This window comes from Chanodichthys erythropterus, chromosome 7 (genome assembly GCF_024489055.1).
Source record: "Chanodichthys erythropterus isolate Z2021 chromosome 7, ASM2448905v1, whole genome shotgun sequence".
In the NCBI taxonomy this organism is placed as follows: domain Eukaryota; kingdom Metazoa; phylum Chordata; class Actinopteri; order Cypriniformes; family Xenocyprididae; genus Chanodichthys; species Chanodichthys erythropterus.
Window position 1 is genome coordinate 18,645,396 of NC_090227.1, and position 144,179 is coordinate 18,789,574.

Here is a 144,179-nt window from a genome sequence, read left to right on the forward strand (position 1 = left end):
CTTATCACTAGCATTAATTAATAAGAAATTAATTCTTTAATAGAACAGTTTGACTTTGGTGATTTTTTTGAAGTAGGATATCGACCGAGCACAGTCTGTGGCTGCCTCCTCTTCTAAACTCCAGAAAAAAATTTGCGCGCTCGTATCCGCGGATACGGGCCGAATCTGCGTTGTGACTGTTGTTCCCGCCCGCTGTATTTTATTAGCTAACGTTAACAAAGATTAACAAATAACTATGTAATGTTAATGGTTAGTTCATGTTATAAACTAAGAAATGAACCCTTGTTGTAAAGTACGGGTCTGCGGTAGGCCTTAGCTAACTTAAGTTAACACTAGCTTATCACTAGCATTACCTAATAAGAAATTAATTAATTAATAGAACAGTTTGACTCGGGTTTTGGACCGCAGTAAAGATAGTTTGATATTCAGATTTCTTTTGGCTATAATTACGCAGTGCGCTGTCATAGACATGCAAATAATACCAAATATCGTTCTCCATGATTTGTGAATTAAGGTGACGCTGTCCTTTGGGCCGAAATCAGGTTTTTTTTCGTAGCGACTCTTAATTTTATAATGGCTATAGCTCCAAATGTTGGACACTTAGAGGAATGAAACTGGTGTCATCTTCACCAGCTTGATCTGTGAATTTTTTCACAGCAAAGCTCTTGTCCGTAAACCCCTTGGTAAGACCGCCAGTAAGGAATGTGAAATAAAGGCGTTCTTCATGTTTAACGTCTATTACCAATGAACAGGCAGACTGCTGGAATAAAATAACATTGTTTTAGGTCGAGCTCGATTTGTGAAAACTTTCACAATAGCATTTTATCTCGTGGTCGTGTTTCTCTTTGCTCTGCCCCCCATTTTTTGTATAATATGATATATATATATATTATATAAATGACCTTGTACAGATAATGTACATCACTATTCTCATTTTTGAAACTTTCACAGTTCAGTACGGGTCAGCTGACCCATCCCAGGGTCACTAACATCGCTATTCTGATCTGTGAAAACTTTCACAGTTCAGTACGGGTCAGCTGACCCATCCCAGGGTCTCTAGCATCACTATTCTGATCTGTGAAAACTTTCACAGTTCAGTGCGGGTCAGCTGACCCTTCCCTGGGTCATGTACATCACTATTCTGACCTGTGAAAACTTTCACAGTTCAGTATGGGTCAGCTGACCCATCCCAGGGTCACTAGCATCACTTTTCTGATCTGTGAAAACTTTCACAGTTCAGTACGGGTCAGCTGACCCTTCCCTGGGTCACTAGCATTACTTTTCTGACCTGTGAAAACTTTCACAGTTCAGTACGGGTCAGCTGACCCATCCCAGGGTCACTAACATCGCTATTCTGATCTGTGAAAACTTTCACAGTTCAGTATGGGTCAGCTGACCCATCCCAGGGTCACTAACATCGCTATTCTGACCTGTGAAAACTTTCACAGTTCAGTACGGGTCAGCTGACCCATCCCAGGGTCACTAGCATCACTTTTCTGATCTGTGAAAACTTTCACAGTTCAGTACGGGTCAGCTGACCCTTCCCTGGGTCATGTACATCACTATTCTGACCTGTGAAAACTTTCACAGTTCAGTACGGGTCAGCTGACCCATCCCTGGGTCACTAGAATCACTTTTCTGATCTGTGAAAACTTTCACAGTTCAGTACGGGTCAGCTGACCCTTCCCAGGGTCACTAGCATCACTTTTCTGATCTGTGAAAACTTTCACAGTTCAGTACGGGTCAGCTGACCCATCCCAGGGTCACTAGCATCACTTTTCTGATCTGTGAAAACTTTCACAGTTCAGTACGGGTCAGCTGACCCATCCCAGGGTCACTAGCATCACTTTTCTGATCTGTGAAAACTTTCACAGTTCAGTACGGGTCAGCTGACCCTTCCCTGGGTCACTAGAATCACTTTTCTGATCTGTGAAAACTTTCACAGTTCAGTACGGGTCAGCTGACCCATCCCAGGGTCACTAGCATCACTTTTCTGATCTGTGAAAACTTTCACAGTTCAGTACGGGTCAGCTGACCCTTCCCTGGGTCATGTACATCACTATTCTGACCTGTGAAAACTTTCACAGTTCAGTACGGGTCAGCTGACCCATCCCTGGGTCACTAGAATCACTTTTCTGATCTGTGAAAACTTTCACAGTTCAGTACGGGTCAGCTGACCCATCCCAGGGTCACTAGCATCACTTTTTTGATCTGTGAAAACTTTCACAGTTCAGTACGGGTCAGCTGACCCATCCCAGGGTCACTAGCATCACTATTCTGACCTGTGAAAACTTTCACAGTTCAGTACGGGTCAGCTGACCCATCCCAGGGTCACTAGCATCACTTTTCTGATCTGTGAAAACTTTCACAGTTCAGTACGGGTCAGCTGACCCTTCCCTGGGTCACTAGCATTACTTTTCTGATCTGTGAAAACTTTCACAGTTCAGTGCGGGTCAGCTGACCCTTCCCTGGGTCATGTACATCACTATTCTGACCTGTGAAAACTTTCACAGTTCAGTACGGGTCAGCTGACCCTTCCCTGGGTCACTAGCATTACTTTTCTGATCTGTGAAAACTTTCACAGTTCGGTACGGGTCAGCTGACCCTTCCCTGGGTCACTAGCATCACTATTCTGATCTGTGAAAACTTTCACAGTTCAGTGCGGGTCAGCTGACCCTTCCCTGGGTCATGTACATCACTATTCTGACCTGTGAAAACTTTCACAGTTCAGTACGGGTCAGCTGACCCATCCCTGGGTCACTAGAATCACTTTTCTGATCTGTGAAAACTTTCACAGTTCAGTACGGGTCAGCTGACCCATCCCTGGGTCACTAGAATCACTTTTCTGATCTGTGAAAACTTTCACAGTTCAGTACGGGTCAGCTGACCCATCCCTGGGTCACTAGAATCACTTTTCTGATCTGTGAAAACTTTCACAGTTCAGTACGGGTCAGCTGACCCATCCCTGGGTCACTAGAATCACTTTTCTGATCTGTGAAAACTTTCACAGTTCAGTATGGGTCAGCTGACCCATCCCAGGGTCACTAGCATCACTATTCTGATCTGTGAAAACTTTCACAGTTCAGTGCGGGTCAGCTGACCCTTCCCTGGGTCACTAACATCACTTTTCTGATCTGTGAAAACTTTTACAGTTCAGTACGGGTCAGCTGACCCTTCCCTGGGTCACTAACATCGCTTTTCTGATCTGTGAAATCTTTCACAGTTGAGTTTGGGTCAGCTGACCCTTCCCTGGGTCACTAACATCACTTTTCTGATCTGTGAAAACTTTTACAGTTCAGTACGGGTCAGCTGACCCTTCCCTGGGTCACTAACATCGCTTTTCTGATCTGTGAAATCTTTCACAGTTGAGTTTGGGTCAGCTGACCCTTCCCTGGGTCACTAACATCACTTTTCTGATCTGTGAAATCTTTCACAGTTGAGTTTGGGTCAGCTGACCCTTCCCTGGGTCACTAACATCACTTGTCTGATCTGTGAAAACTTTTACAGTTCAGTACGGGTCAGCTGACCCTTCCCTGGGTCACTAACATCGCTTTTCTGATCTGTGAAATCTTTCACAGTTGAGTTTGGGTCAGCTGACCCTTCCCTGGGTCACTAACATCACTTGTCTGATCTGTGAAAACTTTTACAGTTCAGTACGGGTCAGCTGACCCTTCCCTGGGTCACTAACATCACTTTTCTGATCTGTGAAAACTTTTACAGTTCAGTACGGGTCAGCTGACCCTTCCCTGGGTCACTAACATCACAAGTATCACTGTCTTGATATATATTCTGTCTGGAAACTTAATCTGAAATACTCACCTGTTCACCGCTCTGGTTGTCTCAATAAACATTGTAAACTTACCTGTTTCTCCGACCTCCTGTGTATCGTAACAGTGTGTGTGTATGTGTGTGTATACGGCCACCTTAAATGTGCACAAGAAAAATATAAAATAATCATAGTAATAACAATAATAATAATTTAATCTACAGCTATATATATAATATATACACACACAAATGTATAAATCATATTATATGCATTTAAAGGCATTATAAGAAGCTTAAAATTCAATGTATTTACAACATTAAATTGTATTACAGATTAGAAAAATATTTACAAAACATAATGACATAAACTGGCAGAACTTTGACACTTCACAGCAAGGATAGTGACTCTTTATGGCCATGATAAATCAGAAAAATGTGCAAAGATCAAAATGAAGAAGAAGAAGAAGATTAATTGCCAGTGGGTTGCAATAATTGTGCTCAACATTTTGTCCCATGCGCAAATGCACTGATGTACACTGATGCACACACAAATCATAAGTTATGACTGAAAATATTTGCATAAATTAATTTGCTCATATTAGCTATTTAAAAATAAAAAAATAAATATTAACATCTATATAAAAAAATCTTCAATAATAATATCATTGTTATTTTATTTTTAAATATAATGACATTAAAACGACGCTGGCAGTATTTCAGCACTTCAAAGAAGGACAGCGACTCCTAATCAAAGCACAAAATGCCAAAATGTCACAGTGCTTAAAGTTTACTAAAGTGCTAAATTATTTTTGCACATAAAAAAAAATTATAATGCTTCCCCTCTTTTTTTAATTACATTTCTTTTCTTGCGGTAATTCAGAGGACATAGTGATCCATCACACATGGAATAGAGTGATTGCATGGATATTACATTGGCATATTGCTTTAGCTTTTCTGGCTTTATTTATATTTTTACCACAAGCTATCAAAACTATACTTGCTGAATACCGAATTTCGCTAAATCCTTGCACGTTTGATTCAGAAATGTCACGCTAGATTAATCACTGAAATAGGCCAGCATGGTAAAAGCACGCAAAAAAATAGGTCTAAGGCATGGTGCTCCTGACCTTTGGCGTGAATGTGGAGGGGTTGAAAGTCTAGTTGAAAAGTTTTTACATTCTGAGGTTAGTCTAGAGAAAAGGATACCATGGAATTCCATCATATGGAGTGAGGTAGCCCAGAATGTTTTTGGAAGTGACACACTTAAATACCGAAAGTGGCTCTCAGTGGTATGGCACAGTAACCGGAAAAATGTGCGGTCAAGTGTTTTTACACATTTCCGAAAAAAAAAGTAAGCACCACCTGGAAAAGAATGAGGAAGACATTACAGAAGCAGAATCAGATCATGATTCCCTGTTCAATGACATGGCTGAGGAAATCAATGAACCTGACTGCTGCTTTGAAGAAATTCTTCCACATGAAGACTTTGAAGAGCATGAAGGTGACACCAGTGTACCAGACAATACAGGACAAAACAAACAAAGCCAGTGGAGACCAACAACAACAGGTAAAAAGAGATTCAAAATTCACATAACCAGTAAAGACTGGAGAAAAATAGCGCCTAAAAAAGGACAACAAAAACTCAAAACACCTTGGACTCACATAATTTACAAACAGTTCAAGAAAATAAAACCATCATGTCCAATTGCATTTAAATATCAGAGAGTTAGATGTCTTCACAGTCGGAAACATGGACCTTATATAAAATTAAAGGCAGAGTGTACATTCTCTGATTGCAAGGCCAAATATGTATTTACATGTAATGAGCCACCACAACACAACAAAAAAGTTACCATCTGTGTCACCCAATTTGGGCATGTCAGACATGCAAAAGAAGAACTAAAATTTCGTAGGGCAAGTTACACGCGCAGAGGCAAAATAGCTAAGGCACTAAAAAATGGAATTTCAAATTTCTACTACAGAAAACTGAGTTCCATTCCAACGGCAGAGCTCATTGCTGGGAACATTTCAAAATGCCTCACAAAAAATGTTCTAAAAACCATATCCTCTGAATTTAAAAGGAGTCTCCGGTTCCATGACAATGTTGTCATGGAACTGATGATAGCTCAGAAAATACTCAGAGAGTGTGACACAGGATTTTTCAACTTTCCTGGGTACATGCAGCATTTGCAAGTTGATCCTTTTTCAGTGCAGATGTACACAGAACAGGGAATGGAAATCCTTGTGACACACCTGCAGGACAACCACAACACATCCCTCTATCTGGATGCAACTGGAGGAATAGTGAGCAAAATACCAAATCAAGTTAAGAGAGTGCTTTATTATGCTCTGGTTCTCCCAGGAGATGGTACAAACAAACCACCACTTCCAGTTACAGAGCTGCTGACAAATGAACACAATGTGCCAAATATTTCAAGCTGGCTGCTGAAATTTGTGCACAGTGTCAGCAAATTGACCTCTGTTCGAGTACGTCGCATCGAGACAGATTTTAGTTGGGCACTGATCCAAAGTGTTCTCATATCATTCAACAAAGAAAATGTTGATACGTTCTTAGAAAGGGCACACAAAATATGTCATTTCCAACTTCAACGGAAGGATGTAATGAGGTTCACAGTTGTGCATATCTGTGCTGCACACATGGTGAAAACCTTTTCAAATGCAGCCAGAAAACAAACAAAAGACAAAGGATTGCACAACTTTGCTGTGTTCTGTTTTGCACTTTTGCAAAATAGCATAACTCTTCAGCAGGCTAAGGCAATCTTTTTGCAGATGTGCTTGGTCTTTTTGGCTGAAAAAAATACACCAACTGTGGAAACTGCTGTTGTCAAATTCAACAATTACATAAAGCAAATGGCTTTAGATGTTGAGGATGACATTTTCCTTAAGGCAAGCATCCCTGCAGAAGATGATATTCAAATGTCCAAAAATACAATCATTGGACGCTCCAAGTTTACCTCTGAGTTTCTCGAAGTCAGGGAGGAGTCCATGGAACTATTGAAGAAAGAAGAGATGTCTAGCAGCTTGGAAGACAACATGTACAGATGTGAAGGGATTATCAATCTCCTGACAGGGCACTACTTGGGTCTTTTCCCACTATGGAAAAGTATGCCACAGAGTCCAAAAAAACACCTGAACCAACAGTACAAGACACGAGAACCAGGGATACAAATAGCCATGTCAAATGTTGGTTCGGCATCGTGAAAAATTCCATTTTACAAAGAAGAAGAAAAATGAGGCCAGCAGATTTTATTTGCACACTTCATTCATCTTTACGAGGGCGCTACCGTGAACACATAATTGGACATGGTCTGTCTGTTGGATCCAAACGTTCAAAAGCAAAAAGAAAAAGGGAAGCAACAGACCTAACTGAAGAGCAGTGGGCAAAAAGGGTAACTGCTCCCAAAAAGTCCAAGTACTACAGTGTCCCTGTAATCATGCCTGTCCCCAAAAAAATAAAAAACAAAAAGGCAGTCAAAAGGAGAAATAATACCAAAAATGGTAAAATTGACACAGATGTCAAAGCCACTACAACAGCCATTCAAGCAATGGTATGTGATGTATCGAAGGAAGATGTACAACAATTGCATAACACAAAGCAGCTAAAGACATGGTCAGAAACAGCTCTAATCAAAGATCCCCAGGAAAAGGTACAGTAATCCTTTTTATGTATTTAAAAATTTTATTTATTTAAAAAAATAATAATAATAAAAAATACACACACACACACACACACACATATATATATATATATATATATATATATATATATATATATATATATATATATAAGCACACACATAAAAATAAAACTGTCTTCTAGATGCATGCTCTATGGGAGACAGACGTTGAAGAAGCTGTCATTGCTGCACTGCCTTTGAGTCGAGACAAAAACCCTATGGTTTTGAGAGTTACAGACTTTAAAACACTGTGCCCTCATCAATGGCTATGCGGAGAGGTAAGATGTTTTAAATAAAATACTTGAAATAAACATCAATCATAACTCCTTTGTTATTATTATTTTTTTTAAATGCCTATTCATATTACAGTGACTACACTAATAAAATTGTAAACACATTGTTATATGTATCTATGTGCATGATTTTTTTTTTTGGTACTACTTTGACAAGTGTAAAAATTCTGTGTAAATCCAATTTTAAAAATCAGTACAAAACTGACACTCAACAACACTATTCATTCTTTAAAAACCTCATTTTATTCTTTCCTTAGATGTTCATATTTTTATTGGAATAATTTCAAGTTGTAATATGACAACATTTTGTTTGATCAATAACATTAATGTATGAACGTCTTCGGTAGTCATTTTAACAATATCTTAATTAAGCAGCAGACAATGCAACATACATATTTTCAAAAGGCATACTGTAATGTAAAAATCCTGTATTTGATAAATGATTCATTTAGATATATTATTAAATATTTACCCATTTACATCTGTAAATTACCCTTTTAGCTTCAATTTTATTAGGTTGGCTTGATGAAGGCAACTTAATGATATGCTTGTAAAGCTTTATTATTAATTGTATTAATAATTAATTTTTGTTGCACCCAGTATACAGACCATTGAATACTACCTCTGGATGGTGAAAACTCAACATGACACTGCAAAAAAAGTACTGATCATAAATCATTACACAGCTGGTGTAATAATGAATGCAAAAGATGAGGTCATAAACAGACATTTAATGCCAAAGGTAACAAATTTGTACTTATATCTCTCTTTAATTAGCAACACATTTGCATGCCAATGCATAAATGTAGCACAAGATTGTGTTAACACTTGTCATATTAGATACTAAGCAATGCCTGCTTAGATGGTGTTTGTTACTCTGGTTTTATTTATTTCTTTATCTCCTATATTTTAGCACACAATACCTTGACTAATTTATTAATTTATTGTAATTAAATAATGTGTTTTGTTTAAATTTCATTTAATACTTTTTACACAGGTGAAATTTGATGATTTTGATGCAGCAGTTGGGGCACTTAATGTACATTGTACCCACTGGACCTTGGTGGTAAGTGTTGTAGTTGGTACAATAATTTCATCCTGATGATAGGCTTCCCTTTTTCACTATTAAACTTCAATCCTTTTTAGAATGAAGAAACTGTTTGGACATTATTTATTTTTAACAATTTGTGTAAATGTTTTTTTTTTTTTTTTTTTTTTTTTTTTAAGTGAAATGTGTATTGCATGTAGAATTTATAGTCATTACTATGAATATATGTAATTGTGAGTTAAACAGGAAATAGAAAATGTTGGCATACTACAGGTAAATAAATAGAAAAAAATTTATGATGACAAAAAGTGACATTTCCAGCCATACTGCTCTTCATCAGACAAGGCCAAACACAAGTAGTCCATTGCATAGTGTAAATCAGAGTAATACACAAAATTATAGACCATACGACTATAGTAACACTACATGACATAACCTGAACTAAAAAATAAATAAATATAGTACAACAGTGATATAAACAATGGTATGTAAAACAAAAAAACAAACAAACAAAAAAAAAGCTAAATTAAAATTAAATAAAACCACAAGATAAATGAAAGACCATCATTAATAAAAGTTATTATAATAGGTATTATAAATTATTAAAGAAAAGTGGGTTGACTTAAATTCTTTCAAAGTCCTTCAAAGCTTTCCATATATTTCTCTACACCTTGTATTAATCTGAGTATATCTGGCTACATCTGGCTTATTATAAGGGTTAAATAAAATGTGTGTCATAACACATAACAGGGTGACAGTTTTTACAGTATAAAATATGGTAATGTTGGTTTTATATATTTTTCATTTTCAGTTTCTAAATGCTGCTTCAAAAGAAGTGTCAGTTGTAGACCCTTTAGGTTCAAATGAGGAAGAACAGACTAAGACAGCAGGAGAAAGATTTAGGTACTTTTAAATTCTCTTGTTTGTTGCATTTAATCAAGCTATACATACAGATGCTGAGGCTGTTTGCAAATGTTTTTTAGGAGGTTCTTCCAAATGCGCCACAACATTCTGAGCAGAAAAGACTGGAGCAACATCAGATGGAGGCCAAAGAAAATTAGACACACAAACCAGCAGGATGGAAATAGTTGTGGGGTTTTTGTTATGAAGGTATAGAAATATATATTTAACATAAATGGACAAAATCATTCAGACATTAAGGATAAATGTTCTATATGATATAACAACCTTTTCTGTTATAACTTTTAGTTTGGCGAGGTAATACTATCAGAATTCCCTGATGTCCCCAACTATATTTCCATCGATGGAAGCCTGGAGGCAGTAACTGAAATTAGGCAACAGATGGCAGCTACTATTTTAGCATCTTCCGGTATTAACAGTTGTTCATTTATTGTGATAAATGCAAAATAATTTCTTCTTTAGTTGTGATTGCTGCTATAAAGTGAACTTTAAAAGTTATCCTTTATTGTGTGGCAGAGCCTATTCAAAGTGTTTGCCAGCTGTGTGGCTGCAAAGAGACAGTTGAGAATGAACTCTGGGTGAGTATTAATTAATTTCCAGTCTCTCTGTCATATTTTTATAACCATTACAGCAGAATTCTTTTGTGTGAAATGATACATACAATAATAATTTTTTATTATTACAATTTCATTACAAATCAGATCCAGTGTGATAGCTGCTTGCTCTGGACACATACAAAGTGCACTGACCTGACACAGAAAGAGGTGGACTCAGTAACCAAGGATAACAGTCCATGGTTATGCACATTTTGCATTATGTAAATATACACAACATCACACTGCAATTGAAAGCAATAGTCTATCTTGGCTGTTTAAGAAAGGTTCTTTAAAAATGTCAAAAATAAGACGATGTTGTCATGCATTACTGTGGATAAAAAATAATTTTGAAAACTGAAACTAAGACTGTAAGACGAATAAGGACAAATAGCTGTTAAAAAATAAGACTGAATATAAGTTGTGTTAAAGACTTTCAATGACCTTCAAACTCTATTTTCAACATCTTGTATCAATCTGAAAGTTTGACAAACTTTACTGTGAAAAAAGGTACAAAAAGTAAAAAAAAACATGATTTATGAAAAAGGACAAATATGATTAAAGCTGAAAACTGTAAATGTGAAAGTCAATATTATTTGTTAATTAAAAAGTGCGTTTCCCGAATTTCTTTTAAAGAATTACTACACTTCATATGTACATAATTTAAAACATAAGTACTGTTTTCCAGTTAAGTTACATGTATCAGGAAATGGCTTTCTCAGCCCTGTAACACTACCTTTTCAATAAAGCTGTTAATTAAAATGTTTCTGACTGGTTAATCAAAAAAGTCACAGATCAGAATAGTGATGTTAGTGACCCAGGGAAGGGTCAGCTGACCCGTACTGAACTGTAAAAGTTTTCACAGATCAGAAAAGTGATTCTAGTGACCCAGGGATGGGTCAGCTGACCCGTACTGAACTGTGAAAGTTTTCACAGATCAGAAAAGTGATGCTAGTGACCCAGGGAAGGGTCAGCTGACCCGTACTGAACTGTGAAAGTTTTCACAGATCAGAAAAGTTATGTACATGACCCAGGGAAGGGTCAGCTGACCCGCACTGAACTGTGAAAGTTTTCACAGATCAGAATAGTGATGCTAGTGACCCTGGGATGGGTCAGCTGACCCGTACTGAACTGTGAAAGTTTTCACAGATCAGAAAAGTGATTCTAGTGACCCAGGGATGGGTCAGCTGACCCGTACTGAACTGTGAAAGTTTTCACAGGTCAGAATAGTGATGTACATGACCCAGGGAAGGGTCAGCTGACCCGTACTGAACTGTAAAAGTTTTCACAGATCAGAAAAGTGATTCTAGTGACCCAGGGATGGGTCAGCTGACCCGTACTGAACTGTGAAAGTTTTCACAGATCAGAAAAGTGATGTACATGACCCAGGGAAGGGTCAGCTGACCCGCACTGAACTGTGAAAGTTTTCACAGATCAGAATAGTGATGCTAGTGACCCTGGGATGGGTCAGCTGACCCGCACTGAACTGTGAAAGTTTTCACAGGTCAGAATAGTGATGTACATGACCCAGGGAAGGGTCAGCTGACCCGTACTGAACTGTGAAAGTTTTCACAGATCAGAAAAGTGATGCTAGTGACCCTGGGATGGGTCAGCTGACCCGTACTGAACTGTGAAAGTTTTCACAGGTCAGAATAGTGATGTACATGACCCAGGGAAGGGTCAGCTGACCTGTACTGAACTGTGAAAGTTTTCACAGATCAGAAAAGTGATGCTAGTGACCCTGGGATGGGTCAGCTGACCCGTACTGAACTGTGAAAGTTTTCACAGGTCAGAATAGTGATGTACATGACCCAGGGAAGGGTCAGCTGACCCGTACCGAACTGTGAAAGTTTTCACAGATCAGAAAAGTAATGCTAGTGACCCAGGGAAGGGTCAGCTGACCCATACTGAACTGTGAAAGTTTTCACAGATCAGAATAGCGATGTTAGTGACCCTGGGATGGGTCAGCTGACCCGTACTGAACTGTGAAAGTTTTCACAGCTCAGAAAAGTAATGCTAGTGACCCAGGGAAGGGTCAGCTGACCCATACTGAACTGTGAAAGTTTTCACAGATCAGAATAGCGATGTTAGTGACCCTGGGATGGGTCAGCTGACCCGTACTGAACTGTGAAAGTTTTCACAGATCAGAAAAGTGATTCTAGTGACCCAGGGATGGGTCAGCTGACCCGTACTGAACTGTGAAAGTTTTCACAGATCAGAAAAGTTATGTACATGACTCAGGGAAGGGTCAGCTGACCCGCACTGAACTGTGAAAGTTTTCACAGATCAGAATAGTGATGCTAGTGACCCTGGGATGGGTCAGCTGACCCGTACTGAACTGTGAAAGTTTTCACAGGTCAGAATAGTGATGTACATGACCCAGGGAAGGGTCAGCTGACCCGTACTGAACTGTGAAAGTTTTCACAGATCGAAAAGGGATGCTAGTGACCCTGGGATGGGTCAGCTGACCCGTACTGAACTGTGAAAGTTTTCACAGATCAGAAAAGTAATGCTAGTGACCCAGGGAAGGGTCAGCTGACCCGTACTGAACTGTGAAAGTTTTCACAGATCAGAAAAGTAATGCTAGTGACCCAGGGAAGGGTCAGCTGACCCATACTGAACTGTGAAAGTTTTCACAGATCAGAATAGCGATGTTAGTGACCCTGGGATGGGTCAGCTGACCCGTACTGAACTGCGAAGGTTTTCACAGATCAGAATAGCGATGTTAGTGACCCTGGGATGGGTCAGCTGACCCGTACTGAACTGTGAAAGTTTTCACAGGTCAGAAAAGTAATGCTAGTGACCCAGGGAAGGGTCAGCTGACCCGTACTGAACTGTGAAAGTTTTCACAGATCAGAAAAGTGATGCTAGTGACCCTGGGATGGGTCAGCTGACCCATACTGAACTGTGAAAGTTTTCACAGGTCAGAATAGTGATGTACATGACCCAGGGAAGGGTCAGCTGACCCGCACTGAACTGTGAAAGTTTTCACAGATCAGAATAGTGATGCTAGAGACCCTGGGATGGGTCAGCTGACCCGTACTGAACTGTGAAAGTTTTCACAGATCAGAATAGCGATGTTCGTGACCCTGGGATGGGTCAGCTGACCCGTACTGAACTGTGAAAGTTTCAAAAATGAGAATAGTGATGTACATTATCTGTACAAGGTCATTTATATAATATATATATATATATATATATATATATATATATATATATATATATATATATATCATATTATACAAAAAATGGGGGGCAGAGCAAAGAGAAACACGACCACGAGATAAAATGCTCTTGTTAAAGTTTTCACAAATCGAGCTCGACCTAAAACAATGTTATTTTATTCCAGCAGTCTGCCTGTTCATTGGTAATAGACGTTAAACATGAAGAACGCCTTTATTTCACATTCCTTACTGGCGGTCTTACCAAGGGGTTTACGGACAAGAGCTTTGCTGTGAAAAAATTCACAGATCAAGCTGGTGAAGATGACACCAGTTTCATTCCTCTAAGTGTCCAACATTTGGAGCTATAGCCATTATAAAATTAAGAGTCGCTACGAAAAAAAACCCTGATTTCGGCCCAAAGGACAGCGTCACCTTAATTCACAAATCATGGAGAACGATATTCGGTATTATTTGCATGTCTATGACAGCGCACTGCGTATTTATAGCCAAAAGAAATCTGAATATCAAACCGCAAACTATCTTTACTGCGGTTTATTTCAGTTGGATAACGGTCGCTGCTGCTCCCTACTCACAGAGTACGCGAAAGTGAAAGCAAACGCGAGCACGCATTCAAATGCGATGTCAATACCCTGCATTTGAAAGCGGTTCCCTGATGAATGCAAATATCTTCCAATATGAAAGCTATCTTAAGCTGGGCTGTGTAGTTGTAAGCATCTCTCAGCTCTGTATCATGCTTAAAGAAAAATTTGGTCTCTATTTGCACTTTGAATGTTGAGAGAGTGCTTTAATTATGGTTACCCTTATTGATTGCACTTAAGACTAAAAGAAAACTGTTATTTATTTTTATGGTAACACTTAACAATAGGGTTTCATTAGTTAACATTAGTTAACTTTACATGAACTAAGGAAGAACAATACTTCTACACCATTTTAGTTAATGTTAATTTCAACATTTACTAATACATTGTTAAAATCAAAAGTTGTATTTGTTAACATTACTTAATGCACTATCATGAACTAACCATGAATGACTATTTTTATGTTTAACTAACATTAACAAAGATTAATAAATAATGTAGTAAAGATATTGCTCATTGTTGATGTTGGTTAATACATTAATGTTAATAAATGAGACCTTATTATAAAGTTTTACCATTTTTATTTATTTATTTCTATGATCAATTTGTGGAAAAGTGTTCAGTTAGGAGGTCAAAAGTTGTAGAAACTCATAAATCATGTACGGTAAGGTCTGAAGAGACTCGTATGAAATCATACAGGAGAGAAGCCAGTTTGCGGCAAAACGTTTTACAGTGCTTGAATATTGTTGTTTTTTACTGCATATGATAATTCACACTTAGAAAGTAGATCTGAAATGACATTAATTACAAGATGATTAGTGAAAACATTTCAAATACACCTGCAGATTATTTTGAGGATTTCTTAAAAATAGTGTGTAAAAAGTCGCCTTGTGTTGTAAGGCTGGAGTCGGACCGTCTGGACTGAGGAACTGATAATTAACATTTGAACACTCTCTTGAACACCCTCCTGCATAAGTAACAGCACCATCTGAGACGCACCACACCAAGCAGTTCACACCTCACCATCACCCTCTCCCCTCACACCCTGTTCCCCATCCTTTCTCCCTCACCTAAAATACACTCTAATTCTATGCAATGTTAAGTGTGTACAACAAGTGAATATATATGTTTGGTATCATTAAAAATGTCTCAGTGTGCCTGGTAAAATGGTCTCATTCTCCCAGATATAGTACAAACTTCCAAGAAGTTCTAGAGAACAAGAAATATTGTGTCACTTAAGGCGTGCCCTCCTCCAGGTCCTTCATGCAAACTACCTCCTGTATGTAAATAAGTGCCCTCTTCTACAGCTATCAATAACCCATTCAATCACAAATTCTGATTGCCCATTTGTGACCTCTTGAATAGGGGACCAAAACCTAATTATAATTGCAGACACCACCATTTGGTCCTATTGAATTATCTGGGTATTTAACGAGAGATGGCAAAAGGTTCAGGGAATCTGTAAACAGATCTCCCACACGATTGCTGTGTGTAGTCTTTTTCATTACCAGGTAAATGCTTCTAATTTCTTTGATTTCTGAATTGATGATGTATATGTGATTGATGAATATTGTATTCTTTGAATTGGATTTGAATTATTATTTCCTTTACCTGGTTAATAAATTATGTTCAACTTTATTCTGTTTAACCTTGTGTTATTAATTCTAGTAGATCACATTAAGTCCATAACCCCACAAATCTGCGCTCAGGTTAGTAACAAACTAAGGTACAGTTAGGTGGAGCAGTGGGGCACACTAACTGATATTTAAGAGTTCCGACTAACACATTAGCATTAGTTATGTGTACTTAGACTGAGTAGGCTAATAATGTTTTTTTTCCTTTTAGAGTAACAGAGTGTTGCTAGACCAATCTAAACATGGTGGGCCTCAACCTCTGGTTATGGTAAGATTAAGGTGCGTTCACGCGGCCTCGTAATTCCTGTAGTTACAAGATTCTAGATTGTAAAATGCGTTCACGTCCTCGTAGAGCTCGTAATTACAGCTTGTAAACTGGGAGTTTTCTGAAAGCTCCCAGATGTACCACGTGGCCGCTGTACCACCTGACCGCTGTAGATTCATCTAGGCGTTGATAGTGGTGTCATGGAAACGCATAATTCCCAGTCCGAGGACGTGAACAGCTCTGAATATAACGTCAGGTGTTGTCATTTCAAGATTCCGGTAAATACTAGGTGACGTGAATGCAGCTTTATTCTAACTAAGTTTCTGTGGAAAAACCACTGCGTGTGTGCTGTTAGCATAGACAGTAAAAGAAATGGACACAGCGACCCCATTGGAACTCAATTGAGACAAGTGAAGCCCATTTTTAGCGGTTTTTAGCACTTCCGTTTCTGACGCGCAGACTCAAACTAAGTTTGATGACGTCAGCAACCTGTCTGACAGATGTAAATCTTCTAGTAGCTGTGCGTGCAAACTGCCACCGTTAATCTTGCAGAGACGACGAGCTTGAGCGGGGAGTGAGCAGGAGTAAGTATTCTGATTAATTATTTTGTATAGTATTTTAAAATGTAACGCCAGTAAGCCATATTAAGTTAATGCATACTATTGCCTGCGAGCTTCTCCTCCTGTCTGTATGGTAATTTCTTTACTGTGCGACAGAGTGTCGAGTGGTTATGACGCAATCGTTAGCCTATTTTTACAAAAACTTTTTTCTATGGGGCCATAATGTAACATAGAAGGTAATGGAGCCCTTTATACATTGTCGTGTATCTTTAAAATAAATAATGGACAAATGGAGTCTTTAAACGCCTCAGATGTAAAGTTATTCGATGTCAAAGTGACGCCAAAATGAATGGGATGCTAACGCAAGTGAAGTTCTGCTACAAGATGGCGGCACGCGGCCGACTTCAACTTCCGGTCGACTTCCTTGCGCTGTTAGTTATGTTTGCTGTATGTTTCTTTTCCACCTCCTACTGGAGTTTTAAGGTACTGCACTATATTTTGCTGTTTGCTTTCAGTTTCTCTCAGTGAATGCGGTCGAGAAGAACGCGCACGCAGTTCCTATCAGCTATTGATTCTATCGTTTACACCTTAAAAATATATGTCTGTAAGTGCTAAAATTTATACTAAATAGTGTTTTTAAGTGGTATGTAGAGTAAAGTAAATTGTAGATTACGATTATTGTTATATTTTTGTTATAAACAGACATGATTCACGTTATTGGTAACATGCCTTGTTTTAGCATACTAGCCTGCTAATTTCTTTTCATAAGTGTATGTGCATAATCTCATTAGAATATAATTTCATATGTAATTTCTTGACATGTACATTATTTAAAATAATGTTAAAAAGGAACTATGTACAGAATCAAACTGTAATGTTAAGCTGAATGTGTACATACTGTTCATACATATTTTTTCTTCTTCTTTGTAATTTTACATAAAAGAATTGAGAAGAACAATCACCAGTAAAGTCACTAAAGTTATGAAGACTGCTTTCTGGAGTTCTTTTCTGAAAGTGTACGCTATCTGTTAAGCCTTTGCTCAAGCTACGCAATTGGTCAGAACAGAATAGCGTGATTATGTAAAGTTACCATTAGAGGAAGCTAAATTGGTCAGCCTAAATTCATGGTAATGGTCACGGCCTTTAGTTGGAAATAATCTTGCCCTTCAAAGGCTTCATGAAGCTCAGCTGGTTATTAATTGATCAAAGTGTGGGATGTAAATGTAAATTTCGCCAGAATAGCAGAACCTTTAACAAGATTGTTTGAGAAGGGGGTACGATATGTGTGGTCTGATGACTGTACCAAGGCGTATGATCAGATTAAGGCTGTGTTGGCATGCCTACCTGTTCTCGTTGTTCCAAATTTTGAAAACAATTTAAGATGGCTCTAGATGCCTGTGAAGTGGGAGTGGGAGCTGTTTTGCTTCAGTCTGACGAGTCTGGCATTGATAGACCTGTTGCCTATTTTTCCAGTAAGCTGAATAAACATCAGAGAGCATATTCCACCACTGAGAAAGAAGCTTTGGCTCTGGTTTTGGATGTTCTCCATTTTGAAGTTTATGCATCTAGTGCCCTGGGAGATTTGGTGGTATATACTGATCACAACCCCTTGATTTTTTGAATTTTCAGACATCAAATCAGCGCTTGTTTCGTTGGAGTCTCTTTTTGCAGCCATACAGCTTAGTTATACAGCATGTGGCTGGTAAAGATAATGTCCTGGCAGGTACCTTATCTAGGATGCCTGCACATTTTTAAAGATTCAAGGGATTAGGTTGATAGGGATCTCATTTCCTGATATGGAGTATTGATATTGAATGTCTGAGGACATGAGGTCTAATGATGATTACAATTTGTGTATGTAAAGTTTTAATGGAAAAACTTTTTTTTGTTTGTTTGAATTGGTGTAGGTATTAAAAGCAGGAATAGTACTGACTAACACGAAAAGTAAGAGCCCAGATGACGTCATTCACCTGTGAATGATGAGGTTGCCGCATGTTTGAGGCGGGGTTTTAGACTCAAAAAGGAAAACGCTGCCTGTATGTACACACGTGGATTAAAGCTCTCACCTCAAATTATGTATCCTCCTTGTGTTAGCTAATGATTTATTTTTGTTTTGGGACCATGATTATCACCGTGGTTTTAACATAAACCAAAAAAAGAGAAAAAAGAAAACTTGAACGAAACAGTATGCTTGGGCTGGACTGAGAATCTGTGCTGCACGTCGCCAGGCCCAGAGTAAGGTTGGGGAAAAATACAGGTGAGTGACTTCTCTCTGGGTAGATGTTAGCTGACACACACACACCCTTGCATCCCTGCATCTTGGTTAAGACTGACTCCCACATTCTTTTGCACCATGTAGGGAAAGTTGTGTTGTTACGACCGATAACTACAAAATTAAAACCCCTAGACGGCTACAGTATTGATATATTTTGGTTTGTTGTATTAGAGGCAGGTCGTGTCACAACATTTGTGAGTGGCTCGTCCGGATTGGAATTGTGTGTGTATAGTGCATGGTTTGCATGTCCTATATTTGGGTTAATCCTGTTAATGTTATTTCCGCATGTGTGCAGTGTAAAATTGTGTTTGGTGGCGTTGCACTTTTAGTGAGTGTCTGCCATTACGCATGTTTGTTTTGACATATCTTCATTTACTACTACAAACTGATAACAGTGAGATAAGTAAGATTTAAACCATGCCAATACAATTCCATTAATGTCAACATAATTTTCGAGTCTATTCAAAAGAATGTTGTGGTCGATAGTGTCCAATGCAGCACAAAAATATAATAACACTATTAGAGAGATACAGCCATGATCTGATGACAGGAGCAAATCATTTGAAACTCTAATGAGAGCAGTCTCAGTACTATGGTATGGTCTAAATCCTGACTGGAAATCCTCACAGATACCATTTCTTTCTAAGAAGGAACGTAGTTGTGATAAAACTGCCTTTTCTAGTATTTTTTTGACAGAAAAGGTAGATTTGAAATCGGCCTGTAATTGACAAATTCTCTAGAATCAAGTTGTGGTTTTTTAATAAGAGGTTTAATAATAGCCAGCTTAAAAGTTTTCGGTACATATCCTAGTGATAAAGATGAATTAATAATATTAAGAAGAGGATCTATGACCTCTGGAAGCATCTCTTTCAATAGCTTAGTTGGTATAGGGTCTAACATACATGTTGTTGATTTTGATGATTTAACAAGTTTAGAGAATTCTTTCTCTCCTATAGCAACGAATGAATCAATTTTTGTGCAGTGCACTGTCTGATGTGATACTGTAGTAGACGGTTGCATGGTTATAATTTTCTCTCTAATATTGTCAATCTTGCAAGTAAAGAAGTTCATAAAGTCATTACTGCTGTGCTGTGTTGTTTGGAAACATCAGAAGTTGAAGCTCTATTTCTCGTTAATTTAGCCACTGTATCAAATAAATACCTGGGGTTGTGTTTGTTTTCTTCTAAGAGATTTGAAAAATAAGTAGATCTAGCATTTTTTAAGGCCTTTCTGTACTCAATCATTCTCTCTCTTCACAAAATGCGAATAACTTCTTATTTTGTTTTCTTCCAGCTGTGCTTCATTTTTCTGGCTGCTCTCTTAAGAGCCCGAGTGTGCTTCATAGTACCACGGTGTTGGATTAGTTTCCTTAATATTCTTTAAGCGCAGAGGAACAACTGAGTCTAATTTGCTGAAAAAGAGAGAGTCAATAGTTTCTGTTGCAACATCAAGGTCTTCTAAGCTATGTCTTATGCTAAGGCGGTGAAACTGATCAGGAAGATTATTTATAAAATAATCTTTAGTGGTAGAAGTGATGATTCTACCATATTTATGGCAGGGTGGTGGTTTTGCAGCCTTGGCTAAATGTAGTGTACACAAGACTAAATAATGATCTGAGATGTCATCGCTCAGCTGCAGGATTTCAACGGCATCAGTATTGAGTCCATGTGACAATATTAGATCTAAAGTATGATTACGACAATGCTTTTGAAGAAAGGGATCTAATATTCAGCAACCCAAGCTTTATCATTTGTTTATCAGTGTTATCTCTGTTTGTTATTTGTTGAACAACAATTAAATTTTTACCCTTAAAGGATTAGTTCACCTTCAAATAAAATTTTCCTGATAATTTACTCACCACCATGTGATCCAAGATGTCCATGTCCTTCTTTCTTCAGTCAAAAGGAAATTAAGGTTTTTGATGAAAACATTCCAGGATTATTCTCCTTATAGTGGACTTTAATGGCCTCCAAACAGCTGAAGGTCAAAATTACAGTTTCAGTGCAGCTTCAAGGGCTTTAAACAATACCAGACGATGAATAAGGGTCTTATCTAGTTAAACGATTGGTCATTTAAAAAACAAAAAATGTAAATGTATATGCTTTATATAAACAAATGATCGCCTTCCAAGTGGTTCCACCAAAAAAACTAACTTTCGTATTATTCAAAAAGCTTAAGCTGTATGTCCTACGCCTTCCCTATTCTACTTACGGAAAAAATTAACTGGCGCTGTGTTAGTTCCAAATAATCCTGGAATGTTTTCATCAAAAACCTTAATTTCTTTTTCAACTTAAGAAAGGACATGGACATCTTGGATGACATGGAGGTGAGTAAATTATCAGAAAAAACTCTATTTGAAAGTGAACTAATCCTTTAAATGGGTTTGGCAGTTTAGCGTATGCACACGTATCAGGATAATCAATAAACTTTGGAGTTTTCAGAACGCTTTTAACCTGATGAACTTTGTTTGTTAATCACTAACTCGGCTCCGGACGACTGTGACTTTCGGCAGGTTTGTGGACCTGAGAGAGTAAACAGAAAACGGCAACTTCCTCACTTTGGTAACTTCAAAAGGAGCACCCCCCCAGAGACTGACCAGATCCACATTCCAACACCCCACACACACAGGGACACACAAAAACACACACACAGACACACACAGAAACACACAATCATACATTTTGAACTGTATTTGTAAACTACCACTAGGCTGAAATATATATTTCATATATTTTAGGGCCTATGCATGTTTCCTAGTGTTTAAATGAGTGTATTTGTGCTAGTGTGCATTTTAATAGTGGAATTCTGTTTGTAAACCATAACTTCTTGTCTATGCCTTTCTGATCTGTCGAGTTTGGTCTCTCCGTAAAGCTCCGGACACGAGCTACTCACTGAGATGTGTCACACAGCTGACAAATGCATTTTTCTATGTGTTTAATGATACTGTGAAGAACACACTCCATTTGGAGATCTGATCTGATAGTCATAAATCATTGGATTAAGTCGTGAGGCCAAACAAAGGGAAAGCTTTCCCGCCAACTTTGCACCCATGTTATTGGCTACCCCACCTCAAGGAGGTGTGTCGGCTTATCTGTCATAAAAGCAAACACACAATTTCTTGTGTGTTCTCTCCCGATTGTCTCACGAGCATCTCATGCACGTTTTTCCCGGACCTCTCCGGTGACCACGCCCTGCCATCGCGCTCAGCTTCGGGATCGCCATCTTCCAGCGAAACTCACTCTCGTCCTCAGTTCAAACCTTCCCGCTGAACGGAGGAAGCCAACGAACTGCACCAGCGCTAACCTGAAATTCGACACACGCAACCAATGCAAGTATACTGCCGTTTCTCAATCTTAGATGATGAAACTGATTTCCGTGCTGGCTTAGGACTGGTTGTGAGTTTGCTACTTGCCTTCTCTCTTTCTTTCTCTACTTCCACTCTTGTACATAGGTGTGTATTTTCTTGTATATATATTTAGATGTATAACCTCTGTATTCGTAGTTTGCATATATTAAAACGTTATTCACGCTCGATTGTTCTGTTTGTTCTTTCAGCTGAAAACCAAGTCACTTTAAAGTTTTTCGATCGCTTTATGCTTTGATGTTATAATAGCAAGTTATTTTCATGGCCAGATAACAACTCTGTCTGTGAGGGACTTAGTTTGCTGGACAAACGAACAGTTTCTCTAAATAATTATTAAACCAGAACTAATCATATATGTAATTGATTATAATTCGTTGTAATTGATTCACAATATATGTTTAATTCCCCGTTGGGTCGATATATGAATCATAATTTATTCATAACCTTATGAATTATTATATTCATATTTCATCCATAAATTGATTAATAACTGTGCAAATCGTCACAGCAGTTTTTTTTATATTTACTAATTTGGGGTACAGACACAGTCTCTATGTGATGATATCTAAGTAAAAAAGAGTTTCTATGTGGGAACTATCTGACTTCTGTGACTTGAGACAGCTAGCAGACAGTCGGATTAGCCAGTCTGTCTGCTTCCTGACCTGGGCCCCAGTTTGTCATGTTTTAGCTCTAAGACTAGGTGCCATATTTCTAGAGAGAGGAGCGGCATCATCCCAGGAGGGATGAATACCATCTCTTTTCAACAGGTCAGGTCTGCCCAAAAAACTTTTCCAATTGTCTATGAAACCTATATTATTCTGCGGACACCACCTAGACAGCCAGTCATTGAGCTGGAACAGGAAGGGGACCAGAGCAAATTACTCTTTCTGACATTGTTCTTGCGAGTTCACTCTTCGACTCTTTAATGTTAATTTTAGTGATCTCTGACTGGTGAAGTCGAACATCATTTGTGCTGACGTGAATAATAATCTTAGAGTATTTATGATTAGCATTACTCAGCACTTTTAAATTTGCTTTGATGTCAGGTGCTCTGGCTCCAAGCAAACATGTGACTATGGTGGCTGCTGTCTCTATTTTCACATTCCGTGTAATAGAATTGCACTTCAACAGGATTCTCAGTGGGTGTGTCACTGAGTGGGGAGAACCTGTTTGATATTCTAATTGGAACAGAAGAGTGGTGTTTCTTCCCAAGACTAGGCCACCTCACAGTCACCCAATTGCCCTGCTGCATGGGCTCTACAGCCGGAAGTTCACTAAGTTAGTCGCATCCAAAACAGTATCTAAAGCCCTTGCATTCTTGCTATCCTCAATATGTGTAATGGTACGTGGCCCAGATGACAAGCTAACAAGCTAGCGAAATGCTAACATGCTGTGATAGTGATTTTGATTAAAGGTGCCATAGAATGCTTTTTCACAAGATGTAATATAAGTAAGGTGCTTATAACTAAGGTGTCCACTGAATGTGTCTGTTAAGTTTCAGCTCAAAATACTCCATAGATTTTTTTTAAATTAATTTTTGTAACTGCCTATTTTGGGGCATCATTAAATATGCACAGATTGAGCTCGCTTCCCCTTTAAATACTCACGCTCCCCGCCTCCAAGCTCGTGACTCTATAATACATTGCATAAACAAAGTTCACACAGCTAATATAACCCTCAAAATGGATCTTTACAAAATGTTTGTCATGCATGCTGCATGCATGCATCAGATCATGTAAGTATAGTATTTATTTGGATGTTTACATTTGATTATGAATGAGTTTGAGGCTATGCTCCGTGGCTAATGGGCTAAAGCTAACATTACACACTGATGGAGAGATTTATAAAGAATTAAGTTGTGTTTATGAATTATACAGACTGCAAGTGTTTAAAAATGAAAATAGAGACGGCTCTCGTCTCCGTGAATACAGTAATAAATGATGGTATCTTTAACCACATTTAACAGTACATTAGTAACATGCTAACAAAACATTTAGAAAGAAAATTTACAAATATCACTAAAAATATCATGATATCATGGATCATGCCAGTTATTATTGCTCCATCTGTCATTTTTCGCTATTGTCCTTGCGTGCTTACCTAGTCTGATGATTGAGCTGTGCACATCCAGACGTTAATACAGCCTGCCCTTGTCTAATGCCTTGAACATGAGCTGGCATATGCAAATATTGGGGGCGTACATATTAATAATCCTGACGGTTACGTAACAGCCTGTTCTTTGGAGGTCTTTTAAACAAATGAGATTTACATAAGTCAAGTCAAATTTATTTATATAGCGCTTTTACAATTGGTAATTGTTTTAAAGCAGCTTTACATATTAGAAGCACAGAAAAAAAAGGGAAGTGGTTAAAATAAGCTGTACAAACAAGCGTGGTAATATGTAACATATACAAGATGGTGCTACATTAAGCCAATGTCGGCTGACTCCCAGGGGTGGAAAAAAAACCCTAGGAGAAAAACCCAGCGTGCTAGCACTGGGAAAAAAGTCCTAGGAGGGAAAAAACCCCTTGGAAGATATATATAATATATGTAAATGGATATGGAGATCAAAATCTGAATTATACATTTTTATTATAGAGATTAAAAATAGATTATATATAAATATATGTAAGCGGATACGGGGATTAAAAATCTGAATTATAGATGCAGCCAGAACTGGATCTGTAGGCCCATTGTCTCCTGGGCTACGCTGTAGTCAGGTCCAGACACAGGTTCTCCATCTGATCTGGATACAGCCTGGATCCAGCACCTGGCAAACCTCAGGATAAGCAGAGAGACAGATATTAGCGTAGATGCCATTCTTATTCTGATGTACAGGTATATCTAGTGTTATAGGAAATGTTCTCGGTTCCGGCCGACCTAATTATTGCAGCGTAACAATCCTTTAACGGATTTGAAAAATGTTAATGTATTGATAATGTGTTATGTGTATGCAAGAGCAAAGAGATGTGTTTTTAGTCTAGATTTAAACTGACAGAGTGTGTCTGCTTCCCGAACAATGCTAGGAAGATTGTTCCAGAGTTTAGGTGCTAAATAGGAAAAGGATCTGCCGCCTTCAGTTGATTTTGATATTCTGGGTATTATCAACTGGCCTGAATTCTGAGATCGCAATAAATGTGACGGACTATAATGCATTAAGAGCTCACTTAGGTACTGGGGAGCTAAACCATTTAGAGCTTTATAAGTAAGTAGCAAGATTTTAAAATCTATACGATGTTTAATAGGGAGCCAATGTAATGTTGACAGAACTGGGCTAATATGGTCATACTTTCTGGTTCTGGTAAGAACTCTAGCTGCCGCATTTTGGACCAACTGTAGTCTGTTTAAAAGCCGAGCAGAACAACCACCCAGTAGAGCGTTACAGTAATCTAGTCTTGAGGTCATGAATGCATGAACCAACTGTTCCGCATTTGTCATTGAGAGCATATGTCGTAATTTAGATATATATTTTTTAAATGGAAGAAGGCGGTTTTACAGATACTGGAAACATGACTTTCAAATGAAAGATTGGTATCAAAGAGCACACCCAGGTTCCTAACTGAGGACGAAGATTTAATGGAGCACCCGTCAAGTGTTAGAGAGTATTCAAGGTTTTTTCGTGAGGAAGTTTTTGGTCCAAAGATTAGGATATCATTTTTTTCTGAATTTAATAATAAGAAATTTCTTGTCATCCAGTTTTTAATGTCAGCTATTCATTCTGTTAGTTTTGTGAATTTGTAGGTTTCGTCAGGGCGCGAGGAAATATAGAGCTGAGTATCGTCAGCGTAGCAGTGAAAACTAACACCATGCTTCCTAATTATCTCTCCTAAGGGCAGCATGTACAGAGTGAAAAGCAACGGTCCTAGTACTGAGCCTTGTGGTACTCCAGATTGAACCTGTGATCGATACGACATCTCTTCATTAACTACTACAGTACTGATAAGTACGATTTTAACCATGCCAAAGCATTTCCACTAATGCCAATATAGTCATAAGTCATAAGTCTTTTTAGAAGAATGTTGTGATCGATAGTGTCAAAAGCAGCACTGAGATCTAATAACACTAATAGAGAAATACAGCCACGATCGGATGATAAGAGTAGATCGTTTGTAACTCTAACGAGAGTAGTCTCAGTACTATGGTATGGTCTAAATCCTGACTGGAAATCCTCACAGATTCCATTTCTTTCTAAAAAGGAGCACAGTTGTGTTGAAACTACCTTTTCTAGTATCTTTGACAGAAAAGGTAGATTCGAGATTGGACTGTAATTTACTAAATCTGTCAGATCTAGTTGAGTTTTTTTTAATAAGAGGTTTAATAATAGCCTGCTTAAAGGTTTTTGACACGTATCCTAGTGTTAAAGATTAATTAATTATATCAAGAAGTGGACCTACAACCTCTGGAAGCATTTCTTTCAGTAGTTTAGTCGGCATTGGGTCTAACATACATGTTGTTGATTTTGATGATTTGATACGTTTAGATAATTCTTCCTCTCCTATAGCGGCGAATGATTCTAGTTTTACCTCAGGGACACTACAGTGCACTGTCTGAAGCTAAACTGTAGATGGTTGCATGTTTTTAATTTTCTCTCTAATATTGTCAATCTTGCAAGTAAAGAAGTTCATAAAGTCATTACTGCTGTGCTCTATGGAAACGTCAGCAGTTGAATCTCTGTTTCTAGTTAATTTAGCCACTGTGTCAAATAAATACCTAGGATTATGTTTGTTTTCTATTAAGAGATTTGAAAAATAAGTAGATCTAGCATTTCTTATAGCCGTTCTGTACTCAATCATTTTTTCTTTCCACGAAAGGTGAAAAACTTCTAGTTTTTTTGTGCCGACCTAGTGCAAATGACACTGATGTCGAAGGTGAGAGGGAAGTTTTGTCAGCTAATATTAGCAGTTGCACATCTTTGGATTAGAACAACACTGCAGCTGACAGCTTGATAAGTTTCCAAGAGTCGGGAAGTGAAGAAGCAGCCGCAGACGAGCCAAAAGCTGGATATTCGTCTGGAAATATTTCAGCCGACTTTCTGGACTGTTGTCTTATATTTGCAGTCCGCTGACGGCTGCAGCGGCCGCAGTCAACACTGCATCTTCAGTTATTGCTTATGCACAAAAACATGGAAAAAGATGGCCCAGATCGAAAATATTTAAGTTTCACTTGAAACGTACTGTAAATGGGTGGTTTGGGGTCAGAGAGATTGGCTGTTGTTAAATTGACCAGATTATTACTGCATCTGTTTGTGCAGAAGACCCTGTTCTGTAGCATAGTGATTGTAATGACAATAAACGATTGATAATAAAAAAAAAATATATGAATAGTGGTGTAAATTACTTTTTATCACCGTTAATAATGATCTATTAGGCAACAAAGCAAGTATAATGCATGCTATGGCAAAATATTCAGCAAGGTCAAGGATAACATTTTACTAACCTAGATGTATTATTGAAGTGTATGAAATGCATGTGTATAGGCAACAATGTATGTGTTAGCCTATCCCCAACAAGCAACATCAATGAATAAAAATGTATTTTGATTTCTTCCAGCAGTGTGGTCCACTTGTCTTTGCATCCTGGGAAGTGCATTGCTGTCACAAGGAAGCTTATGAGTATTTTGTAAGTATTGGCCATAATAATTCAACCTTTTAAACTTTAAAAAAAAAATAAGTTGCATTTTGTTTTGCTACAGAATTTTCATTTGACATTTCTACCTTACACTGTTTGTTCATCTTTATTGGTGCTGTGGATAACAGTTTTTGTAATACGTGTATTTATGTGTGTGCTTTGACTTTGTTACAGTTTCGGCATTGAAGGGAAGAAATGTACTACCATACAGGGAGTGAGCAGAAGATCAGGACGGTGGTGCAGAGTGATGGCCATCAACCTTCATGTCAACAGCTTTGTTCAGTCCTTTGTGTTTAAATGGAAGACTTCACATTGAGGGTCTGTGGCCTGTTTGCAACCATCCACATGCCCTCCAGTTAGGGGTGAAACGTTGTGGTCACTTGTTGTTTTTGCTCACTTTTTAAGATAAATCAAATAGCTGATGCACTGTACCAGGGCCATTGCTGATGGGGTGAAATGTTTTTAAATGTTTAAATATATTGATTAATTAAAAATATATTTTTATAGCGTTTTATATATTTTTTGTCCACAATTAATTCAAATTAAAGCTACCCATCTTGTGTAAAGGTTGAGGGATCCTTTGATGCACATAATCCAAGAAATGACCTCCATTCCAACATAAATGCTAAATCAAGTATTTATTTTCAGAAGAAAGTAATAAAAAAGTTAATGTTGGTCAATCAAACAATGTGTGTGGTCGAAAGCTGTGTGCTCTCTCCACCTTCACACCAGGGCTGTGTTCAGCCCCGACAAAATGTTGCAAAACTTTTTTAAACGGAAACGGTGGTGCGTTGAACACCCCGTTCTGATGACGCAAGTGTTGACACTATGGCGGCTGAGAAGGCCATTCTTTGTGTTCTTTTTGAAGAATTTTTGGAGCCTGATGAAATCGGTATAAATACATGTTTAATACTGCAAAATACACTCAATGTTACAGTCATTGCCCTTGCCGTCCAGAATAAAAGAGAACATCCCAATCGAGTGAAGGGATTTATGGAAACTTATTATTGTGATACAACATTTGCCTCACATTTCAGGATGAAAAGACAAACATTTCAGGTGCAGGATAATCCACTTATTCCCTCCGAGACTGTTGATCTGGATTATTTTTATTGTGAGTATTAGGCTTATCATTATTGCTGATCACTGTTGTTGTGCTATGGTATTGTAATATTTACCATTATATAATCAGAGGAGTATAGAAAAGTTTATTAAAGTGTCACTTCTCAATACAACAACAAAATATATAAGTATAGTATTTTTAGATTACATTAATACTCATTGTGCAAGCTGTCTCTTTAATACAGCGTGGTTTATATACATCTTGCCGCTGATTGGGCTGACATTTCTGACACGCCTACCAAACAAGAGAAAACGCATCTCAAACCCGTTGCACACCATTTCCAGGAAACATGTCGTTCAACCTGGAAAACGTAGCAAAACGTTGTGCATCGGTGTGAGCTTGAACCTGCCCCTGATTCCAGTTTGACCTCTTCCTTATACAGTCACCTTACAAAATAAAAGTCATCTCGAAATTCATCAAAAACATATAAATCATACTTAAGTAAACAATTAAGTTAATACACTTTAAACATTCAAACATTCAAACTTAAATGGCTCCAACATTTCAGCCCCTAATTGCGGCCTAGCAATTTCTTTCTATTACAGTTTTTTCCAATTGCTAACACACAATTTTTCAAACTAGTCTGGTTTTATCAAAACACTTAACACAATTCACAAAACCACACACCCAAACTGCAAAATACCTCATATATCCTGCAAAATGAAGCACTGCAACCGAAACTACACAGAGCATTATCAAAATCAAACTTTTGCATGAAATGGCACACACTTCATTCATATTACCAGATTTTTGCTTAACCACCTACACACTGTTGGGCATAATGAAAAGCACCCCCATCTTTAGTATGCTTTGCCATAATACTAAAATATGTATCAGATTGTTCACATGCACAGAAATATTTGCAGATACACACACATGCTGTTGCAACATTTTTATTTTTTTTCCTTCACTACAGTAAACAAGTCAGTACAACATAAGCACAGCAGGTATATTTACATGGGACTGAACAAAAATATTCTTACAAAAAAAGTAAACTGAAAAAGAAAATTTCTGAAAAAAAATATATTACAGTAAAAAAAACAAACAAAAAAAAAAGGCAAGAAAAATAATTAGGCAGCATCTTGCCGCACAGCTGGGTCTGGCCACAACGCCTCGTCAACATCACAGGCAATATCTTCCCTTGCCAGACATCGAGGGAAGAAGCGCCTTGAGTGCCTTATCCATCCCTGAATTGCACCCACATCAATCTCATCACATGCCTCTTCCATGGCCTGCACAAGAGGCATGCGCACAAAGGGTTGCTGGTCGTATACCTTCCACCGCCATGCCGAAAAGAATTCTTCTATGGGGTTCAGAAATGGTGAGTATGGTGGGAGGTATTGCACGAGAAATGTTGGGTGGTCAGCAAACCAGTTTTGGACTGGGGCTGCACGATGAAAGCTCATGTTGTCCCATACTACAACGTACCGGTTTCTTTGATGGTCTGCATCATTCATACGCTCTGGTGGTATGAGAATGTTGTGAAGTCTGTCCAGAAATGTGAGAATATGGGCTGTGTTGTATGGTCCAAGTTTGGCATGACGGTGGAGGACACCATGCATATTGGAGATGGCAGCGCACATTGTGATGTTCCCACCACGTTGGCCAGGAACATCTATAATGGCTCTGTGGCCAATGAGGTTTCTCCCTCTTCTTCTGGTCTTTGCTAGGTTGAACCCAGCCTCATCTATAAAGATGAACTCATGTGGGATTGCATGAGCATCCATTTCCAGTACTCCCTGAAAACAAAGAACAAAAATCACTCAATATGGTGTTATCCAGTACACTGGGAAACAATGTTGTGTGTAGTGTACTGCAGTCAATATAGTACTTACATCCACATATGCTCGTCTGATCTCTTTGTTTCTTTGAGAGTTTCTCTCAAACGGCACCTTATAAAGTTGTTTCATTCTGATTTGGTTTCGCTTGAGAATGCGAGCCAATGTGGACAGACTAACTCGTTGAATGTTGTTGAATAAGGTGTTGTCTTGGATGATGTGGCTTTGAATTTCTCGTAATCTGATTTCATTATTTTCCAAAACCAAGTTTACAATGGCAGCTTCCTGTACCCCGGTGAACATTTGGCCCCTTCCTCCACCATGGTGTCGTCTCTCAGTCCTTTAGAAAAAATAAAATAAAAATATATATAGGGCTTGGACAATGCAGCCTAAATATTTTCCCCCACAGTAGAGTACATTGTACAGGAAACTTGTACAGTTCATGAATGGCTGATGTCATACACTAAGTAAACAGGTGTCACCCAACTGATACACTATGACATGGGGTATACTACATGTGTACTACATGAAATTTTGGTTACATACCTGTTCTCCAGTCTAAAGGTCCGGATGACAGAGGCGACAGTAAAACGGCTCAAGTTTGGCTGCACTCTCTGTCCAGCCTCACGCATTGTCAACCCATGGTTGATGACATGATCTACTAAGGTTGCTCTGATTTCATTTGAAAGTGTTTGTCTTCTTTGGCCATGAACTCCTCTACCTGCTCTACCCCTACCGCTCACTCTTCCTCCCCCTCTTATTCTCAACCTCCCTCTTCCTCTTCCTCTTCCTCTCTCTGCAATGTCTTCCATTGTTGTTGTAAAAAAAAAAGGTTCTCACCTGTGGTCTTTTCATAGTGTTTACATCCTGATTGAAGTGTTAACAATTAACCACTGAGGTGTTTGGCCAGGTGGCACATGTAATTGGCCAATTAGCTCATGTAGTGTCATTTTGAATGGCAGTGTTTTGAAATGGCAAACATGTGACTTTATGTCAGATTGTTGTGTCTTATGCAGAGAACTGTATTTAGTGAATTTAAAAAGTGCTATTTTGAAATGCAAAATGTGTGTAAAACAGAAAAGGTGTTTAAACTTTTGGAGACTTGAGAAGAAGTTTTGCTCTCTGTGTGTCAGTTTAAATAATTGTGCTGTGCATGTCATTTTAGTGTGTTAGCAATTGGAAAAAACTGTAATGGAGCGAACATTGAAAATACACCTGTTGTGAATGAAGACTCAGGCAGGGGATCCAAGTGCAGCGTTTTATTAAATGTTGAGCGTGGTCGTACAGGCATACGGGGCGAACAGGAACATACGGTGATCATGACATAACGCCCCCCCTCCCGGAAGGCGCATCCTCGCGGCGTAAAAGGAACAGCTAGGGAGGGAGGGTGGGTGCATTGGAGATCTGCATGCAGACAGGAACGGGGTCCCCAATGCAGGTCCAGGAGTCTCGGGCAGCCACGGCGGGTCAGGTGGCTCAGGCGGCCACGGCGGGTCAGGTGGCTCAGGCGGCCACGGTGGGTCAGGTGGCTCAGGCGGCCACGGCAGGTCAGGTGGCTCAGGCGGCCACGGCAGGTCAGGTGGCTCGGGCGGCCACGGCAGGTCAGGTGGCTCGGGCAGCCACGGCGGGTCAGGAGCCAAGGGCGGCCAAGGCGGGTCAGGAGCCAAGGGCGGCCACGGCGGGTCAGGAGCCAAAGATGTCCATGGTGGGTCAGAGTCCATTAGTGACCACAACAAGTTGCAAACCAAAGGTGGCCGGGCATGGTCCCCACCCACAAGCTCCCCACCCTTGGGTATACTGCCCCCCCCAAAAAAGTTCTTGGGGATTTCAGCAGGGTCCTTAGTGGGTTCGTGGACAGAAGGCCTGGGTGTCTCCAGCAGGGCAAAACACTTGGGCAGCGGCAGCGGCAGGGCAGGCGGCGGTGGCGGCAGCAGGGCTGGCCAAGGGTGCTCAATGGCCATATCAAGGAGAGCGGACAGCTCAGTGATGGCAGCAGGCTCAGGCTGGGGCTGCTCTGAGACGACAGCGGGCTGCTCTGGGATGACAGCGGGCTGCTCGGGCTGCTCTGGGACGACAGCGGGCTGCTCAGGCTGGCAGACTGCTCCAAAGTCAATAGGGCTCGAGTTCCTCAATGCACGCATGACAGCCAAGACATAAAAAGTGAGCACAGCCCTCTGGGCCAGGACAGGACAGACCAGGAGAGCAGGCTGCGCTGGAGCGGACTCACTGGCTGGATCGGGCTCTGGAGCGGGCTCACTGGCTGGAGCGGGTTCTGGAGCGGACTCAATGGCTGGGACGACCCCTTCTATTCCAGACACTGAAGGGGCGGCCATCTTGCCCGTGGGCACTGGCGAAACGGCCATCTCATTTTTCGCATCCAGAGAGTTTGAGTGCGTAGCAACTGGCAGACTCGAGCTTGAGTGCGTTGAAACAGACGAGCTTGAGTGCGTTGAAACAGACGAGCTTGAGTGCGTTGAAACAGACGAGCTTGAGTGCAACGCGGCCAGCGGGCTCGAGAGCGACGCGGCCGGCTGACTTGAGAGCGAGGCGGCCGGCTGACTTGAGAGCGAAGCGGCTGGTGTATGCTTGGGAATACTCGTGCTGAAATCAGTGGAGGATCGTTCACACTGGACAACAATCCTCTCCGCTGTCAAACGGATCTAGAGACGTGACGGGACTCTGGGCAATCAGCGGAGACGTGACGTTGCTCTGGGCGATCAGCGGAGGCGTGACGTTGCTCTGGGCGATCAGCGAAGACGTGACTTGGCTCTGGGAGATCAGTGAAGACGTGATGTGAAGTCGTAGTGCCCGCCATTTTGTGAGTGTTCTCTGATGCTGAAGCGGCGGCCATTACGTGGTTCACTACGGTGTCGCGACACCCACAGTAAAACGTGAACCAACGGTAAGCAGGGCAAAGTCCAAGAATTCCATAAACGTCCCTCTGGGACCATTGGCGATTAAATAACCCTTAAGAGGTTCATTTAGTCCATAAGCAAAAAAGTCAATGAGGGCACAGTCCAGTAAATCAGAAAAATGGGCAATGTCCAGGAATTTCTGGATATGAACCTCCAGGGTGCAGTTACCTTGACGAAGGCTGACCAGATGTGTTGCGGGATCCATGCTGGGACTAGGACGCCCAACAAAGCTGCTGGATCTTGGTGTGGCTAGGTCTTCTGTTGTGAATGGAGACTTAGGCAGGGGATCCAAGTGCAGCGTTTTATTAAATGTTGAGCGTGGTCGTACAGGCATGGTCAAACGGGGCGAACAGGAACATACGGTGATCATGACAACACCTTCTTTCTTTCTTTTTTTATATAGAAAGAATTCATCCCATCATCCATGAATTTCGGGAAGCATTTTCATCAATAATAAGAACAAGATCTCCAGCTTTAAGATTTAGCTTTTTTCTGTTCCATTTTTGCCACTCTTGAAGAAGTGGCAGATATTCTCTAATCCACCGTCTCCAGAAGAGGTCTGCAATGTATTGTACTTGTCTCCATCTTCTTCTTGAATATTGATCATCACTTTTGAACAGTCCAGGAGGAAAATGTGGCTTGCACTTCATAAGCAACAAATGATTGGGCGTAAGAGCCTTTAGATCATTTGGGTCCTCCGATACTGGTGTCATAGGGTGGTCGTTCAGAATGGCTTCTACTTGTGCAACTTGATGAAACCCTGGTGAAGATCGCTGCTGTGACTGGTGTTCTTCATTAATTTTTCATTAAAGTCCTGAAAAGTGAGGTTAAAAAATTTCGATCACCCCTTGATGGATGCCTGCTGTGTTGTTCTCAAGTTCTCAAGCCAAAAAAAAAAAAAAAATCAAATGACACTTAAAATATTAGTTTTCCAAAGATGGTTTCTGTCATTTTACGTAGCGATCATCACGCTGACGTGTGTTCAAGTGTTTGTTTTTCCAATAAGCTTGGTTTTTGTTAGTTATTTTTGATGCTAAAAAATGGGGTGTAACGTCATGATTGACAGCTGTGCTTGCGGTTAAGGGTACATTTACATAACAACAATAAACAAAAAAGGTGTTTTCTTTGTACAGATGACAACAGTCCAGAAGAATAGAATCAGCAGTTGAAATTATTTCAGAAAATACTAGAATATTCTGTATTGAAAAAAAAAAAAAACTCCATGTCTATGGTACAAACAAAAAGTTTTATAAAATTATAAACATCACATTTCAACCCTTTTAACCATTGTTTAAGAAAAGGGATGAGTGAATATTATTATATATTATAGATTATCCAAATTAGACTAGATTATCATCATCCAAATTATTTTGCTTTTTCATCAGATTCCTTTTCCATTAAAACTGGATTCTCCAGTTTTACATCATTTTTTTTTTCCAAAGTATACTAAACAGAGGTAGTCATCCAAAACATTCAGTTTTCTTTAACCTGGCAAATGTATTTAAAATATTTGTGTGACCTGTTCAATTCAGTATGCACCACATATGCAAATTCCTTGACAATGTATCTTTAATTTGGCCAAGAGATTCTGTTTAATGAACATGTTTGTTCATAATTCATAAATGTTGTTCATTGACCTTTCATGTACATGCTTGATAATTAAGACAATATTGTTTTGAGGAAACATAATTAATGTTTAATGTTATTATAGATTATATAATATTTTATATTCAAATACATCTGAAAAGTCATTGAAAGTAAAAAAAAAAAGAAAAAGAAAAAGAAAAAAAATTCTTTCCAACTGTCCCCCCAGTGAATCTCAGCCATCTCCAGACCAAACAACATTAAAGGTGCCATAGAATTGAAAATTGAATTTACCTTGGCATAGTTGAATAACAAGAGTTCAGAACATGGAAATGACATACAGTAAGTCTCAAACACCATTGTTTCCTCCTTCTTATGTAAATTTGATTTGTTTAAAAGACCTCTGAAGAACAGGCGAATCTCAACATAACACCGACTGTGACGCAACAATCAGGATCATTAATATGTAAACCCCAATATTTGCATATGTCAGCTCATGTTCAAGGCATTAGACAAGGGCAGGCAGTATTAACATCTGGATCTGTGCACAGCTGAATCATCAGACGTTATGCAGGTAACCAAGCAAGGACAATAGCGAAAAATGACAGATGGAGCAATAATAACTGACATGATCCATGATATGATATTTTTAGTGATATTTGTAAATTTTCTTTCTAAATGTTTCGTTAGCATGTTGTTAATGTACTGTTAAATGTGGTTAAAGTTACCATCGTTTATTACTGTATTCACGGAGACAAGAGTCGTCGCTATTTTCATTTTTAAACACTTGCAGTCTGTATAATTCATAAACACAACTTCATTCTTTATAAATCTCTCCAACAGTGTGTAATGTTAGCTTTAGTCCGTTAGCCACGGAGCACTATGAAACTCATTCAGAATCAAATGTAAACATCCAAATTAAATACTGTACTTACATGATCTGATGACGAACATTTTGTGAAGATCCATTTTGAGGATTATATTAGCTGTGTGAACTTTGTTTATGTATTAGAGTCGTGAGCTCGGGGACGGGGAGCGTGAGGATTTAAAGGGGAAGCAGCCTGAATCAGAGCATATTTAATGATGCCCCAAAATAGGCAGTTACAAAAATTAATTTAAAAAAATCTATGGGGTATTTTGAGCTGAAACTTCACAGACACATTCAGTGGACACCTTAGACTTATATTACATCTTGTGAAAAAGCATTCTAGGGCACCCTAAAAACTTTATTTTCACCACAAAGGGTCTTTAAAATCATTAACTGTGTAAGGTCTGCACAAGATCAAATTATGCAAACCAACTTTAGAATTTTCAGAATGCTTTTAACTCCTTGAACTTTTGTGTGTAAATTTCACATTGGCTCCGGCCTGGCTGACATTAACAGCTCACTCGACACATTTTATGGCCGTATCGATGGATTCCTGATTCCCTCCCTTGTGACTTCAAATGATCGTGGTCAACTCAGATCAAATTACTGTGAGCCATGCGGCTGCATTACAGACCAGCCAAACCCCAATACACACCACACAGACACACACAAACACGCATAAAGATTGTATGTACAAAATATGACTGTGCCAATGTGTACCTGTCGTTGTATTTCAAGTTGCATATATGTATCCCTAGTGTATAAGCTTAGCTATGACTGTAGTTGTGTTAGTTTCATTCTAAACGATAAAATAAACTGTATCTCCCCTTTTATGTTTTTGCCATCTGACAAGTTTGGTTTCTTTGTAAAGCTCTCTTTATGCCTTATTCGACAATGTATGTCTGTAAAATTACTGTAAAATGCATTCTATTTTCCATGGTATTTCGAAGAAAATGTACTCTGATTTGACACCTCATAAACCATGCAAATGAGGTCATAAATGGAGACAAAGGAAAAGTTTGCCCGTCAAAATTGCACTCTTATCATTGGCTGTTTCACCCAAGGAGGCGTGTTGGCTTGTTTTTCCTTAAAAGACAAGCACAAGCATTTTCCCTTTGTCTCTCGATAGTCTCTCAACTGTCCCTCGCCATCTCATGCACGTCTCTCCCGGACGTCTCGGTAACCGTGCTTCCATCACGCGCTCCTCTTCGGGATGACCATCTCTGGCGAAACCAACTTTCAAGACCTCAGTTCAAATCTTCCCGTGGAAACAGAAGAAGCCAATGAACTGCAGCAGCACTGAATCTTCACATGTATCTTTTTGAAACTCAGCATGCAAACTCATGCAAGTACCGCTTCTCTCTATCTTAGATGCGATAAGTTATACGACCTAACAAAGTGATACTGATTCTTTGCTGGCTCTCAAAGACTGTCTGTAAGTTTGGCTACTTCTCTCTTTTCCTGTCTTTACTTTTGATTTTGTATATACTTGTATTCTTAGTGTATATTTAGCCTATGTATTAGTAGTTTCATATATTAAAAACAATGTATTCATGCTCGATTGTTCTGCTGCTCATTCAGAAAACCAAGTCACTTCTACAGTTCGATTCTGCAACACTGCTTTACCCTTTGATGCTATAATAGGAATTTATTCTTGTGGCCAGAGAATAAAATTTCTTTCATAATAGTCTATGAGGAGAAAACCCATAGTTTGCTGGACAAACTAGGATAGTTTTTCTAAACAACTATTACACTAGAACTAATCATATATGTAATTAATTATAATCCGTTGTAATTAATTCACAATATATGTGCATAATTCCCTTTGGTCAATCTATATTATAATTAGTCATAACGCATTATGATTTATTATATATATATATATATATATATATATATATATATATATATATATATATATATATATATATATATATATATATATATATATACCCATGATTTGAGATAATTGATTAAATACCTGTAGTTTGCTACAACTCTTTCTATTGTCTTTTGATTGAACTTAATTATAAAACCATTAATTTCCTTCCTTCTAATTGAAAAACACATTGAGATTTTTTAAACAATTCAAGGTCAAACAGTTGTTTTGTAGCCACTGTGACACGTCAGTCATTTCATTTGTTAATATATCTGCAGCTAAGCGTGGCGTCTGTGCTGATACATAAATTACTGTCAACTGCATATAACTGACATTTAGTTTCCTTAAAACAATTTGGTAAATCATTGACATATAAGGAAAACAACAGTGGACCTAAAACTGATGCTTGAGGGAGACCCATCTCATTGTTTCATAAAGATGATCTTGAATTATTTATTTTAACGCCTTTTGAGAGTAACATATCAATAATAATATTATTTATTAATGGTTGGTAAATGATTAACTGATCATCAACAAAACACTTAAATGATTTATATCTGAACATTACTATAGTGTTATCACATGAAGAAACATTAAATATTTACTGCACTGGCACAGAAACATGCATAAACTTTACATCTAACTTCCTCTATATGTACTGTAAGAGAAACGGCTCAGAAGCAGAGGAATGTGGTACTTCTGAGAAGAATCAGTGATGGTGAAGACAACCTGAAAAAAAAAAAAAAAAACATACAATAATAAAAACACACTATCAATTGTTACTAGAAGGAGCGTAAAGCAGTGGTTTACAATCCTGGTCCTGGGGACCCACCGATCTGCATATTTTGTATATGTCCTTTATTTAACATCAGATCATCAGCTTTTTAGGCATACATATGTGTCCTGCCCATAAGGCATAAGTCACATACACCTCAAAATGATGTGCTCATGCTATATCACTCAAATTTCACTATATTCAGGAAGTGGTTTATCTGTTGCCCTTATGGAAGATTTGGCTCATGTTCTGTGAGCAGTTTTTCCAACTCCTCTTGGTGAACGTGATGATTTTTCAGAAAGTGTGTGGCTCCATGTCCTCAGTTTAGTCCTGGAGGGGATACACATGACACATGAGGTGTATATAATGATGAGTGTTAAACATGTTCAAGCAGAGCTTAACGGCCTGTCTGATCGTTGCCACTGTCAAAGTTTAAAACTAAAAGTGTTGCACTCTAGACTCACCTTCTTTCTGAGGAAAGAAGGATGCTTGTTTAGCCCCTGTTGTCCCATCTCTGCGGTTGCCGAGGCACTGCATGAGCTGGATAATTGGGGTGACTGCGAGGAATTTGAGCCTATGGGAGCGAGAGCCAACAGATTTTTTCCTTTCACACACTCCCCCCGGATCATGTGCATTCGGCGAAAGAGTGCTTTTCGAAAATGGTCATTTATGAAAGTGCTTATTTGTGTCCCAAACTGGAAGCTCATAATATAATTGCATTCTGTCTTTTCTCACATCAGCCTCAACCCTCTTCTGGAAGTCTTGGCCATTGCTTGGGTCACTTCCACTTTGGTCGATAGACCACTCCATGGCTGGATTTATATATATATAATCAAACCAAAAATTATTCAGACATTTTGATATATTTTTACTAGTGGGTGCAGGACAATGTAGTTCATTTATGTAAGTGAAGATAGCAAAATAAAGTACAATTCTTCATTTTTACAGTTCTCACCTGTCCTAGACTCTGTTTCCCATGATCCGCCCGGTTCCACAACTGAACTCACTTCCTCATCATCTCTCCCGCTCTCCCCGGATTCCCTGCACCTGGTCTGGTCCGTTATTGTTTTTGTTATTAGCTATTGTTTAATGTGTGTTTGCTGTTCTGCTCTTTTAATATATCCCGTTATTTGTAGAAGTCTGATTCTGCCTCATCCCTGCTGCAGCTACACATTTGTGACAGAAGAACGGACCCTAACAGTGAGGACTGCTACAAGGATGGGAATTTTCCTGGTCCCGATCTCTCCTGTGCTCCCCAAAGAATATGCTTCAGTGGTGGATTGTCTGCGGGGGCTTAGGCAGGATGGTCGCCCGCTGGAGAGGTAAGTGGAGGAATTTTCTGAGCTCGCTTGCTTAGTGAACTGGCCAGATGCCCTGCTTAACGCATGTTTTCTGATGGGCCTGGACAAGGACACGATCCGTTATATTGAACCTGACTGTTCCTTTTCCCAAGTCGAGTCTATTAATCAGATTCTCTCTTTTTAAATGGTTCTTATTTCAAAATAGAAGAGGTTCAAGAGAAAACGTGTCTTCCTCATCAAGTTCTCTCAGAAAAACACGTGGCCTGGTCAGTTCACCCACCGTCAGTTTCCTCCACATATCCACTCCAGTGGGTCTGCCCATTTTGTCCTGCCTGTCCCAAAGCCCAGACTGCCAAAGAAGATGGCAGCCGCAAAGCATAAGCCCATGAAGATGGCCGCGCCAGAGCTACTAAACAAAATGGCCGCCGCCAAGTCTGAGCCTTCACTAGATGAGGAACATTGGCTCATAGACTTCTGGACTGAACCTGTTGCTTCAGTCCTTCATGAGCCCACTCCATGTACCCGTGGGTGGGGAACATGTGGGTGGGACACATGTGGGTGGGGCTCCTGAACCGCCATGGGTCCCTTAACATATTTTTGGGTCCCTTAACATAATAAATCCCATTATTTGTAGAAGTCTGATTCTGCTTCATCCCTGCTGCAGCTACACATTTGTGACATTCATACAGTGGACTACCAGTAAAATTGATAAAAAATTTGGAACAAAAAATTATTCAGCCACTTTTACCTGACCATGTTTTGCTTAAGTGTTATCTGACATAATTAAGATTATATTTTTCTGACACAGTTTCACTCTGAGATCTTGTCATATTTTTATTTTCTTTTACCATTTTTTTAAACTATAGTGAATAAACTGTTAATAAATAAGTTCAAGGTGTATGAATAAATCTTGGTTTGACTGTGTGTGTGTGTATATATATATATATATATATATATATATATATATATATATATATATATATATATATATGTCACAGATCCCTTGTTCCCCTGGACTCCATTTCCCATGATCCTCCTGTTCTCCACACCTGCACTCACTTCCCTCGTCAGTTCCTCATCATCACGGATCACTTGCACCTGGACTCTATTGTCAGCACTCCCCATATATTGCACTCACTCCCTGCACTCCTTGTCCGTTCTCTGTAGTGTTTAGTGTATGTTTGGTGTTCCTGCCCTTGTTTATATTAAAGTCTTTATACTTTGTGGAAATCCGTATCTGCCTCGTCTCTCTACACCAACATCCGTAACAGAAGAACGGACCTTTACCGCTGGATATCCACAAAGGATAAGATGGGAATTTTCCTCATCCCCGAGGCTCCAACTCCTTCTCAGCCTCTCGCAATTACATCTCCGGCCGACCGGCTCATCGGGCTCTTCCAGGTTGGCCGTTCACTGGAGAGGTATGTGGAGGAGTTTGTAGAGCTTGCTTTCCTGACTAACTGGTCAGATGCACTTTTGAACGCCCTGTTTCTGGATGGACTGGACGATGACACTATCCGTTTGGATGAACCTGAAAATTCCTTTTCCTTGAGCGAAACCATTAATCTAATTTTATATTTAAACGGATCTAATTTCTTTGTCGATGAGGTTCAGGATAAGTGTCAATCCCGTCCAGTCCCTCCAGAAACAGAGGTGGCCAGGCCAGTTGGTCAGACTCCTTCTTCCTCCACATATCCCTCCAGTGAGCTGACTTCCTGGACCACACGGAACCCACACTCCTCCACTGGGTCCCGTAAGCGGAGGAGGAGGAAGCAAGCCGCCCCGGTCTCTCCAGAACCCGCTCCGGTCTCTCCGGGGCCCGCTCCGGTCTCTCCAGAGCCCGCTCCAAGATCTCCAGAGTCCGCTCCAGTCCCCACAGAGCCAGCTCCAGTGCCTGTGGGGATCTTAATTGTATTTGAGGGAATGAACGAGCCCTCAGCTCCAGCCGCCGCCTACGAGCCCTCAGCTCCAGCCGCCGCCTACAAGCCCTCAGCTCCAGCCGCCGCCTACGAGCCTGCCGCTCCAGCCGCCGCCTAGGAGCCTGCCGCTCCAGCCGCCGCCTACGAGCCTGCCGCTCCAGCCGCCGCCTACGAGCCTGCCGCTCCAGCCGCCGCCTACGAGCCTGCCGCTCCAGCCGCCGCCTACGAGCCTGCCGCTCCAGCCGCCGCCTACGAGCCTGCCGCTCCAGCCGCCGCCTACGAGCCTGCCGCTCCAGCCGCCGCCGCCGAGCCTGCCGCTCCAGCCGCCGCCGCCGCGCCTGCCGCTCCAGCCGCCGCCGCCGAGCCTGCCGCTCCATCCGCCGCCGCCGAGCCTGCCGCTCCATCCGCCGCCGCCGAGCCTGCCGCTCCATCCGCCGCCGCCGAGCCTGCCGCTCCATCCGCCGCCGCCGAGCCTGCCGCTCCAGCCGCCGCCTACGAGCCTGCCGCTCCAGCCGCCGCCGAGCAAAGTTCTCCAGTCTCCGCCGCCGAGCAAAGTCCTCCAGTCTCCGCCGCCGAGAAAAGTCCTCCAGTCTCCGCCGCCGAGAAAAGTCCTCCAGTCTCCGCCGCCGAGCAAAGTCCTCCAGTCTCCGCCGCCGAGCAAAGTCCTCCAGTCTCCGCCGCCGAGCAAAGTTCTCCAGTCTCCGCCGCCAAACCAGCTCCAGTATCCGCCGCCATACCAGCTCCAGTATCCGCCGCCAAACCAGCTCCATGCTCCTCCACCCACACATTGACTTTATTCCTTGGACTCCTCTATATGATCCTTAACCTCTCCAAGTATTTTTTGGGGGGGGGCCAAGTACCCGTGGGTGGGGGACATGTGGGCGCCACACATGTGGGTGGGCCTCTGACGTGGCCTGCCAAGGCTCCTGACCCGCCGTGGCCTGCCAAGGCTCCTGATCCGCCGTGGCCTGCCAAGGCTCCTGACCCGCCGTGGCCTGCCAAGGCTCCTGACCCGCCATGGCTCATGGATCCGCCCTGGAGACCTCCACTCCAGTCCACTCATCCCCCGGCACCTGCATGAGGTCTCCAGGGCGCCCGCCCCCCCCTCCCGGTTATTCTATTTACGGCGCGAGGACGCGCCTACCGGGAGGGGGAGGTACTGTCACAGATCCCTTGTTCCCCTGGACTCCATTTCCCATGATCCTCCTGTTCTCCACACCTGCACTCACTTCCCTCGTCAGTTCCTCATCATCACGGATCACTTGCACCTGGACTCTATTGTCAGCACTCCCCATATATTGCACTCACTCCCTGCACCCCTTGTCCGTTCTCTGTAGTGTTTAGTGTATGTTTGGTGTTCCTGCCCTTGTTTATATTAAAGTCTTTATACTTTGTGGAAATCCGTATCTGCCTCGTCTCTCTACACCAACATCCGTAACAATATATATATATATATGTGTGTGTGTCTGTGTGGTTTGCGAAACTATTCACTTTTTTTTCTCATTTTATTTTATGATGCTGCTTTATGTTTAACCCTCTGGGATCTGAGGATTTTTGGGGCCCTGGAGAAGTTTTGACATGCCCTGACATTTGTGCTTTTTTCAGATGTTCATAAATATATTAATGACACAAGTGTCATTACACTGTATTCAGCACAAACTAGGCTACCATAATATGTGAGGAACATGTATGTACATGTTTGTATTTTTGAAGGAATAACGTTTATGCGTGGTTATTGAAAAAACTAAAAACTTAAGTCACTGAAATAAGGCCAAAAAAAGTATATTAAATCTGTGTTCATAAGACCTCTGGGTATTGGAGGTTGTACACTAGAGTTTTTGCTTCAGAATTATGTAAAAATTATGCTGCCTACTCCTTTATATAAAACAATATATTGATTTAGTTTTTGTAAGACACTTTTTGTCAAGAGAAACAGTATGCGTGGAGGCGTGAGTCATCATGAATAATGGGCCATTCTCACCTGAGAAGACAAAAGAATTGAATAGTAATGAGCTGAAATGACTTTCATATTAATGAGCTCTTTCAGTCAGGTAGGCTGTGAAAAAAACCCTCTGTAATCATGTCTCAGCTCAATTTAAAATAATGGTATTCTATTATATTCTTTAAAATATAATGTATTTCTGTGATGCAAAGTGTCTGAACAATTATGTTACCTCTATGGCATTTCATATAGGCTTTTAGCTTAAAAGCATGCACATTTGGAGAAATATTGATGATTCTTATATGTTTATGTCAAATTTCTATACAGAGGAGTAATATTTATTCTATATTTATTCTTATCACTATGAGTGCTGGATACTGTGTTTTCAATTCATACCTGCAGCCCGAGGGCGCTCTGTACACCTTTAGTCCACAAATTATTCTAAAGAAGAAGAGGACATTTCAGGAATGGTGTTTTCAATTCATACTTGCAGCCGGAGGGCGCTATGTACACCTTTAGTCCACAAATCCATATAAAGAAGAAGAAGAACCAGGAACTAACTGCATGTCTTCTAGAGTTCGCTAACCATGGCCATGGCAGATAAACACTTTTCAAGACAATAAATACACGATTGAAACTATGTCTGCATGTATTGACTGAATTTGCGTCTGAATAGCGCTCCCTCCATGGGCGTGGCCGCATTAGTGGGTAATGAGCTGAATCACGGACTTCTGACATGGCTCTCTTATCATACAGATTACATAAACACAGAATGTATGTTTTCGATTTGACTTACACGATTTAAAAGCTGACATTTCAACGTTTCTTTTGACATAAGTGTAATTTTTTTGTCATTAGAATTCACTAAGTTACAGTTCATTTTCTGAGAACTATCAGATTGGACTTCGTTCAGAGGGAGACGAGAGATCACGCATCATGTTAGTTTTCTTTATTTTACAAAAAGCACAACATTTTGTTTTTACTCTGAGTGTACACAAATGAAAGAAGATATTCTACAGATTAAAATGGTGTATAACTCTTAATTGTATGTGCAAAATTGACAGAGTATTTTGAGTCTCTTTCACACTGGTAAGAAAAAAATTGCAGTGGTATTGCCGGCGATACCCTCAGACCTCAGAGTGTTAACAACTTTAAATTTTTTTTTTTCACATTAATCTACACTCCATACACCATAATGACAAAGCAAAAAAAAAAAAAAAAAAAAAAAAAAAAAATTTATTAAAAATAAAAAACTTAAATAATTACATTGCATAAGTATTCAAACTCTTTTCTGAGATGCTTGAAATCTACCTCAGGAGCATTCCAATTTCACTTGTAGATGTTACTACACTTTGAGTGGAAAGGCAAAGGCCCTATTGTTTTCCTTAGATAATTTTTTTTTGGGGGTCCCTTAACATGCTCAAAAACTCTTAAAACTTTGCAATAACCTAGGAATCATCGGCCATCAGGGCCATGCACAAGTTGTCTTGGGGGGTCGTGGGGGGGAGCTCTTGTGGCAGACTATTTTATATGGTTGTATTTGAGGGGCTCTGTAGTGTACCCCTTTTCACCTACAGTAACCAAACTTCATACAGTTATAGACCTCATCGGGCCGAACAACTTTCACACTCAGTCATATGCCAGCCCAACAAGAAGTTGGCTATTTAGGGGTGTTTGGAAAAATCCTAGGGAATTCATCCGATCACCACCAAACTCAGTCAGCATGAAGACAGGACATTTAGAATGGTAAATTGATAGTGTTTTTTTGATATCTCGAATATTTTGGCCGTGGTATTGAATTTAATTTATGGCAAGAAACAGGAAACAAGAAACAAAGTGTGTTAATTTCTGCATACATTAACTGATTTTGATTAAACTTCAGCTGTGTGTTCCTTGTAAGAGGTTGATCATATGGATGTGAATATTTTGAGTCAATGTCATAGCCACCAACTGGAGGCAGGTAGGGTATCACTTTCAAAATGCTTAGAAATCGCCCTCATATTTTTACTCGACTTGGTACATAAATTGCTCTTGTCAAGCCACTTTCTAATTTAGAGTAATCAGCTCCGACCAATAGGAAGTCAGATATTTTGGTTTGAATGTGTTTTTTTTTTTTTTTTTTTGGTTATTGCAGCGTCAAATGCCAAAAGCTCCATCAGTTTTTACTTTCAGTTTCTGTAGTGAATAACTGACTGGCATTTAAGACTTCTTCACCAGCATAACTCTCACGCAAAGTTTGTTAGACAAAATTAGTCAGACAAAAACTGAGCTCCTGCAGGAACATAAGGGCCATCACTCCTATTGCAGTGGAGAAAATTAGCCAGACAAAAACTGAGCTCCTGCTGGAACCTAAGGGACATTACTGCTGCAGCAGTGGAGAAATTAGCCAAAGAACCTGAGCTCCTGCGGGAGCAGAGGGGACATCACTGCTGTGGCAGTGGAGAAATTGGCCAGAGAAACTGAGCTCCAGTGTTCCTGTAATTAAATACTTATCCACTGAAAAATGTACAGTAAGGGATTACTGTTCACTTTTAAGTAATTTAATTACAGTTACTTATAATGTACTTGCGTTACATACTGCAAATTAGTTTAACGGTTCTGTATAAATAAATACATACAGATCTAGATTTGCTGTGTTTGACAGAAACCTGGCTAAAACCAGACGATTACATTACTTTAACTGAGTCTAGCCCTCAAGGTTACGGTCATCGACACAATCCTCGTCAGAAAGGCAAAGGGGGAGGTGTTGCTGTAATTTATAGTAATATCTTCAGTATTACTCAAAAGTCTTTCAAATATAATTCCTTCGAAGTGATGGTGCTTTATGTAACATTTTGTACGTTGACATTTGTGCTGGCTACTGTATACAGGCCACCAGGGCACCATAAAGACTTTATCAAAGAATTTGCTGATTGTCTGTCAGAGTTAGTACTGGCTGCGGAATAAGTCTGCAGCGTTATAAAGATTGCTTTATAAATAATCTTCCTGATCAGTTTCATCTCCTTAGCATAACAGATAGCTTAGAAGAACTCAATGTTACAACAGAAACTATTGACTCTCTCTTTTCCAGCACACGGAGCCCAATCCACCACCACTGCCTGCGCCACCATGGCCCCCGGAACTGCCTGCACCACCATGGTCCCCTGAACTGCCAGCACCGCCCTGGCCCCCTGAGTTACCAACTCCAGGGCCACCCTGGAAGCCTGGGGTGACCCCCCCCCCCCCCCACCCCCGGTAAATTTGAGTATAATCTGCATAACAATGGAATGACAAGCCATGCTTTCTAAAAATAGAACCCAATGGGAGCATATATAATGAAAAAAGAGCTTAAATGGATCCCTGAGGAACACCACACGATAGAGGAGCTGCTTCAGATATATGGTCAACAATTTTAACTTTAAAACTTCGATTAGAGAGATATGAATTAAACCATTCCAAAGCTCTTCCTTTTATGCCAGCACAGTGCTCCAAGCGAGCAAGGAGGATGGCATGGTCCACAGTCCCAGGTGAAAAAAAAAGTACATTTCTATAATGTACTTAAAGTGCTCTATTTTCGCGCACTAATTTTGTACTTAATATACTAAAAATTATTCTTTAGTACTTCTTAAGATAATCTTAAGAACATCTAAGTGTACTCAACTGTGCTATTTTGAGACACCATGAAATATGAACTTAAATATGCTTTTAATATACTATCTCTGTATTTAAAAAATGTATTTAGATACTACTTATAGTACATTTGAACCCATAGTGTACTACAAGTGGCCACAAGAATACACCTCCTATTGTAGCACCAAGCGTAAAGCCAGGTTACTGGATCGAAAACGTTAAAGTGACCTGGGTTTTGTTGAATGAGCAAAAGAACAATCGAGCATGGATACAATGTGTTTAATATATGAAAACTACTACTACAGAGGTTATACGTCTAAATACAGAATATACACATATATACAAGAGTGAAAGTAAAGAAAGGGAAAGAGAGAAAGCAAGTAGCAAAAACCTACTAACATTCCTTGAAAGCCAGCACAGAAATCAGTTTCATTATCTAAAAGAGAAACGGTTACTTGCATCAGTTTGCTTGCTGAGTTTCAGTTCAGTGCTGCTGCAGTTCATTGGCTTCTTCCATTTCCGTGGGAGGGTTTGAACTGAGGACGTGAAAGTTAGTTTCGCCAGAGAGATGGTGGTCCCGAAAGATGAGCGCAATGGAAGCGCGTCGCCGTGACGTCCTGGAGAGACGTGCGTGAGTGGGCGAGGGATGATTCAGGGCAATCGGGAGAACACACAGAAAAGTTGTGTGTTGGTGCTTTTATGGAAAACCACGCTAACACACCTCCTTGGTCGGAATAGCCAATGACATTTTGAATTTGAATTGAATTTGCATAATTTATGGGTATCAGATTGGGTAATCACATCGGATTACTTATCGGAGTACTTTCTTCACAGTACCATTAAACAAACAGAACAATGCATTTGTCAGCTATGTGACATATCTCAGTGAATGAGAGATAGCAAGAGCTTTAAAACGAGACCAAACTCAACAGATCAGAAAAGCATATAAAAGATGTTATGGTTTACAGACAATAGTATCATTAGAAATTACACTAGCACAACTACAATCCAAGCTAAGCTTATACAGTGGGAATAACTATATGCAATTTGACAGACAATGGCGGTTACATTTAGGCATATTTATATTTTGCACATACAGTCTTCAATGCATGTTTGTGTATCTGTGTGTGTCCTTAATGTGCGTGTATGTGTCTTTGTGGTGTGTGTTGGAATTTGGCTGGCCCTTCTGGGCCCACCAAGGGAGGGGGGTGATCCTTTGAAGTCTCTAGAGCTAGGAAGTGGGATTCTCTGTTTAATTTCTGACAGAGTAACAAAAGTGTCAAAGTGTCTGTTTTTCTGGACTGGTCGGTGCCGATGTGAGATTTACAACACAGTCCAGCATGCTAAGCTATGAGCTGGTCAGGACAGGCAGTCGGGAGAGTGCTCAGAGGGCTGTATCGATGGGAGTAATGTCAATAAGCTGGGACCCCCCTTTCTCAATCCTCAGTACCAGTTCTGGAACTAAGGTGTGATGGTGATTCCTGGGGGAGGATGGGATTTCCAGTTCTGACTGGTCCTCTTTGCTTGAGAGACAGTACACTGCCTGATTGTTGCGGTGGAGGATGGAACCCAGGGGCATCTGGATCCACATAATTGGATTGGGCAGGCTGACATGAGTAGCAGTGTTGTGCTGATTGTGGGTTAGGGTGGCAGTGTGAGTGAGGGTATGGATGAGCCGTCGATCGCCCACGATCTTGGCTTGTGTTCCAATGACTTGGATGTGAGGCTTGGCCTCGGCAGGGCAGCGTGTGTCGCTGATCATGGGATGCAACCAGCAGATTCATTATTGAATTTGATTTGAATTGTTGAATCTGGTTTGAATTGTTATCTGATTCGACGCTGGGTGGATTTGGGCGGAGGGCCACCTTACTCTGCTCGGAGTCAACGTGCAGTAGCAGCAGCACCCAGAGAGTCGGCGAGGTGGGCTGGAACAGTCTTGGTGGGTCTGCCAGTAGCAAAGTCCAGCACAGTTTGTACAGGGAACTGAGTAGTCCACTTCATAGTCCACTTCGAGTGGTTTTCTCAGCTGTGGGCGGAGCTTGTCGAGGTGCTGATGAGTGGAGTAGGAAATGTTGCAGGAACAGTACGCTGGCTCACCTTTTCCCAGTAAACGATCATGTTGTGTGTTTGGGTGATGTTATCACATGTTTGGAACAGGTGTTGATGTTTCACCGACGTGTTGTATTCAGTCTTGAAGCCAGTTTGTTTACAGCCTGGAAGATGGCACGTGAAACTAGGTCTGGCATAGTGTGAGTTTGTGCAAATGAGTTCTCTGATGTTATGGGCTGAGGCGACTTGAAGGGTTATGAGGGTAGCTGCTACTTCAACATACTGTCATGACTGGGGACCCCACCTGAAGTTCTGTGGTGGGCAGGGTTGGTTGTTTAACCATCGTACCCCTGCACTTGCCTGTAGGATGCCCTCATGGATGTAGAAACATCCATCGACTTAGGCCGTGGGCATTCCTTGGCATTCATTCTCTTTGGGGTACCTGTGACAGGTTGGTTGCTGTTGTTGAGGTACCTTTATCTCAAGTTTCGAAGCTGGTGTGTTATCAGAGCAGTTTTGGCAGGCAGTTAAGCCGTCGCCCCGTGCAGACCTGTGGTTTCTGGCATGTCGTGACAGTGGCATTTGCTGGTTCAACTTCCTGAAGTTGATGGTGGGTCGCCACTTGCTGTCTGTTTTGACAACGGGCCAGATGGGGGTGGAATAGGTGCTGTTGCATGGGCAGCTAACACCTCTTTCTTCCATGAAACAAATAGTCTCCTGCACTGGTTCATGTGAGGTGATGTGACTTTTGTACTGCCTGACGAAGGTGGGAGGAGCATTTGGGTGTTTTACCATGTACACCGTGCGAAGTTTAGTGAGACCACAGTCTAAAAAGTCTTTGGCAAATGTCACTTTGAATTTGTTCAAGACCTGTCGGAGTTTTTGACAGTCTGCATCATTCTTTAGGGCATTTGCATCTTTCTGAATCTGTTGGCCTTTAGACTCAAACCTTGGGAATGGCTCCTCCGTGGTGGTGTCAGCTGTTTGATTGGTTATCAGAGGTGCAGAGCTTTCCTGAGTTTCACAGGCAGGCTGGTTAGCGACTGTGGGTACAGCAAGGTGTTTCATCAGGTCCTCCATCAACTCCGTTCTGCGCACCTGTTCTGTGGGTACCAGTTTGATGGAAGTGATGGAGATGCTGTTGAAGGATGCTGTGAAACTTGTGTTGTCCAAGCTTCCTTCTGGGACCCTTGCATCTGGTATTGAGCCGATGACTGTTAACCTGAGTTCAAAGTCATGGAAGTTGTGGTTCAATATCCATCCCAGCTGATAGGCTTTGGGATTGTTGATGTCTGTGGCCATGCAGTCGTTGAGCCAACTGTGAACTACACAGGATGACACTTCAGTGAGAAACCAGGATGCAGACCTCTTGGATGGTCTGGCCTAACAGGAAGTTGGCAGTGTTGACAGGAACAACAGGGGGCTGTACAGTCATTGGGGCCCACACCTACTCATTAGCAATGTCTCTATGAGCTTTAGAAGGTGTCAGGAGGTCTGGAAAGTCCAGGAAGTGATGGGTTAGACGCAGGTCATTCCATTTCAAGTTCGAAACGCAGATGTCCTTGGCAGTCATCATGGTTGGCAGACGAAAGTCCAATGGGAAGCGTGTGTGCTTGATGGCAAATGGGAGGTGCGGTGTTCCTTTGCTGAGAGCACTTAACAGCGTGTGGCTGAAGGCTGAGTTGTCTGTCCACATTGTGCGAATAATGTCTGTTGTAGTTACGTCCTTCAGCTGTGAGTCTGTGATGACCTTGGAGCAGAAGGAGTCAGAGTCTATGGTGAGTTGTGCAGGGTAGCGACTTTGAACTTTGCCCTGAGACAGGGTTCCTGCAGCTAGCTGTGAGGTTTCCGTCTGGCTCAGGTGGTCTGGGTGACTGGAAAGGCAGAAGTTCACACACTTGAGCCCAGATTTTCAGTGGTCTGGCGTACAATAAGGGCTCAAAGCAGTTTAGCAGGTCTTTGTGGATGAAACAGGGAAACATGTCCATTTGTGCTATGTGCACAGGAGGTGCCAGGCTCACTGGACCAATTGTGTGGTGCATGGGAGCTATGTGTTCAAGGTGGACCTCATTTTGACTGTGCGACTGCACATTCAGCTCACATCTTTGTGAATTGAGAGTCTGATTTTGTCTCTTAGCTCCATTTGTCAGTCTTTCAAACAGGTAAGGGCAGGTTTCTGGGCAGTGATCAGAGACTGGATAACTGGTTTGATTTCTTACAGTCTTTTCAGACGCAGTGCTCTGCTTGGCGTGAGCTTCGTCGACCAAGCCTCGCAGCTGCTGAGTAGGCATGCTGCGTGAGCAGACCAAGGCTGCCAGATTGGACTGCAGTTGGATTTAACAGCTGCTGGCGAAGGTTCTTGGCCGCTGGACGTTTTGGGCATTGGACTTTTAACCCCCTTTGGAACAAGGGATTCTTGACTGGTTAGGGGAAACTCTGTGACGTGTGTTTCCCCTCCCATGCCACTTTTCAGTTCTCTGTAAGGAGTGTCAAGTCCATCTTTTAAACAGTCTCTTTGTGGTTTCGGAGCAATGACTTCTTTCCAGGGCTGTTTAAGATGATTTTCACAGGCCCTGGCTTCAGCGTGTCTTTCTTTCAGCTCAGTCTCTGCTTTGGCTAGGAGAGCTTCGCCGTGTTGGAGTTTTCCAGTTAGTTCTTTTCTGGATTCCTTTTTCAACAGTTTCCTACGCTCCACCTCCAGGTGGAGCTCTGCAAGGGCTTTTTGAAGTCTTTGCAGCTCCTCCTGTAGCTCAGGTTTGGATTCATCTGCTGTCTCACGCCGGTCCTGGGTCTTGATGAGTCATCGATCGCGGCGATGTCGAGTCTGGGCCTGATTCCTCCGGGCATCCTCTGCCTGGAGCTTGAGGTTGTGGGTGATGAATTGGAGGACTTTCGCCCATTCTTTGTAGCTGTAGCTCTGCGTTGGACCGTGGGCCATCAGTTGATCCAGGTTGTCGTCCAGCTGCTCGTTGCTCAGGTGCTGGGGATCCACAGCGGCGTTGGACAGGAATGTGCTGATTATGGCGCTCAACCAGGTCTCGAGATGGTCCCAGCAGGTGCCGGGGCTGGCTGCTCTGAACACGTTGGCTTGCTGTTGGCGAGAGAAAGACAAGGCGCCTGACAAGGGCGCTGTTGCATCATAAATCCTAGATGGATGGTATGGCTTAAAAGCAAAAGGGTTTGGCCAACATTTTTGATGAGGAAATATCAAATATTCTGGGGCTTTCACTACGTGAAGGGACGGTATGTTATTAATCTGGGCCTGGGGTGAATTGTGAGTGCTCAGATAAGAACTCAATGGCAGGGCAGCCTTTTCTAGACGTTCCAGCACTCGGCTGCGGTGTCCGTGGGTACCCTGTCCCCCTCGCACCACGCTGCAACCCTTCAAACAGGGACTTTTAGCACAATTGCGTGACCGGGCTAGGTGTTTCCACCAACGGCCAAGTTGACTGGTCAGAATTGAGTTTTCCCTAAACCCAGAGTCTATCCACTTGACGAGCGGTTACTCAGAGTGGGTGGTTCTGTTGTACAGAAGCCTGAACAGGGGAATTAAACAAAATTGCCTCTGTTGTCAACCTGGCAAACCTGTTGCCTCCCTGAACCCGACACACCCAACCTGCTGATGCCCCTGCGTGTTGCCGGTGATACAAGGTCAGAAAATGTTCACGACTCACACACAGCCATTACTCGGATCCGCCAGGCAGGTGCCTCCACTCACTGGAACTCACTGAAACTCAGCCATCAACACACCATCCAGCACTAGAGATGTCCTATTCTGCAAATATAAAAATGGTCACGCAAACACAGCTTAATTGTAAATTTAAATCTCAATTTAAATCTTGTTTAAACCAAATTTAAATAATTAAGTGTGTAGGACAGAAAGGATACGAGTCTAAAATGAACTAGCTAGAAGCAGAACAGAAATAAACAAAAGGGGTTAAGTAAAAAAAAAAAAAAATCAATTCAGAGGCACTTGATTCAAATTTGAATTAAACCATGTTCAATTGAATTTAAATAAGTGCATAGAATAACAGAATGGGAAAAAAGAAGAAGAAAAGAGGACAATTCAGAGGCACGTGATTCAAATTTGAATTAAACCCTGTTCAATTGAATTTAAATAAGTGCATAGCATAACAGCATGGGACAAAGAAAGGAGAAAGCCTTCCCTATTTGTGAATTTCCCTAAAGGGAATTGCTTCTTGATGAGCAAAATGTCAACTGGTTGACATACTTATCACAAACAGGACACAGACCTAAGATTGGATAAAATAAAGCATTAAGCCATAAAAGGAAAAAAATTCCAAAGTAAAAATAACTCAAGAGAGAGAGAAAAGACCAAAAAGGGAATCACTGAAATAAAAACAAAGTAGAATAAAGTAGACTAAAGTACACCTGTAACAAACAGGAGAACGAAAAAGAAGAAGAGAGAGGGAGGAAAAAAAGAAGACCACAGAGGAAAGGGAATTGACTTATCTTTTAGTGTCCACCAGGGGGAGCACTTTCAGAAAGTGAATTCTCTTGTTGGAAGGGAAACTTGATTTAAATTAAAAATCTAAACGTATTTAAATCAAATTGAAATCAGTAAACCACATTCCAAAAACGACTGAAAAGCATAACCATCAACAATGGTTGCCCTCTGGCGTCTGGTCAGAGTTACTGCATCCACCTACTGTAATCTTGTGATATAATAAATTAGCACGCAAGAGATTTGACCCTTTATGGCTGATTTAACTGCACGATCACAGTTACAATACTTTAGAATCTTCTTTGGTGCCAGTTTACTGGACACTAATGTGCCCCTTTTATCACGGGTACACAATTTCGGGGATCAGTAAACCCCTTTTGTACACTTATGCACACAAATGTTGCAGGATTCCTTCGCTGCTGTTACGATTCACACTGGATCAGGGTGTGAATGGCTCCAAATTTTTACAAAGTCGAATCGGATAAAGCAGATAAACTGTTTTCAGATTAGATTTGTATTCAGTAACATATTTTGGTTAGCTAAGCCAATTATGTTACCAAGGGAGCGAGTGAGACGCTATTTTGAATTTTTGGACAACACAGTAATTCAAATTTAATAGCGCTATCACATATGAGGCCTTCTGAGGGAAGAAGTGGGAATCTCGCCACAAAAATCTCTTTACAAAACACACTGAATACGATTCAATTTTACGGTCAACAATTGACTACAGTGTTTTCAGACACAAATAGCAGCTTGTTAACTTTTTTCAGGGTGAGGACACATTGTCGGCTCAATAAGGCGCGCATATACACATTAAATCACACAAAATTATTCTGGATTGCTCATACACCAAAAACGTACTCAGTTACTAAAGTAACCTCGGTTCCCTGAGATACGGAACGAGTACTGCGTATGGAAAAGTCTCCCTTTTTCCCCGTTACTGAGGCCTTTTTCAAAAACGCAGTGTAACTGCACCTGTCATTGGTTCGCTCATAGACAAGTTGTTGAACCAATGATGGCGCGGCATAGCTGCGTGGCCTATGGCGATAAAGCGCGCAAACTTTCCCGCGAAAAGGGCGGGGTTAAGGGCTATATAAGCAGGCGTTTCGCCATAGGATTTCAGGCCATATCGACTGAAGCGACGACACTGAAGCCGCAGCCTCGTGGCACGGCAAGTAACACAGTACTCGTTCCGTATCTCAGGGAACCGAGGTTACGTTAGTAACCGAGTACGTTCCCTTTCGATACTTCACTTGTACTGCGTATGGGGAACGAATTCAACCGCGCCGTGCCACCGCAGGGAACGACTGAACTTGCTTTGGACACCGAGGGGGAACCAGAGGACAAGTAAGAAGGCCGAAGCCGCCGAACCCTTGTTACACTACAAGAGGAGATAACTCCCATATTGGCATGAGGCGGAGCTCGACAGAGTCCGCCGGGTCACACTGAAAGGACCCGAACTAGTAAGGTCGGGACGTCCAACTGATAAAACCTGACAAAAGTGGACGGCGAAGACCAGCCGGCCGCCTCACAGATGTTTCTGGACCAGGCCCAGGAGGAAGCCATTCCTCTAGTGGAGTGGACTCTAACTCCTATGGGACAATCGGTGCCCATAGAGGAGTAACAGAGAGCAATAGCATCGACTATCCAACGCGAGAGACATTGCTTTGAGACCGAAGACCCTTTGGTGCGGCCACCAAAACAAACAAAGAGCTGATCTGACTGCCTGAAGGGCTGTGATCGCTCAACATAGGTCCTCAATGCCCTGACAGGGCAGAGCAACTCCAGCTCCTACTCATCCGAAGAAGGAGGGAGTGCAGAGAGCGAGATGACCTGTGCTCTAAACAGGGTCGAGAGCACCTTGGGAACGTAGCCATGCCTGGGTTTCAACATGACCTTGGAGTCGTTAGGCCCAAATTCAAGGCAAGCAGGGCTTACAGGGCTTGCTAGTGCGAGTAGCAGAGCGGTTTTAAGCGTCCAGGGTCTGAGGTCAGCTGAACGCAGTGGCTCAAAGGGAGACCCTTTAAGAGCTCTGAGGACCAGTGAGAGGTCCCAAGTGGGAACAGTGAGGGGACGAGATGGATTCAATCGCCTGGAAACCCTCAGGAAACGCACCACTAGGCTGTTTCGTCCCACTGACTGGACAGCGACAGGAGCATGAAATGCTGTGATGGCTGCTACGTAGACTTTAAGCATTGAAGGAGCGCGCCCTAAATCCAAATGCTCCTGGAGGAAAGACAGTATCGGAGATACGTCACACTTCACAGGGTCTATGTTGCGTGCAGAGCACCAATCAACAAAGACCGACCATTTCTGGGCGTAGAGGCATCTCGTGGACGGAGCTCTTGCCTGAGAGATGGTATTTAGCACGTCCCCAGGGAGGTCAGCCGGCTCCCATCGAGGGACCAGAGGTGCAGAGCCCAGAGCTCTGGCTGTGGGTGCTAGATCGTTCTGTTTGTCTGAGAGATGAGGTCCCTTCTCAGGGGGAGAAGGGTCGTGGCCCACCACGGCGCTTTCGTGGAAAGCCTGAACAGCTCTGAGGAGCAAACTTGGCTCCTCCAGAGCGGGGCCACTAGGAGGACTCTGTTTTTGTCTTCCCTGACTCGTCTGATGACCTTCAGAATCAGAGCGATCAGGAGAAATGCGTAAAGGAGGGTGCTGGGCCAGGTGTGGGCCAGAGCATCGACCTCCTTCGAAAAATAGGTTGGGCAGTGAGAGTTGTCTTCTGAGGCAAAGAGGTCTACCTCTGCCTTCCCGAAGACTCCCATATCTTGAGAACCGTCTGGGGATGGAGCATCCACTCGTCTGAGGGGACGTTGCTCCGAGATAACATATCCGCACCCAGATTGGTCTTGCCAGGTATGTGAGTCGCCCTGAGCGACTGAAACCTCGGCAGTGCCAATTCCAGAAGATGTTTTGCCAGAGCGCATAAATGACTGGACGAAAGACTGCACTGGTGATTTATTTATGACACCACTGTCATACTGTCCGACTGGACTAAGACGTGGTGTCCCGTCAGATGGGACTGAAACGATTGAAGGGCTCGCATCACTGCCAACATCTGGAGGCAGTTGATGTGCAGATGGCTCTCCTCGTGGGACCACAAGCCGAAAGACGCCCCAGCCTGAGTTGGATTCGTCTGTCAAGAGCACCGTCCTTCGTGACACCGCCTGTAGGGGTACTCCAAGACTGAACCAAGCAGGGTTCATCCAGGGTTTCAGGGCTGAAAGACAGGCCTGATTGACCTCGAGACACAGGCGGCCGCCAGGCGTGAGGAGGGACCCGAAACTTCAACCAGTACTGTAGAGGCCGCATCTGAAAAAGGCCGAACTGGGGAGGCGGAAGCCATCAGCCCTAACAGCCTCTGAAAAAGCTTTAGAGGGAGGTAGGCTTTGTTCTTGACGGAAGCCTCGAGCTGCTCTGGCGAGACCACTGCCGTCATGCGGACAGAGTCGAAAACTGCCCCCAGGAACGATATACGTTGGCTGGGAAGCAGCGAGCTCTTGGCTAGGTTAACCTTGAGACCCAGGCACTCTAGATGGCTGAGGAGCACGGATCTGTGGTGTTCCAGCTCGGCTCGCGAATGGGCCAGGATGAGCCAATCGTCAAGATAATTCAGAACTTGGATTCCCATCTGTCTCAGTGGGGAAAGTGCCGCGTTCATGCACTTGGTAAAAGTGTGAGGAGCCAGAGACAGCCCGAAGGGTAGGACTGTATATTGGTAAGCCACGCCCTCAAATGCGAATCTCAAGAATCGCCTGTGGTGGGGGGCTTTCTGGATGTGAAAGTATGCATCTTTCAGATCAGGTGAACAGAACCAGTCCTTGTGACAAATCTTTGCGAGGATCTGCTTCAGCATTAACATTTTGAACTTCCGTCTCATGAGAGAGCGGTTCAAAAGTCTGAGATCTAGGATGGGTTTGAGACCGCCATCCTTCTTGGGGACCAGAAAGTAATGGCTGTAAAAGCCCGACTCGCTCTCTGAAGGGGAGATTATCTCTATAGCTCCTTTCCTCAGCAAAGCCATGACCTCGGCTTGGAGGACATGTGCGTCGTCCGAATTTACTTAGATTTGAAGTACCCCGCCGAAGCGTGGGGGCCTTCGGGCAAACTGGAGCGAGTAGCCCCGACTTATGGTCCCTAGGATCCAACTTGACACCCCGGGGATGGCCTGCCAGGCCTCGGCCCGAGTGACAAAGGGTTGAATGGTGTCGGATGACAGGCCGCCAGGTAGGGGGCCGTACATCGAGGAGAGTGGAAGAGGAAATTTGCTCTCTTTTTGAGGAGGTAAAATAGTGTTCGCCGTGAAAACGGCATTTTGTGTAGACGCAACATTTGTGGGCCCAGTTACTACACAGAGCATTTCTCCCATGCCTGGAATCAAACGAGGCGGAGGGGAGACTGCACGAGGGAGCTTTTGGGGTGGTCCGGCCGCAACGAGACATTCCCCAACCCTCTTCCTTCCTGGTGGATCAGGACGTCTTCGGAGTCACTGGGTCCAGCGCAATCTTGGACCGGGGTCCCTGACGTCTCAGGAAGCAAGGGCGCTTTGCGGGGCGCAAGCACTGGCGATGCTCCTTAGGCGGCGCTGCCTGAGTGGTAGGGGGAGCAGGCTTGCTCTGCTGAGCCAGCGCAGGCCTGGGGCGGCTCGAAGCAGATGCAGAGCTGGAGTGCTTGGGCAGAAAGTGTCTCATGGCCTGAGACGACTTTTGTGCCGCAGTGAATCGCTCAGTGAAACCCTCTACCGCTGGCCCAAAAAGACTTGATTTCAGTCAGATTGAGCCACAGATGGCGCTCAAGCACAACCAGGCTGGCCATGGACCGACCAATGGCCTGGGCTGTGGCCTTTGTGGCCCGCAGGGCTAGATCGGTGGCGCTGCGAAGGTCCTTGAAGGCGGGTGCGTCGATGCTGGACTCATCCAGGGAGCAGAGAAGGTTGGCTTGAAACGCCTGGAAGATCGCCATGGTGTGGAGCGCTGAGGCAGCCTGGCCTGCAGAGGTGTAGGCTCTTCCAGCCAAGGTGGAGGTGGTTCTGCAGGGCTTAGAAGGAAGGGCCCTCTTAGTTTTCCAGCCCACAGCCATGGGAGGACAGAGGTGAGCTGCCACTGCTTCATCCAGGGGCGGTAGATGCTCATATCCCTTTTCTTCCGAGCTGTCCACAGTCGTGAGGGCTGAACGGTGAGTCGTGTGAAGGCGTATTATTCAGATCTGCCTGACTGCGCACTCATTGACGACTTCTGTGATGGAGTTAACCAGCCCCTCAAAGAACAAGTTCGTCTGTTGCAACGCACTCATGTTCGCCGGTTGCTGTGAACTCATGTTCGCCGGTTGCAACGCAGCCAAGTTCACTGGTTGCAATGCACTCAAGCACCCTGGACGCGATGGACAAAATGGCTGCTTTGTCAGTGCCCACGGGCAAGATTGCCGCCACTGAGTCCGCTCCAGAAACTGCTCCAGTCAGTGAACCATCACCTCACTCTCGGAGGAGGAGGAGGAAGAAGGCGTCCTCCTCTCCTCAAGATGCAGGCGCCCTTCAAGAGGCCGCTGTGGGCCTGGAGACCACTCCAGAGGTCTCTCCTGCTCCGCCCAAGCGTCATGCTCTGCCAGCACCAACTAAGCGTCTTGCCCTGCCGGCGCCACCTGTGCTCCTTGCCCTGCCGGCACCTCCCGTGCTTTTCGCCCTGCCGGCGCCACTTGAATTCCTCGCCCTGCCAGTGCCGCCCAACCGCCGGCACCTTGCTCTGCCGGCGTCATCCAAGCTCCTGGCCCATCGACCGGCTACGTACTCCATTGATTTCCCCAAGAACTTTTTTGGGGGGGCAGTATACCTAGGGGTGGGGAACTTGTGGGTGGGGACCCTGCCCGGCCACTGCCGTTATCGGCCTTGGTTCTGTCATGGCCGCCCATGGACTGTAGCTCATTATGGCCAATATGAACTCTGACCAGCTGTGGTCATACACGGACTCTGTCTCGCCGTGGCTGGCCAAGCCACCTGACCTGCCGTGGCTGCCTGAGCCACCTGACCTGCCGTGGCTGCCTGAACCACCTGACCTGTCGTGGCTGCCTGAGCCACCTGACCTGCCGTGGTTGCCTGAGCCACCTGACCCGCCGTGGCCGCCTGTGGCACCTGACCCACCATGGCTGTCTGAGTTCATGGAACTTGCATTGGAGACCCGTTCCTGTCTGCCGTAGATGCTCCAATTATTTTTAGATCTATGGCATTATATTTAGATCGTGGCATGAAATGTTGCAGTGAAGAGCATGTAGCTGATCACAGACATGTTGAGCACATGAATGCAGCTATCTCGTCATTGCAACTCATTTCTGCACACTAATGAATGCTTTTAAAACTAACAGTGCAAACACACTGTAAATGAATGAATGCTTTCATAACTAACAGTACAAACACACTGTAAATAAGAGATTTGTTGGCACAAGTCCATAACCTATGCTGCCTTCATGTGCTCTCGGAATTATCATAAATAGTTTCCTAGGTAAAAATTGCACATGAATGCCCTCCCATTTCGAAACCTGAATGCGATGAGCTCGTAATCACGACTTCAGAAGTGGGAATTGTCACATTTCCGATCAGGCAGCATCAGTCACTGATAAACTTGTGATTTTTGATTGACAGCTCCAGCGATTGCAAAGGAAGTGTTCTTTAATCGCTTTCTATTTTTAATTTAATCACAGTTCAAATAACAGATTATTTTCATCCTACTAAGAGAAACAATGTGAAGTTGACCATTAAGTCATAAGTGGTTTGATTTACTGGCTCAAAGAACATCTGAACTGTACATGAATCATTACAAATCAGAAATCACTGGTCACAGATCAGGCTTTAGAATTAACACGGTTACTTATATGTTGGGCCGATATCATATACATCTATTTGCAAAGCCTGCTTCAAAATTGCGACTGATTTAACAAAGAATCCACAGTGAAACGTACCACATAAAAAAATAAATCATGCTCAACTGAGACATCCACATTGTTAAAAATAAATAAAATAACCACATTCCCAGCATTAGGATCCTTTGGAAGGTGTTATTTTTAGTCCAGTGAGTGATCCTGTGCTCTTCTCTCTTCCTCATATCACTAATGCCAGTGGGCGGGACCAAAGTTGCAATGTTGAAGTAGGTGTTGATTTTCTTCTGCAGAGGCAGTCTTTCACCTATAGGCACGATGAGTCATTCGCTGGGCTTGGTAACATTAAAAGCTGTTTTTGGACTAACAAGGAAGTTTTCAGTTCTGAAACTTACAGGATATTCTTATAGTAGGATGACCTCTTATACAGTCAAAACTATTTGCAAATAATATTTTCTTTTAAAATATGCACACGTTCACTCTTACTGATAACTTATATTTCGAAAACACAAAATGTTCAGTTATGAGTGTTCAGTTATACATGAAGACTGGGTTTCTGGCAATAAGTTTTGGAAGATCATTTTTAGTCCATCGCAAGATGGACATTTCAGGATAAGAGTCTAAAAGTGAACTCCCAGACCTTACTGCCAGATTTTGGAAGACAAATTCTTCAAACAGTGGTACAAGAGGATGTGGTGCTGGTCATTCAGGAATCACTCTCAAGCTGTCTGTCTATAAGGCCTATAAAAACCCAGTCTTCATGTATTTTATAACACCTCAACTTGTGATTCTTATTAAGAGTGGGCCATTTTTTAGGATTCTTTACCTAACCTAAGTCTCTGAGATCCTGACACCTTGCACTTCTGGAGACTCCAGGTAGGTTGCAGTTCTGGAAAATGGTGGCGCTGGAGACCATGGGCGTAGGTTTAGGGGGGGACGCTAGGTACTAGTCCCTATCAATATTTTGAGATGACAAATTTGTCCCCACCAATATTTAGCAAGCTCCTTTGAACTGCTATTTGGAACTTTGCACTGCTATTTGGATCGATTCTAACGGCCAGGACGACGACAGTACAAGAAACGCCGTAATTTGATTGGCGGCGGGGTACAGGCTATATATATATAGGCTATATATATATATATTTAGCAAATATGTGACCAGTCACGGAAAGTAGGGACACAAGTCGGTTCTGGGGCATTTTGAGTTATTCACATATTCTGAAAGTGTAGTCTCCAAGCTTTCCAACGATGTGTAACACATGGAAATCTGATAATATTTGGAGAAGTTGTGGCCATTTGAAGGTAGGCACTCAAAAAAGCTCAAAGGGCAGAAAATGACCTAAAGATTTTGCAGTTCTCGCCTGTTCTCACCTGCTGGGAGTGACAATAGGGCTCATTTACATCTCATTTAGATAAGCCATACCCCCTGTAAAGCTGCATGGTTGCATAACAATGAAAATCGGACCGCATACTATTAATGAAAAAGGATAATGTGCATTGTAAATGTCAGTAATTTATCTTTTTTGACATTAGAACTTTTTGAACAGAATTCTGTGATAACTGTATAGTCCTGGTTTAGACCTCAGTTAGTGGTTAGACCTGGTTTGAGTCAAAGGATTAAAAAAATCCTGTACATTAAACTCTTCAAAACTTTTACTTTTGACTTATAATGCACATTTTACGGCTACTGATACTTTATACTTTTACTTACGTAGGAATTTAATCTGATACATTTACTATTACATTAGTAAATCCTTGTTAAGAAGTAGTAACTGGCTAAAATTATTAGCGTCACATTCAATTCAAGAATAGTAAGGTTTACATGAGCTAAGTCATTCACACCAGTCAATTCAAGCAGTTGAAGCGTTATTCAAATTAACATGCTAACATTACCATCTAAAAGCCCATTATAGTAATGGGGGTGATACGATGCTAACAATTACAATTAAAATGACAGTCCTGAGCTAGCTAATAACAATAGACACATGAGATAACGTGTAGCCTACGTGTTCTTAGAATGAACACAAAACGACAAACTTTGATTGTTCTGACTCCTATCAGTGTCAGTGCTTTGTTAATGTTATGTAGCGACATCTGGTGGTATGTGGAGTCATTGCGCTTGTAAAGAGATTGTCAACAGGTGTACATGCAGACTAAATGCTCCACCATTAGCGTTATTTGTCTATCCTTGGAATAGATCCATCAGTGAGTATGGTCGCTCACAGTTGTTTAAGTAGTTAAAACATGTGTAGACGTTCTACTACTGTTGTTTTATAGCATTTATTTTCAGTAAAATTCAGGTTAATGCTAATTGTGATGCTAACCACTAGCATGTATTTAGATGGGCTTTATATTCAGAGTTAGCAGGCTGTTAAGCCTCATTTATGATTATTTTTATTTAGCCCATTTATTTATGTTCTTTGAGTGAATCATATTGTAATATGTTCTGTGGTTATTATATTTATGATGATGCTGCACATATTTGACTGTAAAATAGTGTTTATTTTATACTGTATTGCAGTTTTACAAAAAGGAAAACAACCAAGATTTCAGTAAAGAAAACACTCAACCTGGAGTCAAGCCTACTGAGTCTTATTGTTGATGTTCGCTATCTGTCTAACAATACAGAGATGTATCTGCCAGGACAGAATAGTAAAATGATGCGCACACAGCGGGAATAGACAACAAATAACTTTGTGAACAGCACTCAGAAGCATAAACCTACGGACTCAATCAAGATATTGCAAAGATGAGTGACAACGGTGACGGAACATGTCAGTCTCAGCTACAGACAAGGTCTAGAGTCTCCTCTTCTCTCAAGTCCTCCAGAGCCTCAACTCGGACATCTGTCAGCGCTGCTGCAACGAGAGCAAGGGCCAAGGCAGAAGCAGCAAAAATAAAGGTGTCTTATGCAGAGAAGGAGGCAGCTATCATGAAAGAAAAGGTAAACATAGAGGCCAATCTTCATGTGTTACGGCAAGAGAAGGAAGCTGTAGCAGCATCAAAAGAGGCAGCAATATATGAAGAGGCAGCAGCAGCTGAATGTATGGAGAGAGACCCTTTTGGTGAGTTTCAGGATTTGACTTTCGAAGATCCAACAAAACGCACCAGAGACTATATAGAAACTCAACCATTTGAACAACATGTTAACCAGGAGCTTTATCATGGTACGCAACATCAGCCAATCCAACAAGACAATACCCTAAGTTTCCCATGCAATATTAACAGGGCACAAAATACAGTGTATAGACCACTTAAGGAGGAAGAAAATTACAAACCGATTTCAGAGGAGCGCTACGCACCTTCACCTACCCATAAGGCTCCTTATACCCCAAACAAATACTTTCCAACACCTAATCGGGCCCAGTACAAGAGATACTCACCATCAACTCTGCAGAACACTGATCTAGCCCAGTATCTAGTGAGAAAGGAAATGGTTAGCTGTGGGCTCCTTGCCTTTGATGACCGTCCAGAAAACTATTGGGCATGGAAATCGTCTTTCCTAGCAGCCATAAGGGAGCTAAATCTATCTGACCAGGAAGAGCTTAACCTCCTAGTAAAATGGCTTGGGCCGGAGTCATCAGCACAAGCCAAGCGGTTAAGGTCAGTGCATGTTAACAATCCTAGAGCAGGTGTGTATATGATATGGCAGCGCTTGGAAGAGATGTATGGAAGCCCAGAGGTTATTGAAAATGCCCTACTGAGAAGACTAGAGACCTTCCCAGTCATCTCTAACAGAGACATACACAAGCTTGTGGAATTAGGTGACTTACTGAGAGAGCTAGAAGCTGCTAAAGAGGAGGGATACTTGCCTGGACTCGCATATCTAGACACATCAAGGGGTGTTAATCCAATAGTGGAGAAGCTTCCTTTCTCCCTCCGGGACCGCTGGATAGGGCAGGGATCTAAATACAAGGAGGATTTTCAGGTCCCCTTCCCACCATTCAGTTTTTTTGTCAACTTTGTATGTTCCCAGGCAAAGACCCGTAACGACCCCAGTTTTGCATTTAGTCTTTCCTCTACCCCAAGCCATGCCAAAGTCGAAAGGTCATTGTGGCGAGGGGGGCGTGGTTTAGCGGGGTCTGCGGCAGGAGGGAGTGTCTGGGGATGTGCGGTGATTGAACGGGTTGAATGTAAATCACGAACACCTGTTTCTCGTTCCAGTAACTGGCGTGGAGACAGGATAAAACGCCAGGAGAAGCAGGAGCGTGGGAGAGAGAGAGGGACTGCTGACAGTCGGACTAAGTGAGCTGTGCTCGTGTCGTGGAGTGAAGCCCGTCCTTGGATGTGGAATTATTGAGTGTGCGTTGCACCGTCTTTTTGTTTATGTGTTGGATATTTTTCTCTGGTGAGAATAAAGACTGTCAGCAGCCCTAAAGCCGATTCCTGTCCTCTTCCTTCCCATTACACAAAGAACCTTCGCTACACTGGTGCCGAAACCCGGGAAGGAAGACGGAAGCCGCCGCCATGCAGGCATCCCCCGCCGCTGGAAAGCCGTTTGCGGACATCATTGCATCCCTCGCGGTCCTGCATCAAGAACAACATCGGGCCCTGCTGGATCTTCGGAGTGACCAGGAACGCCGTTTCGAGGCGATCATCCAGGGCCAGCAGGAGGACCGCGAGAGGTTCCGGAGCTGGATAGGCCGGGAGGTTCCCACGGCGACCAGCGCGGCAGCTGCTGGCCCCTTCCAGCTGCCACTGCAGAAGATGGGCCCGCAAGATGACCCGGAGGCCTTCCTGGACCTGTTCGAAAAGGCTGCTGAGGTCTCAGGTTGGCCCCGGGACCAGTGGCCCATGCGGCTCGTCCCGCTGCTCTCGGGCGAGTCGCAGGTGGCAGCACAGCAGCTGCCCGTCCAGAACCTCCTGGTCTTCAACGACCTCAAGAGGGCCATCCTGCAGCGGGTCGGCCGCTCCCCCGAGCAGCACCGTCAGCGCTTCCGGTCTCTGGAGCTGGGGGAGGCGGGCCGACCCTTCGTGTTGGCCCAACAGCTCCGGGACTCGTGCCGCAAATGGCTGATGGCCGACGGAGGCGACGCGGAGCAAATGATCGATCGCGTGGTGCTGGAACAGTTCACCACTCGGCTCCCAAAGAAGACCGCCGAGTGGGTCCAATGCCACCGGCCCACGTCGCTGGATTCGGCCATCCAATTGGCGGAGGACCACTTGGTGGCGTGCCCAGGGGTCGGCGAATCCCTGCCATCTGTCTCTCTCTCTCCCTCTCTTCTTCCCCTCTCTCTCTCTAAACCTGTCCCTCTACCTAGGTCCCGTCCGCCCGGCCCGCCTCGTGTTCCGCCCCCGAGGGCGGGGTGGAACGGATTCTCGGCAGTTCGTGGCGCCAAGAGCCCCGCCCAGGGGGGCGGGACTGGCCACCGCCGGGCTGGACCCCGCGCCTGCTTCTCCCCTCTCTCCACGCCAATCATTCGGCCCGTTCTCCGCCACTGGAGCGGCGGGCAGGTCTGGGCCGGCCTGTTGGCGTTGCGGGGACCCGGATCACTTCATAGACCGGTGTCCAGTGATGGAGGTGGGGACATTGATCCGGGTCCCGGACGACCTGCAGGTCGCCCCCGGTCAGGCTGGTCAGTACCAGATACCAGTGAGTATCAAGGGGGGTACATATCAGGCTTTGGTGGACTCGGGTTGTAACCAAACCTCCGTGCATCAAAGCCTGATTTCATCCGGGGCATTGGATACAGGCCGCGTGGTTAAGGTACGGTGTGTGCACGGGGATATCGCGAGTTATCCGTTGGTGTCAGTCGGAATTCTATTTAGGGGTCAAAAGCATAGTGTGGAGGTGGCAGTTAATCCGCACCTCCGGCACCCGTTAATTTTGGGGACGAATTGGCCCGCATTTAATAAATTATTGGGGCATTTATGCTCGGGTGCCTCTTGGAGTAAGTGTACGCGGGGAAGGGAAGTGCGAGTGCAGGCGGGGGAGACTGACCGGGGACCAGTGGTGACTGCCTCAGGGGAACCGAGCGGGATCGGGAGACTGATTCTCTCGGACCGTGATGATTTTCCCCTGGAGCAGTCTCACGATGACACGCTGAAAAATGCGTTTGAGAGGGTCAGTACGATTGACGGTCAGCCTCTCCAGCCTGGACGACCACTAACTTATCCCTATTTTGCGATTATTAAAGATAGGTTGTATCGAGTGACCCAAGACACTCAATCAAAGGAAGATACAACCCAGTTGTTAGTACCAAAGAGCCGCAGGGAAATGCTTTTCCATGCGGCTCACTCCAACCCAATGGCTGGACACTTAGGACAAACAGCGACACTAAATCGCCTCATGACCCGATTCTTTTGGCCGGGCATTCACGAGAACGTGCGCAGGTGGTGCGCGTCTTGTCGTGAATGTCAGCTGGTAAATCCTCCGGCCACTCCAAAAGCGCCTTTGCGCCCCCTTCCATTAATGCAGGTCCCCTTCGAACGAATTGGCATGGACCTCATTGGGCCATTAGAGCGATCAGCGAGAGGGCATCGTTTTGCATTGGTCATTGTGGATTATGCAACACGATATCCAGAAGCAGTGGCTCTCCGCAACATTTCCGCTAAGAGTGTTGCGGACACCCTCTTCAGTTTAATCTCCCGAGTGGGGATTCCGAAAGAAATCCTCACTGATCAAGGCACGGCGTTTATGTCACGTACGCTACGCGAACTGTACGAATTGTTGGGCATTAAATCGATTCGAACCAGCGTCTTTCACCCACAAACGGACGGGCTGGTCGAACGTTTTAATCGCACGCTTAAATCCATGATTCGTAAGTTCGTTCAAGAAGACGCCAAAAATTGGGATAAATGGTTGGAACCCCTGTTGTTCGCTGTGCGAGAGGTCCCGCAAGCCTCCACGGGGTTTTCCCCCTTCGAGCTTCTCTTTGGGCGCCACCCCCGCGGGGTGTTGGATGTCCTAAGAGAGTCTTGGGAGGACGGACCGTCTCAATCAAAAAATGAAATTCAGTATGTGCTGGACTTGAGAACAAAACTCCACACTTTGGGGCGGCTATCTATGGAGAATTTGTTACAAGCCCAGGACAGACAGTGCCGGTTGTATAACAGGGGAACTAATCTGCGTAAATTTGCACCGGGAGAGAAAGTGCTCGTATTACTCCCCACATCAAGCTCAAAATTACTGGCGAAGTGGCAAGGACCATTTGAGGTCACACGGTGAGTTGGTGATCTCGATTATGAAGTAATACGGTCCGATAGGAGAGGGGCACGTCAAATTTATCACCTCAACCTCCTGAAAAAGTGGAGTGAGGCGGAATCAGTGATGCTGGCGACGGTGATTAGCGGGGAGGATGATCTCGGGCCAGAGGCGAATGTAAAAAAACAATCCCTCGCTCTGGCCCCGGGGGAGATCACCTTTCGCCCTCACAGCTCACTGATGTTTCCAAATTACAGGCTGAATTTGCCGACGTGTTCTCTCCCCTACCGGGCCGTACTGACCTCATTCAGCACCACATCGAGACAGAGCCGGGCGTGGTGATTCGCAGCCGGCCGTATAGGTTACCTGAACACAAAAAAAGTGGTTCAGGCAGAATTAGAGGCAATGCTTGAAATGGGGGTAATAGAGGAATCCAGCAGTAACTGGGCGAGCCCGATAGTTTTGGTCCCCAAAACAGACGGCTCAGTACGGTTCTGTGTGGATTATCGCAAGGTGAATGCAGTGTCGAAATTCGACGCGTATCCAATGCCGCGTGTGGACGAATTGCTTGACCGGCTCGGTACAGCTCGCTTTTATTCGACACTGGACTTAACAAAAGGGTATTGGCAGATCCCCTTGTCTCCATTATCCAAAGAAAAGACCGCTTTCACGACGCCGTTTGGATTACACCAATTCGTGACCCTTCCGTTCGGGCTGTTCGGGGCACCGGCTACCTTTCAGCGACTCATGGACAAGATCTTACGCCCCCATGCTGCGTATGCGGCTGCCTATCTGGATGACATTATTATTTTTAGTAATGATTGGCAGCGGCATATGCAGCATTTGAGGGCTGTCCTGAGATCGCTGAGAGGGGCTGGGCTCACGGCCAACCCGAAGAAGTGCGCAATTGGGCGCGTGGAAGTAAGGTATCTGGGCTTCCACTTGGGATATGGACAGGTGCGTCCCCAAATTGATAAGACAGCAGCGGTTGCAACCTGTCCGCGTCCCAAGACCAAAAAGGAGGTAAGACAGTTCCTCGGGCTGGCGGGATATTACAGAAGGTTTGTTCCTAATTATTCGGACCTCACCAGCCCGTTGACTGATCTGACTAAAAAGGATGCACCAGATACGGTCCAGTGGACGGAGCTGTGCCAGCAGGCCTTCACCCAGGTGAAGGCTGCTTTATGTGGCGGGCCGTTACTTCATTCCCCTGATTTCTCTCTCCCCTTTTTGTTGCAGACAGACGCGTCGGACAGAGGGCTGGGTGCGGTCCTGTCCCAGGAGATAGAGGGTGAGGAGCGGCCGGTGCTGTACATTAGCCGCAAGCTCTCTAAGAGAGAGGCTAAGTACAGCACCGTGGAGAAAGAGTGTTTAGCCATCAGGTGGGCCGTCCTCACCCTCCGCTATGAAGGACACCAACGCGCGGATCACTCGTTGGTATCTTGCTTTACAGCCTTTTAAATTCAAAGTGATCCACAGGCCGGGTGTTCAGATGGCTGTGGCTGACTTCCTCTTCAGAAATGGGGGGGGGGCTGCAGGCCGGACGGCTCCCCGGCCTGAGTCGGGCGGTGGGGGTATGTGGCGAGGGGGGCGTGGTTTAGCGGGGTCTGCGGCAGGAGGGAGTGTCTGGGGATGTGCGGTGATTGAACGGGTTGAATGTAAATCACGAACACCTGTTTCTCGTTCCAGTAACTGGCGTGGAGACAGGATAAAACGCCAGGAGAAGCAGGAGCGTGGGAGAGAGAGAGGGACTGCTGACAGTCGGACTAAGTGAGCTGTGCTCGTGTCGTGGAGTGAAGCCCGTCCTTGGATGTGGAATTATTGAGTGTGCGTTGCACCGTCTTTTTGTTTATGTGTTGGATATTTTTCTCTGGTGAGAATAAAGACTGTCAGCAGCCCTAAAGCCGATTCCTGTCCTCTTCCTTCCCATTACACAAAGAACCTTCGCTACAGTCATCAAAATACCTCCCCAGAACAACAGTGACAGTCAGAAAAACAGCAGTCACTGCTACAACGACCTCTCCAGCTCCAGTTAATGCAGGTGCCAAGGATGAACCGGATAAGCAGTGTCCCATACATAATAAACCGCACCCGCTATCAAAATGTCGTGGGTTTAGAGGGAAACATCTTGATGAGAGGAAAACATACTTGAAGGAGAATTCAATATGTTTTCGATGTTGTGCCAGCACCAAGCATTGACCAAAGATTGCAGGACAACACTTAAATGTAATGAGTGTGAAAGCGACCGACACATATCGGCGATGCATCCTGGAACTGCCCCTTGGTCGCTTGGTGAGCAGCTGCAGCACGTTGCTGAGGACGAGCAAAGCGGGGAGTGTGAACCACGAACACCTCCTATAGTCACGACCAAGTTTACAGAAATATGAGGTGGCTGTACCAAGGCCAGATCCTGCTCAAAAATCTGCTTGGTCAAGGTTTATCACGCCAACAATCCAAGCAAGGTTCACAGGGTGTACGCAGTACTAGATGACCAAAGCAACCGGTCGTTAGTAAAACCACAATTCTTCGATCTGCTAGACATTAACAGCAGTGAATCCCCCTATACTCTTAAAACATGCTCCGGCACAGTGGAGACTGCAGGGCGGAAGGCAAGTAACATTATAGTGGAGTCAGTCAATGGTAAAACCAAAGTGAAACTTCCTATTCTGCTAGAATGTAGCAACCTACCTGACGACAGATCAGAAATCCCAACGCCTGAGAGCACTAAATATTTTCCTCATCTCACTCCTGTGGCCGATAAGATCCCTCCTCTTGACACCAGTGCTCCTATTCTCCTCCTCCTAGGCAGGGACATTTTGAGCGTGCATAAGGTGCGTGAACAGCGTAACGGGCCTCTCAACTCACCGTATGCCCAGCGCCTTGACCTTGGCTGGGTCATAGTTGCAGAGTTATGCTTGAGTGGTGCTCACAAGAACGAAGAAGTTAATGTCTACAAGACACATGTCCTTCAAAATGGACGCTCATCTTTTCTTGAGCCATGTACCAACAAGATTCACATTACGGAGAAAGTACAGGGTCCAGTGCAGCCTAGTCTTCAAACATCATCTCACACCCAGGAGATCTTTCAGGAGACCTGTCGAGATGGTTTGGGGGAAAGTGTGTTTCAAAAAACTCCTGAAGATGAGAAACTAGCCATGTCAATAGATGATAACAGCTTTCTCAGAATAATGGAAAGCGAAGTGTACATGGATGACCAAAATCACTGGGTGGCACCCCTACCTTTTCATTCACCTCGCAAGCCCCTTCCAAATAACAGAGGACAGGCCACCCAGAGACTCTTGACTCTCCAACGCTCATTCAGAAGGAGACCTGACATGAAACAGCACTTCTTTGACTTCATGCAGAAAGTCCTCGACAACCAGCAGGCAGAACCGGCACCTCCATTGCAACCAGGGCAAGAGTGCTGGTATTTACCTACCTTCGGTGTCTATCACCCGCAGAAGCCTGGGAAAATCAGGGTGGTTTTTGATTCCAGCGCAGTGTTTAAGGGAACGTCGTTGAATGACATGCTCCTCAGCGGACCTAACCTCAACAACACTCTAGTTGGAGTTTTACTAAGGTTCAGGAGGGAGCAAATAGCCGTCACAGCCGATATTGAACAAATGTTCTATGGGTTCAAGGTCAGAGAGGACCATCGCAAGTTCTTGCGATTTCTGTGGCACCGAGACAATGATCCTGATAAGGAAATAATTGACTTCTGGATGACTGTACACGTGTTCGGGAACAGCCCGTCACCCGCTGTAGCAACGTATGGGCTGAGGAAAGCTGCAGAACAAGGAGAACATGAACACGGCAAGGATGTGAAGGATTTCGTCTACAGAAATTTTTACGTTGATGATGGTCTCATCTCAGTGTCAAAGGAGGTTGACGCCATTGATCTCCTGCAACGCACCAAGGCCCTACTAGCCGAGTCCAACTTACGGCTTAACAAAATAGCCTCAAATAGTACAAAGGTCATGGAGGCCTTTCCTCCAGAAGAACGAGCAAGTGACTTTAACACTCTGAGGTCTGACGGTATCGCCGGCGATACCACCGTGGTTTTTTCTTATCAGTGTGAAAGAGACTCAAAATACTCTGTCAATGTTGCACATACAATTAAGAGTTATACACCATTTTAATCTGTGGAATATCTTCTTTCATTTGTGCACACTCAGAGTAAAAACAAAATGTTGTGCCCTTTGTAAAATAAAGAAAACTAACATGATGCGTGATCTCTCCTCTCCCTCTGAACGAACTCCAATCTGATAGTTCTTAGATAATGAACTGTAACTTAGTGAATACTAATGACAAAAAAATTAAACTTATGTCTAAAAAAACGTTAAGATGTCAGGTTTTAAAAAATGTAAGTCAAATCGAAAACAAACCTTCTGTGTTTATGTAATCTGTATGAAAAGAGAGCCATGTCAGAAATCTGTGATTCAGCTCATTATCCGCTAATGCGGCCACGCCCACGGAGCCAGCGCTATTCAGACGCAAATTCAGAGGCAATACATGCATTCATCATCTCAATCGTGTATTTATTGTCTTCAAAAGTGTTTTGAATAGCCATATTTAGCGATCTCTTGCCTCTGTTAGTTCCTTGATTGTCACATGATATTCCTCTTCTTTTACTGAGGCATTTGTGGACAAAAGGGGCAGAGCGCCCTCCGGCTGCAAATGAATTAAAAACACAGCATCCAGCGCTCATAATGATGACAATAAATATAGAATAATAAATATTACTCCTCTGTATAGAAAATTGATATAAACATATGAGAATCCTTCAATATTTCTCCAAATGTGTATGCTTTTAAGCATATTAAGAAATTATGGTCAATATAAGATTTTAAGAGTCAAAATGTGAAGCTTGAGTCTTAGATCTTTTTAATGATGTATAGTTTGTCAACTGCACATCAACATTTAGGCTCTATAATATAACAAATATAGTAGCCTATATGAAATGCCCTAGAGGTAGGAATGTTCAGACGCTTTGCATCACAGAAATACATTATATTTTAAAGTATATTAAAATAGAAAACCATTGTTTGGTTAGAGACTTGAGACTTCTTTTAAAAACATTATAATGGCATTATAATGTGTTCAATCTTTTGACTGGTAGTGTAATTTACAGTTTTTTCCAATTGCTAACACACTAAAATGGCATGCACAGCACAATTATTTAAACTGACACACAGAGAGCAAAACTTCTTCTCAAGTCTCCAAAAGTCTAAACACCTTTTCTGTTTTACACACATTTTGCATTTCAAAATAGCACTTTTTAAATTCACTAAATACAGTTCTCTGCATAAGACACAACAATCTGACATAAAGTCACATGTTTGCCATTTCAAAACACTGCCATTCAAAATGACACTACATGAGCTAATTGGCCAATTACATGTGCCACCTGGCCAAACACCTCAGTGGTTAATTGTTAACACTTCAATCAGGATGTAAGCACTATGAAAAGACCACAGGTGAGGACCTTTTTTTTTACAACAACAATGGAAGACATTGCAGAGAGAGGAAGAGGAAGAGGAAGAGGAAGAGGGAGGTTGAGAATAAGAGGGGGAGGAAGAGTGAGAGGTAGGGGTAGAGCAGGTAGAGGAGTTCATGGCCAAAGAAGACAAACACTTTCAAATGAAATCAGAGCAACCTTAGTAGATCATGTCATCAACCATGGGTTGACAATGCGTGAGGCTGGACAGAGAGTGCAGCCAAACTTGAGCCGTTTTACTGTCGCCTCTGTCATCCGGACCTTTAGACTGGAGAACAGGTATGTAACCAAAATTTCATGTAGTACACATGTAGTATACCCCATGTCATAGTGTATCAGTTGGGTGACACCTGTTTACTTAGTGTATGACATCAGCCATTCATGAACTGTACAAGTTTCCTGTACAATGTACTCTACTGTGGGGGAAAATATTTAGGCTGCATTGTCCAAGCCCTATATATATTTTTATTTTATTTTTTCTAAAGGACTGAGAGACGACACCATGGTGGAGGAAGGGGCCAAATGTTCACCGGGGTACAGGAAGCTGCCATTGTAAACTTGGTTTTGGAAAATAATGAAATCAGATTACGAGAAATTCAAAGCCACATCATCCAAGACAACACCTTATTCAACAACATTCAACGAGTTAGTCTGTCCACATTGGCTCGCATTCTCAAGCGAAACCAAATCAGAATGAAACAACTTTATAAGGTGCCGTTTGAGAGAAACTGCTGCCTAATTATTTTTCTTGCCTTTTTTTTTTGTTTGTTTTTTTTACTGTAATATATTTTTTTTCAGAAATTTTCTTTTTCAGTTTACTTTTTTTGTAAGAATATTTTTGTTCAGTCCCATGTAAATATATCTGCTGTGCTTATGTTGTACTGACTTGTTTACTGTAGTGAAGGAAAAAAAATAAAAAATGTTGCAACAGCATGTGTGTGTATCTGCAAATATTTCTGTGCATGTGAAGAATCTGATACATATTTTAGTATTATGGCAAAGCATACTAAAGATGGGGGTGCTTTTCATTATGCCCAACAGTGTGTAGGTGGTTAGGCAAAAATCTGGTAATATGAATGAAGTGTGTGCCATTTCATGCAAAAGTTTGATTTTGATAATGCTCTGTGTAGTTTCGGTTGCAGTGCTTCATTTTGCAGGATATATGAGGTATTTTGCAGTTTGGGTGTGTGGTTTTGTGAATTGTGTTAAGTGTTTTGATAAAACCAGACTAGTTTGAAAAATTGTGTGTTAGCAATTGGAAAAAACTGTAACATAGGCCTATACAAAATTTTCTTCATATCATGTGCAATAATACGTGCATGCATGAGATCACAAAAATCATGTTTTTTTTTGTCCTGAGTGGACTTTAATCCTGTTATTAGCACGATCACAGAGGGTTTTTTCACAGCCTACCTGGCTGAAAGGCCTCATTACAGTTTTTTCCAATTGCTAACACACAATTTTTCAAACTAGTCTGGTTTTATCAAAACACTTAACACAATTCACAAAACCACACACCCAAACTGCAAAATACCTCATATATCCTGCAAAATGAAGCACTGCAACCGAAACTACACAAAACATTATCAAAATCAAACTTTTGCATGAAATGGCACACACTTCATTCATATTACCAGATTTTTGCCTAACCACCTACACACTGTTGGGCATAATGAAAAGCACCCCCATCTTTAGTATGCTTTGCCATAATACTAAAATATGTATCATTGTTCACATGCACAGAAATATTTGCAGATACACACATGCTTTTGCAACATTTTTATTTTTTTTCCTTCACTACAGTAAACAAGTCAGTACAACATAAGCACAGCAGATATATTTACATGGGACTGAACAAAAATATTCTTACAAAAAGAGTAAACTGAAAAAGAAAATTTCTGGAAAAAAAATTACAGTAAAAAAAAAAAACAAAAAAAAAAAGGCAAGAAAAATAATTAGGCAGCATCTTGCCGCACAGCCGGGTCTGGCCACAACGCCTCGTCAACATCACAGGCAATATCTTCCCTTGCCAGACATCGAGGGAAGAAGCGCCTTGAGTGCCTTATCCATCCCTGAATTGCACCCACATCAATCTCATCACATGCCTCTTCCATGGCCTGCACAAGAGGCATGCGCACAAAGGGCTGCCGGTCGTATACCTTCCACCGCCATGCCGAAAAGAATTCTTCTATGGGGTTCAGAAATGGTGAGTATGGTGGGAGGTATTGCACGAGAAATGTTGGGTGGTCAGCAAACCAGTTTTGGACTGGGGCTGCACGATGAAAGCTCACGTTGTCCCATACTACAACGTACCGGTTTCTTTGATGGTCTGCATCATTCATACGCTCTGGTGGTATGAGAATGTTGTGAAGTCTGTCCAGAAATGTGAGAATATGGGCTGTGTTGTATGGTCCAAGTTTGGCATGACGGTGGAGGACACCATGCATATTGGAGATGGCAGCGCACATTGTGATGTTCCCACCACGTTGGCCAGGAACATCTATAATGGCTCTGTGGCCAAGGAGGTTTCTCCCTCTTCTTCTGGTCTTTGCTAGGTTGAACCCAGCCTCATCTATAAAGATGAACTCATGTGGGATTGCATGAGCATCCATTTCCAGTACTCCCTGAAAACAAAGAACAAAAATCACTCAATATGGTGTTATCCAGTACACTGGGAAACAATGTTGTGTGTAGTGTACTGCAGTCAATATAGTACTTACATCCACATATGCTCGTCTGAACTCTTTGTTTCTTTGAGAGTTTCTCTCAAACGGCACCTTATAAAGTTGTTTCATTCTGATTTGGTTTCGCTTGAGAATGCGAGCCAATGTGGACAGACTAACTCGTTGAATGTTGTTGAATAAGGTGTTGTCTTGGATGATGTGGCTTTGAATTTCTCGTAATCTGATTTCATTATTTTCCAAAACCAAGTTCACAATGGCAGCTTCCTGTACCCCGGTGAACATTTGGCCCCTTCCTCCACCATGGTGTCGTCTCTCAGTCCTTTAGAAAAAATAAAATAAAAATATATATAGGGCTTGGACAATGCAGCCTAAATATTTTCCCCCACAGTAGAGTACATTGTACAGGAAACTTGTACAGTTCATGAATGGCTGATGTCATACACTAAGTAAACAGGTGTCACCCAACTGATACACTATGACATGGGGTATACTACATGTGTACTACATGAAATTTTGGTTACATACCTGTTCTCCAGTCTAAAGGTCCGGATGACAGAGGCGACAGTAAAACGGCTCAAGTTTGGCTGCACTCTCTGTCCAGCCTCACGCATTGTCAACCCATGGTTGATGACATGATCTACTAAGGTTGCTCTGATTTCATTTGAAAGTGTTTGTCTTCTTTGGCCATGAACTCCTCTACCTGCTCTACCCCTACCTCTCACTCTTCCTCCCCCTCTTATTCTCAACCTCCCTCTTCCTCTTCCTCTTCCTCTCTCTGCAATGTCTTCCATTGTTGTTGTAAAAAAAAGGTTCTCACCTGTGGTCTTTTCATAGTGCTTACATCCTGATTGAAGTGTTAACAATTAACCACTGAGGTGTTTGGCCAGGTGGCACATGTAATTGGCCAATTAGCTCATGTAGTGTCATTTTGAATGGCAGTGTTTTGAAATGGCAAACATGTGACTTTATGTCAGATTGTTGTGTCTTATGCAGAGAACTGTATTTAGTGAATTTAAAAAGTGCTATTTTGAAATGCAAAATGTGTGTAAAACAGAAAAGGTGTTTAGACTTTTGGAGACTTGAGAAGAAGTTTTGCTCTCTGTGTGTCAGTTTAAATAATTGTGCTGTGCATGTCATTTTAGTGTGTTAGCAATTGGAAAAAACTGTAATATGCAAGTCATTTCAGGTCATTATTATTCAATTCTTTTGTCTTATCAGGTGAGAATCACCCATTATACATGAGGATTCCCGCCTCCTCGCATACTGTGTTTCTTGACCAAAAGTGTCTTAGAAAATTTAAATCTCTCTATTGTTTTATATGAAGGAGTAGGAAGTATAATTTTTACTTCATTCTGAAGCAAAAACTCTAGTCTACAACCTCCAATACCTAGAAGTCTTATGAACACAGTTTTAATATACTTTTTTTGGCCTTATTTCAGTGACTTAAGTTTTTTGTTTTTTCAATAACCACGCATAAATGTTATTCCTTCAAAAACACAAACATGTACATACATGTTCCTCACATATTATTGTAGCCTAGTTTGTGCTGAATACAGTGTAATGACACTTTTTCCATTAATATGTTTATGAACAACTGAAAAAAGCACAAATGTCAGGGCATGTCAAAACTTCTCCAGGGCCCCAAAAATCCTCAGACCCCTGAGGGTTAAGGATATAGATTTAGGAGCGGACCCCTTGCCCTCCCAACGCAGTCTGGGTGTAAGCTGGGAACTCCAGACTGACAGTTTTACTTTCAGAGTGTCAAGAGATGTGAAACCATTCACTAGGAGAGGCATTCTGTCGACTGTAAATAGTCTTTATGATCCTCTTGGATTTGCTTCCCCCATTACAGTGAAAGGCAAGGCACTTGTAAGAGACCTTTCCTTCGAGCAGTATGAATGGGACACACCTCTTCCAAAGCAGAAAGAGGCACAGTAGAAAGCATGGACTGACTCTTTAACTGAGCTAGAACAGATTCACATCCAGTGAACATATGTCTCCATGTCATGTTGTAAAACTATAGACTTGTGCATTTTCTCAGACGCTTCTATTATGGCAATAGCGGCTGTAGGCTATTTGCGTGTCTTGGACTCTGATGGAAAATGGCATGTAGGGTTTGTAATGGGAAAAACAAAGCTGGCCCCTTACCCCATGCAAACTGTGCCACGCCTGGAGTTATGCGCCGCAGTCTTGGCAGTTGAACTGGCAGAATTGATCCAATCTGAAATAGATGTAGAGTTGAAAGCAGTCAGGTTCTATACAGACAGTCGTGTCGTGCTGGGCTACATTCACAACAGATCAAGAAGGTTCTATACCTATGTAGCTAACCGAGTATCTCGCATTCGGAGCACCACCAAACCAACACAGTGGCAGTACTTGCAAACCGATGAGAACCCTGCAGACCATGGAACCAGGCCAATTCCAGCTGCTGACCTGGCCTCATCCAGTTGGTTACTTGGCCCTCAATTTCTCTGCCAGCCAAACACACGTCAAGAGGATGAGGCAGAATCGTTCGAACTAGTGCAGCCAGATACAGACATGAAGACATTCGGCCTGAAATCACCTCTTTTGCAACCGAAGTCACAGAGCAGTCTCTTGGATCAAAAAGATTTGAAAACTTCTCTACCTGGAAGAGCCTGGTAAGAGGCATGACAAGTCTCATTCATGTAGCAAAGTCATTCTCCGGTGAGATTAAGAATGATGAATGTAAGGGTGTATCAGGAGGAGTTAAAATGTCTAACTCAGGGTATCGCAGTTCACCATCAAGGCCCTCTTGTAAAGTTGGATCCTTTCCTTGATGAGAATAAACTGCTTAGAGTGGGAGGTCGAATACACAAAGCAGATCTGGAAGATCAAGAGAAACACCCAATAATACTTCCAGCTGGACATCATGTAACCACTCTCTTAGTCAGGCACTATCATGATAAAGTGGCACACCAAGGTCGCCACTTTACAGAGGGTGCATTACGTGCCACTGGAGTCTGGATAGTAGGAGGGAAGAGGTTCATATCCAGTATCATATTCAAATGTGTCATCTGTAAGAAGTTGAGGGGCAAGCCTGAAGTTCAAAAGATGTCTGATCTGCCCACTGACAGGTTGGCTAAGGACACACCTTTCACCCATGTAGGACTTGATGTTTTTGGTCCGTGGAATGTTGAAACCCGGCGGACGCGAGGTGGTGCTGCTGAAAGCAAAAGGTGGGCTGTCATTTTCAGTTGCCTAAGTACGAGAGCCGTCCACCTGGAAGTCATTGAGTCCATGTTGACCTCAAGCTTCATCAACGCCTTGAGGCGCTTTCTGTCCATACGGGGACCTGTCAGACACCTCAGGTCAGATAGAGGCACCAATTTTATTGGTGCATGCAGAGAGCTTCAGATTAACACTGGCGACCCTGAGGTCAAGAACTACTTGCAAGACCAGGGCTGTACATGGACCTTTAATGCACCTCATTCTTCACACATGGGAGGAGCTTGGGAGAGATTAATAGGAGTGGTTAGACGGATTCTAGATGCGCTGCTGGCGAAGGATGGAGCTACCAGACTTACCCATGAAGTCCTAACAACCTTGATGGCTGAGGTTGTGGCCATTATGAATTCCAGACCACTGGTCCCAATCTTGTATGATGCAGAGATACCGGAAATACTCCCCTCTGCCATGTTACTAACCCAAAAGGCAAGTGTTACTCCCGCTCCCCCAGGGGATTTCAAATTGGACCACCTATGCAAGGGACAGTGGCGCCAGGTCCAGAGCTTGGCGGATTCCTTCTGGAAAAGGTGGAGGCTGGAGTATTTAGCAACTCTTCAGCCGCGGAGAAAGTGGACCAAGGAGAAGTATAATCTCCAGGACGGTGACGTTGTACTGATAAAGGACGTTCAAGCAACACGCAATCAGTGGCCTCTCGGATTGATAGTTGAGGCCATTCCCAGCTCTGACAGCAGAATCCGCAAGGTAATGGTGAAGACCTTTAGCCAAGGGACAATTAAGGAGTATCTTAGGCCAATTAGTGATGTTGTGTTACTGATACCAAAAGGTAAAGAGTAGATGGTGGTATAACATAATTATACCAAGCGGGGAGTGTTCTGACTCCTATCAGTGTCAGTGCTTTGTTAATGTTATGTAGCGACATCTGGTGGTATGTGGAGTCATTGCGCTTGTAAAGAGATTGTCAACAGGTGTACAAGCAGACTGAATGCTCCACCATTAGCGTTATTTGTCTATCCTTGGAATAGATCCATCAGTGAGTATGGTCGCTCACAGTTGTTTAAGTAGTTAAAACGTGTAGACGTTCTACTACTGTTGTTTTATAGCATTTATTTTCAGTAAAATTCGGGTTAATGCTAATTGTGATGCTAACCACTAGCATGTATTTAGATGGGCTTTATATTCAGAGTTAGCAGGCTGTTAAGCCTCATTTATGATTATTCATTTGCCTGTGTTTTATTTAGCCCATTTATTTATGTTCTTTGAGTGAATCATATTGTAATATGTTCTGTGGTTATTATATTTATGATGATGCTGCACATATTTGACTGTAAAATAGTGTTTATTTTATACTGTATTGCAGTTTTACAAAAAGGAAAACAACCAAGATTTCAGTAAAGAAAAAACTCAACCTGGAGTCAAGCCTACTGAGCCTTATTGTTGATGTTCGCTATCTGTCTAACAATACAGAGATGTATCTGCCAGGACAGAATATTGATGTTTATGGAAACTCACCCCATAAGAAACAGAAAAGATGTTGTTGCCTCCAATGAAATAAGTTGTTCGGGCACACTTTCTCTTTGTCGGGGTCTTCTTTGTGGATGTAAGTAGAGTATCATATACACTGTGTCAGAATAATGATTTATTACCCTGATTTATGACCCTAATTTATGACCCAGATTTTCTGTGTGTTGTCACTCAAGCTGGCTGGACAGTGGATGTCAAATATGTTTTATGAGGGCTGTGAGCCTTGATTGGCAGGTCAGTGGTTGTCAATGGTTGTTTTTTAAGGGTTGAATTTGTGGCTGTTGTCCCCTCAAGAGTGTCAATGAGATATAGAGTGAGTTGGATTTATAGTTAGATATATGGGTACATTTATGGAGGTTGTATCTCAGCCCAGATTTGGCATTTTTATGACATTTTGGTGAATCCTGGGTAACTGGCTCCTTTCAGTCTGTTGGGAACTGATGGTGACCATGTTTTTCCTTTGATTGTGGGGGTGAAAGTCACCCAAGCAAATTTCACACCTCAGTGTTAAAATCAGTGCTGTTTGGGGTCAATGGGGTATATGTTAATTGAGTCAGAATATCTGAGTCAAGACATTAAGGATGTATTACCCCTACACCACACTGGCTATATTTATTTAAAATTACATGTCTGGGCATGTTCTTTTTTAGAACAACTGTGTGTGTGTGCGTGTTGGCACCATAGGATGATGAGTAATACCAAAACTATAGATTAATGTTAGTTCCTAAGACAAAGAATCAGAAATATTCATCAAGCCAAAGAGTCCTCATTAACCACACACCCCAGAATAGGTGTTGTTTGGGAGATGTTCTTTCTGGAGCATCTGTATCTTTGTTTCCAAACTCACCGATATGATCTATGTTAAAAAGACAAAAGAATGAAAAACATTTATTTAACTCACAGTGAAGGTGATTCTGAGTCAATCCTCTGTGTTTGTGTTAATGGTTTTACGACATTGCTTAGATGTCTTCATCAAAACCTTTCTGGTGATTCACTGGGCTCTCACACAAAAATATCTGATTTAGTGCTGATTTAGTCTACATAACATTATTCAATTCAATTCACATTTATTTGTATAGTGCTTTTCACAATATGCATTGTTTCAAAGCAGCTTTACAGGGAGTGCATGTCAACGTTTCAATAATCTGGTATCAGAGTGTGCAAGTTGTGCAATTTCAGAAATGTATATACAAATCACCCAGTTAGCTAACAATTTATTAATTTAAACAATGTATTAAATTATGGAAGAAACAATGTGCTTACTGAAGTTATGAAAATATGTTAACGAATGATTAGGATATATAGAAAAATTTAGCACTGGTGCATGCTGATCCAGAGTTTGGGGTCCTTGCAGGGGGTTGGGGTCATATCTCCACAGGAGTTGAGGCATCTGAAGTCTTCTTCAGATCTGAATGTGTCTTTACTTTTGATACATTTGAAAAGTTTTAGTTTTAATAGTTAGTGTGTGTGTGTGTGTGTGTGTGCGTCTGTGTGTGTGTTGCAAAAGAACAAATACATACAAATACAGTAAAATAAGACACACAATTTTAAACGTTTAAATATTTACACATTTGTTTGCCACAAAAGCAAGACATGTTGTCTATTTTCTTTAAACGTTTTACTTTACTTTTATTTTTTTATTTCTTTTAAAACAGTCTGATGACCAGCATTTTTATAACTAATGTAGCTGAGTGGTTTCCTCACACGAGCAAAAACTAATCTAGGTGTTATCTTTGTGAGGGCAGAACACAAAAGTTTGTGTTGAGTGATCAAGATTCATACTAAAAGCAAACTGTGAGTATGCTTAAACATGTAATTATACAATATTCTCAATTATACAACATTTTCAATAGGAATATTATGTTTTCATGTTGTCAAGTTTAGCTTGTTTGTTTTTTACTATCAATTTTTTAACTTCAACATACAGCACAAGATTAAAGAGATGAGTGTAGAATGTTTCAACTATTACCATCGTCTTTGACCCCAAATAAACAGGTGTTTTTCTCTATATGTGTGTGTGTGTGTGTGTGTGTGTGTGTGTGTGTGTGTGTGTGCGTGCATGCATATGTGCGTGTGTGTTGCAAAAGAACAAAAACACATTTACTTCAAATTTCTGAGTTAAATAAGTGATTTTAATCATTTAAACATTTATACATCTGTTTGCCATAGAAAGCAAGGCATGTTTAAACAAAACTTTTACTTTATTTATTCTTTAATTTCTTTTAAAACAGTCTGATGACCAGCATTTTTTATTACTAATGTAGCCAAGTGGTTTCCTCACACGAGTAAAAACTCTTTGAATTTGTTTGTGACAAATACATAATTCCCACTTAGAAAAAAGGTTCATCCATACATTTAAAAAAGTTTTCTTTTGACAAAACTACATTTAAAATTATTTACTTGAGGTGTTTAACAACCACAAGGGAATCATGTTGATCATTAAGTTTTAAGCATATAGTACAAACTTGCAAGGCTCAAGAAAACTCTTCTAGGTGTGATCTTTTTGAGGTCGAAACACAAAACTTTTTGTTGGGTGATCCAGACAAAGCTTTATACTAAAAGAAAATACTATGGAAGTCATTTTCAAACTGAAAGTATGCTTCAACATGTTAATATATAACTCAATTATACAACATTTTCAATAGGGATATTATGGTTTCATGTTGCTTTTAAAGTTTAGTTTGTTTGTTTGTTTTTTACTAACACTTTTTAACTTCAACTTCCAGCACAAAATAAAGAAAGTAGCTTAGTATGTTTCAGCTATTTCCATTTTCTTTGACCCTCAAATAAACAGGTAACGGAATGTTCAATGAAAGTGACAATATACAGTTAGATATTTTTCTGTGTGTGTAAATAGTTGTGCTAAAATCTATGTGTGTATTTTTACACATGGACATATTTTATCAGGGCTATGTCACACCGCTGTGATGCAAAGTTCCACACTTCTGCAAAAGCTATAGATAATTTTCAAACATAATCTTTATATAGAATTAAATGTATCCAAAACACCAAAAAAGAGGAAATCACTAAGAAAAGAGGGTACAGCACACATTGAAAAGTATAGTTATAATAAAAATACAGAAACACATTCGTGAGCAGTTGTGAAAATTTGTAAATGTAGTTTTGCAAATTTTTATTACTCTCCTAGTTTTAGTCATCTTGTTCAGATAGCAGATGACACTGTTCACATTATGTTTGTTAGACTGTGTTTTGTTTTTTGCTGTCAACATTCAGAATAGGAATAAAAATGAAGAATTTAAGTGATAATCTTTCTGATTGAGAGTGTTTGATTAAATTGATGTTTCTTTTAGTGCAACTTTCCAGCTATCTATGATATGGGATCACATGAAGCATTAACACGAAAAGTAAGTCTTGCTGTTTCACACTTAAGTACACTATCACTTACACTAAGCAACGCCCTGAAAGCTGCACATTCATTAAAGTTTGAGGTTGTTCAACAGCTTTTCACACTCTGGTAAAACTCAAAGATAAAATTAAAAAATATATGCACAAATCACCATGTAAATTCAAGTGTCAAATCACTAAGAAAAGGGTACAACATACAAGAGAAGCACCATTTATAATAAATACAGAAAACACAAAAAGCCATTCGTGAGCAATTTCTAAGGTTGTTACAAGTTTGTAAATCTGGTTTTGTAAATGACGTTTTTATTATTCCACTAAATTTAGTCATCTTGTTCAGATAGCAAATGACACTATTCGCATTGTATTGGTTGGGATGTGTTTTTGTTTTAGGTGAAGACAAACCAGTGTAAGTGCTTTTCCTCACATGGGAAAGCATGTGTGATGAAACTTTTTAAATGTATGACTGAACTTTCTTATTTGACAAACCAGCATTTCAAATTATTTTCCTAAGTTGTTTAATGTCTGCAGAATAATTTCTTTCAACATCCCGCTTGAGGTGAAAGATTATAGTATGTTTTCAACTATTATCACCATCTTCTCTGTCTCAAATAAAGCTACTGTATGCGCTAAAAATCTTTGTACATTTTTGCTCTTCTGTCAGGTTTGTTAGAGGGACTATGCTGCAAACACATTAAGAGCCATAAAGTTACATGTCCTTGTAAAGGCTATATATAAAATCAAACAATCTTTATACAGGTATTATATTTGCATAAAAGTACATTCAAGAGACTAATTTACTATGAACTTGTGTAAGGCATATAGGAAAAAAACAATTAGCTATAAAGAATACAGAAATCCTCTCTCCTGGTCTATTGTGAAAGTTTATGTTGTTTTGTAAATGACATTTTTCCACTAGTCGATGATGTTGTTTACATTTTGTTTCTTTGTTTTTGTATGTTTGTACAGTTTGTAAAGACTACTCTCAGAATGTGGTCAAACATGTTCACAGGAGTTAATGAAAACATTATCGAATACATCATAAAGAGAATTAAATGGCTTCTTCTAGTTCTTCGACATGACACTGCTTAAGACTAAACCAATGATATTTCTTTTAGGTCATCTTTCTGGTCTGTCTGCAATGTGGGGTCACAAGACACAACGCCCCAACATGAAAAGTGAGTCTTGCTGTTTTTCTCTTATACAGTTATTACACTTCAAACTTTTCTAACTATTACACTTAAAGCTGTCAGTTTCATGGCACAGTCATAGATACACAGTTCTTTTGTGTTTGTCTTTAAGTAAATTAATTACACTTGATAAGTAGTAGTTTTAAGTGAAGGGTGGGATAATTCAAGCCCCTTTTTATTCTGTCAACACCAATAATTTGACACCAGTGTTTTTTGGTGTCTGTCCTTTAGATCTGATCCAGAAAACAGACATTGTGTTTTTTGTCTATACCATTTGTTATTCTTTTTATGAAAACGTGATAAGCAGTTTTTGTCCTCAGCACCAAAATACTAAAATGTTCTAACATATCGTAAATGTTAATAGTTATAACTAGTGAATATGCAAGTGAACTGTTTTTACTGAGATAATTTACAGTTATATGTGAAACAAACTCAGTCTCAGTCAGTTGGATTCTTGTTTCTAATGAACATTGTTATTGTACCGCATGTTTAACAATGCTGGTGTTCTCGGCCTCATCCAACTTCACACAAGTCACAAGGTTTTTCCCAGCAGTCAACTGACTCTGAAACCAGCTCAAATATTAGGATGTAACAGTTTGGAGACATTTGTGTTTATTATGCTTCTTCGATTTGTTTGCACTTTTCCTGAAACACACAGCTTTCGAAATTGTTTACCAATTTTTAATATCAACATTTTCAGCGTATTGCTGTGTGCTTGTATTGTTTGTTTGTGTGTGTGTGTGTGTGTGTTTGTGTGTGTGTCTGCTTTCCTTACACTCCTTAACAACTTTGAAAAACAATTTTTTTCCTTGAATCTGGTGTAATGTTAGTGAACTCTAGGTGTTCTTAGCTTGTTTGTCCACGTACGTTCCCCATGAATTTGCATGACTTAATAAAATAATGGTTTAAATCTTCGTATTCGTCATCCGAGTTTTTAAATAGCGCTGAAATAGATTTTTTTGTAGATAGATCTAATGTCCCTGACTTCTAAGAATCTATATGTTATAGAAATAATAATGGTTTATTCAGATTGCAGAATACTGTTTAAAAGTGTTTGTATATTTTGAAAAACACTAAAATTACCAATATGTAGTGTTATATTCAATATGTACGGTGCATTTTAATTTTTCTCAAAACAATTTAATATGACAATGTTACTAAAAGTCTTAAACTGAACATCTTACCATTATCTTCAGTATAGATGTTAACTTAAAGTTGCCATAGAATGAAATTCCATCCTATCTACATGTTATGGATCTTATTGTGAAAAATTTTGTTTGTTTTGTTTTGATCATTTTATTTCGTTTTTTGCCTCATATAGAACCAGGATTGCAAGTTTTGTCATACTGTTTTTAATGAACTCAGACATGGTCGTAAATAACAACAAGTGATTCAAACTTTTATTTCAACAATGTTGAATATACATTGAAGTTTGAAGAATGACATTACATACACAAGTAAAACAGTAATCATGAAATTACAAGTGGTCTAAACATATAAGAAAATCTCGGCAGGCTATCATGTTTCGGTCTAGGGTGTAATTGACCAGTGTTTCAACAACTTTGCCGATGATAGTATCAACAGCATTGTTTGAACACAGTGAGACACAAACATCTGTAACAATTGTACACATACAGAGAATCACAGTAACTCCTAACTCTTCAGTACATCCAGACATCACATCCAGAACTTTTCTTATTATTACACAGATTGGCTCTTTGGTGTAAACACACATGCTCAAGACATCAGAATACCATGAAATTTGTCAGGGCTCTTACGACATCCATTAACTTTTTGAGATTTGTTACACGTTTGGTACCCCCCTCACAGTCCTTATTCGAATCAAATGCAGCATTGATGATCTGGTGCATCAAGCTAACCATCTGTCCTCTGAAATAATCTTTAAACATACAGTCCAAGATCCCTTTTAGAGGGCACTCATTGCCCGTGGCGCACTGGCACGTGGGTGTCGATGCACAGCCTCATCAGAACTCAAAGGTGGGTCGTTCTCCATCAGCTTTTGCGTAGACATTTCAGAAATCTGCTGCGTTGAAGATGGATTTTTCAGAACTCAACTTGGTGGATGGTATAAACTTTGTCCCCTATTCGATGCTGAAAGATTCTAATAGTTCCTGGAATCTCCTGTGAGTCAGTCCTTAAATGTAGATCTTCCGCATTCACGGTTTGAAATTTAGGTTTTTGGGTCTGATCCCCCAAAGTGTGAGTCGAAGAAGCGTCAGGCTCAGACAGACAGGAATGTTGAAATTGATTTTGGCGGTCCATCTGACAATCAGACAATGTTCCCTCAAATTTGCTCAAAGAGATGTTTGCAGTAGCACAGCAGTCCACGTTGGTACAGTTGTCTATAGGTTGCAGCACCAGCTCCCTCACACAGATCGGTTAGGAAACCCAGTTTTTTTGCGATAACTGAGCTCTCTGTAGAACTTATCAGGACAGCCGATTGGGGACCGCCCTTGCCCCCTGTTGTGCAGGGTGTATGGGGGTTTGTAATCAGGAAGTCATAAATAATGATATAAAATTTACGACACAATGTGCAACAGAAATAGCAAAATGTAAAAGTCCTGCATACATCACCAGAGAGAAGTTTACTCACTCATTCAATCTACTTATGATATTTTGATTAAAAAACGAAATAAAATGATCAAAACAAAACAAACAAAATTGTTCACAATAAGATCCATAACATGTAGATAGGATGGAATTTCATTCTATGGCAACTTTAAGTTAACATCTATACTGAAGATAATGGTAAGATGTTCAGTTTAAGACTTTTAGTAACATTGTCATATTAAATTGTTTTGAGAAAAATTAAAATGCACCGTACATATTGAATATAACACTACATATTGGTAATTTTAGTGTTTTTCAAAATATACAAACACTTTTAAACAGTATTCTGCAATCTGAATAAACCATTATTATTTCTATAACATAGAGATTCTTAGAAGTCAGGGACATTAGATCCGATCACAGTTTTATTAAACAAAAACAAACATATAGCAATGAACACAGAGATTGGGACATCTATATGAAACTGATCCGTTTCAACAGAACTTCTTGTAGGTGTTACAGACATCACAGATGTTTCAAGAGTTTTTGGAGTAGCCGTTGTAATGCTAGAGCTGTAGAATGTCTCTGTGTTTTAGTTACTTTATCTTAAACCTTATTTAAATGGCAAATTCAGGAGATAGGGCCTGTAGGTGTGAAACATCCAATACTTAGGTGTTTTACAAGATAACATATTTCAGAGTTCCTTGTGCTATATTCAGTATCCACATACCGCCTCAAAAAAATCTATTTCAGCGCTCGGATGACGAATACGAAGATTTAAACCATTATTTTATTAAGTCATGCAAATTCATGGGGAACGTACGTGGACAAACAAGCTAAGAACACCTAGAGTTCACTAACATTACACCAGATTCAAGGAAAAAAATTGTTTTTCAAAGTTGTTAAGGAGTGTAAGGAAAGCAGACACACACACAAACACACACACACACACACACACAAACAAACAATACAAGCACACAGCAATACGCTGAAAATGTTGATATTAAAAATTGGTAAACAATTTCGAAAGCTGTGTGTTTCAGGAAAAGTGCAAACAAATCGAAGAAGCATAATAAACACAAATGTCTCCAAACTGTTACATCCTAATATTTGAGCTGGTTTCAGAGTCAGTTGACTGCTGGGAAAAACCTTGTGACTTGTGTGAAGTTGGATGAGGCCGAGAACACCAGCATTGTTAAACATGCGGTACAATAACAATGTTCATTAGAAACAAGAATCCAACTGACTGAGACTGAGTTTGTTTCACATATAACTGTAAATTATCTCAGTAAAAACAGTTCACTTGCATATTCACTAGTTATAACTATTAACATTTACGATATGTTAGAACATTTTAGTATTTTGGTGCTGAGGACAAAAACTGCTTATCACGTTTTCATAAAAAGAATAACAAATGGTATAGACAAAAAACACAATGTCTGTTTTCTGGATCAGATCTAAAGGACAGACACCAAAAAACACTGGTGTCAAATTATTGGTGTTGACAGAATAAAAAGGGGCTTGAATTATCCCACCCTTCACTTAAAACTACTACTTATCAAGTGTAATTAATTTACTTAAAGACAAACACAAAAGAACTGTGTATCTATGACTGTGCCATGAAACTGACAGCTTTAAGTGTAATAGTTAGAAAAGTTTGAAGTGTAATAACTGTATAAGAGAAAAACAGCAAGACTCACTTTTCATGTTGGGGCGTTGTGTCTTGTGACCCCACATTGCAGACAGACCAGAAAGATGACCTAAAAGAAATATCATTGGTTTAGTCTTAAGCAGTGTCATGTCGAAGAACTAGAAGAAGCCATTTAATTCTCTTTATGATGTATTCGATAATGTTTTCATTAACTCCTGTGAACATGTTTGACCACATTCTGAGAGTAGTCTTTACAAACTGTACAAACATACAAAAACAAAGAAACAAAATGTAAACAACATCATCGACTAGTGGAAAAATGTCATTTACAAAACAACATAAACTTTCACAATAGACCAGGAGAGAGGATTTCTGTATTCTTTATAGCTAATTGTTTTTTTCCTATATGCCTTACACAAGTTCATAGTAAATTAGTCTCTTGAATGTACTTTTATGCAAATATAATACCTGTATAAAGATTGTTTGATTTTATATATAGCCTTTACAAGGACATGTAACTTTATGGCTCTTAATGTGTTTGCAGCATAGTCCCTCTAACAAACCTGACAGAAGAGCAAAAATGTACAAAGATTTTTAGCGCATACAGTAGCTTTATTTGAGACAGAGAAGATGGTGATAATAGTTGAAAACATACTATAATCTTTCACCTCAAGCGGGATGTTGAAAGAAATTATTCTGCAGACATTAAACAACTTAGGAAAATAATTTGAAATGCTGGTTTGTCAAATAAGAAAGTTCAGTCATACATTTAAAAAGTTTCATCACACATGCTTTCCCATGTGAGGAAAAGCACTTACACTGGTTTGTCTTCACCTAAAACAAAAACACATCCCAACCAATACAATGCGAATAGTGTCATTTGCTATCTGAACAAGATGACTAAATTTAGTGGAATAATAAAAACGTCATTTACAAAACCAGATTTACAAACTTGTAACAACCTTAGAAATTGCTCACGAATGGCTTTTTGTGTTTTCTGTATTTATTATAAATGGTGCTTCTCTTGTATGTTGTACCCTTTTCTTAGTGATTTGACACTTGAATTTACATGGTGATTTGTGCATATATTTTTTAATTTTATCTTTGAGTTTTACCAGAGTGTGAAAAGCTGTTGAACAACCTCAAACTTTAATGAATGTGCAGCTTTCAGGGCGTTGCTTAGTGTAAGTGATAGTGTACTTAAGTGTGAAACAGCAAGACTTACTTTTCGTGTTAATGCTTCATGTGATCCCATATCATAGATAGCTGGAAAGTTGCACTAAAAGAAACATCAATTTAATCAAACACTCTCAATCAGAAAGATTATCACTTAAATTCTTCATTTTTATTCCTATTCTGAATGTTGACAGCAAAAAACAAAACACAGTCTAACAAACATAATGTGAACAGTGTCATCTGCTATCTGAACAAGATGACTAAAACTAGGAGAGTAATAAAAATTTGCAAAACTACATTTACAAATTTTCACAACTGCTCACGAATGTGTTTCTGTATTTTTATTATAACTATACTTTTCAATGTGTGCTGTACCCTCTTTTCTTAGTGATTTCCTCTTTTTTGGTGTTTTGGATACATTTAATTCTATATAAAGATTATGTTTGAAAATTATCTATAGCTTTTGCAGAAGTGTGGAACTTTGCATCACAGCGGTGTGACATAGCCCTGATAAAATATGTCCATGTGTAAAAATACACACATAGATTTTAGCACAACTATTTACACACACAGAAAAATATCTAACTGTATATTGTCACTTTCATTGAACATTCCGTTACCTGTTTATTTGAGGGTCAAAGAAAATGGAAATAGCTGAAACATACTAAGCTACTTTCTTTATTTTGTGCTGGAAGTTGAAGTTAAAAAGTGTTAGTAAAAAACAAACAAACAAACTAAACTTTAAAAGCAACATGAAACCATAATATCCCTATTGAAAATGTTGTATAATTGAGTTATATATTAACATGTTGAAGCATACTTTCAGTTTGAAAATGACTTCCATAGTATTTTCTTTTAGTATAAAGCTTTGTCTGGATCACCCAACAAAAAGTTTTGTGTTTCGACCTCAAAAAGATCACACCTAGAAGAGTTTTCTTGAGCCTTGCAAGTTTGTACTATATGCTTAAAACTTAATGATCAACATGATTCCCTTGTGGTTGTTAAACACCTCAAGTAAATAATTTTAAATGTAGTTTTGTCAAAAGAAAACTTTTTTAAATGTATGGATGAACCTTTTTTCTAAGTGGGAATTATGTATTTGTCACAAACAAATTCAAAGAGTTTTTACTCGTGTGAGGAAACCACTTGGCTACATTAGTAATAAAAAATGCTGGTCATCAGACTGTTTTAAAAGAAATTAAAGAATAAATAAAGTAAAAGTTTTGTTTAAACATGCCTTGCTTTCTATGGCAAACAGATGTATAAATGTTTAAATGATTAAAATCACTTATTTAACTCAGAAATTTGAAGTAAATGTGTTTTTGTTCTTTTGCAACACACACGCACATATGCATGCACGCACACACACACACACACACACACACACACACATATAGAGAAAAACACCTGTTTATTTGGGGTCAAAGACGATGGTAATAGTTGAAACATTCTACACTCATCTCTTTAATCTTGTGCTGTATGTTGAAGTTAAAAAATTGATAGTAAAAAACAAACAAGCTAAACTTGACAACATGAAAACATAATATTCCTATTGAAAATGTTGTATAATTGAGAATATTGTATAATTACATGTTTAAGCATACTCACAGTTTGCTTTTAGTATGAATCTTGATCACTCAACACAAACTTTTGTGTTCTGCCCTCACAAAGATAACACCTAGATTAGTTTTTGCTCGTGTGAGGAAACCACTCAGCTACATTAGTTATAAAAATGCTGGTCATCAGACTGTTTTAAAAGAAATAAAAAAATAAAAGTAAAGTAAAACGTTTAAAGAAAATAGACAACATGTCTTGCTTTTGTGGCAAACAAATGTGTAAATATTTAAACGTTTAAAATTGTGTGTCTTATTTTACTGTATTTGTATGTATTTGTTCTTTTGCAACACACACACAGACGCACACACACACACACACACACACTAACTATTAAAACTAAAACTTTTCAAATGTATCAAAAGTAAAGACACATTCAGATCTGAAGAAGACTTCAGATGCCTCAACTCCTGTGGAGATATGACCCCAACCCCCTGCAAGGACCCCAAACTCTGGATCAGCATGCACCAGTGCTAAATTTTTCTATATATCCTAATCATTCGTTAACATATTTTCATAACTTCAGTAAGCACATTGTTTCTTCCATAATTTAATACATTGTTTAAATTAATAAATTGTTAGCTAACTGGGTGATTTGTATATACATTTCTGAAATTGCACAACTTGCACACTCTGATACCAGATTATTGAAACGTTGACATGCACTCCCTGTAAAGCTGCTTTGAAACAATGCATATTGTGAAAAGCACTATACAAATAAATGTGAATTGAATTGAATAATGTTATGTAGACTAAATCAGCACTAAATCAGATATTTTTGTGTGAGAGCCCAGTGAATCACCAGAAAGGTTTTGATGAAGACATCTAAGCAATGTCGTAAAACCATTAACACAAACACAGAGGATTGACTCAGAATCACCTTCACTGTGAGTTAAATAAATGTTTTTCATTCTTTTGTCTTTTTAACATAGATCATGTCGGTGAGTTTGGAAACAAAGATACAGATGCTCCAGAAAGAACATCTCCCAAACAACACCTATTCTGGGGTGTGTGGTTAATGAGGACTCTTTGGCTTGATGAATATTTCTGATTCTTTGTCTTAGGAACTAACATTAATCTATAGTTTTGGTATTACTCATCATCCTATGGTGCCAACACGCACACACACACAGTTGTTCTAAAAAAGAACATGCCCAGACATGTAATTTTAAATAAATATAGCCAGTGTGGTGTAGGGGTAATACATCCTTAATGTCTTGACTCAGATATTCTGACTCAATTAACATATACCCCATTGACCCCAAACAGCACTGATTTTAACACTGAGGTGTGAAATTTGCTTGGGTGACTTTCACCCCCACAATCAAAGGAAAAACATGGTCACCATCAGTTCCCAACAGACTGAAAGGAGCCAGTTACCCAGGATTCACCAAAATGTCATAAAAATGCCAAATCTGGGCTGAGATACAACCTCCATAAATGTACCCATATATCTAACTATAAATCCAACTCACTCTATATCTCATTGACACTCTTGAGGGGACAACAGCCACAAATTCAACCCTTAAAAAACAACCATTGACAACCACTGACCTGCCAATCAAGGCTCACAGCCCTCATAAAACATATTTGACATCCACTGTCCAGCCAGCTTGAGTGACAACACACAGAAAATCTGGGTCATAAATTAGGGCCATAAATCAGGGTAATAAATCATTATTCTGACACAGTGTATATGATACTCTACTGATGTAACCATCTCCGAAGTTTGCACTATGCGTCTGTTTGCCTCTAAATGTCCAATAATTCGCATGTCCTGCCACTCTTTTTCCGCAGCTAAAGAATCCGGTCGTATGTTGTACTTAAAAACATTTTTGGTGTAACGGCCACGGTTCAGCTCGTCTGCGATATTCTTTGCGGCGTCCATCTTCAATAAATTTTGATATCAGCTAGAGCTGGCCAGAGCGCTGCATAAATAAGTAGCCACGCTTCCCTTGGAGGGCGGCGGCAATAACAAAAGAAACAAAAGCCGGAGTATTCTAGTATGGAAATACAAACAGACAATGACACGCCCCTACTGTGAGATAGAATCTCTGAAAAACAAGCCGATTTCAACCTCAAAATGTACGCTTTTAAATAAACTACTACTTAAAAAAACAAATACTGCTATCTGAAACACGGAGATGCTTCTTCATGATCTCAACTAACAGATTCTGCAAAAAAATGAAAATCAACAATTTTGAGAAAAAAAAAAAAACGCTTCTTTCTCAGTTTGCTCAATAGTTGTGCTGCCGACTTGTGTCCCTGGTTTCCGTGACGGGTCACATATAACAAAGAGTGGAAAATTTAAGGGGGTCTGAATACTTTCCATACCCACTGTATATGTGTGTATTATAATTTTTTTTTTTTTTTTTTTTTTGGTAAAATTAGTTGTTTCAAACATTCACTGGCATTTTACAAATTAGTTTTTTTTTTTTTTTTTTTAAACAACAGTATTCATTTCCTACCACAATTGTTGATGACAAAGCTTAGCAGACTAAGCTAACATGCTAGCCCTTATGGACCTTTTGGTAACACTTTAGAATAATGGTCCGGCATTAATAGGTAACTATGCAAGAAGTAATGCAAATAAGTAGTACTACTGTTACAAACTGCTCTGAAGCACAGGCTGAAGATCCAAATGCAGCTTATATTTAGGGTAACCCACAGTCATAATCCATAAATGGCCACAAGATCAAAAACACAGGCAAACAGTCCAAACATAAAACATGGTTCAAGAAACACAGGCAAACAAGGTAATCCAAAGAACAGGCAAAAGATCAAAACCACGAATTCAGGAAAGAATGCTCAGAATTGCAGTTGTAGCTCAAACAAGACTTCACAATGAGTAAATGAACACACAGGGCATAAACAGGCAAACATAAACAAAATTAAGGTGCAAGCAGCGATGAAAGGGCCCTCGCACCCGGGCTCACTGCTACCGGTTGGCCTTAGGAAAACAGTGAACAGTGCGCAACATGCATGTAAGTGAGTAAATACAGGAGAATTATGGCAAAGTCATTTCAAAGTGGCGCACCTCCTGCTGCCAACAGGTGGTGCTTTGACTGTAACTGAATATTTCCATGTAGATGACTTCAGGCCAGGATTATTATCAAACATGTGAAGTTTGGAGCAGATCGACCTTTGTATGCCTGAGTTACAACAACTTCCTGTTTCGTGGCGTAGTCGCATTCATTAGCACTTAGCCAAGTGTTGCATGATTTAACATATTTCTAGTGTGTTTGGTACTTTGTTGCATATTGAAATGTGTTTCTGGGAGTGAATTACAGTGTAAAGCATGCCATTTTCTGTTGCCAGCAGGTGGCACTATGACTAACTGAATATTGGCATATTCACTGTATACGGAAAGTATTCAGTTACGGAAAGTATTCAGACCCCGACGATATCATCATCCATCACGATGTTTTACTGTAAACATCGTCAACTGCCAATTTAGGGGATATGGCCCAACCCTAGAACCATCTCAAGGATGATCAGAAGAAATGGACAGCACCTGAGTTAAATATATGAGTGTCACAGCAAAGGGTCTGAATACTTAGGACCATGTGATATTTCAGTTTTTCTTTTTAATAAATCTGCAAAAATGTCAACAATTCTGTGTTTTTCTGTCAATATGGGGTGCTGTGTGTACATTAATGAGGAAAAAAATATGAACTTAAATTATTTTAGCAAATGGCTGCAATATAACAAAGAGTGAAAAATTTGAGGGGGTCTGAATACTTTCCTTACCCACTATAGATGTCTTTTAGGCCAGGACTCTTATCACACATGTGAAGTTTGGGGCAGATTGAATTTGTATGCCTGAGTTACAACAGCTTTCTCTTTCATGGCAAAACACCAGACTTTGTCAGTCCGCCACAGACACGCCCTCTAACGAAAACTCAAGATCTTTGCAAATTAACATCACTAAGGCCTTAAGATTAGACTGACCATGTATGATGTGGTTCTGGTTAAATCTGTATGAGGAGTTAAACACAGTGTAAAACTGTCAGATCAGATCAGAACACGGACTCAGTCTGCAGGCTCTCAAAAGGTTTATTTTAAAGTCTTTTCTCAAACAGTAAACACAAAAGCTGTCCTCTTAAACAGTCAACACAAAAGCAGTCTATAATCCAGACAGGACCAATCTCAAAAGCAAATTTAGAGCAGCATTCTTCAGAGAGTAACAGAGCCGCTGAAGAGCCTGAATAGGACGGTGTCATGCAGCAGGGGGTGCAGTTGAGGCGGTAGGCGGCTGGCGCTCAGGCAGCGTGTGAAGCAGGGCAATGACACAGCGATCCGTGCGGGAAAACGGAGAGCACAACCAAGACTGACTGCAGGGGAGGCCAGCCTCGGAATTCAGGAGGAGAGGTGAAAAACAAACAGCAACTAAAAGATGAAAACAAAACTGGAAAAACTCAGACTCGACATAGGCACACACAAAACAATGAGGCAGGAATCCACACGACACGACAGAACATGCTGAAAGCTTGCTTGCACAAAGCACAAATAATGATCTGGCACAAGACAGCACACGAGAGGGGATTAAATAGAAGACTTAATTGATGCCGAACAGGTGGAAAGAGTGAAACAATAACGAGGTGATGAATGGAATAACAAGGAGACATGTGTGCACACATGTGCTACAGATGAAAACAACAACACACGACAGACATGGGAACAACTGACAGATCAGCCCAGGGACATGACAGTATCCCCCTCCTCGGAGCGCCCCCTGGCACCCCAGGGAGAGGCCTACCACGCTTCCGGTAGAAGTCCTTGATCAAAGACTGGTCCAGAATATCCCGAGCTGGAATCCAACTCCTCTCCTCCGGACCATATCCCTCCAGTCCACAAGATACTGAAAGCCCCGACCCCGACGTCTAACATCCAGCAACCTTCTGACAGTGAAGACTGGAGAGCCATCTACTAGACGGGGAGGAGGGGAGGTAGGGACAGAAACAGATGGGTTATGTCTAGAACGAAACACAGGCTTGACCCGAGAAACATAGAATACTGGGTGTACCCGACCAAGTGTAGGAGGTAACTTGAGCTTAACCGCCACTGGACTCAACACTTTAGTGATCTGGTATGGCCCAATGAACCTGGGGGCTAGCTTGCGAGAAACCACCCGGAGAGGTAGGTCTTTGGTAGACAGCCATACCTTCTGACCACATATGTAGCGAGGGGCAGGAGTGCGGTCAGCCGCCGCTTTGGTTCATCTGGAAGCCCAGGCCAAGGCCTCCCAAGCCCTCCTCCAGGTGCGACGATACCGGCAGACGAAGGCTAAGGCAGATGGAACAGTGCCATTGGGCTCCTGTGATGGGAACAAAGGAGATTGAAACCCAATGGAACACTGGAATGGGGACATACCTGTAGCTGCCACCGGCAAGGAGTTGTGGGTGTACTCAATCCAGGATAGCGGTTGACTCCAAGAGCTCGGATTCTGGGACGTCAGGCAGCGGAGAGCTTGTTCCAGATCCTGGTTGGCCCACTCGGCCTGCCCATTGGTCTGAGGATGAAAACCTGATGACAGACTCGTAGAGGCCCCGATCTGCCGACAGAACTCCCTCCAGAACCGGGAAACAAATTGTGGCCCGCTATTGGAGACCACGTCTAACGGAAGACCATGAATCCGGAAGACGTGATCAACCACCACTTGAGCAGTCTCCCTGGCTGAAGGCAATTTGGGAACGGGAATGAAATGGGCCGCCTTGGAAAAGCGATCGACTACCGTCAAAACTACGGTGCTGCCCCTTGATGGTGGAAGACCAGTGACGAAGTCAAGGGCTATATGTGACCAGGGGTGGGAGGGGATGGGCAGAGGGTGAAGCAGACCAACAGGTGGCTGGTTAGAACTCTTGTTCTGGGCGCAAACCGAACAGGCAAACACAAACTGCCTGACATACTGGGCCATGGATGGCCACCAGAATCGCTGGCGGATGGCGGACAGCAATCTCTGAACTCCCGGATGTCAGGCCAACTTGGACGAATGGCCCCACCAGAGGACCTCAGGGCGCAACCCAGCCAGCACGAATAGCCTGCACTTGGCACTTCTCTCTCTCATACAGCCTCCTCCACTCGCTTCTCGATACCCTAGGAAAGGGACCCTACCACCATCTCCCTGGGAACAATGGTATCGGCCCAATGGTATTGGACCCGGGATGATACTTGAGAGTGAAGTTGAACCGGCCGAAGAAGAGTGCCCATCGGGCCTGGCGTGAGCTCAACCTCTTGGCCGAATGGATATATTCCAAGTTTTTATGATCCGTCCAGACCAAGAAGGGCTGCGATGACCCCTCCAACCAGTGATGCCACTCGCCCAGAGCAAGCCTGACCGCCAACAGCTCCTGATTCCCTATGTCATAATTCCGTTCTGCTCAGGCGGTGAGAGAAGTAGGCACAGGGGTGTACCTTCCCATCTCTAGGGGACCACTGAGAAAGGACTGCGCCTACTCCAACCTCAGATGCATCCACCTCTACAATAAACTGCAGTTCAGGGTCTGGAAAGGAAAGAACAGGAGCAGAGATGAACCGGGACTTGAGAACATCAAAGGCCCCCTGGGCTTTCGAATTCCATTTAAACGGTACCTTGATAGAGGTGAGAGCAGTGAAGGGTGCAGCCACCTGACTAAAGTTCCAGATGAAGCGCCGATAGAAGTTGGCGAATCCCAGAAAACGCTGCAGAGCCTTGCATGAGTCTGGAGTTGGCCACTCGGCTATGGCCCTTACCTTAGCGGGATCAGCTCTGATCCCATCCGCCGAGATGACGTAGCCCAGGAACAAAAATGACTCCATGTGGAAGACACACTTCTCCGACTTAACATACAGCTGGTTCTCCAACAGCCGTTGTAGCACCTGACAAACATGCTGAGTGTGTACCTGAACAGAAGGAGAAAAAATTAGAATGTCGTCAAGGTACACAAAGACAAATTTGTTAATCATGTCTCTCAGCACGTCGTTGACCAGGGCCTGGAAGACAGCTGGGGCATTGGTCAGGCCAAACGGGAGGACCCGGTACTCAAAGTGTCCTGAGGGAGTGATAAATGCTGTCTTCCACTCATCCCCCTCTCGTATCCAGACAAGATGATAAGCATTGCGGAGGTCCAACTTACTGAAAACCTTGGCTCCCTGCAAAAGTTCAAAGGCAGATGACATTAAAGGCAGGGGATACCTATTCTTAACAGTAATGTCATTCAACCCCCTATAATCAATACAAGGACGCAAGGAGCCATCCTTCTTCTTGACGAAGAAGAACCCTGCACCAGCCGGAGACGAGGAGGGGCGGATGAGACCGGCATCAAGAGATTCTCTAATGTATTTGTCCATAGCCTCTCTTTCTGGACCAGACAGGGAATAGAGGCGACCCTTGGGTGAAGAAGTGCCTGGGAGGAGATTGATGGCACAATCATATGGCTGGTGAGGAGGCAAGGACAAGGCTCGGGACTTGCTGAAGACCTGCCGAAGATCATGGTATCTCACCGGGACCCCAGACAGATCTGCCGCCTCCACCTGCAAAACAGGAAACACAGAGCCAGGAGAGGAGGCCACACCCATACAAGACTCAAGACAAGACTGATTCCATGACAAAACAGAATTATCAGCCCAATCCACGTGAGGACTGTGCTGCACCAACCACAGATGCCCCAGAACCACTGGAGCACTCAGGGAGTGGAGGAGATACAGCTCAGTGACCTCACGATGATTGCCAGAGACAACAAGACTTACAGGGGGGGGTTACGTGAGTGATGGTGGTGATAAGGGAATCCAGGGACCGAACGGAGATGGGACTAGGAAGGAGGGTGGCCGGAATGCCCCGCTGCTCCACCATACCACTGTCCAAGAAGCTACCACCGGCCCCAGAATACACTAGAGCAGAGCAGGAGTAATTAGATCTTCTGAACTGGGTTGTAACAGGAAGGAGGGTGCAAGTAGAGGGGGAGGAAACAAGGGAAGAAGTGCCCACCAGGATCCCCCTGGCTACTGATGGGCACTGGCTTTTAAAGAGCACTTAATGGCAAAGTGCCCAGCCTTTCCGCAGTAAAAGCATAGGCCTCGAGCAAGTCGTTCCTGTTTTTGCTGGGGAGTGAGACGCAGGCGCCCCAGCTGCATTGGTTCAGGATCAGCTGGAGAGGGCAAAGGCTGAACCAGAGTGGGGTCACTAGTGAGCTCTCCGAACCTCCAGGGGGGGCAAGCAGTCAAGCGCTGATGTCAAAAACGAAGGCGACTCTCCACACGGAGAGCTAGGTCAACAAGGTCGTCGAAACTGCTTGGGATCTCGTGGGTAGCAATCTCATCTTGGATCTCCTCATTAAGTCCAGCACGAAACATAGCTCTGCATGATGCCGCGTTCCAGTCACAGGAAGCCGCTAATGTCTTGAATTCAATTGCAAACTCAGTCACTGAACGTTTTCCTTGATGTAAGCGTGCCAGCTGAGCCGCTGCTTCACCTTGGGCAGACCGGTCAAACAGCTTGATCATCTCATTACGGAACGCCTCAAAGGAAGCGCAAAAAGGGGGGTGAGCCTCACAGAATGATATTCCCCACTCACAGGCCTTTCCTATGAGCAGGGTTAATACATACACAACCTTGGTCTATTCTTCTGCATACCGACGAGGCCGTAGGGCAAAAACCAGAGAACACTGAGCCAAAAACGCACAACAAGAGTTTGGGTTACCTTCATAAGGCGGCGGGTTGTTAGGAGGAGGTTCTTGCTCTTGACGGGGAGAAGAAAAGCTGGTAGTGGCATCTGTTCTATTAGCTGAAGTCTCCCTGCGAAGCTCCTGGAGTTGGACAGTTAAATCTGCCAACTGGGATGTTAAAAACTCAACCTCCTGAGATGTGGTCAAAAGCTGGGAGGCATGCTAGCTCAAGAGGATGCCCTGCTGAGTGACTGCTGACCTGAGGGGATCTGTGCCTGCTGAGTCCATGATTGGCCAGATCGTTCTGTCAGATCAGATCAGAACACGGACTCAGTCTGCAGGCTCTCAAAAGGTTTATTTTAAAGTCTTTTCTCAAACAGTCAACACAAAAGCAGTCCTCTCAAACAGTCAACACAATATATATATATATATATATATATATATATATATATATATATAAAATCCAGACAGGAGCAATCTCAAAAACAAATTTAGAGCAGCGTTCTTCAGAGAGTAACACAGCCGCTGAAGAGCCTGAATAGGACGGTGTCATGCAGCAGGGGATCCAGTTGAGGCGGTAGGCGGCTGGCGCTCAGGCAGCGTGTGAAGCAGGGCAACAACACAGCGATCCGTGCGGGAAGACGAAGAGCGCAACAAGGACTGAATGCAGGGGAGGCCAACCTGGGAATTCAGGAGGAGAGGTGAAAAACAAACAGCAACTAAATATGAAAACAAAACTGGAAAAACTCTGACTCGACATGGGCACACACAAAACAATGAGGCAGGAATCCACACGACAGGACATGAGACAATGCTGAAAGCTTGCTTGCACAAAGCACAAACAACGATCTGGCACAAGACAGCACACGAGAGGGGTTTATGGAGGACCAAACCTGCAGATATTAAAAATGAATAAATGAATAAATAAATGAAATAATAAATAAATATATAAATTAATAAATAGATAAATAGGTAAATAAATGTGATAATACGAAAATAAATAAATGACTTGATAAAATAAATGATTCATTTTTAATAAAAAATCATTTTTTTCCCCCTTAATTTATTTTGTGTTTATACATTTTTACATTTTTCATTTATTTTTATATTTATATATTATTTTTACATTTATTTTTACATTTATTTATGTATATATGTATTCATTTATTTTTAGATATATTTATTCACACATGTATTTATTTTTAGATTTATTTATTTTTACTTTTCCGTGTGTAACATGGAAATGAGGAAGGCAGTCCTTCTGTAGCTTCAGTGCATCATTGGTTAAGAGCTCACGCACAGACTCATCAGACCAGCTAAACGATAGAGATCGGAGTTTTCAAAGAAAATGGCACCAGCTGGAGAGTTGCAAGTTATTTTCCACCTAATGTTATTCGATTTGTGCCGAAATATTTAAACTATATTCCAGAAATAAAAACACAAAGCTAAAGCTACTTATGTGATCCCCAGCATCATCATCATCATCAAGTCTGGAACCGTCGACTTCAGATGCTAGAGTGATGACGCCTAGGTTAGAAGATTGTTCATAGCTAGCTATAACTTTAGCAAAATGAGAAATAACATTAATGCTGTTAATGTTTTAAATTTGGAGCACGGAGAAAACTTCATACGACGATCAGATGGTCTCATATCGACATTGTTAACGTGCGTAGATATATGAAGAAGAGCCAGAGGAAACCATGGGACTGTCAGAAGTTGGAGCAGCATGTAGAGGGTGTAGTTGAAAATGACTGGAATTATTTTAAATTCAGCTTTGTAAAAAAAAAAAGTGATAACTTTGTGATTTTAGAAAATGTATAATTTAATATAAGTTTCATAAAATCAGTTGTAAGAGTTGTTTGTTGTTATCAGGAAGCTAGAGAACTTTTACTGACCTTCGTGCAATATTTCACCATTTAATTTTCATATGCAATAAACCAAGATGGAATTAATTTGCAAACTTGACATGACTTACTCCATTTAAATCAGAAGACTTCATTCCTTTAAGTTTTAAGGGGAATCTACAGAGATTACATTATATGGTTTTATAAGAAATTACTGACTGCTAACATCTGGCCACATTGTAAAGATTAAAACAAAACTTCACAAAAGTTAACATCTGATCATATTGCAATGGTTTATAGAAATAACTTACCAGATAAGTAACATCTGGTCACTTTGTAAAGGTTTATAAAAATGACTGCATACACTATTTACACTGATTAGTTAAATCAAAATCACAGCACAGATGTGGACCGCACCTACAAATCAACAATTATTCATCCTCTACATCAGAAATCATGTTGCTTAGAAGGTTACACAGGATCAATTCTCTACATTTTATCAAATTTAGAGGTGAGGATAATTGGAACTGTTGTAAGAAAGGATTTTTAAGTTTTTCAGTCGTATGACCACTTGGCGATGCGTATAGTGTCGGTGGTGTCTTCTTCAGAGAGTCTCTCTTGGTGAATGCTGGAATGACGAGTTTCACCTTCCTTTCATAGAGGAGATCGGTAATGGTGAAGCCTCTGTCTGCCGTTACTTCATCGCCTGGACGAAGGGATTCCAGGAACCCTGAATTTGCAGTTATGAATTTACCACAACAACAGGTTTTGAAACACCAAACCTTTCAGCAAGATCACCCTGCAATAAATTAAGACACAGCTTCATCAGTCATCAGGAGCTGATCCCAACTGTGTAGCTGGAAGCTGTCGGTGTATGTGTTGGTAAGGTGCTCGGCGACTGAATGAAACGCATCCAATGTCAACCCTGTGAGTTGACAAAGATGGTTGTTTCTCAGCAGAGTTGTGTACAATGGCGCCGGCTCAACGCATTGTGTTCCATAGACAGTAGTGTTCTCATCTCAGATGTAGGTGGCTTCAGATTGAGATGTGATTTTGAAGTGTAGTTGTGGTCAGAGACAGATGGATCCTCCTGTTGTGTTTCTGCATCACAGTTCAGGGCATGTGGATGTGATCATCTTCACAGTTGATCACTGATGCTCATCGATGCATCTGTGGAAGAATATACAACCATAAAAATGTTACATTAGTAATAGTACATCATGAGAATATATGATGGCACTCATACTTGAACAGAAAAGTGTGAGACGCATTAAAAATGAGTTTATACACAATCTCTAACTCTAGTGTTAATACTTAAGTCAATATCAATATGAGAGATGTAGCTAGATTGCCTGCTATCATATATAATCTCTGTAACTTACAGGAATAATGTAAGCTACTGTAAGACTAATGTACTATAATACTACGGTAAATAAGTACCATTGTACTATTGTAAATATTAAATATATTGGTGGCAATGGTAATAGTGCAAGATTCATTGTGTTTTGTGAATAATACTGATTTCAAATTCATAGAAGGGACTTCACAAATCTAACATTAGGTTAACAAGCACATGGCTAGCTAAGTTAGCTTACCTGAATCTGACAACCTGTTCAGCAGCCGCCGTGACTTCTTTACTGGAGCATCCTAGCCGAGACATTTCTCGGGTAAGGGTGTTCGTCAGTCAGCTTCCCGGCCATAAAATGCTACGAAAACACATACGGGCGCTTGGGTGGGCACTTCAAGTTTAATGCCTTCAGCCAGTGCCTCAGGTGCTCCTCGTCTTAAGGTGGAGGGTGTAAATCATAAAGTGCAGCGCAACACTCCGACCGCTTAATCTAATATACCGTAACAGCTATAGGATTACGGCTAGCGACTAGCATTAGTTCCCTCTCAGCCAGAAGTAAGATAACTAAACGAACGCAATGGTGTCACCCTTGTCGTCGCGAACATAAAGTGATACACACGCAAGAGCTGTCTTCTCCTTCTTCTTCTTTTGATTTTTATTGGCGGATGGCAAACCAACTTAAGGTGCATTTACCGCCACCTACTGGACTGGAGTGTGGGCAACAGCTTGACAAAAAGGAAGGACTTAAAACTAATGAGAAAAAACAAACAAAAAAAATAAATAAATAAATATTCATATCAAATTCTTTTACTTAACCCAGTACTTTCCAAATAACACATTAGAGGACTGAAAATTTTCCCAGACATTGTTTTCCCTAGAAGATTTTCTAATGTCATGTTTTGTTTTCCAACTTGTATTTCTAATTCCCTTCTTTCTTCTTCATATCTTTTACAATCCATTAAAATGTGTTTTACTGTCTCTTGTAAGTTGCAGTGATTGCAAAGACCAGTGGGGTGTTTCCCTATTCTATGTAATGTAAAATTTAGACCAGCATGACCTATTCTCAGATGTGTAACTATCTTTTCTTCTTTTGGATTCCTGCTCTGCCTAACACTTATACCTACTTGTTTTTGTATACTATACAGATGCCGTCCAGTGTCAGCTATGTCCCAATATTCTTGCCATATTTTGTTTACATGTCCCTTAATAATGGTTTTAATTTCTGCTCTACATAATGGTACTTGTACATCAACTATTTCATGTTTTATTGATCCTTTTGCCAGAGTATCTACAATCTCATTTCCTTCCACCCCTACATGAGCAGGAACCCAAAGGAAAAAGACATCCAGCCCTCTATCATACAGTATTAATAGCAAGTGATATATCTGATATATGATATCTTTCCTGCATGAAGTTTCCCCAGATTGAATACTAGAAAGGGCAGATAAGCTGTCAGAAGCTATGGCTACATTTTGCATCTGATTATTTCCTTCCAACCACTGTAATGCCAATAAAATTGCCAAAAGCTCTACCGTGTATACTGATAAATGATCTGCTGCTCTTTTTTTAACTGCTACTTCATAATGCGGAATGAAGAAAGCAGCCCCAGTACGGCCTGTCTCTGGCTGCTTTGATCCATCTGTAAATATGAATATTTTGTCTTGGTAGAGATCCATATATCTTTGAACTGTAATTCTCTGTGGTATTACTTTAGATTTTTCTTTTAACATTTGTTGAAGGCTTATATCTACAAATGGCTTTCTGAAATTCCAAGGTGGTACTGTTGATATTGCCACAGTGGGGCTTACTTGGAGCTGGTTGAGGTTTGCATTTTGTGCTTTTGCATTTCCTATCCATCCAAAACTGTAATAATTAGTTTTATTATGTTCTGAACAGTCTTGTAAGATGGCCTTTGTGGGATGTACCTCACTATGCCCTTGCAAGTTAATCCAATATGCCAGCATGATTTTGACCCTCCTAATACGTAAAGGCATCTCTCCTGTCTCAACCTGTAATGCAGACACTGGTGATGTTTTAAATGCTCTAGAACAAATCCGAAGTGCCTGTGCCTGTTCCACATCAAGCTTTTTAAGGTTTGATTCTGATCCTGACATAAATGCTAGGCAACCATAATCTAGTGCTGTTCTTAAAAGAGCCTGATAGAGGTTTATGAGTGATGCCCTGCTTGCTCCCCAGTCTTTCCCTGATAAACACCTTAAAACATTATTGATCTTTTTACATTTATTCCTAAGCTTATCAATGTGTTGACACCAGTTCAGCTTCTCATCAAAGAACACTCCCAAGAATCTTACAACCTTAACCTGTTCAAGATCTTGCCCATATAGTTTTAGTGATACTGTTTTAGGTCGCTTAGAAAAACATATAACTTGTGTTTTTGAGATTGAAAGTTTAAATCCCCAATTATTTGTCCACTGTTCTACTTTCCCTATTGCATTTTGCATTTTCTTTCTTAAATATTCTATATTCCGACCTCTAACCCAGAGTGCCCCATCATCTGCATATATTGACTTACCTACATTTCCTTCAATCTGATCAAATATGTCATTAATCATAATATTAAAAAGTATTGGACTACATACACTGCCTTGTGGGATACCATTTTCCACTATATATCTATTTGAATATTCTACACCTACTTTAACTTCAATTGTTCTTTTATTCAAGAAATCTAATACCCAATTATACATCTTGCCATTTATTCCTAATTTATTAAGTTTAATAAGAAGTCCATCCTTCCACAGCATATCATATGCCTTTTCAATATCAAAAAATACAGCAATTATACTTTCTTTATTACTTTGAGCTTTCCTAATTTCTGATTCTAGGCATAATACGGAGTCCATTGTCCCCCTTCCCTTACGAAATCCAGATTGATGAGGTGAAAGAAGACCTTTACTTTCAATATAATAATCTAGTCTATTTGTTACCATCCTTTCCATAGTTTTCCCTAGTTGCGATGTTAATGCTATGGGTCTATAACTACTTGGATCTGATGGGTCTTTGCCAGGTTTAAGTATTGGGACTATAACTGCCTGTTTCCATATTAATGGGAGTTTACCTGCATTCCATACCATATTAAACAGTCTTAATATTATCTCAAGTGTGACATCTTCCACGTGGCCTAACATCCTATAGCATATACCATCTTTTCCTGGAGTCGTTTGTCACGTGCTTAATATAGCTCTTTTCAATTCAAATAGAGTAAATGGCTGATCCAGATCTTTTCCTGATACACTGCTTCTCTCAACTATCCCTGGATTTTGAGCAAGCGTCTGGTCTCTATACTGTAAAGCCATCAAGGATACATTTCCAGAACTGTGGATCTTCACAAAAGTTTTAACAAAAAGTTCTGCTTTTTCTGCATTACTAATTGCATTTTTATTGTTACTACATAACACTGGTATTTCCACATTACTTCTTATTCCACTCATTTTCCTAATTGTTCTCCATATATCTGATAGCTGAGTTTCTCTTCCAATTGTATTACAGAATTGTCTCCAATAATTACGTTTAGCTGATCTAATTGTTTTCCTAACTACTTCTTGTGCCCTTTTATAATTAATCAAAGTTTCTAGTGTATGATGGATTTTAAGCTATTTAAACATTTTATTTCTCTTCTTTATTACTGTACTACAACTTTCATCCCACCATGGCACACATTTTTTCAGTTTACTTCCTGCCTTTTTAGGAATTGTTTCTTCAGCTGCTTCTATTATAGCTAAAACTACACTTTCATTCATTTCTTCCACTTTTGTTATATTTTTATTTAATAAATCTGCACACTTAACCTCACTCAGCATTTGAAATGATTGCCAATCAGCTTTATCCAACTTCCATCTTGGTGTTCTCACTTCATTATCCTGATATATCTCTACTCCAATCCTAGTTATTATTGGATAATGATCACTACCTACCGTTGACTGATTTTAAACCTCCCATGTGCTGATTCCAGCCATTTCAGCTGACATTATTGTCAAGTCAATAACACTTTCCGCGTTATGCAAGCTACTATACCTTGTTCCTTTTCCATCATTAATACATACTAGATTTTTATCATCTATAAATTCTTCTATTATTGATCCATTTACATCTGTATTCCTACTCCCCCATAGTGTACTGTGTGCATTAAAATCCCCACACCATACTATTTTCTCTTGTGTTATCCCGCATACTGCATTCAGAATTTCAACACTCAATTTATTACATGGATTATAAAAATTTACTATCATTATACTGTCTTTACCTGTCCATATTTTAACTACAACAGACTCATGTTCTTTCCCTTTACTAATCAAATTATAATTTGTCCCGTTTCTTACAAAGATTGCCACCCCTCCACCTTTTCCTGTTTCCCTATCATTTCTGATTGCAGAATATCCAGGTATCACAAAATCTAATATTGGTTTCAACCACGTCTCTTGTACACATATTACATGTGGTTTATCTGGTAAATCAAGAATAAACTTTTTGAACTCTTGCCCATTAGCTATAAGACTTCTAGCGTTCCATTGCAATATAACTAAAATCATGATGATCCACCAGCCCATGACTGAGTGTTAGGAATTCCTGCAGTTAACATTTCTTCCACCATTTCACAGCTGAGCCCTTTAACACCAAGATATTTTTCTGCCGCTTTAACTATTATTTTGATCTTTCCAGTTTTCCTTTCTGTCTGTGCTGAGCAATTTATCACCTCAACCATGAACAACACAAATTCATTCTTACTCATAATTAGCACGTCTTTCTTTGCCACAAACTTTTCACAGTTCCCGCAGGATCTATCTTTAGTTTCATCATTTGCTGGTCTATCTTTAGTTTCATTGTTTGCTGGTTTATAAACAATCTTTTCTCTAGACACTGTCTTTACTGCTTCCGCATATGTAATTCCTTGTAATGCCTTCACTCGCTGTACTTCCACTGCCCTTTTGCTGGCCTCGCAGCCACGATAAGCTGAGCTATGCTCTCCTCCACAATTGCAGCATTTGAGCTTTACTCCTTCCCCACACTTCCCATATTCATGTTCGCCTGCACATCTGCCACATCTCTGTTTGCCCTTACATATTGCTGCTACGTGACCATATTTTTGGCATTTAAAGCACCTCAGTGGTGGAGGAATATATGGCCTTACCTCATAGCTCATGTATCCTATGTACACCTTACCAGGAAGTTTTGCTTCATCAAACTTAATCATAACAGACAAGCTATTGCTTTTCTCCCCATTTCTGGTTGTTGTAAGGCGTTTTACTTCCAGTACTTTTGCTCCTGTCATATTATCTTTCATTTCTTCTTCTGATACATCTGTAGGTATTCCTGTAATGACTCCTCGATTCACTTTTTTGTACTCAATCAATGAACACTGTACTCTCGTTTTATCAATTTTATTCATTTGCAAGGCTTTTTCTTTCTGCACTTTATTCCTACAAACAATCAACAGTGATCCATTTCTCAAGATCTTCGCATTTTTGACCTCACCCAGCAACTTGTTAATTGCTTTTGTTAATTTAACTGGATTCCACTCACCAAATGTCGCCCCTTCTTCAGATAATTTTACGATCACTTTATGTTCCTCTTCCCGCCTTGCTGTTACAATAACACTTTGCTCACTATCCGTTTCATCCATATTTGATGTTTCATTTCCCTTTTTTTTCCGTTTTCTCGACCGCACTACATTCCATACACTACTATCTCCCCCGCCATCTTCTTCAAATCCCATCTCACTTCCTGATCCGTCACTTCCTTCTGCCATCTCCTACCCAGTCACAATCCATCCCGCAAGAGCTGTCACTACAAAGCCAGAGTAATCAAGCGAGAGCTTCAATCAATGATGAACCAATGGTAAGCAAGCCCTATGAGCAAGACCAACCCACCTAATTATCATACAAGACAAAGAAATGTAAAAATAAATCTGAAAATAAATTAAAAAAGTTGAAATAAATAAATGTTACAATAAATAAATCTGGAAAAAATATATATTGGAATAAATAAATATAAAAATAAATGAATGCATAAAATAAGTAAATATAAAATAAATGGAAAAATAAATAAAATAATAAATAAATAGAATTAGAAATAATTAAATCATAAATGCAGAAAAAATAATAAATTAAGGGGGGAAAATGAATTTTATTAAAAATTAATCATATTTACTGGTTTATTCATTTATTTATTTTCCTATTATCACATTTATTTACCTATTTATCTATTTATTAATTTATATATTTATTTATTCTTTCATTTATTTATTCATTTATTCATTTTTAATATCTGCAGGTTTAGTCCTCCATATGGGTTTAAATAGAAGACTTAATTGATGCCGAACAGGTGGAAAGAGTGAAACAATAACGAGGTGATGAATGGAATAACAAGGGGGCGGGGAAAGACACCACAATGACAGCGCACACATGTGCTACAGATGACAACAACAACACACGACAGACAGGGGAACAACTGACAGATCAGCCCAGGGACATGACAAAAACATGTCATTTCCTGTTGCCCGCAGGTGGCGCTATGACTGTAACTGAATATTGCCATGTAGATGTGTTCAGGCCAGGACTCTTACCAAACATGTGAAGCTTGGGGCAGATCTGACTTTGTATACCCGAGTTACGTCAACTTCCTTTTTCATGGCAAAACATTGACATTTGTCAGGCCGCCACAGACACGCCCTTCAGTGAAAACTCTAGATCTTCACAATTTAATGTCGCAAAGGCCTTTAGATTAGACTGACGGAATATGATGTTGATCTGATTAAAGCTCTAGGAAGAGTTTGTTAAAATACAACGTCTGGAAATGGCAAAAAGTGCACAAATTTTGCAGACAAAATTCAAAATATATGATTTCCTGTTGGTCTTCAGACTTTGCACCAGGAGGCTTTTTTGTAGGTATTGGGCTGTTACATGTGTCTACTGAATTTCATACCTGTACGTGAAAATTTTGTAAATGCTGCCAGCTGGCAGGTGTGACAACTACATTAACACTTCAGCTACTACTGTTAACTAAGGGTATGTTTACAAATCAAAATATGCTTAAAAAAGAGAAGTTTTTCCTTGAAGTTTTCTGTGTACAGACGACAACATTGTCAAAATGATCCCCTTTCATACAGATCCACAAAAATGACTAAAAATGCTGTATTCTGCTGGCAGGCCATTAGATGGCAATGAAAAACCATAGTGAACATGTACATGAACATGTAATACCCATGTGCTTGACGTCATCTTTTGCACAGATTTGCGTTTTTGTTGTTTACACAGTGACTGCTTTCAAAAACTTTGAAAACCCATTTTCAAAAGCTTGCTTTTTCAGGCACCCAAAACACTGTTGTCAAGTAAATGAACAGCATTAAACGTTTTACATTTTTAGTTGAAAACAGTGTTGTGTAAACGGCCCCTAATTTGTAAACAAGATTAATGGTACGTAATATCAAAGTTTGGATTGAGATAGTTCCTTATTAGCTAATCAGGTGTTACTGAATGAGATTAGCCTCATTAACTATTAGTTTTTCTCAATTGCTAAAACACAATTTCTGAAACCTTGCTCCATTTTCTGAAATCATTAAACACAAAACCTCATCTTCAAGCACTATTTACAAAACCTCTGACTCCTCTTGCAAAATGAAACTGTCGCCTCAAAACTGTTTTACCTGTGTTCAAAATCAAGCACTGCTCTCAAATCATAAACAAAGTGATCAAAATGACATACACTATCAAGCAGTCAGTAAACAATACACCAAAAAACAGAAAACACATTTTTCAAAACATATAGTTCTCAGGGAGAGGTATATTTTTAATCTCAATACAAATGTAATATTTCTCTGTCAATGTCTTTTGATGAACAAAAACATGTTCATAGTAGCTCAAAACTGATCAGAAATTACTACTCTGCTTTGCTTTTCCCTCCTCCTCCTCTTTCTTGTCCTCCTCCTCCTCCTCTTCCTCTTTCTTTCTCTCCTCCTCCTCTTCCTTTCTTTTTCATTTCTTTCCCTCCTACTCCACATCTTCCTCTTTCTCGCCCTCCTCCTCTTCCTTTCCCTCCTCCTCCTCCTTTCTTTCCCTCCTCCTCCTCATCCTCATCCTTGTCGCCCATCTCACATACGCACTCGTCCTCTCACATTGTTTCTTCTATCCATTATCAGACTTTCTCCTTCCCGCCTTCAACAACCTGTTTGCTCTCTGAACTGGCTTTTATTGGTTGTGTCACATCATTTGAAAAAGGTTATCAGTTTTGAGTGGTTGTGTTCAATCAATGAGATGTTCTTTATTTGTATTTGATTGTTGCTACTTGTGTTTACCAGTATGGATGACATGTGCATTAGAGTGAAGAATGTGTTTTGAGAATGAGAATGTGTTTAGAGTTTTGCTGAAAAGTCTAAGTGAGATCTGCAAATTGTGTTTTACCATGTGAAAAGGTTTAAGGTATTGACAACAGACAGCACAATTAACTAAATGAGGTTAGGCAACTGAGAAATTTGTTCAGCCAATATGTTTAGTGTTTTAGCAATTGAGAAAAACTGTAACTATGACAAATTATAAATAATTACCAATTACTAATCACAACATTAACATGTTTCTGAGATGTAAGCAACTGTCGTTTTTACTCTGAACATGTTTTTCACTTTAAAAAAAAAAACAGTCCAAATCACTAGTAGTTCCTGCAGAGTAAGTAGGTAACACTTGAGTAATTATGATGCCTTTTATGACCATGTCCTGAGTAAAAAAACACAATTGATCTCAGACATACATTAATGTTGTAATTGGTAATTAGTTTTTAAAGTAATTCTTTATAATTTTTCATAGTTAACTGATAGTTATTAATGAGGCTAATCTCATTCAGCAATTATTGATTACTTAAGGAACTATCTCAGTCTTAAATGTGATATTTGTCACAATTATGTTCTGTTTAGTTGTTCCTGTCATGTCTGTATGAGTTCCTGTTTAGTTCCCTCATTTACCATGTGTATTTATACTCCCTTTTCTGTTCAGTACTTTGTCGGTTATTGTTTATGTTAATAGAGTTGTATTCTTCTGTTGGATTAAACAAAGACTGTGTGTTTCAAACTATAATCTACGTTGTGCGCTTTCTACAGCCGCTTATGTGTGACAATATGACTGATTAGTTAAGCTTTTTTTCCATATTGGGTAATAGTAGTAGCTGAAGTGTTAATGTATACATATAGGACTACTCATTTGTCCTGCATTACTTCCTGCATAGTTACTTATTAATAACGGACCATTATTCTAAAGCAGTGGTGTCCAAACTCGGTCCTGGAGGGCTGCTGTCCTGCAGAGTTTAGCTCCAACCAGCTCCAAAACACCTGCCTGGAAGTTTCTATATGCCTAGTTAGATCTTGATTAGCTGGTTCAGGTGTGTTTAATTGGGGTTGGAGCTAAACTCTGCAGGACAGCAGCCCTCCAGGACTGAGTTTGGACACCCCTATTCTAAAGTGTTACCCAACTGTTGACTGGAACAATTATATTTTATGGATACTTTAGGAAAGAGAATCGTAAGACCACAATAATGTTTTTTAAAGGAAGACATTTGATAGAAATGATAAAGATGAAATGAAGTTTGATCAAAGAAATGCGGGATCAAACATTGTGAAGAAATGTTTTAATAAACAATGGACAACAAAATAAAAGACCCTAGCCTTATGATTAGCTCTTTATGGGATGAATTATGAAATCACAGCTCAAAAAACAAAAACAAAACAAAATTGAAAATCTGACCTTTTTTTAGGGTTTCGTTAATTATAACTGACTTTGTCCTATTAGGCTAAATTATTTTTGCCAAATTGTCTGAAATTTCACATTCAAATGCATTTTCACTATTGGAAAAGTAGTCAAAATGTCTTAGTGTTTAAAAAAAAAACAACAAAAAAAAAAAAAACATTAAAAACACCTTTTGTAATTCTATATTTCTGGATTATTTCTGGATAATTCTATATAACTGGAACTCGCATATGAAAATATCACAATTCAGATGCATTTTCAATGCCTGAAAAGTAGTGAAACCATGATTTTTTAATAAAAAAAATCTTTCCAATTGTATCTTTCTTGGAATTCCAAAACAATTATTGTAGCAGAAGTGTAGCCAACACTTTCCAGACGGAACTCGATTTTGATCTGTTTAATCATCATTTTTGGAGCATTTGCTTGTTATTGTAGTGAAGGCAATAGGCAGTGAAATATTTCCTGACCTCTGGTTGAAGTATGGATTACATCTTCCAAACTGGCATTGAAATGTAGCTAAAACAACAAAAAAACATTAACACAACAACAGAACAAACAATAATTAAAAAACTTCACAACAACAACAACAACAACAACTCATCTTACAATCCAAAATAGTTCATTTCCAGTACTTCCATCAGGTAGACGGTACAAAGTACCCCTGATTAATAAGGCTAAGTATAAGAAGACCTTTGTACCGACAGCCATTGATATTTTAAATAGGATTGTAAGATGAGTTGTTGTTGTTGTTGTGAAGTTTTTAAATTATTGTTTGTTCTGTTGTTGTGTTAATGTTTTTTGTTGTTGAGCCTTGTCTGAAGACAATTTTCTACCCCTGTGGGGCTCAACGTGAATGCAGGCAGTTTGCAGTACAAGACAACTGCATAGATGCTTAGAGAATGTGAGTAATTATCAATTGTAATTTTGGAACATTTAGAGAGTCTCTTCTAAAAAAAAAAAATCACATGGCATGGTCTAAAAAATTCTATCCTCAGATTTGAAACATAACATGGTCAGAACAACATTACGCTATGCACATGCTCATAAATATTTTTTCTGGAACCCAAAACTCTGTGGTATATTGTTCACATAGTGTGCACATAGATGCTGCATAGTGTGACATTCTCTGCATCTGCTTGCTTCCTTCATTAGAAATCTGAGTGAGATGGCATTAGCATGCCCTTTTGAGGCATATGTGACATATGTGCAAGCGCCATCAGTCAATAAATTGGCATGATTCTATATGGGCTTTAGACAATCATCATACCTGGGGGTGTTTCCATAGCATTAGATACTGACGCAGCATCTCGTTCCCTACTCAAGGTTACACAGTTAACAGAGACCAGGATTGAATACCACCAGTGTAAAGTTTCTGAACATTATCTAAAAATACAGCTAAAATTATAACAAAACATTACCACAGGTAATTGTTTGAAATAGTACATTTAATTTTCTCATACCTCTACATATGGATAGAAGCACGTCTCCCCCAAGGCATCCCAATACTTTCCAGTCTCAAAACGCATTTTATACACACCAGCAATGAAGCTTTCTTTTGAAATTAACCCAGGACACCTTCCATTGTCATTAGTTATCCTATAATTAAAAAAATATTCATTTTCATGACCTTTTTTTTATTTGGTTAGCCAAATATAAATCTGCATGATATCAGTTTGGTTGATAAAAAAACTAAAGAGATAACAGTCACTTGAATAATTTGACACTACAATTTATGTATTTACCCTGTTGCGAGTAAGTTCCACACTGATGAGATGGGGTCTAGGCGATAGAGGATAATGGTCATGTTGGCTCCAGGAACTCCTTGGGCTGTATTCAGCACATGAATTGTGAGGGGGCTTGGCAGGGTTGCGGCCATGTTCATAGACTGTGAAAGAATGAATTCACTGTAAACCAACTGCTGTTAAACTATAAAACATTTTTGAAAATGATTTATGATCTGCAGCTTAAAGTCACCATGAAATCAAAATTGACAATCCTTATTTTTTATGGAATATTGTAGTATTAATTATATTTTATCTGTGCACTTCATTATTTTTTTAAATTTCATGTGCTCTCCTAATTTTTTATCAAAAACATTAACCTCCCGTCCCTCTAAAAACGACTCATCGTCTCTTCCTGTCTCATGCTATGGCTCAAGGGCGGAGCTATCTGGAACTGCCAGCAGATCCAGTGACATAAGGGATAAATGCTAGGCTTGTTCGACTTGATGCAGCGCCGCAAAGACCGATCGGCGGCTGAGTTGAAGCAGTGTACGCCGGTAAGAAATAGGCTTGTTTGAGATGAGCAAATTCTGCGCAGAACCGATCACTGGTGATCACCGCGAGATGCATGCCAGTTAGAAATGTGTCCGAGGGTGGTCCGCCTTGCTCTGATGTCATGCTGACGTATGTCAAAAACCTCTCGCGAGGGCAAGGCGGCCTCATTGGATTCTGCAGTCGAGCGCAGTTGCTCTCCACCGACTGCGCTGACCAAAAGCACGATGGGAAATGACTTGATGACGACACAGCTTAAAGCTTATTGGTTTAAACAACCGTGATGTATTGATCTCTTTTAAAATGTTTGGTTTTGAAACACTAATACCATGATTTTATGCGTATAAATTATGTGTGAATATTCCAAAAGTCTCTGAGAGTGCGATCTCTCTGTTGTTACGGATGCTGGTGTAGAGATGAGGCTGATACGGATTTCCACAATACGTACAATACATTTATTAAACAGAAGGCAGAGATCACCAAACATACATCTTAACAAAACAGAACGGACAAGGAGTGCAGGGAGTGAGTGCATTATAAAGGGAGTGCAGATGATAGAGTCCAGGTGCAGGTGATCTGTGATGATGAGGAGCTGACGAGGGAAGTGAGTGCAGGTGACGAAACAGGAGGATCATGGGAAATGGAGTCCAGGGGAACAAGGGATCTGTAACAGTACTCTGGGGGCGCCCTGGAGACCTCATGCAGGTGCAGGGAGAGGAGCGGACAGGAACGGAGGTCTCCAGGGCGGATCCATGAACCATGGCAGATCTAGAGCCGTGGACTGCCATGGAGGGTCAGGTGCAGCGGGCTGCCATGGAGGGTCAGGTGCAGCGGGCTGCCATGGAGGGTCAGGTGCAGCGGGCTGCCATGGAGGGTCAGGAGCCCTGGTGGGCTCTGGCGCTTCCGAAACCCCGCCCAGGAGTTCCCCACCCACAGGTACCGGAACGGGTACTAGCCTGGCTCGGCGGAGACGGGAGAACTTGGCTCGGCGGAGACGGGAGAACTTGGCTCGGCGGAGACGGGAGAACTTGGCTCGGCGGAGACGGGAGAACTTGGCTCGGCGGAGACGGGAGAACTTGGCTCGGCGGAGACGGGAGAACTTGGCTCGGCGGAGACGGGAGAACTTGGCTCGGCGGAGACGGGAGAACTTGGCTCGGCGGAGACGGGAGAACTTGGCTCGGCGGAGACGGGAGAACTTGGCTCGGCGGAGACGGGAGAACTTGGCTCGGCGGAGACGGGAGAACTTGGCTCGGCGGAGACGGGAGAACTTGGCTCGGCGGAGACGGGAGAACTTGGCTCGGCGGAGACGGGAGAACTTGGCTCGGCGGAGACGGGAGAACTTGGCTCGGCGGAGACGGGAGAACTTGGCTCGGCGGAGACGGGAGAACTTGGCTCGGCGGAGACGGGAGAACTTGGCTCGGCGGAGACTGGAGAACTTGGCTCGGCGGAGACTGGAGAACTTGGCTCGGCGGAGACTGGAGAACTTGGCTCGGCGGAGACTGGAGAACTTGGCTCGGCGGAGACTGGAGAACTTGGCTCGGCGGAGACTGGAGAACTTGGCTCGGCGGAGACTGGAGAACTTGGCTCGGTCCAAAAGTCTATAAGCCAGGCCACCTCACTTGGTGGCTCGCACAGGGTTGGAGCTGCAGGCTCGGAAAGGGCTGGAGCGGGCTCTGGAGATACTGAAGCGGGCTCTGGAGATACTGGAGCGGGCTCTGGAGATACTGGAGCGCAGGAGACTGGAGAGACTGGCTCGCAGGAGACTGGAGAGACTGGCTCGCAGGAGACTGGAGAGACTGGCTCGCAGGAGACTGGAGAGACTGGCTCGCAGGAGACTGGAGAGACTGGCTCGCAGGAGACTGGAGAGACTGGCTCGCGGGAGACTGGAGAGACTGGCTCGCGGGAGACTGGAGAGCGCTCGCCCTTCTTCCTCTTCCTCCTCTTAGGTTTACCGGACCCAGTGGAGATTTGTGGGCCCGGCAGGACACAGGGGGAACCTTCGCTGGAGGGGTATGCGGAGGAGGACGGAGGCTGACTGACTGGCCCGGCCAACCGTGTTTCTGGATGGCCTGGAGACAAACACACATCCTGAACCTGTTCCACGAAAAATTTGGACTCATTCAAAAACAAAATAAAATTGATAGTTTCGCTTAAGGAGAGACGAAAATCAGGTTCGTTTAAACGGATAGTGTTGTCGTCCAGACCATCCAGAAACAGAGCGATCAAACGTGCTTCAGGCCAGTCAGACAAAAAGGCAAGCTCAGCGAACTCCTCCACATACCTCTCCAGCGAACGACCCACCTGTACGAGTCCAATGAGCCGCTCACCAGCTGTCCAGGATGAGAGAGGCATGGGAGAAGTTGGAGCCCGGGAGAAGAAGGAAGCTTCCATCCTTTTTTTTTTTTCTGTGGAAAATCCGGTGGTTTAAAGGTCCGTTCTTCTGTTACGGATGCTGGTGTAGAGATGAGGCTGATATGGATTTCCACAATACGTACAATACATTTATTAAACAGAAGGCAGAGATCACCAAACATACATCTTACCAAAACAGAGAACAGACAAGGAGTGCAGGGAGTGAGTGCATTATAAAGGGAGTGCAGATGATAGAGTCCAGGTGCAGGTGATCTGTGATGATGAGGAGCTGACGAGGGAAGTGAGTGCAGGTGACGAAACAGGAGGATCATGGGAAATGGAGTCCAGGGGAACAAGGGATCTGTAACATCTGTGGGTTATGTGATTGTTATCATATTTATAAAAATATATAAAAACATGTCTGTAATTAAAATAAAAATGATTGATACACACATCCTTCGAATGGAAATAAATATCAAGTACTTTGGGTGTATTGTTCATTATGTTTATTTTAATTTAAAAGCAACAGAATGTTAATTACATCCAGTTTATCAGCAACACAGCGCACAAGTGTGAATCCTGCGATATCCACCTTTGATCTCGCAGGTGTCTGATGCACTCCGAGAACGGAGAATTGTCCATCTTGCCTGCACTTTTTTCACTCCTCCCCTCACTGCAGCCGCCTACTCTCGGCTGAACTTAAAGCAGAACTAAGCAAGATTCGTGAAGCTCCCCCTACAGTTTCCTTCAGTGAATGACACTGTCATAAATACTCCAAGCGCAGCCCTGGACTACAACGACTACAACACTCGCCAGCGCAGTAGTTTTGCAAATACAGTACAAGAAAGAGGAGGTGGGTAATTTGCAAATACAGTACACTCGATGGAGGTGGGTAATTTTCGAAATTGTCTTATAAAGACATAATATATACATTGTTTTTGAATTACCGTAAAGCATTTTGTCACTCTCACGTGAACGTGAACATGAGACGAGATTTCAGGTTGGTGCAGCTCAAGTTGCAAGTGCTGTATTCTGGCGTAGACGTGCCAGAGGGGGTTAGTGCTCGCCTCAAACACACCACTACAAGTCAATTAACCATCGTAAGGACTTAGAAAACTATTTATGAAAGTAAAAAAAGTTACTTAGTTCTGCTTTAAGGCGAGGCCAGGCGCATCTCAAACAAGCCTAAAGTTTGATTTTAAAACACTAACATCATGATTTTACGCGTATAAATTATGTGTGAATATTCTAAAAGATTATGTGTATTTTCATTATCTTTAGTTAGATGCATTTACATTGTGACTGTGCCTCAGATGCAATCAACTCTGTGTTTGTAAAGGTGTGAACCAAATGGCCCATACAGACGTATGGCCCACAGAAACTGATGGGTGTGAATGACAAAGAAACAGCATTGCTCAGAGCAGATCACAGGGTAGATCGATGTCCTATGGGAGGTCCTAACAGTGTTCTATTGTTTGTAACCCTTTTGTCTTCATGTATAAAGTTATAAAGTCCCACAGACAGAACTTTGGGTTAAGATGTTTTGAAGGCTGACACGCTAACATCGCTGCTGAAGAACTGTGCTACACTACTACCTTCAATAAATTCTTCTCCCCACAAGAAGTCTGGTCAAGATTACTTATTTTATTTATTAGAGAAATCTAATACATTGGCGAGCCACCCAAACGACTGCACGGCCAAATATAGCAAAATCTAACAATTTGGCGAGCCAGCCAGGAGAGACTGACAAGACGAGAACTCACCAACTGCAACAAGAAGTGAACACAAAAGTCTTGGAGATTCTACAGTTTTTATGTTGAAGATCAACAGACTGCATCTGTGGATACAATTTATTTGAATCAACTGGATTTTGTCTCAAATATCCTAATTTGGTGAGTGAAACTTATCAGCTCTCTTAAAAGAACTTAAAGAAAATAAAAGAAAAAAGGAATAATAAGCAGACCAGTAAAATTTGTAGTGTAGTCACATACAGTGTAGCACTGTTGAGAATTTTAGGCTTGGGCCTTTCTTGTGAGTCTGTAGGAACCTTTTAAATGATTTAGTCCATTCTCCTGAGACTGTAGAAGCTATAGATATAAGGTTTATAGCTTGGCCCTGTTCTCTTGAGTCTGTAGGAATCATTTAAGGAAGAAGTTTAGTCCATTCTCATGAGATTGTAGGAACCACAGATATATAGTAAACGGTTTGGTCCTTTCTCTGGAGTGTGTAGGAATTGTTTAAGAAACAATTTGGTCCGTTCATTAAGAGATTGTAGAAGCAAAGGCTTTGTCCTTTCTCTTTGTGTCTGTAGAAATTGTTAAAGAAATAGTTTAGTCCATTCATCCAGAGACTGCAGAAACCATAGAATGTCTTGGGACTGATGTTGCTGCAAGAATTATCATTTCTTGACTGGGTGCTAATTCAGTAGCCATTATTTTAGTTTTGAAATAAATGTTCTAACTGGGTTAGAAGATGATGGCATAAAGCCATGGAACTATAAGTTGGTTACCCTTCCGATGAAAGATGTGGAAAGATCTAAAGTAAATTGTCTAAGAGACAAACTCAGCCTTGTGAGCTAGGACTTTTCAGTCAGAAGTTTTCAGAAATGAAACAAGGAAATTAGCCTGAAAATGAAGGTTTTGTCTTAACAGTAATATTGAAAACTTGTTAGGAGTACAAGTAGAGTCCATAATGCACAATTTTGTATTTTGGAAACATGTTTGATTTGTCTATGTATCTGAAATGGTCAGTCTAAAAGTTTTCTGAGAATTTAAATCTGAATAAGCACCTTGACGGCTCTAACACCTTTTGTTCTGTTTCACACCTCTGAGGGTACATCTCCTGTACTTGCCATGGCTGAGTCTGCACGAAACAAGGGTAATGGCCCTGCATTGAGGCCAACAACAGAAAGACATGGAACAGAACCTCCAAATGTTACTATTGATCAAATGATGGAAAATCTGAATGAATATTTGGACAAAAGGCTGGGACTAAGGAAGTGCCAGGGTGACATCTGCCAGAAGTACAACATTAGGCACTCAGATAATGGACAATGGGCCTTGCCGGGCATTAAAAGGGCTTATGGAAAGATGCAGCGTTCAAGAGCAAACACAAATCAGAGATGGCTTGTCTGTAATTTTGGTTAAACAAATTCAACAGCATCTACAGAAGTGTGAGACTGACAAATTACTACGTGAGAACAAAGCAGAGAAAGCAAAGTTTCGAGCACTGGCTGAACAATTGCAGAATGAAAAGAAAGACAAAGAAAGACGACTAAATGAGAAGACCAAGTTGTTAAATTTGCTTTCCAAACAATTGGAATCAAAGGACTGTTTTGGAAAAAAGAGTCATTCCATAAGATCTAGCAGCAAAGCAAAACAAGAGTTTCTCTATCCATTCAGTGATCTCCAGAAGAATGAGGATCAACAAGACCTTTATCTGCTTGGAGAAAGTGACCGCAGTTCCACAGTGAACTCTGACAGCGATGTCAACACACATGATGATATCATAAAGGACAACTTGAAGGTTAGACTGGCTCCTGTAATTGTCAAAAACAGAAGGACTGAAGTTGAAATTGACAATGAGGAGGAGTATGAGGAAAATGGTGAACGACAAACTCGAACTGTCACAAAAGTGGTAAAGAAATATGTTCCACACAGAACATACCAGCCAGCTACTACAAACAACCACAGAAAGCTTGGCAATTTCTTCAGCGTTTGCAGAAAATCTACAATTTGCACCCACTAGACGGAGTGATGATTGGTAATGTGAACTTAAAGGACACTGACCAAAAGAGATTAACAGAAAGTGTTGAAAGAAGGACTGGTGAGTCTCAAGAGAACATTGAGGCTGGATGGGAAGCTGTACGAACATTCTTGTTTGAACTGAAACCTGCAGAGGTTAATTGGGCTAAAATTACCTCATGCATGCAGAAGACAGGAGAAAGTGTTGCTGAGTATGAAGAACGCTTCATACTAATTTGGTTGGAATATGCCGGTGTGAACAACAATGAAGATCTCAGTAAAGATACCGGCATGCCTCTTAAAACCGCATTTGTAAATGGACTGAAACCTGAGATTTCTAAAGCCCTTAAAATCAGGTATGATGACTGGGACAGCATTGGAACAGCATTCATGCAGATTGTTGAATGGTCAGCAAAGATTGAAAGAACACAGGAAGTCAATCTCAGAGCTTTGCAAACCAAAACCTTGTCATTCAACAACAGGACAACGGGGTATGAAGAACATGAATATGTGAGATACCCAAAAGCAAAAAGTCAAGGAAGATGCAGGTACTGCAACGAAGAAGGACACTGGGTCCGTGATTGCTAAACAAGCCGTAAAGGAGAGAGGTGCACATACAGCGGCATTAAGACAACTAGTGCAAGACAGACAATCAGACATTAAACAGATGCAGAATGAAGTGCACAAAGAAGAAAAAAAATATCATTGAATATATCATCATCAAAATATCATCATCTTTTATATCATTGATGGAAAGTGGAGTTGAACTGCATGAAGACAACCAATGCAGTCAGGATGACCACAGGAAAACAGGAATAAGCTTCTTTGGACATGTCACAGGCCGGCCCATGCCCAATGAAAATCTAACATCTGACAGCCTTGTCCAAACTGATGAAAGACTCAGCCTGGCAGTACACAATGCCAAGGATAAAGTTTTGACACCTCCAAAGGGGGGCCATGGTAAAGTAACAATTAAAAAAACTCAGAGGCCATGGCGAGAATCCAGGTGGAAAAGCCCACATCAGGATCTCTTGGTAGCTGATGGAGCAGTTAAGGTGCAAAGAAAAGAAAAGTGGATTGACGTGAGCCAGTGGGATTTGAAACATCTACCTAGAGATGAGGGATAGATGGCAGTAGTGTTTATCAGAGTCCAGAAATGGCGGGACTAGGGTTTTTAGGCTCTAGCTTGTCGCCTGAGGACGAAGACATAAACATACATCCACTGATAAACACAGTAGTGTCCTGCCAATATTAAATAGGGACAGTTTTAGGAGCAGTTAAGTGTTATTTGATTAAAATATTTTCCTTGGCAAGATACGTTTCCCTTTTCTCTTTTGTGTGATTGCAGGTGTTTCAGCACTCCAGATGATGACCAAAGACGACCAACGCCTAGGCCGCACTGCACTGGCCACCTAGCTGAACGTGCCTGAATGTCCACAGAAAACAACACTATCCGCAACTTCCTCAAGACCACAATGTCAAAATAAGAAAGGCTCAAGCATTCAGGAGGATGCAGTCTTCATCATAAACACTTATTCTGTCATTACATTAAGTAATGAAACCTGTATGCAGCATGCTGTATACATGATTTATGGAAGTTTGTTTTATGATCAAAAATGATCAGAGGAGGGATTGAAAGATTATGTGTATTTTCATTATCTTGTAACGAAATGTAGCGGTTATTAATCAATTTATGGATGAAATATGAATATAATAATTCATAAGGTTATGAATAAATTATGATTCATATATCGACCCAACGGGGAATTAAACATATATCGTGAATCAATTACAACGAATTATAATCAATTACATATATGATTAGTTCTGGTTTAATAATTATTTAGAGAAACTGTTCGTTTGTCCAGCAAACTAAGTCCCTCACAGAATATTATAAACAAAGTTATCTGGCCATGAAAATAACCTGCTATTATAACCTCAAAGCATAAAACGATCGAAAAACGTTAAAGTGACTTGAGTTTTCAGCTGAAAGAACAAACAGAACAATCGAGCATGAATAACGTTTTAATATATGCAAACTACGAATACAGAGGTTATACATCTAAATATATATACAAGAAAATACACACCTATGTACAAGAATAGAAGTAGAGAAGGAAAGAGAGAAGGCAAGTAGCAAACTCACAACCAGTCCTAAGCCAGCACGGAAATCAGTTTCATCATCTAAGATTGAGAAACGGCAGTATACTTGCATTGGTTGCGTGTGTCGAATTTCAGGTTAGCGCTGGTGCAGTTCGTTGGCTTCCTCCGTTCAGCGGGAAGGTTTGAACTGAGGACGAGAGTGAGTTTCGCTGGAAGATGGCGATCCCGAAGCTGAGCGCGATGACAGCGCGTGGTCACCGGAGAGGTCCGGGAAAAACGTGCACGAGATGCTCGTGAGACAATCGGGAGAGAACACACAAGAAATTGTGCGTCTTTGCTTTTATGACAGATAAGCCGACACACCTCCTTGAGGTGGGGTAGCCAATAACATGGGTGCAAAGTTGGCGGGAAAGCTTTCCCTTTGTTTGGCCTCACGACTTAATCCAATGATTTATGACTACCAGATCAGATCTCCAAAAGGAGTGTGTTCTTCACAGTATCATTAAACACAAAATGCATTTGTCCGTTTGGTGACATGTCTCAATGAATAGCTCGAGTCCGGAGCTTTGAAACGAGATCAAACTCGATAGGTCAGAAAGGCATAGGAGAGAAGTTATGGTTTACAGACAAAATTATATCAATAAAATGCACACTAGCACAAATACACTCATTTAAACACTAGGAAACATGCATACGCCCTAAAATATGTGAAATATATATTTCAGCATAGTGGTGCTATATATATATATATATATATATATATATATATATATATATATATATATATATGCAGTTAAAAGTGTATGTTTGTGTGTTTCTGTATGTGTGTCTGTGTGTGTGTGTTTTTGTGTGTGCCAGTGTTTGTGGGTGCTGGAATGTGGATCTGGCCCGTAGTCCACATGAGGGGCCCCTTTGATGTCCTAAGAGCAAGGAAATTGGGCCTGCTGTGTTACCTCAGAGGGCCACAAAGGTGTCAAGTGGGCTCATCTTTAGTAGACAGTTCGGAGCCGATTTAGTGATTAAGAAACAAAGTTCATCAGGTTAAAAGCGTTCTGAAAACTCCAAAGTTTATTGATTATCCTGATACGTGTGCATATGCTACAGATTCCCCCTTTCGGCCAACGAAGTTCCTGTGCGGACTTCGTTGGATGGTAGCCAAGTTCGATGGCACATGGATCCGGATGGTCACGCAGCAGGTGGTTCCTACTGGTCCTTGAGGGAGAGCAGATAAGCACCTGTCCATGGATTCTTGCATCCCTTTGATCCCTTGGGATAGGATGAAGGCCAGGCCCAGGGCGAGTGCGTACTTGATTGCCATGGAGAGGCAACGGATTGTGTTGGCAGCAGTCCAAGCTCGGGCTCTAGGTGAGCTGGTCAGGACAGGCAGTCGTGAGAGTGCTTGGAGGGCTGCATCAATGGGAGTACTGTCACTTAGCTGGGACCCCCCTTTGTCAATCCTCAGTTCCATTCCTGGATCTAAGGTGTGATGGTGATCCCTGGGGGAAGATGGGATTTCCAGTTCTGACTGGTCCTCTTTGCTTGAGAGACAGTGCACCGCCAGATGGCTGCGGTGAAGGATGGAACCCAGGGGTACCTGGATCCACTTACTTGGATTGGGCAGGCTGACACGAGTGGCGGTGTTGTGCTGATTGTAGGTTAGGGTGGCAGCATGAGTGGGGGTGTGGACGAGCAGTCGATCACCCACAATCTCGGCTTGTGTTCCGGTGACTGGGGTGTGAGGCTTGGCCTCGGCAGGGCAGCGTGTGTCGCTGGTCATAAGCTGCACCCGGCCCATTCCTTCAGTGTGGTTTCTGAGGAAGAGCTGGTTTGGGCAGAAGGACTGAAAGTCTTTGGTGAAACTACACCTGCGAAAGTGGGGAGTCGGGCACAGCCGTGGGTTGCTGTTGTGGTAGGTTACCGCATCTGAGGTGTGTTTCTTGGCATGGGTGTTACGTTGCCGCCACCTGACATTGACCGTGTCTTTGGGTCTGCCAGTAGCAAAGTCCAGCACAGTTTGTGTAGGATACTGAGGAATCCTATTCATAGCCACTCTGTCCATAGAGAAGCTAATTTCTCGCAGCAGGTCTGTCAACAGAGCTATAACCAGCTGATTTTGGGCAAAGTCATTCTGGAGGACTGTAAACAGTTGCTTCCTTGAGTTCGCAGTTTGGATCAGCAGGAAACTGTGAGTGCGGAGAACCAGCGGCTCATCTTTAGTAGACAGTTCGGAGCCGATTTAGTGATTAAGAAACAAAGTTCATCAGGTTAAAAGCGTTCTGAAAACTCCAAAGTTTATTGATTATCCTGATACGTGTGCATATGCTACAGATTCCCCCTTTCGGCCAACGAAGTTCCTGTGCGGACTTCGTTGGATGGTAGCCAAGTTCGATGGCACATGGATCCGGATGGTCACGCAGCAGGTGGTTCCTACTGGTCCTTGAGGGAGAGCAGATAAGCACCTGTCCATGGATTCTTGCATCCCTTTGATCCCTTGGGATAGGATGAAGGCCAGGCCCAGGGCGAGTGCGTACTTGATTGCCATGGAGAGGCAACGGATTGTGTTGGCAGCAGTCCAAGCTCGGGCTCTAGGTGAGCTGGTCAGTTCTGACTGGTCCTCTTTGCTTGAGAGACAGTGCACCGCCAGATGGCTGCGGTGAAGGATGGAACCCAGGGGTACCTGGATCCACCGCAATACCTTTCCAGGATTTGCAGGTGGTTTGCAGGGTTTGGCTCTGTGTTGCGAGTTGCTTTCTCAGTTGTAGGCGGAGCTTGTTGTGATGCTGATGAGGGGAGCAGGCTGTGATGAGACTCAAGTCTCCTGGTTGGTACAGATGCAACGGCAGTGGCACCTGCCGTGCCATCAGTAGTTCTGTGGGGAACACCTGAGTTGACTCCTGTACGGTGTCTGTGATGGCCATGAGCATAAGAGGAGGTTTTACCGTCCAGTCTTTCTGGTCGACTGACCGTGGAAACGTGACTCCTCTGCGTTGCAGTGGAGCTCTGTAGTTTGGGTTTACAGTTTGGACTTGACAGCAAACCTGACATTCTCTGACATACTCTGCCACATCTTTCTGCCTGCTGGGCCAGTACGCCACTTGTTCCAAAGTCTCAAATAGTTCTGGTGCCATGGTGTTTGGCACATGGTGTGTCGTGGGTGTATATCAGTTCACCCCCCTTTTGGCCCTGTGGAAGTACAAGCTTTGGCGCTGTGAAGACATCAGGGACATATTTTAGAAAGTTCACTCCCACACGCAGCATGTGGTCGGTCATGGGACCAGGTGCCGTGAACGGGAGGTTGGAGGGGTATGAGTGGTGGTACAAAACATTTTGCATGGAAGTGTTGGCAAGTTTGGTTGTCAGTGGCAGTGGCAGTGAGGCGGGAAATGTTGCAGGAACAGTCCGCTGGCTGCGGGTTGTTGTTGCCACACTAAGGGTGGGTGAATGGGGTGGGTGTGACCATAGCTTGTCATGCAGGGTGCCAGTCTTGGCAAGGGCATTAATTTGGTCGTTCACGCCCTTGTCACGCCCTGGTTGCTTTAAGCATCTTTTCACCTTTTCCCAGTAAACGATCATGTCGTGTGCTTGGGTGAGGTGATCATGTGTCTGGAACATGTGTTGATGTTTCACCTGCTTGTTGCATTCAGTCTTGAAACCAGTTTGTTTCCAGCCCAGAAGATGGCATGTGAAACAAGGTCTGGCAAAGTGTGAGTCTGTGCACATGAGTTCTCTGATGTTATGGACAGAGGAGACTTGAAAGGTTTTGAGGGTCGCTGCTGCTTCACCATACTGACATGACTGGGGACCCCACCTGCTGTTCTGTGGTTGGCAGGGTTGGTTGTTTAACCATCGTGCCCCTGCACTTGCCTGTAAGATGCCCTCATGGTTGTAGGAACGTCCATCGACGTAGGCCGTGGGCATTCCTTGGCACGCATTCTCTTTGAGGTATCTGTGACAGGCTGGTCGCTGTTGTTGGGGTACCAGTATCTCAAGTGTCAACGCTGGTGTGCTGTTATAGCAGTTTTGACAGGCAGCTGAATCTCCGCTCCGTGCAGACTTGTGCTTTCTGGCACGTTGTGGCAGTGGCACCTGCTGGTTCAGCCTCCTGAAGTCGCTGGTGGGTCGCCACTTGCTGTCTGGTTTGACAATGGACCAGGTAGGGACTGAATAGGTGCTGTTGCATGGGCAGATAACACCTTTTCCTTCTGTTGAATGAACAACCTCCTGTACTGGTTCATGTGGGGCGATGTGACCTTCGTACTGCCTGATTAAGGTGGGAGAAGCATTTGGGTGTGTTGCACTATGCACTGTGTGAAGTTTAGTGAGACCACAGCATAAAAGGTCTTTGTCAAATGTCACTTTGAATTTGTGCAAGATGTTTCTGAGTCTTTGACAGTCTGCATCATTCTTTAGCGCACTTGCATCTTTCTGGATCTGTTGGCCTTTAGGCTCAAACCTTGGGAAGGGCTCCTCTGTTGTGGTGTAAGCTGTCAGGTTGGCTGTCCGAGGTGCAGCGCTTTCCTGAGTTTCACAGGCAGGCTGGTTAGCGACTGTGGGTACTGCAAGGTGTTTGTCCTCCATCAGCTCCGTTCTGTGCACCTGTTCTGTGGGTACCAGTTTGATGGAAGTGATGGAGATGCTCTTGAAGGATGCTGTGAAACTTGTGTTGCTTAAGCTTCCTTCTGGGACCATGGCAGCTGGTATTAAGTTAATGACTGTTAACTTGCGTTCAAAGTCATAGGGGCCGTGGTCCATTATCCATTCTAGATGGTGGGCTTTGGGAATGCTGATGTCTGTGACCATGCATTCGTTGAGCTAGCTGTGAACTACGTAGGGTGACACTTCAGTTAGCGGTGTGGCTTTTAGAGCAAGTCCAAGTTCCACGCCTTCAGGTGACAGTGTGAAGGAGCCCAGCATGTGGCTTAGGGTTTGACCACATTGCCTGTTGAGCCAAACAGCACCCCCTTTGGTGTAAGGTGGTACTACAATTTCCTGTATGTTGATCCAAACAGCACCCCCTTTGGTGTAAGGTGGTACTACAGGTTCCTGTATGTTGATCAGGATGCAGACCTGTTGGATAGTCTGGCCTGACAGGAAGTTGGCAGTGTTGACAGGAACAACAGGAAGCTGTACAGTCATTGGGGCCCACAACTCCTCATTTGCACTGTCCGTATGAGCATTAGAGTGCATCAGGAGGTCTGGAAGGACCAGGAAGTGATGGGTTAAATGCCGGTTGTTCCATTTGAAGTTCACAACGCAGATGTCCTTGACGGTCATCATGGTTGACAGACGAAAGTCCAATGGGAAGCGTATTTGCATGTTGACAAATGGGAGGTCCGGTGTTCCTTCAATGAGAGCACTTAACAGCGTGTGGCTGAAGGCTGAGTTGTCTGCCCACAGTGTGAGAATAATGTCTGTTGTAGTTACATCATTCAGCTGTGAGTCTGTCATGACCTTGGAGCAGAGGGAGCAACAGTCTATGGTGACTTGAAGTGTGCCGGGTAGCGAACTTGAACTGTGCTCTAAGACGGGGTTCCCGCGGTTAGCTGGGAGATTTCCCGCGACCTCTGTGACCTGACCGTCTGGCTCAGGTGGCCTGGGGGACTGGGAAGGCAGAAGTTCACACACTTGAGCCCAGATTTTCAGCGGTCTGGCGTTCAATAAGGGCTCAAAACAGTCTAGCGGGTCTTTGTGGGTGAAACAGAGAAACGTGTCCATTTGCGCTACGCACACAGGAGGTACCAGGCTCACTCGACCAATGGTGTGGTGCATGGGAGCTGTGTGTTCAAGGTGGACCTCATTTGGACTGTGAGACTGCACATTCAGCTCACATCTTTGTGACTTGAGAGTCTGGCTTTGTCTTTCAGCTTCATTTCTCAGTCTTTCAAAAAGGTGAGGACAGGTTTCTGGGCAGTGATCGGAGTCTGGGTAACTGGTTGGATTTTCTACAGTCTTTTTAGACGCAGTTCTCTGCTTGGCTTGAGCTTCGTCGACCAAGTCTCGCGGCTGCTGAATAGACATGCTGCTTGAGCAGGCCAAGGCTGCCAGATGATCACTCACCGCAGGGTGCAGCTCTCGGAGAAGCAGAGGGTTGAAGATGAAATCTTCCTCCATTGCTGGCTGGTTACGTGCTCCGTAGTACCCTCTTTGCATTCGGCTGTAGAAAGTGTATGGGTTATTCAGTCTGCCCCGTTTTAGGTCCATGGCAGCAGGGAGCCCTTGATCTGATGCAGGGTCAGAAAGCTTTTGGATCAGAACCTGTCGCAGGTGCTGGCAGTTGGATGTGACAGCTGCTGGCGAAGGTTCTTGGCCGTTGGACGTTTTGGGCAGTGGACTTTTAACCCCATTTGGAATTAGGGCTTCTTGACTGGTTAGGGGAAACCCGGTGATGTGTGTTTCCCCTCCCATGCCACTTTTCAGTACTCTGTAACCAGTGTCAAGTTCATTCACATAGTCTCTTTGTTGTTTCGGAGCCATAACTCCTTTCTGGGCCTGTTTGAGATGATTTTCACAGGTCAGGGCTTTAGTGTGTCTGTCTTTCAGCGTAGTCTCTGCTTTGGCTAGGGGAGCTTCGCTGTGTTGGAGTTTTCCAGTCAGTTTTCTACGCTCCACCTCCAGGTGGAGCTCTGCAAGGGCTTTTTGAAGTCTTTGCAGCTCCTCCTGCAGCTCGGGTTTGGATTCGTCCGCTGTCCAACGCTGGTCCTGGGTCTCGACGAGTCGCTAATCGTGGTGACGATGAATCTGGGCCTGATTCCTCCAGGCGTCCTCCGCCTGGAGCTTGAGGTTGTGGGCGATGGCTCGGATGACTCTCGCCCACTCTTTGTAGCTCGGCATTGGATCGTGGGCCATTAGTCGATTCAGGTTGTCGTCCAGCTGCTCGTTGCTTAGGTGCTGGGGATCCACAGCGTCGTTGGGCAGGATCGTGCTGGTCAGGGAGCCCAACCCGGTCTTGAGTCCGTCCCCATGGGTGCTGGGGCTGGCTGCTCTGAACACGTTAGCTTGCTGTTGGCGAGAGAAAGACAGCACAAACAGAACCAATGCAAGCACGCGCAGGGCTAACGACTTATAATAATGCATGATTATATAATTCTTTGGTTTGGTTCCAGTTAACTGGTGCAGACAGTTAGTGGAATGTAGGCTAGACACTTAATTGTCGATAGCCAAAAGGACCACGCGGGTCAATTTGTGTGGGTGAGTGCCGGATTTGAATAAAGATTTTGACAGGCAGTAGCCCTAAGAGTCCTTTGATGACTCTCGCTGCTCGGTCGTCTATCTATTACTCAGTTTTCCGTGATGGCTCTCACAGGCTCTGCTTTTACATGAACTGAAAGAAACAAACACAGTAGAGAAGCAAAACAGAACAGGGTGGATGCAATTAAATGAGAAATAGAGCAGTAAACAAATAGAAAGGAATAAAAATAGAATCGCAATAAACTAAAACAGAAGGGCTAGAGGGGAGAAGTGAAACTTAAACTTCCTATTCCAGCTGGGTTTATGACGGTGTCAGGCGAGTGCACGGTTGCGTCATAAAACCTAGAGGGATGGTATGGATCGAGAGCATAAGGGTTGGCCCGCACCTGAGTAATTGAAGAATATGTAATATTCTGTGGCTTTCAATTAGGTGAAATGACTGTATGTCACTAATTTAGGCCTGGGTGAATTGTGGGTGCTCAGATAAGAACTCAATGGCAGGCAACCTTTCCTCGACGTTCAAACACTCTACTGCGGTGTCCGTGGCCACCTGTCCCCTTTGTAACACGGTGCAACCTCTCAAACAGGGAACACCAGTACAATTGCGCACTTCGGTAAGGTATTTGCGCCAACGGCCCGAGTTACCAGTCAAGATTGAGTTTTCCCTGAACTCAGAGTCTGTCCCCTTTACGGGCAGTTACTCCAAACGGGCGGTTCTGTCGTGCAGAAGCCTGAGCAGGGAAATTAAACAAAATTGCCGCTTGTTGTCACTCCGGGTCTCGTTGCCTCCCTGTACCTGATACACAACTCGCTGATGTCCTTGCGTGTTGCCCGTGATACGAGGTCAGAGTGTCTCCGATTCACACACAGTCAGTGAAAGAACCGCCAGGCCAGGTAGCTCCACTCACTGGAACTCACTGGAGCAACCGTCAGCTCACCCCAGGGCGCTAAAGGGCCTTATCTGCAAGTGCTCAAACAGTCAGGTAAACACGACTTAATTGTAAATTTAAATCTCAATTTAAATCTTGTTTAAATAGAATTTAAATAATTAAGTGTGTAGGATAAAAGAGTAGGGGTCTAAAATGAACTAGCTAGAAGCAGAACAAAAGTAACAATAAAATAAAACAAAAACAAATCAGATGCACTTGATTTAAATTTGAATTAAACTCTTTTCAATTAAATTTAAATGAGTGCATAGAATAACAGGATGGGAAAAAGCGAAAAGAGGATAATTCAGAGGCACTTGATTCAAATTTGAATTAAACTTGTTCAATTAAATTTAAATGAGTGCATAGAATAACAGAATGGGAGAAAGAAAAGAGAAAGCCTTCCCCATTTGCAGATTTTTCCTAAAGAGAATTGCTTGTTGATAGCAAAATGCCAACTGATTGACACTACTTAATTTTAAAATTGAATTAAATGTTATTTAATTAAATTCAAAATAAGTGTATGAAATAAGGGAGGCTTGGGTTTGCGTGAATATTATTGCCAGCCAATAACACACAGGACCCAGAACTAAGAGTGAATAAAATAAAACATTAAGTAATAAAAGGGAATGAATTTCCAAAGTAAAACTAAAGAAATAACTTGAGAGAGAGAAAAGACAAAAAGGGAATGGATGAAATAACACAAAGTAGAATAAAAATAAAATAAATAAACTGAAATAAAATAAAATAGAGTAGATCTGTGAATACAGGAAAAAGAATACAAGGGAAAAGAGAATTGACTTATCTGACAGTGTCCACCAGGGCGCACTCTCAGAAAGTGAATTCCCTTGTTGGAAGGGAAACAATTTAAATTAAAAATTTAAACGTGTTTAAATTAAATTTAAATCAGTAAACCACATTCCAACAATGATTGGAAAGCATAACCACCAAAAGCAAATTACTTTTACAACTCCCCGCAGTATAGAGAAGCAAAAGATAACTTGGAGATAATTTCAGTTCAAAGTATGGAGCGGCTTTAACTCAGAACGTCCACGCGGTGGCGTCACTGAGTCCACACAACCAATAAGTAGGGAGGGGTGGCACACCTGAGCAGACTGCCCTCTGGCGTCTGGTCAGAGTTACTGCATCCCCTTTCTTTAATTCGTGATATAAAACGAGCGCTTTGTGGGGTTCTGACCCTTACGCTGTTTTAACTGCACGGTCACGATTACAACTATAGAACCTCAGCGGATTCTTTCATAAATATCTGTGTACCGTTTTACTCACGGGTACACAACTCTGGGAATCAGTCCCTTTGGTGCAAACTTTAATGCACGCGAATATGTAACGCTTGCGGGATTCCTTCGCCGCGGGTTACAAATCAACATTGGATCAGAATGTTGATATAGCTCCAAATTTTACACATCAATCGATAAACCAGGTGAACTGCTCTCCGATTAGATTTGTAAGTGGGATCACGTGTTTGGGTAGCTAGGCCAAACGGCGTAACCCAGGAGCGCCAGCTATATTATGAATTTTTGGACGACACAAATAATTCAGATAAATAATGGCAAATATAATAAGGCCTTAAGAGATTTAGTGGGAATATTCGCCACTATACTCGTTTCAAAACGCGTTGAATACGATTCAATTCGTTAATTCAAGCGGAAATTAATATTCAAAACTGTAACTTACTGCAAAGATTGTCGTCCTTCACAGATACGAGCTTGAAATATCAATGGACTGCAGTGAATTTCACGGTCAACCAAGGCTATGCCTGCAGTGTTTCTAGACACAAACAGCAGCTTGTTAACGGTGCGTCTTCTCACTGAATAAAGCGCGCATGTAAGTTAAATCATACAAAATTATTCTACATTGCTCTTTTACCGAAAACCAAGTTTAAACGTTGCTTGCGAATCCTCCACCAAATATATGTAACGAAATGTAGCGGTTATTAGTCAATTTATGGATGAAATATGAATATAATAATTCATAAGGTTATGAATAAATTATGATTCATATATCGACCCAACGGGGAATTAAACATATATCGTGAATCAATTACAACGAATTGTAATCAATTACATATAGTTCTGGTTTAATAATTATTTAGAGAAACTGTTCGTTTGTCCAGCAAACTAAGTCCCTCACAGAATATTATAAACAAAGTTATTCTCTGGCCGTGAAAATAACTTGCATCAAAGCATAAAGCGATCGAAAAGCGTTAAAGTGACTTGGTTTTCAGCTGAAAGAACAAACAGAACAATCGAGCATGAATAACGTTTTAATATATGCAAACTACGAATCCAGAGGTTATACATCTAAATATATATGCAAGAAAATACACACCTATGTACAAGAATAGAAGTAGAGAAGGAAAGAGAGAAGGCAAGTAGCAAACTCAAAACCAGTCCTAAGCCAGCACGGAAATCAGTTTCATCATCTAAGATTGAGAAACGGCAGTATACTTGCATTGGTTGCGTGTGTCGAATTTCAGGTTAGCGCTGGTGCAGTTCGTTGGCTTCCTCCGTTCAGCGGGAAGGTTTGAACTGAGGACGAGAGTGAGTTTCGCTGGAAGATGGCGATCCCGAAGCTGAGCGCGATGACAGCGTGTGGTCACCGGAGAGGTCGGGGAAAAACGTGCACGAGATGCTCGTGAGACAATCGGGAGAGAACACACAAGAAATTGTGCGTCTTTGCTTTTATGACAGATAAGCCGACACACCTCCTTGAGGTGGGGTAGCCAATAACATGGGTGCAAAGTTGGCGGGAAAGCTTTCCCTTTGTTTGGCCTCACGACTTAATCCAATGATTTATGACTACCAGATCAGATCTCCAAAAGGAGTGTGTTCTTCACAGTATCATTAAACACATAGAAAAATGCATTTGTCCGTTTGGTGACATGTCTCAATGAATAGCTCGAGTCCGGAGCTTTGAAACGAGATCAAACTCGATAGGTCAGAAAGGCATAGGAGAGAAGTTATGGTTTACAGACAAAATTATATCATTAAAATGCACACTAGCACAAATACACTAATTTAAACACTAGGAAACATGCATACGCCCTAAAATATATGAAATATATATTTCAGCATAGTGGTGCTATATATATATATATATATATATATATATATATATATATATATATATATATATATATATATATATATATATGCAGTTAAAAGTGTATGTTTGTGTGTTTCTGTATGTGTGTCTGTGTGTGTGTGTTTTTGTGTGTGCCAGTGTGTGTGGGTGCTGGAATGTGGATCTGGCCCGTAGTCCACATGAGGGGCCCCTTTGATGTCCTAAGAGCAAGGAAATTGGGCCTGCTGTGTTACCTCGGAGGGCCACAAAGGTGTCAAGTGGGCTCATCTTTAGTAGACAGTTCAGAGCCGATTTAGTGATTAAGAAACAAAGTTCATCAGGTTAAAAGCGTTCTGAAAACTCCAAAGTTTATTGATTATCCTGATACGTGTGCATACGCTACAATCTTTAGTTCGATGTATTTACATTGTGACTGTGCCTCAGATGAAATCAACTCTATGTTTGTAAAGGTGTGAACCAAATGGCCCATACAAACGTATGGCCCACAGAAACTGATGGGTGTGAATGACAAAGAAACAGCATTGCTCAGAGCAGATCACAGGGTAGATCGATCTCCTGTGGGAGGTCCTAACAGTGTTTTATTGTTTGTAACCCTTTTGTCTTCATGTATAAAGTTCTGTCCCACAGACAGAACTTTGGGTTAAGATGTTTTGAAGGCTGACACGCTAACATCGCTGCTGAAGAACTGTGCTACACTACTACCTTCAATAAATTCTTCTCCCCACAAGAACTCTGGTCAAGCTTACTTATTTTATGTATTAGAGAAATCTAATACATTGGCGAGCCACCCAAACGACTGCACGGCCAAATATAGCAAAATCTAACAATTCCAAAAGTCTCTGACAGTGCGATCTCTCTATGGGTTATGTGATTGTTATCATATTTATAAAAATATACTTGGCTGAAAAAATCAATTACAGATGATATGGTGCATATTAATGGTTATAATATTTTTAGAGCTGATCGTAGCAAAAAAGGAGGAGGGGTTGCAATTTATATTAAAGTAAATATGAATTGTATTTGTACAGAGTCAGTTAGTATTTTAAAATGTTTTGAACTTTTAGCTATTAAAGTTTTTTTACTTAATGGGTCTGACATGATGGTGGTCGGTTGTTACCGCCCGCCTTCAGCTTCAAGTGAGGCAATTTCACTGCTTACAGATATGTTGCACAGTTGGTCTAACTCTGATTTAGTTTTAATGGGAGATTTAAACTGGGACTGGTTGTCTCAGTCATCGGACTCATTTAAGGACATATGTAACTCCTTGTGTTTGGAACAATTGATAAGTTCACCAACTCGTCTAAATGGAAAGAGTATGAGCAAATCATCTTTGATTGATATTATTTTAACCAATATACCTCATGTTTTCTCTGCGATAGGAGTTTTTTGTAATGACCTTAGCGATCATTGTGCAATATCTTGTGTGAGAAATTTTAAATTGCCTAAGAGTTCACCCAGATTTATATTTAAACGACAGTTCAAACATTTTAATGAACAAGCTTTTTTGCATGATGTGTATAATAGTGACTTACAGTTAGTTTCGTCTACAGGGAGTGCAGAATTATTAGGCAAGTTGATTTTCTGATCATATTTTTTTTCCAAGCACATTTTACCAATTCCAATCCACATCAATCTTAATAACTACTATTAATATTGTTTTTAATCATTTATAAGTGATATATAATTGTTCATGAAGGCTGGAAATAAAGAATGCCCTATATTCAGGTGTGCAGAATTATTAGGCAGGTTTTCTTTTACAGATAAAATGAGCCAAAAAAGAGATTTAACTAATTTAAAAATTATTAAATACTCATGAGAAGGACGCAATACTAATGTAATACTAGAAATTGCAAAGTTGACCATTGGACAGTGAAATGCTCATTGGGTCAGCGGGGTCATACAAAAACAGCTGGAGAAGAAAAGACACGTTAACTGCAAAATAATTAAGAATTAAGGTGAAGAATTAAGTGTGAAACCATCAGGAACCCTTTAGTCTCCAGCGCCACCATTTCCCAGTACTGAAACCTACCTGGAGTCTTCAGAAGTGTGAGGTGTCAGGATCTCAGAGACCATCTGCCTATTTAACGCCTTGTCTTTCGTCTCTTGTTTGTCAGATCGTTGTACGGTGTCCGCGTGTTGTTTCCTGTGTTGCTTGTTGTGTGTTTCCCTGGACTGGACTTTGATTCATTGCTTCCTGGTTTTCGTGTTCTCGTTGGATTACTCTCTGGACTTCACGCACGGATTACTTCACGGACACTGCTCTTCGGTCATCACTCTTCACGGATCTTCACCGCCCATCGACGTCCCTGTGTTACCACTCTCCTGCTGACTGTTATATGTTCTTTGTGTATGTTGAATCTGACTACCTTCGGTGTGAAGCTCTATTAAAGAGATTTAACTTGCATCTGCATCCTTCCTTCATTCCGTGACAGAACGATCTGACCAATATGGATGCAGCGAGTTCAGCAGCTTTAACGGAGTTCATCAACCACAGCATCTCCCGCATGGACCAGCAGCAGGAGAGCATCACTTCCACCGGACGCGCTGTCCAAGCGCTGGTAACACAGGTGTCCGAGCTCTCCCGGGAACTTCAACAACTTCGCGCTCCCACTGCGCCACCCACACCGCCTGTTCCCCATCTACCGGAGCCCCGCCTGCCTGTGCCCCAGAGTTACGCCGGTGAGCCAGAGTTTTGCAGAGCTTTTCTGAATAAGTGTTCCCTGCATTTTTCTCTGCAGCCTCGTACATTCGAGCATGAGGAATCCAAGGTGGCGTTCGTCCTTACATTGTTGACTGGGAAGGCGGCTTTATGGGGAACGGCGGTGTGGGAGAATAAAGACCCATGTTGTTCCTCGTTCCAGGCACTCTCCGCCGAGATGAAGAGGGTGTTCGACCGTGCGGTGGCAGGAAAGGAGGCCGCTCGACAGCTTACCGAACTCAAACAGGGCAGCTGCACGGTCGCGGATTATGCCATCCAGTTCCGCACCCTCGCGGCGGAGTGCCGTTGGAACGAGGAGGCGCAGTGGGATGTGTTCCTGCATGGGCTGGCCGGCCGTATTCACCGCGAGATTTACACCCTGGACCTTCCTCAGACTTTCAACGGGCTGGTTGATCTCGCTTTACGAGTGGATTCCTGCCTCCAGAAACTGGAGTTTTTGGAGGTCCCCAGCACCAGACTACAGGGAGCGGAGGGCCGGACGGCCAGCGCTGCTAATACGGTCGGTCCCGCCACAGATCCTGAGCCCATGCAGGTAGGGAGAGCTCGGCTTTCCCGGGAGGAGAGAGAAAGGCGGAGATCCCTGGGCTTATGCCTATACTGTGGAGCATCGGGACATCTTCTCAGGTCTTGTCCAGTAAAAGACCAAGCCCGATAGTAAACTCGAGGCTACTATCGGGCGGGATCTCCGCTGAGAAGTCCTCACCATCACCTCTTCTCCCGGTAAGACTGAGATGGGCGTCTCACAATATCACCTGCAATGCACTCATTGACTCCGGGGCTGAGGGGAACTTTATGGACACCAGTTACGCACTACAGCATGGACTACCCATCTCTTCACTTACTCACCTGGTTACAGTCAACGCACTCAACAGTCAACGTCTTCCTAACATCTCTCAGATCACGGATTACGTCACCCTCACCACCTCCGGTAACCACAACGAGAGGATTCAGTTCATGCTTTTGGACTCACCGCAAGCACCCGTAGTTCTCGGACACCCCTGGCTCACCAAGCACAATCCTCGGATCGACTGGCAACTCAACACCATCACCGAGTGGAGCACTTTGTGTCACAGGTCTTGTCTTAAGTCTGCTTGTCCCACTGTGTCTGTCTCTGTGTTACAGGAAAAGGCTGCGGATTTGTCTAACGTGCCCGCGGAGTATCTGGACCTGAAGGAAGTGTTCAGTAAGTCCCGTGCTGCTTCTCTCCCTCCGCATCGTCCCTATGACTGTGCCATAGACTTAGTTCCGGGTAAGTCTCCGCCTAAGGGCAAATTATACTCTCTGTCTGTTCCCGAGAGGGAGGCCATGGAGAAATACATTTCTGATTCTCTGGCAGCTAAGTTCATCCGCCCTTCCTCTTCTCCAGCGGGGGCGGGGTTCTTTTTTGTGGGGAAGAAGGACGGATCTCTGCGACCTTGTATTGATTACCGAGGGTTGAACAACATCACGGTAAAGAATACTTACCCTTTGCCGTTGATGTCTTCAGCCTTTGAGAGGTTGCAGGGAGCGTCCGTTTTCACTAAATTGGACTTGAGGAACGCTTATCATTTGGTCCGCATTAGGAAGGGGGATGAATGGAAGACCGCTTTTAACACCCCTAGAGGGCACTTTGAATACTTGGTTATGCCCTTCAGGCTTTCCAACTCGCCCGCGGTCTTCCAGGCACTCGTCAATGACGTGTTGAGAGACATGGTTGATCAGTTCATTTATGTCTACCTGGATGACATATTGATATTTTCGTCGTCTCTCCAGGAACATGTTCAACACGTCAGACGAGTGCTCCAGCGTCTGCTAGAGAATGGGCTTTTTGTCAAGGCGGAGAAATGCGAATTTCATGCACAGTCTGTTTCCTTTCTAGGGTACATCGTCTCGTCCGAGGGAATTCGCATGGATCCTGACAAGGTTAAGGCTGTGGTGGATTGGCCAAGTCCAGATTCCCGTAAGGCCCTACAGCGGTTTCTGGGGTTTGCCAATTTTTACCGGCGTTTTATTCGCAATTTCAGCCAGCTAGCCGCGCCTCTGACCGCCTTGACCTCACCACGAACGACCTTCAGGTGGTCAGATGCAGCTCAGGTTGCATTTGCCAAACTGAAGAGCCGCTTCGTTTCGGCTCCCATTCTTATCGCCCCTGATCCTTCGCGTCAGTTCGTGGTGGAGGTCGATGCGTCAGAGGTGGGGGTAGGAGCAGTTCTTTCCCAGCGGGCGCCCTCGGACGAGAAGATGCATCCCTGCGCGTATTTTTCTCATCGTTTGTCTCCCGCTGAACGCAATTATGACATTGGTAACAGAGATTTGTTGGCAGTCAAATTAGCGTTGGAAGAGTGGCGTCATTGGTTGGAGGGATCGGGGGTGCCCTTCATCGTTTGGACTGATCACAAGAACCTAGAATATATTCGATCGGCCAAAAGACTCAACTCCAGGCAGGCTCGGTGGGCACTTTTTTTCGGACGTTTTGACTTTGCTCTATCGTACCGCCCGGGCTCCAAAAACATCAAGCCCGATTCTTTATCTCGTATTTTTGATCCATCCGAGCGCCCGTCCACTCCCGAGTGTATTCTTCCTGAGACATTAGTAGTCTCCACTCTTACATGGGAGGTCGAATCGAAGGTCCTGGCGGCCTTAGAAGGGGTAATGCCTCCGCCCGGGTGCCCACCGAACCGTTTGTTTGTGCCGGAGGAGTTAAGGTCCTGCGTCATCAAGTGGGGGCATTGTTCCAACGTGGCTTGTCATCCAGGGGTTAATCGAACCAGATTTTTGGTTAAGCAACGATTCTGGTGGCCTGCTATGGCTCGGGACATCCGCAGTTTTGTTTTGGCTTGCTCGGTTTGTGCCACTGGTAAGACGTCCAACCGCCCTCCAGATGGGTTACTCCAACCGCTGTCTGTCCCTTTGAGACCCTGGTCCCACATCGCTCTAGATTTTGTCACCGCCCTCCCACCCTCCCAGGGGTACACGGTCGTTTTGACCGTAGTGGACCGGTTCTCGAAGGCGACTCATTTCATTCCCTTGACCAAATTGCCCTCTGCCAAGGAGACAGCGGTTACTGTCGTAGACCACATCTTTCGGTTACATGGCCTCCCGGTAGATGTGGTGTCCGACAGGGGTCCCCAGTTTGTGTCCAAATTTTGGCAGGAGTTTTGTAGACTGCTGGGCGCGATGGCTAGTCTTTCCTCTGGGTTCCACCCCCAGACCAATGGACAGACCGAGAGAGCCAACCAAGATTTAGAGCGTATGTTGCGATGTTTGGCGTCCAAGAATCCTTCCTCCTGGAGCCAACAACTCTCTATGATTGAGTACGCACACAATTGGTTACCAGTGTCTTCTACGGGCCTCTCTCCGTTCGAATGCAGTTTAGGTTACCAGCCACCTGTGTTTCCCAGTCTGGAATCCGAAGTCGCGGTCCCCTCTGCTCACGCCTTTGTCCAGAGGTGCCACCGCACTTGGAACAGAGCCCGCGAGACTCTGTTGCAAGTGAGGGCGCGCACCAAGGCTAAGACTGATCGCCACCGGTCAAAGCCTCCCGTATACGTCGTGGGTCAAAAAGTGTGGCTTTCTACCAAGAACATTCCGCTCCGTTCCGTTGCCAATAAGTTAGCTCCCAAATTCATTGGCCCGTTTCCTGTCACTAAGATTATTAGCCCAGTGGCAGTCCGACTCAAATTGCCTCCGGCGTACAGGAGAATTCATCCCGCCTTCCATGTTTCCAAAATTAAGCCTGTTTTTCACTCGCATCTTAATCCGCCTACTCCGGTTCCCCCACCGCCGCGGCTCGTAGACGGGGAACCAACCTATTCGGTTAATCGCATTCTGGACTCGAGGCGGAGGGGACGCGGATTCCAGTACTTGGTGGACTGGGAAGGTTACGGTCCGGAGGAGAGAAGTTGGGTTCCTGCTAGAGACATTCTGGATCACTCCCTTATCGATGATTACAATCGGCAGGTAAGGAGTTCTGGGAACGCCGTGAGGCGTTCCTAGGAGAGGGGGTACTGTCACGGTTCATGAATCCGCTGTCTCATTCTGGTGTCTGTGTGATGGTGTGGGTGTGTCACCTGATTGTTTTGTGTGGGCGTCGCCGCTGATTGTTGATCAGCGGCAGCTGTGAGCAATTACCATCTGCCTATTTAACGCCTTGTCTTTCGTCTCTTGTTTGTCAGATCGTTGTACGGTGTCCGCGTGTTGTTTCCTGTGTTGCTTGTTGTGTGTTTCCCTGGACTGGACTTTGATTCATTGCTTCCTGGTTTTCGTGTTCTCGTTGGATTACTCTCTGGACTTCACGCACGGATTACTTCACGGACACTGCTCTTCGGTCATCACTCTTCACGGATCTTCACCGCCCATCGACGTCCCTGTGTTACCACTCTCCTGCTGACTGTTATATGTTCTTTGTGTATGTTGAATCTGACTACCTTCGGTGTGAAGCTCTATTAAAGAGATTTAACTTGCATCTGCATCCTTCCTTCATTCCGTGACAGTTTCTAATCTTATTAAACAAAGAAATTTAGCCTGGTCCAAAGCAAAAAAAACAAAAAACAAATAGTGATGAGGACTGGTCAAATTATAGATTTCTACGAAATAAGTGCACAAAATTGATAAAAAGTTCTAAAAGTCAATATTATCTTAATCCAATTAATGATAACATGAATGATCCTTCAAAATTTTGGAAATTAACAAAATCTCTTGTAGGGACAAATAAATCTACTGATTTCCCAAAAGTTTTAAAAGTGGATCGGAGATTAATTACGGACAAGGCCGATATTGTTAATATTTTTAATAATCATTTTGTTTCAGCTAGTTTGATAACAGGTGCCAATAATTCGTTGATCACTGATGAACAGGAAATTGATGAGATGACAAATTATAATAAATTAGATTTATTTTCTTTTACCCCTATATTGTCTACCGAAGTTTATAAGTTACTTTCAAATTTAGACTGTAAGAAATCAGGTGGATTTGATAAAATCAAAAAACAACCTACAAATATCTGGGAATATGGATAGACGAGAAGTTGGCATTTGAAGTTCATATTGATTACTTAGTAAAAAGATTACAACCAAGATTGGGCTTTCTTTTTCGGCAAAAAAAAAATGTTTTTCCATTGGAGCTAGAAAGAAAATTATTCACAGTACTTTTTTACCCATTTTAGATTATGGTGATATTATTGATATGCATGCTTCTATATATGTATTAAAAAGATTAGATTGCATTTATCATGCTGCGTTGCGTTTTATAACAAATGCTTGTTCACGTACACATCATTGTTTGTTATATAACCGTGTAGGCTGGACCTCTTTACATCAAAGAAGGAAATCACATATATTAGTATTTACAGTAAAGGCATTGTTGGGTATGCTGCCAAATTACATTACTAGGCTTTTATGCCTGTATAAAAAGAACTATAGCAATAGATCATCAATTGGCATTAAATTAGAAGGACCTAGGATACACTCAGAACATGGAAAATCAGCTTTCTCCTACTTTGCTCCTTGGCTGTGGAATGAATTTCAAATTAATGCTCAACTAGAAAGAATTCCTTCTTTGAATGTGTTTAAAAATATATTGCGAGGTAAAATGTATGAAGTGTGTGGCTGTTTTAAGTAATTTTTGGTGATATATGATTAATGTTATTGTATTTACCTTGTCTGTTTAGAACTTGTTTTATGTGTTTTGTAATTGTGTGAAAATTTA

General features: G+C 41.9%; 1 protein-coding gene and 1 pseudogene across 1 annotated transcript; one reads left to right on the forward strand and one right to left on the reverse strand.

Annotated features, from left to right (window-relative positions):
- Nucleotides 1-38,595: 38,595 nt before the first annotated feature.
- Nucleotides 38,596-115,967, reverse strand: uraha (urate (5-hydroxyiso-) hydrolase a). The gene is made up of 3 exons (XM_067389070.1): nucleotides 115,828-115,967; nucleotides 115,546-115,681; nucleotides 38,596-38,685 (listed from the first exon to the last, which is right to left on the reverse strand). The coding sequence occupies exons 1-3, from the start codon at nucleotides 115,965-115,967 to the stop codon at nucleotides 38,596-38,598; spliced, it is 366 nt and encodes a 121-aa protein (XP_067245171.1).
- Nucleotides 115,968-121,562: 5,595 nt separating this feature from the next.
- On the forward strand, nucleotides 121,563-123,041 carry LOC137023017 (uncharacterized; annotated as a pseudogene).
- Nucleotides 123,042-144,179: the final 21,138 nt, after the last annotated feature.

Excerpts from the sequence above, each read along its gene's own strand:
- uraha (XM_067389070.1), bottom strand. The coding sequence starts at position 115,967 with ATGAACATGGCCGCAACCCTGCCAAGCCCCCTCACAATTCATGTGCTG. Across the intron at positions 115,682-115,827 it reads TGGAACTTACTCGCAACAGG|GATAACTAATGACAATGGAA; the intron begins GTAAATACATAA and ends TTTTAATTATAG. Across the intron at positions 38,686-115,545 it reads GCTTCTATCCATATGTAGAG|GTTGTCTTCACCATCACTGA; the intron begins GTATGAGAAAAT and ends TTTTTTTTTCAG.